At 33.3% G+C, this 144,179-nt stretch overlaps 9 protein-coding genes across 9 annotated transcripts in view; 2 read left to right on the top strand and 7 right to left on the bottom strand.

Annotated features, from left to right (window-relative positions):
• LOC133185990 (43 kDa receptor-associated protein of the synapse-like) overlaps positions 1-2,423 on the top strand; it is a 6,913-nt gene extending 4,490 nt beyond the window's left edge. The window contains exons 3-6 of the mRNA XM_061321273.1: positions 225-347; positions 1,479-1,532; positions 1,623-1,822; positions 2,099-2,423. Of these exons, the coding sequence (XP_061177257.1) occupies positions 225-347; positions 1,479-1,532; positions 1,623-1,822; positions 2,099-2,204 (483 nt within the window). The 3' untranslated portion in view covers positions 2,205-2,423. The remainder of the gene's footprint in view (positions 1-224; positions 348-1,478; positions 1,533-1,622; positions 1,823-2,098) is intronic.
• Positions 2,424-4,595: 2,172 nt separating this feature from the next.
• On the bottom strand, positions 4,596-17,767 carry LOC133185045 (putative ankyrin repeat protein RBE_0220). The gene is made up of 4 exons (XM_061320108.1): positions 17,581-17,767; positions 16,440-16,562; positions 16,268-16,340; positions 4,596-7,382 (listed from the first exon to the last, which is right to left on the bottom strand). The coding sequence occupies exons 1-4, from the start codon at positions 17,765-17,767 to the stop codon at positions 5,627-5,629; spliced, it is 2,139 nt and encodes a 712-aa protein (XP_061176092.1). The 3' UTR covers positions 4,596-5,626.
• Positions 17,768-26,854: 9,087 nt separating this feature from the next.
• LOC133185989 (pyridoxal kinase-like) lies at positions 26,855-38,911 on the bottom strand. Its single transcript, XM_061321272.1, has 10 exons — positions 38,749-38,911; positions 38,270-38,324; positions 37,777-37,881; positions 37,206-37,289; positions 37,041-37,075; positions 35,325-35,410; positions 34,534-34,682; positions 33,854-33,972; positions 29,687-29,753; positions 26,855-27,767 (listed from the first exon to the last, which is right to left on the bottom strand). The coding sequence occupies exons 1-10, from the start codon at positions 38,839-38,841 to the stop codon at positions 27,655-27,657; spliced, it is 906 nt and encodes a 301-aa protein (XP_061177256.1). The 5' UTR covers positions 38,842-38,911; the 3' UTR covers positions 26,855-27,654.
• A 469-nt stretch (positions 38,912-39,380) lies between these two features.
• On the top strand, positions 39,381-46,516 carry LOC133185988 (dehydrogenase/reductase SDR family member 6-like). The gene is made up of 9 exons (XM_061321271.1): positions 39,381-39,470; positions 40,682-40,763; positions 41,100-41,196; positions 41,773-41,881; positions 42,591-42,651; positions 42,887-43,000; positions 43,335-43,393; positions 44,925-45,017; positions 46,004-46,516. Exons 1-9 carry the CDS (start codon positions 39,399-39,401, stop codon positions 46,055-46,057), a joined length of 741 nt encoding a protein of 246 aa, XP_061177255.1. The 5' UTR covers positions 39,381-39,398; the 3' UTR covers positions 46,058-46,516.
• Positions 46,517-48,348: 1,832 nt separating this feature from the next.
• On the bottom strand, positions 48,349-52,038 carry LOC133185044 (mucin-2-like). Its single transcript, XM_061320107.1, has 4 exons — positions 51,642-52,038; positions 49,124-51,520; positions 48,955-49,033; positions 48,349-48,764 (listed from the first exon to the last, which is right to left on the bottom strand). Exons 1-4 carry the CDS (start codon positions 52,036-52,038, stop codon positions 48,515-48,517), a joined length of 3,123 nt encoding a protein of 1,040 aa, XP_061176091.1. The 3' UTR covers positions 48,349-48,514.
• Positions 52,039-59,649: 7,611 nt separating this feature from the next.
• Positions 59,650-70,507, bottom strand: LOC133185043 (mucin-2-like). The gene is made up of 6 exons (XM_061320106.1): positions 70,468-70,507; positions 65,052-65,096; positions 64,578-64,934; positions 61,796-63,352; positions 61,449-61,524; positions 59,650-59,981 (listed from the first exon to the last, which is right to left on the bottom strand). Exons 1-6 carry the CDS (start codon positions 70,505-70,507, stop codon positions 59,741-59,743), a joined length of 2,316 nt encoding a protein of 771 aa, XP_061176090.1. The 3' UTR covers positions 59,650-59,740.
• Positions 70,508-72,350: 1,843 nt separating this feature from the next.
• LOC133185042 (uncharacterized) lies at positions 72,351-76,743 on the bottom strand. Its single transcript, XM_061320105.1, has 6 exons — positions 76,558-76,743; positions 75,721-75,753; positions 75,265-75,597; positions 73,488-73,742; positions 72,904-72,985; positions 72,351-72,810 (listed from the first exon to the last, which is right to left on the bottom strand). Exons 1-6 carry the CDS (start codon positions 76,622-76,624, stop codon positions 72,351-72,353), a joined length of 1,230 nt encoding a protein of 409 aa, XP_061176089.1. The 5' UTR covers positions 76,625-76,743.
• A 9,134-nt stretch (positions 76,744-85,877) lies between these two features.
• LOC133185987 (dimethylaniline monooxygenase [N-oxide-forming] 2-like) lies at positions 85,878-88,000 on the bottom strand. The gene is made up of 2 exons (XM_061321269.1): positions 87,374-88,000; positions 85,878-86,933 (listed from the first exon to the last, which is right to left on the bottom strand). Exons 1-2 carry the CDS (start codon positions 87,998-88,000, stop codon positions 85,956-85,958), a joined length of 1,605 nt encoding a protein of 534 aa, XP_061177253.1. The 3' UTR covers positions 85,878-85,955.
• A 49,539-nt stretch (positions 88,001-137,539) lies between these two features.
• On the bottom strand, positions 137,540-139,588 carry LOC133185041 (uncharacterized). Its single transcript, XM_061320104.1, has 2 exons — positions 139,442-139,588; positions 137,540-139,330 (listed from the first exon to the last, which is right to left on the bottom strand). Exons 1-2 carry the CDS (start codon positions 139,586-139,588, stop codon positions 137,783-137,785), a joined length of 1,695 nt encoding a protein of 564 aa, XP_061176088.1. The 3' UTR covers positions 137,540-137,782.
• Positions 139,589-144,179: the final 4,591 nt, after the last annotated feature.

Raw genomic sequence — 144,179 nt, 5'->3', positions numbered from 1 at the left:
TTCAATGTTTTGTTTCCTTTTTTTTTCTTTTTTTTTCGGTATCAATGGAAAGCAGATGCTCTCTTGTGTATAAACATCGTTAGGAAATTATTTGGTGTCATGACCAGAGGATTGTTTCTACATAAATACATGCCAATGAATAACATTTGCGTAAACTTTGATTAATGGTTCATATTTTTTTTTTAAATTCAACGGAAAGAATAATGATGGGTTTATATTTTCAGCGATCATTCCCGCGCTATGAGTCAGCCTACGCCCTCTTCGTTGAGATGGGTGACCGTCTGAATCAGGTCGAGGTGCTTGGAGGAATGGCAAAATGCATGACTGCTCTAAAGGACTTTGAACAGGTTCACTTAAAATAAGAACTATATGCCCTTCATCGAATATGCTTGTAATGTGACTTTTAATATATTTATAATTCCGCGGAATTACAATTTCTATTCAATCCACGGGTAGAAATTTCAATGTCATTGTATTTCATAAATGTATGATTTAAAGACACTGTGATAAATTTCCGCGGAAAATCTGTGACCTCGTATCATTAAATTTGTGACTATGTTCACAGCGTAAATGAATCCCATGCGGGAAAATGCACGCCTGATGTATATTCTTTTATAACGCAGATTTCTTGATTTCCATTTACTTGTATTTTAAAGAAATTTCAAAAGAAAGTAAGGAAACTAAAATAATATCAAGAAGTCTTCTTTTAACTACAATATCTGAAAGGACAAGGTATGGTACATGTAAGGGCCGAATCTAGCCCCTTATTTGATGTAAAAATCAGAACACAGTTAAAATTGTGATAGTTTGTAGTTAAGAACTTAAAATGATGCTTGTTTCAAAACCAGCACTAATTTTGATTCAAAGCTTACACGAAGGCCACAGGAGGGTTCAGAAGTAGGACATTGTAACGAATTTACCTCATTTCTGGCGGAATTTCGTCCAATTTGAGATACTTTTCACTTCGGGAAACATAGAGCACAAGCTTGCCTATTGAGATTTTTATACATACGATGCATCTGATACTAGTGTATGAAATATTTAAATTTGGTAGATAGGCAAGCTTGTGCTCTATGTTTTCTGAAGCAAAATGAGCTGTAAAATCGATGAAAATTTGCATAAAAATGAGAGAATTTGGAGTTGACATATTTTTTGATTTTCCTGTCACCTCTGTGTATCCTATAACTTAAAACCAATACTCAAGACAAAAGGCTTTTATTGATAAACTGTTGCATCATTCTAAAAGAGACCCCAAACCAGGGGCAAAAGAGGGGTCTTAGCCTATCTTGACCTTTAGTTGTAATTTGCAAAAAGAAATCTCAGCAATAAGCTAAGGTTCGAGAGCGATAACTCTCTTTGGATAAATTGGAAGACCACCTCGCGTATATTTCAGTGTCGCTAATGCACGAATCTCCAAATGAAATCAAAATTTCTCGACTCCCATAGCTTTGACCTAACAATGACTTACATTATTTCAGGCCATAGAAATAAATCACAAAGCGCATCAACTAGCAGAAGAAATTGGGAACAGGGTAGGCCATGTTCTGAATTCACACTTCAGTTTTCGTTCCAGAACCAATTTGTTCGAAATAACTTCGCATTTTTTTTTTTTTCATTTATAGATGGGCTTATTGGACTGTAACACAAGACTAGCAGAACTCTATGTGATGACCGGAAACTCTTACGCCGCGCATCAATGCGAGGAAAGAATCTCGCGCTTGACAGCGGAATTGGAACTCTTTTGTGGTGTATGTGGAGAAAGCATGGGTCAGATTCCGGAACACTTGGACAAACTTCCGTGTGGTCATCTTATACATTCGAAGTATGATTTGCAATTAAACTTCAAATTTAGGTGTCATACTTCTACTAATAGTGATTAGAGTTATTCCTGATATTCTTTTGTATCTTAGTTCGTAATTTATTGTTTTCTATCCAAAATTACATAATGCAATTTTAGTGAATTAAATCGAAGAGTTCACTAAAAGATTATGGTTAATAAAATATTTTTTAAAAAATGTTCAGAACCAGGATTCGTATAACTCTATTACACATTTGATATGAATATGAAATTAAAACAGTTATATAATTTTTTTTTCAGATGTACACCACACTTAGCGCGGTATACCTGGGGGAGGAAAGGGAGAAAAAGACCGTGTCCGTCATGTCGAAATCGATCATCCGGGAACCCTGTTCTTTCACATTAATGAATTTAAGTACTTTAATATTTAGAATGGTGCCTAATGTACATTGTATTTGTATGAGTTAATCATACACTAGATTGTTTTGGGAAAAAATCATATATGTGTTCTTAAAATACATCGGAATCTAAGAAATTTTACTTTCCATTTAGGCCATTTAATAAAGCAAATTAACGTCAATTCATTTAACACAGCTCAAAAAACTCATCATTTGATATCTTTTCAAATTAAAACTTCCGGTAATGCTTGTTTTTTTTTTTTTTTGGTTTTGTTTTGTTTTTTTGTTTTTTTTTTTTTTTTTGTTTTTTTTTTTTTTTGTTTGTTTAAGAACTCTTATGGTATCATGATTTTAAATTAAGAATATCTTTTATTAAAAAAAAAAATTAGCAATGGGTAAGGTACGCTGTAGAGTTGTGGTAAGGTTGTGTATGTCCTTAATAAGAAGATCTGTTTATAAATCAGATGCGAAGTTTATATCTATACCAAGTTGCAATGATTTGATTTTCAATATCATGATTAAGTTATAAAAAATATTATTAGATTTTCACCTATTTATCCAGTGGAAATCATTAATTGGATAAATAGAGGATACAGGTGTATCTACATTGAGTGATTTTATATCTGCTTTATACAACGAGTTGAAATGAGTTTATTTGCGAGGATTGCCGAGCGAATATACATCATTTCAACGAGTTGGATAAAGCAAATATAAAATCACACAACAATTATAGATGTTCCATTTATTATTTTTATTTTTCATATTAACAAAAATTTGAAATAAAACCAGCAAACTGTGTTGATTGATTTGTGCCCAAATGTATTACTCGTAAATTGATGACGTCGTCCCGTTGACATGCCGAAAGAAATTTAACTGTAGATCTATACAAAATATTAAATCTTTGAATGATATCTTCTGCGTATTTTTAGAGATGTGTGACAATCTTTTGAAGATTTATTTCATACAAACTTTTGAATGGAAGTAGTAATACTCCGACGGAATCCATGAGTCCTAGTGTGTAAGGCGCGATAGTGCATAGGCATAGGCACCTACTTGTAAGTTGTATGCTTATGGTAAAATGTAAGAAAGCATTGTTGAATGTGAATATCTAGACTTTCCTGCATGGTAAAACGAATGTTTCACCAGCAACTTAACTGCTTTGCGTAACGCCTATGAGAAAGATTTGAGGAGGGGCGGGAACATCCGTCATTGCAGTAACTACATGTATATAGTATGATAAAATCTGATATTTCATCGAGGTATAATGAATCTTTTCTTACTTTTAACGAATATGTTTGCTCATTATTGTTTATTTTATAACGCAAGAAATTTTAACAAATATAATTTTTTGGTAAATTTACATGTTGAAGCGAGGGATTGTGTCAAAACCGGAAGTGACAATGATAAAGCAAGCATAGGTTAATCTAATGGGTAGTATCCACCACATTTATGAGATAAATTTTCATACACCACACCGTGTATTCCTCTAATAAAAATAACTTGTACAGTAAAACTTGTCTAATCCGGACACTACTGGTTCCAAAGAAATTGGCCGGAATAGACAACATTCTGGATAAGACATGTACAACATTTGAAAGATAGGGACTAAAGGTTTCCATCGTATTAAACAAGACTTCGGAATACACAACATCCGGATTTTACAAGTGCAAGTTCAAAAAAGAATTTAATTTATGAATGAAATATTAGCGAAAAACAAAAAAAAATATTTGTCTTTATTTCATTACTCGCTATTTTTGTGGTACAATAATACTGACGTAGTTTGCTGTAAGAGAGTGTTTAAGAAGACCCAGGGGGGCAGGGGCTATGAATTTCATAATGTTTACTCTCCTTCACCCATAGATGCTATATGCCAAATTTGGCTGAAATTGGTGCAGTGGTTCCAAAGAAAAGCTGAAAATGTTCAAATGTTAACGCACGAAACACGACGACGGAAGAAAATAGATAGCAATATATCACCTGAGTTTAAAAGCAGAAGCTTTTTGATTAAAAAAGCATCTGTACACACAGTAAACCATTCGCCTGAATTTAAACTAATTCAATTATAGAAAAAAATCTGAATTTTTTTTCACAATTAATTTTTTTTTCTTATCACAAACACCCAGTCATCTGTTTTATCATAGATTTTAAACATATCAGGTTTTGCAAAGACTGACACAAATTAATGTGAACAAAATACAATGTTATTTTGGGAATTTTTTCCTGCTTCGATTAATTGTATCATGTCTTCATTAACCCCGATTATTAACGACGTGCACGATATCAATGGGTTACTCTATGCTAGGAAGCATATATCATGTGTTTCTAATCTATATCTTTCTTATATTCCTTTATTTTATTTTGGAAAGCTTAAGCATGTACATATATGTTTACACCTAAATCATTTAAATACAATCTCAGGAAGCGTCACTTAAAGACAATGATAAACAAACAAAATATGGGACCTTATAACATTTAACAATGTTTTCTTCCTCTACAATATACAATTTTCGACTGTTTCCAATTTGTAATTATATTCATTATCGATCAATTGACACAATGCAACGACTGTAGAAATCATAAACCTTTCTGAGTACCGTATCAAAGATTTTGATTTGCAATAAAATCAACAGCTAATAAAGAATGACACTGTGATTATTTTGATTAAATATACAAAATTGTAAATGAAAAAAATTGTAAATTATATGTTCTGTTTGATGTTTTTAATCTTTATGCATTCAATGTGTGCTCAAATAGAAAACCGTCTGACGTGTGTTTTGAGCACCGTTAATACCTGGCAATATTCATCATATTGTAAGCGTGTATATTCTGACTTTGATTCCTGGCTAATGTCACTATTTACCAGAGAGTTACCTTTCCGTAGAACTGTCTTTAAATCATTAACCTTCCGACGTACACTCTCCATAAATGAGACAGGCCAAACCTTTAGCATTGTTGCCTTTTCATCATTTTCTTCAGATATGATTTCGTCAATTCTAGTTATTATGGAGGCTCCTGCAGTCAAAAGTACTTTAATCTTTTCGACCCTTTCTGTGATATATTCTTCATTGATTACTCGTAAAAGAATAGGGAGCTCCTTTTCTCCGGAATATGTATTCAGATTTGGGTCTAAGCCTAACAAAATTAGGCGCTCTACATCTTGAGAGTGACCTCTCCAAATAATCTCCATCAACGGTCGTGGCATATCCCACACTTTCCTAAATCGTATATCAACTTCGTCTTTCCTATCAAGATATGCATATGACTTTCGGAGGCGTTTGAGAATTTGAAATAAATGACAATTTCCGGGTTTATTATATCTTCCACATGTATTTCTATTACAGATCCTGGCGTTGTTTTCAGCATACAATTCGCAACCACAAGTATGCTTCCCATGGGCATTTTCTCCATCCAGAAGTGTTTTAAAGGCAAATTAAAATTTTTTCCACAATGTAATTTCTAGCGCTGTTACTAAGTTGTTAGTTTTCTCTCTGAAATTCAATATTTTACTTTTCAAGGATTCAATTACAAATACATTCCCTTCTTCTGATGCTAGATACAGACTTGTCTGCCCTTTGTAATCTCTTAAATTTATATCTGCGCCATTTCGAATCAAGTATTTGACGACTTCCTGGTGTCCACGCCATGATGCAACGTGCAAAGCTGTTTGCCTAAAAGTATTTAGACACTCATTAATATTACTGTTCCGTGAAAGAAGTTTAACAACCTCTAAGTGTCCACCACGAGCTGCGACATATAAAGGAGAGAATTGTCTGTCTTTGGTACATTTATCCTTATCTGCACCTTTCGTAAGAAGATATTTAATTGTTTCTAGATGGCCATACCAGGATGCAATATAAAGCGGTGTCTCTCCAAGATTTGTGGCAATTTCGATATCCATCTCAAAATCTTTTACCAAATATTGTATAACGTTTGTATGGCCACAACTTGCTGCCTCAAAAATTAAAGACCTATTCTTATCTGTTTCTTTCAGGTCCGCATTTTCTTTCTTAATGAGGTATTGTAAGAGGGATTCATGTCCATTTCTGGCTGCTTTTATCAAAGGGGTCTGTCCCCACAAATCTTTATCATTGACATTGACACCTTTCTCAAGCAGACATCTAGCGACGGAAATGTGGCCATTTTCACACGCTGCTGTAAGCGGTGTATGAGAGCGATGAAAATCTAAAATGTCATCTATATAATGTGATGTTCTTTTTATGCAAGATGTATCAATGTGATTCAGAACTGTTTCAACCAATTTACAAGATCCATTAAAGCACGCAAGAACAAGAAGTCTCGTTTGCTCCTCCAAATGAGGACTAAAAATTCTATGACAGTTAAATTCCCCTATCATTTTAATAAGTAGTTTTAACAGATTCAAATGCCCATAGTAAACAATCCAACTAATAGCTTTTATACTGTAAGACTCTGTTTCATTTGTTCTCATGTCAAAAAGTAGTCGTTGTCTTTGTCTTTCATTTTCGTATCTTAGATCATCGCCAATATCACCAATGTCATTCCAAATTATGGTTGGAACTATACTATCACTCGTTTCACTTTTCCGTGTAAAAACTGCAATCATTTCGTCGTCCTTCATTTTCTTCAGCATTTCAAAGAAATGCAAGGAGAATTCCTTGTGTAAGAAAGCTTCACTAGTGAAAACATCCTGAAATTTTCCATCTTTAATGTACTGCAAATATTTTTCTGAGAGAAACTCAACGTCTTTCATGATGATATGTCTTTCTGGAGAACCATTGTCCTCAACAGAGCCGACACGTATCTTCTTTGTGACAAAACTGCTACTCATGTAGTTCAACAATGAGCGAGGATGATCGGACCCGTATGTAAATGCCACGACTTCTGTTAAAGTGTCGTTCATGATAACAAATGTGTGTTCATCGACTTTTCTTAAATACGTTCCTAACATTTCTTCCAGAGATTCAATTAGTCTCCACCTAGGTATCGTTTCCACTCTGCAATTTTCAAACACTTCCATTTTTAATTTAGTTATTTTCTCGTCATCAGAGTCAAATATTTGACCCGAGATTGCATTTTTATTCAGTAAACAAATTACCAAAATTGCATATTGCAATTTGTTTTTTTCTCTTAACTCTTTTATATCTTTTTCTATGCAAACAACAGGATTCTTAAAAAACAAATTACCCATATTTTGATACTCTTTTTTGCTACAAAATAACTTACAAGTCAAGGGGAACATAGGCGCTTCTGGGGGTATTGTTACATTAGGAAAATCGAGATTTTTAGCCTTGCAATGCTTACTGAAGATTTCCTTTCTTTCTTTCGCACTAAAAATGTTTTCGATTGCTTTTAAATCGACTAAATGATTTTTATTTCGAAGAAATGTCTCGATATTTTCATATTCTAATTCTCTAAAGACGGTGGATCGACATGTGCACAGAAGTTTTGATGGACCAACAAGAAATGCCTTGGCATATCTCTCAAGCTTTTGAAGGCGTTTCTTTTCAAGTACGAATGAACCAATCACATCATCAATCACATATATATTTTTTGACGATGTATCCTCCCTAGAAAATATTTCTCTGATGCTTTCCACCGATATGATTTTGTAGCCCTCTTTGCAAAACTTCAAAGCAAGATGACGAGCAGTTGCAGTTTTGCCCGTCCCTGGACCACCGAGTATAATCACATAATTATAATTTGATTCTAGAAGCCTCTTGAAGATCAAAGAAAAGTTTTTGTTTTCGACATATATATGGTCATCGCTTTTCCATTTTTTAATGATTCCGGAATTGGAACAGTCATCTGAATATGAAAAAAAAAACATATTTATATTAAAAATAATTCAGTGAGTAAACGTTGAAATTCAAATTAATAATTTATCACAAAAAGATCAAATTATTCTTTGATGTAGCTACCAATTTTTCATGACGATATTGTTAACAAGAATATGATAAAGAAGGTGCTCTCAAAATCATTACTTGCTATACTACAGGGGCAATTTTCTGTTGTATTAATTAATCAACACAATCAGTATATAAATTCACTAAAAAGTATGCAACATCATGCATCTGCTATTGCTAACAAACAATGCACACTATAAGCAAAAACTTTCAGCATTTCTAATGTATGATCAGCAGTTCTAGCATTAAGATCAAGACATGTATCAGTGAATTTTATCAAAGTTGCTTTTTAGAAATTTGTTTACAATTTAAAAAAAATACTTAAATGCCTACCAATAAATATTCATTTGTAAAATATTAAAATTTAGATGCTAAAATTGCAAAGGTGAAATTCAAAATATCACCATCATCAAATATTATAAAGAAAATAATCTTCATAATTAGCATCACTCAGTTTTACAGTTTTGCCTGTCCCTGGACCACTGAGTATTATCACATAATTTTAATTTCTACCAATAATTAACTGAGTTAATTCTATATTTAGGAAAGAAGGCTACAACTTCAACAATATAAAGAATATCTGAACCATAACTGAGATTTTATTGAAAAAAAATTTATTCATAGATACCACAAAACAATGCAAGCTTTTGAAAATCACATATTTTCGGATCAAATTCAGGATAAATGATTGAATAACCTTACCATTTAGTAACAGAATAGTTATTGTGTCGCTTAGAAATTGCCGCTCCATATATTTCACTGAGAGCTGGTATGTCCCGGTATCTTCGTCTCTTAAATTGCCAATAACTAATTCAGCTTTTGGAAATTCACTAAAACTATCTTTATAATTATCAGGCAATGTTTCCAAGTCAATCGCACTTCTCTGGCCGTTGATACCAATTTTAAGCCAGGTTTGATGGATTTCTGTTGAGTTAAGATTGTTTCCTGAAACCTCTGCAGATATTTTAATTCTGGAACCTCTCGAAATAGACAAGTTTCCTTTGGGAGTAATGTTGATGTTAACTGATATCGTAAAAAAAAAATAATAAAGTCCTTAAAGGGTTTTTTTTTTTAAATGAAAATAGTAGGATTGTAAAAAGTATTCATCGACGGTTCTTTGATGACATGTTTTAAGTTATGGTTGAGAATTAAGACTGCTGGGAAAATATTGTTCTAATTTCCATTTCATCACAGGAAAAGGAATTTTTTTAATAAGCGGATATTCTGCTACAAATTCGTTCAGTGATCTTTATTGCTAAGTGATTACAAACAAATTCAAAGAACTAAAAGAAATTTTCTAAACTGAACTTTTTATGGTTAAATGATCCTAATCATTTAATTTTTTTATTCATTATAAAATGTGAAGATAACGAACAGTGATCAATCTTTAAGTCCATTTAAACAAAAACATGAGCAGAGCCAACACGGACCTCTGAAAACAACAGAGGTGGGATCAGTTGCCATAGAGGATTGAGCATCCCCTGTCGACCAGTCACACCCAACGTGTATTCCTTGTCATGATCGTGTAAACGGAAAAATCTGTAGAAAATTCAGTGTGAAAATAAATACCTAACAATTTGTATGAAAGATGTCAGCCAATATTCGATCAAACAACAGATTGTATCTGCAATGCAAACAAGGTCATGGTATCGACCATAGAATTTTCGAAATGTTGACTTTTAAGATCGTTGATATTCTTGTATCATCAGCTTATTTGTCAATAGCTGTATAATAGACGTATTTTACCAATAAATTCTAATAATTTGAATAAATAATGAATAGATCATGTTATTTATCAAAATTATCCAGAATTTTAAACTGCTAAAATGGGGTCACGGAGCATGGTCAAAATTGAGTAATGCACTAAACAATACACATTTTAATGTCAGCGTAGGAAATTCATAGCAACGGACTATTGTGATTGATAAAACACTGTCGATATATCTGAATGTCGGATAGAAGGCCACAGCAATAAACTTGTTCTTTTCATCTAGATGTTTTGAAGATATTCTGCTTCATTTGAAGAAAAAAGAGGCCTGCTGATAAGGGACACACCTGTTATTCCAAAACATTGTTGAAAGACCTGAAAACCACATATTGTCAATGAGAAACTCTTGCATCTTTTTAATATCAACCTCAGTGTACATGTACTTGTTGTAGAATCAGAATGTATGCTGACTGACGTTTTTTATACTAATTATTATTTACACACTGGACTTTCTACGGATTTGTCCGTTTATCCAACACTGCGGGTGTGATAGGTCAACAGCAGATGCTTACTCATCCATGGCACCTGATCCCAACTCTGATGTTTTGGAGGTCGTTATTCGATCCGCTCCCGATTTGTATTGTATTGGACTATGAGCTTGAATACTGTCGTAATCTCCATATTTCATTTTAACAAAATAAGTTTGCAAATGACCAATAAAGGTATACAACCACATATTGTTGAAGATTACTGCATGGTGATATTTAGCAGAAATACTTTCTTATTGATGTAATATATTGTTGTCATCGTTCGTATCCAGTGTTTGTTTAACAAGCATCCGTGTTTTGATTATTTTTGGTGCAGTTTTACAATTAACTTAGGACCTTACCTAGATGTCTCTCAACATCTTTATTATCTATAAAATAAAAATTAGAAGTTAGAAAAAAAAATACAGAGGAAATAAAAAAAAGAAGACATTGCATATAAAATAAATATCTCTTATATAAATCTAATATAAATAGCTAATCTATCGTAGGATGAACTGTGAAAAATGTATCTCTTACTGAACAGTGTAAAATGTGCGATTTTAAGCTTCAAATTTACATGTTCCATTCTCATCCAAGAAGAGTTGTGTATGATGTCAAAAATAATACGAATATGGTAAACTGGTACTCACCTTCTTCTAGAAGGGGTGTACTTTCTCCTTTCGAATATCCTATATATATATATATATATATATATATATATATAGAGAGAGAGAGAGAGAGAGAGAGAGAGAGAGAGAGAGAGATAATATATATATATATATATATATATATATATATATATATATATATATATATATATTAGGGATGGCAACGAATATTCGAACATTCGAATATTCATTCGATGAGTTGATATTCGAATATGAATTTAAGATTCGAATATTCGGTGTTTTTCAGATTTCGTAAAAAGAAGTACTGTGATTAATAAATTTTGATTAGAACAGTGCTGGAATTATCCCTGTTTAATTTACTAACGATCAATTTCGATCGCCTGATTTCTTTCACTACTTTCTTATCTTATAGATCTACTAAATGACATGTATTTTGTTTTAAGCAAGGTGTTAATGAATTGTACAATAATGCTTTATGTATAATACAAAACGTACTTTCATAGTTCTTATTAGTTAGATACTATCGGATCTAGAATCAAGGACAACAAAATGAAAACCTTCTTAGAATGTCTAAAAGACGCGAGGAGTATACTTTTCAAAATAAATTTAATTGATCATTGAATGAATGTCCGATAGAATTAGTCTGTATTCAATATTGCTCAATTTCAGCATAAATGTGTAAATTACTTGTCAATGATTATCTCGGGTTGTACATAATTCTAAATTTTATATTCATTATCGGGAAATTAGTTAATTACCTAGGAAAATTGTCTATGGAAATATTTGTTTACATTGTATCAAAGATTATAATAATATCTCTTATTAGGCAGATAACTGTAATTCATTACATGTATTGAAATCTGAAAAGTACACCGTTACGACTACATCTTGCCTTTGGTAAGACGACTGGTTCCTCAGTTGGAGCCACTATAAATACACATGTTTCCTTTGTTAAAATTATACTTTTCTACATTGACATCAATTATTTATTTCAAACATTGACAAATATCAAATGGAATTCCTTATTGTACACCTACAAAAGTCTTCATACAATTTTACTTCCAATATAAGTATACCTACGCTAAACCTTTCATGAGAGTAGGATGATGCATTATATAAATTAAACAGATTTTATTTATTTTATCGAATATTCGAATATATTCGAATACTTGCATTGAATATTCGAATATGAATTATTGACAAAATTGACATCCCTAATATATATATATATATATATAGATAGATAGATAGATAGATAGATAGATAGATAGATTATATATATATATATATATATATATATATATATATATATATATATATATATATATATATATATATATATATATATATATATATATATAAACCATTGTTGATTGTCAAAAGAGATTCAATTAAAAAGGGTGAAGATAACGAACAGTGTTCGATCTAAAAATAATAATAATAAGAGCACTTACTTTACTTGTATGTGTTTTTCTCTTTCTTAATGAAAAAGATGAAGATATAACGAACAGTGATATTCTTTCTCTGAATGAAATTAAATTCGGAGTATCTGCATTCCCTTGAATTTCATTTATATAATTTGAATACATTAATGGCGTGTTTTTATTATATCCACGGGGATGGTTTGCTTTTAAGCAAGTGCACATGTCTGTTTATAATGTTGAAATTAAGGGTATATTTGTTGATGATTACTGCATGGTGATATTTAGCAGAAATACTTTCTTATTGATACAATATATTGTTGTCATCGTTCGCTTCCAGTGTTTGTTTAACAAGCATCCGTGTTTTGATTATTTTCGGTGCAGTTTTACAAGTAACTTAGGATCTTACCTACATGTCTTTCAATATCTTTATTATCTATAAAATAAAAATTAGAAGTTAGAAAAAATGACAGAGGAAATAAAAAAAGAAGACACTGCATATAAAATAAATATCTCTTATATAAATCTAATATAAATAGCTAATCTATCGTAGGATGAACTGTGAAAATGTATCTCTATCTGAACGGTGTAAAATGTGCGATTTTAAGCTTCGAAATGTTTGGGTAAAAATGAATTCATAATTATGTAAATATTGATTGATTTATATTGCCAGGGTTAAATCTTAATAATGGGCAAAGTTTCATCAAAATTGGTGACCATCCCTGCAAAGAAAAGTGTTTACAGAAAATTGCTCTCTAAAAGCCTTTATTCAGCCATAGTTGGAGTCGAACTCAATTTATTAGCTCAATTAATTGGCTCAATTAACTCAACTTTTTATTAATCATTTAATGCTGCAATGCACATTGTAAATTACAGTTTGTCCCACGGTTCCAAAGTCTTACACATTTTGAATCTCAAAATTCACATATACCTTGGCCATTTAACAAGGTTTGATCATGCAATAGATTTTCTTCCAAACTTTCTACTTTGAAACGATCCCTTGACAACTAGTATGTTGATATCGGCAAAAAATTAAAGTATTAGGGGGAATATAAAAAAAAATAACTACAACTTCAGAAAAGGATACTGAATTATTCGAGATTTTCTGTTACATGTTATCAATAAATTTTTGAAGTAGTGAATGTGCAGAATAAATTCAGTGGTCACACTAGGATAATATCTAGAAATAAGGAGATCTTGGGAAAAATTGTTTTGGAAATGTTTAAATGTTATTTTCTTTCAGAACAAAGATTTATAGACTGTTATAAATATGAGGTGGCATTTGCGAATGTCCACCCTTCGTTTTTATTGTACATAGAAATACAATATTATATTTAAAAAATATATTTCAGCGGTTTTTGCATTTTACTTTAATCAGTGTTTTCAGACAGACATAGATAAACACATAATACACAAAATACACCATATTGAAATCGACCCCTATAACTGTAAATATTTCTATTGCAGATGCAACTGAATAAAAAACACTAAAAGGAGAAGGTCTTCTGGCAAGTCAAATATCGAAATCGCAAAAAAAAGCCTGTAAAACGCCAGATATTTCGGACTAATTTAAGCGTTACTATATGAATCACCAATACTTTCAGAAAAAAAAATTTTGAGAGGGGGTGGGGCCTAATATATATCGCCAAACGCCCTAACTCCGTCACTACCCTAACTCCGTCACTTTCTGGAAACTCCATGTACATATATTTGTAAACAAATACGATCGTGACGTCATTTTTTGCATGCTGAAAATTTACAATTAATTGCCGAGAAGTTCTAACAGTCAAATTTAAGAATGCGTCAAAAATACATAACAATATTACACGCGAACTACTGTATCTATCATATGTGAAAACACCTTTTCCTTTATGCGCTATTCCATCCCTATCTCAGAAATGTGCATCAACATGCTCAATTTCACATGTCAGCCATTTTTATGAAGGTCTATGTCAAAGGTTTAACATGAAATACCATATTGAATATGCCTAAAATATTTTATTTTTCGACTACATTTACCTTAATGCACTAGACGTTAAAGATAACGTTAGCGCGACGTTATAGCATATTTAAAATATGTTATATTAACGTTTTTCTGTTGTTGATACTTTTCTTGCAATACAATTGAAAAAAAAAAATTCATATCGTATAAACTATTTTCTTATGTTTGCAAGTTTAAGAAAAAGGGACAAAAACTAAATTGGATATAAATCCATTTATTACGCAAACATTGTAGAGGGCCCTGGTGACGGAGTTAGGGGTGAAATATGGAGATACCGAACAGTATTCAAGATCAAAATCCATCAAACAATAAAAATGGGGAGCAAAGCAAACACGGACCTCCAAAAACATCAGAGGTGTGATCAGGTGTGCTTCGTAATCCTGTCCCACTCGTGAAATAAATTCCATATCCAACTAAAAACATTGAATATCTTCTATATACACATACAAATATGCCTTGTTCAAATAATGTTATAGAAGGGAAAACATTTGCAAATGTAATTACTGTATACATCAGAACTTCCCCATCTTCATGTCCGTTTGCATCCTCTTTTTTTTTCATTACTATATACTTTATTTCACATATGCAATTCTCATATGAAAAGGTTAAGCATGGATATAATTTAATTTGACATAATTCTCTTACCTGATTGTGATAACCTTTTTCCGGTAAAGGTAAAGAAAAAAGGCGGTAGTAATGAAGACAAGAACGAGCACCGAAATTATCACTGCAGGAAGGACCCAGTTTGTATTAGCAGAGTTATGTGTGTCCGGGACTCCTGGCAGAGAAGAATTGGACGGCGTTGTTCTGTGCAAAAGGATAGAGCATATCTTTTTGTTTAAAGTTTCTTTAACTTTGGGAAATTCTACAGACACCGCACAATGATGACAAAGTACAGCAATGCATCATTTGAGCTTTAATAAATAATACTACATGTAAATTAAACGAAATAAATGCTTAATTGGTTGCATGACTCAACTTAAGTGTTCTGTAAATATTAAAAGACTGATTTTGTATGAAAATCCAAAGAATAATGTACAGATTGAAACAATACAAATGTAATACGCTTGTGAGCGTAAGCGTATAAAAAAGATGCACGTATATGAAAGCTTATTAATCCAAAACGCAAATTTACATGATAATTATGTAAACCAGGGTACTCAATCCTCCATTCAAAAAATTCTTATTTTACGGTCAGATGATCGAAAGGGGTATTTTCATATAACAAAAAATGCTGTTTCTAAATGAAAAAAAAGCACATTTAAGAAATAAATAAGGTTAATAAGTTCTTTGGGAAATGAACTTCGTTGGTCACGTGATCAAATACTGTGAAGCCTGAAGGGCCAAGAAAGTTCGCCTAGCCCCAATATTTGAATATTTAAGTTGATGTTTAGCATTTAAGTTTAGGAAATTTCTGTTTATAAAGATAGAACAATGATCGGCATTGAGAATAATCTGACTGTTTTATGAGTTTTTATATATATTGAGTCAAAAGCTGTGTTATTGTCCGTTTTAGTTTACATACCTTCAAAGAAATTTCGGGTTAAACAGGTAAGCGCGATTAAATTATTGAAACCATTCTACACACTGAAGAAAGATCTAATGGACATATGTTGATTGAAAAAAAATTCCGTATGTTTTAATAATTGTATCTTTGTCACCGCTATCAAGCTAGAAGTTCCCGAAACCAGTTTCAGTGTGACAGAAATATGAAGGCAAGATATCATCTCGTTGTGTGATTCGGTCACACTATGACATCTGACCCCCGAATAAGTTCATACAAAATTGAATTTTCTCTTCAATAAGTTCGCCCAGGGAAAATATTTGCTAGTGTAAATATTAAGAAATGTGACAAATTGACATTTTATGAATTTGAATACAGTAAACATTCTAAATTCTGACCTTTTTAAATTTGGACAAGCCGGGTCTGCAAGAAAGCATCGTTCTTCTGAATTGATTTCCAAGCATGCCGGGTCTAGAATTCGAAATACATGTATCAAATTTTTGTAAATTCCAATCCAAAAATACATACATGTATTCTAATTCATGATAATAAATTTGAAATAATTCATACATTTGTAAATTTCATTGTTCAGGTAGGTCTCGTTGGGACATCCGTAGCTAAAGGAGAGGCAATTTTCTGAGTTTATATATCCTCCAAAATTTGTAGATTCGGAAAATGCATACAAACAAGAATCTGAAAAAAAGGAAACACATATAATTACATATACCTACTGAAAATACGATACATAGGTTCGTTAATTTTTTCAAAGAAATATGAAGATAACAGTGACCAATCTCAAAAGTCCATTGCAACAATATGTAAATTATGAGCAAAGTCAACATTTGACGTAACGACAAATTTTATTTGCAAACATTGCATCGACCATAGAATTTGCATAGTGTTTACTTTAACGAGATTGTTAATATCCTTGTATCACGTAACGACAAATTTTATTTGCAAACATTGCATCGACCATAGAATTTGCAAAATGTTGACTTTAACGAGATTGTTAATATCCTTGTATCACGTAACGACAGATTTTATTTGCAAACATTGCATCGACCATAGAATTTGCAAAATGTTGACTTTAACGAGATTGTTAATATCTTTGTATCATCAACTTATTTGTAAATAGCCTGCCTCCTTTTAGAACAGGATCTTGTGTATCGAATCAGCTGGCAGATACAGGGGACAATGGTATATTGCTGCATAGATAAGGGAAGTTGACGACAGCAAAGTTAAAGTCAGTTGAAAACGTTTCATCATAAAGTCTTGTTGTCAGTTTGCCATCAATGTCTTTCTCTAGAAAAAGTCCAAATATGAAACAGATGCGTCAGACTCTGTTGTGTCTTGTATTTAGAGTTAATTTGGATATCGAATCAACCTAGTAATGAAACTGAATATTTGTTAATTGATAAAACGTACTGTAAACCGATAACTGTAAACGTATCCATAATATTACACTGATTTCTTGTATAGTCGTTCAACGTCCTTTATGCATTTTTAAGAACTCTGTGAAAAATTTTTGCGGAAAATTTGTGATCGCCTCTTAGCATAATTCTATGCGCAAAAAGTACGTGTACAGTATCTAAACGCCGAATTGAAGGCCACAGCAAAATACTTCTTTTTGTATAGGTTTTTTTAATAATAAATTCTGTTTCATTTGATATGAACAATAATAGAGAGCAATAGACATGATTTGTCTACTCACCTTTCGGATACCTCCCTATCCTACCACGGAAACAGAACTCTACCAACGTGGACTTATCAGCATTCGGAGTGCATTGGTAGAGAGTTCTGTTCTTCTCATCGTACGGGCAATTTAACCGGATGCTAGAGTCAAGCCATGATTTTCTGTTCCGAGGACAGGAGGACACGGGGAAATATTTTATATCCATTACAGGTCTATAAAGAGAAAATATCTTAGTATGCTTTTGCGGCTTTTGAAAGGAATGGTCAGTCCCGTCTTCTTTCGTCGACGAAAATATGCAAAAGGTATTGAAAATAGAGTGAAAAATATACTGTAAATGATCATGAAAAGGCTTGCTGTTCTATATGAGTTAGGACAATTCCCACTATTTTATTTGTGTTATGAAAATATGTTTTAATTTTATTTAAGATTGAAAAAATTCAGAGTCAGAGAATGAGCATTATGATAATGGTCAATTGGTTGTGTCTGCATTTAAGGAAAATAAAACACTGGGGTGTAGAGTAGCTTGGCAAAGAAAACTTTTTACTCTACAACAGAAATCGCCTTTATCTTCTTTGAACACATCACATAAAACTTAAAGATATGAATGAGAGAAGCATTATAGTAAGATAATCTGTGAACAGTTAAAGAACATTTCTAAATCAGAGTCTGGAAAATTATCTTTTTATAGTAATGTTACAAATTAAATCTAAATGAATATAAATTACAGAACTACCTACAATTACCATTGAAGAATTTTGAAAAAATAAAATCCTGACAAAACTAAGAATTAGTGCTCATACACTACATATGGAAATGGGGAGATACTCAAGTCCACCTATTCCTAGGGAAAAACGTGTATGCCATTCTTGTAAACTTTTCATTGAAAATGAAAAACATTTACTTTATTGTCCTAGTTATGATCAATGTAGATTCCAATATTGCGATATATATATTTAATGCTCAGTGTTACATGAAGGAAAACCCTTTTATTGACATTATCAACCCTCCAAGTATTAAAATTGCTAGAAGAGTATGTGTCTTCTGAAAAAGCGCTTTGATATTAGAAATGAACAACCTCAACATAACTGATATGGTTACTAGGATGGTTTTATGTATGTTGTTTGTTGTATTCATGACTATATGCCGATGTATGATGGTGTTGTCAATAAATAAAGTGAAATTATATTAAAATTGAATTTAAACATACTTCCAATAATGTTTTCCTGAATTTGTATTTTTCCGTGAAATTTGTCTGTTTTACATTAAATGCATTAGGATAGTTGTGTCTCTTTTACATTACATATGAAGATATTAACACAAAGTACTTCAACTAATTCAAAGGTTCTTTAATCATGCAGGGCCTATTTCAATTTTTTGATGAACCCAATATTATTCATACTAAATTGCATAGATGAGTGTTAAGGGAAAAAAATAAAATGCAATATAAAGTTTATGAAATGTGCAACTGTGCTTGAACAAAACTCATATGTGATGTTTCCAGCTGAAGCCCTGTCAGATGTGCAGTATTACTTAAAACTATCAAAACTCTACAGGAATTTAAAAGGTGTGTCACTTTTGCAAAAGGTAGCTATAGATTAGAGTCTGTATCTCAAATATCAGGATATACATGTATCTATGTACGTAATAATACACAGCTAAAAAAACTTTTTTAATCTAACATGCTTTTGGGAACTACTCAGTAATTAAATGCAATTTTGGAAATATAACAAAGGCGCAAATAAAGATATGATGAATTTTGAAATCTTACTAAACTTTTTATGTTTATGATTCATTTTATAATTTTTTACTTTCTCGTAAATTACTCCCCTGTTTGCATAAGTACATGTACATGTAACAGTTTATCTGCAATTAAGCATGTTATCTAAGTTTTCACCAAACGCAATGCATTTTCTGCACGAAAGTTGCCGGGAAACTATAATCACTATCAAAACTCAATCTAAAACATTGAAGCTTGAAATTAGAATGGAACCAAAGGAATTTAATAAAAACCTGCCAACGGCTAAAGACTTCAGTTGCCCATGGGCCACTTATCATGACTTTGCTGTTCTTGAGGAGAAAAATTTTAAAGATTTTTTCCCCTATGTATTCCTATATAAAACTGATCGCTCATTGTGGCCCCATCCCAACCCTAAATTTGAACAAATTTAAATCTATACTATCTGAGGATGCTTCTATAATAATATGACTAACCATGGCTTTGCTGTTCTCAAGAAGAAGATTTTTAAAGACATTTCTTATATATTCCTATGTAAAACTTTTGACCCCATCTTTTGCCCCCGCCCTACCCCTGGCGGTTATGATATGAACAAACTTGAATCTAAAGTATGTAATGAAGCTTTCCGATAAGTTTCATCTTTTCTTGCATAGTGGTTCTTGAGAAGAAGATTTTTAAAAGTTGCCACCAAATTTTCACGAAATCTTTATTATCTTGAAATAGGGCCTGACATTTCCTGTGAACAAACTTAAATTCCCACTTCCCAAGGATACTTTGTGGCAAGTTTTGTTGAAATTGGCCCAGTGGTTCTTGAGAAGAAGTCGAAAGTGTGAAAAATTTACAGACGACAAACGATGGACAACAGACGGACGCCAGACACTCTTTGATCAGAAAAGCTCACTTGAGCCTTCGGCTCAGGTGAGCTAAAAAGCTTTATAAAAACAAAATTTATGCAATGGCTAAAAAATGTAGCATTGTATCATATATATATATATACAAATATTGTTGGAAGGCGCTACCACATCCACCCCTTCTCAAGTCTCACAGACCTGTCGTGATTGAAGATTATGTTAAAATGGTCCATGAAATCTTGTAATCTGCGATCTCTCTCTCTCTCTCTCTCTCTCTCTCTCTCTCTCGCATTTATTAGTACTTACGATAGTGGAATCCCCAAGTGCACTTCAGTCGGTTATTATCAACAGTTAATTTGAAACATTTGGTTTTTCCCATATTTTATACAGTATTCTTCCGGGATTATAAGACGGGTATGAATTTTTACTTCGGGTATTTAAATCTTTTTTGTTATGGAGCACACAGCATGACCACACACATAAGCCTATCGTTCCACAAAGTTTCTCGAAGATATTCATGTAGTCTCATTTTTGAATTTCTTAATGTCATAGGATACCCAAAATCAAAAAGTGATGTTTTTATTTTATCTTGTTATACATTTTTTGTAGATTCAAAGGTATTTGCTATATGGTAAAATTAGAGTGTCAGTGTACATGTATTTTTTTAATGCATTTTCATTGAATTAAATACATGTATAGATAAAAAAAAAAGTAGATTTAGGGAGAATGTACAAATAAGCTTGTTTGATAGAAAAATTTCGTGATAAATATGTTCAAGCAATGATGGTCTCTACAAACTGTTTTACAAACTTCTTATAAGATAATTTTTTGAGTATCTTTTATGTTCACAAATCGTTCTTTTTTTTTTTTTTTTTTTTTTTTTTTTTAACATTGAGACTTTGAAATGAAACAAGGAAACTTGCGAAATGTGCTACATGTATTTATACGCAATGAACTTTATTATTGCAAAAATCATATTTATAGATTCAATATTTCACAAGAAAATTTTTCAAATAAAAAATGCAATTATTTGAAATTAGCCTCGAAACACCAATGAAATTTTCAATATGAAATTGTACACTGGTGGTAAATGTTTCAAACTCAGTAGATTGTTGTGTCATAAAGATTTAAACTTTCATATTCAAGTACATGCAGATGGGTTGTTCATAGCTTCATCATATACCGATGGATTTGAAGTTTTTTTCCTATACACAATTATTCAAAATCTTTAATTAAGCTGTTAATTACAACATTTTGGGGAAATAATAATCTTAGTAAATTACTTTTACATAGTTGCTTGCTTCAGTATGACAAAGGGAAGCCCTTTATTAATATAATAATCTAGCTGACTTCAAAGCAACAGTAGAGGGAGAACTGTTACTTCAAATTTAAGAAGATCCTCAGTCGCGGATCCAGGATTTTTTTCGGGGGGGGGGGGGGTGTTCCACCCCAGTACAGAAAGAAATTTGTTGACAAGCCAAAAAAAAAAAAAAAAAAAAAAAATAAATAAATAAAAAATAAATAAAACGTAATCCACTCCCAAACGTAAAAAAAAACAAAACATTTCGTGGTAGTGGTGGGGGGTTTCTAGGGGGAGGGGGCCAAAGTCATTTTTTATCTGCTTCTATAAATACTTTTAATAACTCTGCAAATTCCAGGGGGGGGGGGTTCGAACCCATCCCTACGACCCCCCTCTAGATCGGCGAATGATCCTGGCTTGAGATTTAAAATTTTTACAGGTACAATGTACAAGTATATGCATATATAAAATGTAAAATATTTTCAATTTTTCAATTTCTTTGTTCTAACCATGCAAGTTTTTGAATACAGGTAAGAAAAATTCCTTCGCACATCTTAGACTTCGCTTATAATGCGATGTACCATACATGTAGATGTATTACCTTCCTAGAAATCGTGTCCTAAAATTTAATATCATTTATAAAGTCTCCAAAAAAAAAAAAAAATAAATAAATAAATAAAAAAATTAAAAAAAATAAAAAAAATAAAAAATAAAGAGGATAGATGGAATTATGGGAGTATTTAATTTTCCGTCACCGATTTGGAGGTTTTTTTTTCAAAAGAAATGAAATTTAGCACCCTCATCATGCATAATATTCTTTTTCAAATCTACATGTACGTATATGGAGACGCAAATAAAGGTTTGTTAAACTAGAGACATGAATAACATGTTAAACTGCAAGGAACATGTATTCATGTATTACATGTATTTTAGGTCTTGCAATGCCTTTTATTTCACCTTTTGGAGATATTTTATTGTATTCTTATTTTTACTTTTCTGGAAATGCTAAACAGGTTAGAGGCCAGGGGATGCTTGCTCCTTCAAGTTACCTGACCATACGGAAAATCCACACCAGATTCAATTTTCTGGGGGGGGGGGGGGGTCCTACTCTGTGTAATCGTTATAGAGAGCGATTTCTCCCAGAGCTAATCTGGGCCCAATCAAATATCATGGCTGTACTTATGTATGGATGAGGGGGTTAGGAGGTGACATGTTATTAAACATGTCCCTTCTTCAAAATGGCCACCATTTTCATTGAAAGATACGTAGTGCATGTATGAAAATTTTAAATCTCCTTTTTCTCAGTAACTGTCCAACTAATTCTTTTGAAGCACTAAAATTTTGATCTTTTCATCAGGCAAACTGGTCTCTGAAAGGAAAATGTACGTAATCGGTTGGACAAAATTTTAAATGTTATCATAGAAACAAAAAGGAATTTTTCTAAATGAATTCTTTTCCTCCTATTGTATTTCAAACTACATGTACATAACAAAGATGTGTAAATGTTTCTCCAAGATTCCAGTTGTTTAAATATCCAGTATAGCTGTTGTTGCCTTGGAACTTAAAATGGGTCATTTATTTCTTTAAATTTGAAATTTCGCAAAACTTTAAGAGGATATTTGCTCTTTGCTTTCAAATCCATTATTACACCACTGAGGTAGAAGGGACACAAAAGCAGTGTTTTCTTGTATTGTTTTGGCTTTTTTTTTCTTTTGAAGAACTACTCGATTCAAATACTCACAAAATGGATTTGGAACTTAATTATCAATAACATAAATTTTAAAAATTTTCTCACACATTCTTTGTAAAAAGGATCGACCCATAGAAAAAAATACTAGGCCTTAATTTAGAGGGCAAAAAAATTATCAAATCACTAAAGGTGTCCTGATACTAGAGTATACATTTTAAACTACTTGAACAAACCACAGGTACCGCAGCACCTAGAGAGGGTGAAGAGACTTCGAGTCAGGATTTTTGGAGTGACTAATTATACAATTTAATTTCATATGAGTTAAACTTTTGGGTTTAGACTCAATGAATTTGAACTATATATTTTAAGATTTATTCTAAATTTGACAATTCTTGAATAGACAACACATATTTCCATTAAAAAATAATTTGATTTTCATATAAACTTTTAGCCAAAATATTGTCGATATAATTTAAGCATTGATAAAACAGGGGAAATCCTACTCTGACAAAGAAAAAGGGAGGAAATTTGGCTATAGGGGGAAATCCTACTCTATAGTACAGATTCCGGGGGTGGGGTGGGGGGCTGGCTATGGGGGGAAATCCTACTCTACAACATCGGTATTAAAGTAAATGTATATAGTTGAATATCATATGGAAGGTCCATATTGTCTCGATTATCTCTGAGTACTCCATACTCCGAGTTCAAATACGACCTCCAATTCCCTGTCTTCATTGACCACCAAAGGGCTTAAAGTGCATGTTCGACACTGACAGGCTACTATTTATACAAATGTTGAAATAAAATGGACCTTTCGGCCTACATCGCATTCCCAACAACGACACAAAACCCTAGATCCCAACAGTGGCATTGTTGGACCAACATTAAGCTTACAATTCCAACGCCAACATTATGCTAGCAGTACAACTATGATCAAGGGGCTCGATATATTTCTGCAAAATAGGATTGAGCATTGCAGTCTTGCAATGCCCTTTGAATTTTCTTGATGTACTCAACATCTGAGGAGCTAAGTTAAGGATATATAATATGTAAGCCCATTTTATTAAATCAATGTTCCAAACATTTTTTTAAAAACTTGAAATTATTTAATCCTTATCCACTAAATCTACTAACTTTTTCAAATATACATTGTAACAATGTTTTTTTTCTTATATTCGTTTAAAATAAAAGGCATCTTTTGACTATATACAAAACGAAAGTAATGAATGTATGCATCAAGCTTGCGAAATAAAATAAATGACGAGAGAGGAAAAAGAAAATATTGCGTACAGTTTCCTGAAAGTTATTAAACTCATAAATGCGTCGAGTTAACAAAATCCACAAAAAGTATTTTCACTTGATACATATATTATGTCGTTATAATGTGATATATTCATGTAGGAGTTATTTCCCATATCAACAAGACCCAAAGATAATCGTAATTAAAAGTAAATTCAATGCAATTTATATCTAAATTTAGTGGCAATAAAGCAAATTGTATAAATGAGTATTCAAAAAATGTTCAGTTATTAAATGTTTCTAAAATAAAATCGATATATACAAAGATTTTTAATAAAATATCTTAATCATGAATACTTTAATTTAAAAAATTATTTTCGTCGCTGCAATATTTACAGTTGAAGCACTCCTCTATAGTAGGAAGGAAGGTCCGGAGTGTCTCGGTTATCTCTATGATTACTCTATACCCCGAGCTCAAAATAAGACCTCCCTTTAAATTTTCGTCTTTACATTATAATAAAATTTTAAAAGTCAGTGATTTCGAATGGAATAATTTATATACCATACAACGGAAGACAGCAGTAACTGTAATTCCTGGCTTTCTTGTCCACATACTACAAGTTTGAATATATACATGTATATTTAGCATGCAGTGTTACAAAATAAAAGAAACAGGAGAGAGAGAAAAAAATGGTGCATAAACATATTTCGCTTAAAGTTAGTACATGTAAACCCATCTATATCTGTCTCCTACAACATGTACAGTGTTTCACAATATATATCACAATAGGTGATAGATGTGTAGGAGTTATTCCCCGTATTACCAAAACACAGATATAGTCCTAAATAAAAATCATTTCAATTTAATTTCGCAAAATCTATGATGAAATTTTATTCAACAAGGCAACATGCATAAATGAACAGTTAATAAAAATGACAATTTAATATTTTTTTGAAAAATATCTTCTGTAACCCAAATACTTCATATACAATATCATAATTGTAAATACAACATTTTCAAAATTTTATTAGTCCTGAGCAATATATAATAATAAAGTAGAATGTTAATATGGGTGGTCCGGAGTGTCTCGGTTATCCTATGAATATCTCAATACCCCGAGCTCAACATAAGACCCCCCTTTTTTTTCCCCATCTATTCGAGATAGAATAAACGATTTCCAATACCGTATCGTATTACAATATCACATAGTCTGTATTATTTTTTCAAAAAATTCACACATTTGATATAAAAAATCAATAGCTCACAAATTCACTCTTGCTGTGTGCGAAGAAGGGACATCCTCGCAAGCCAGAGGTCCTGAGTCAACACGTTGTCGTTGTCCAACGGCAATTGACTCAGGACCCCTGGCTTGCGAGGATGAGAAGGGAAAGCTAGGGAGCACCATGCGTCTACATATTTATTTATGTGCACTCGTCCATTGGAAATCCCCGTTACTATATTTAACTACAGTAACTGTATTTCCGTATTTGAACTGATTTTTTTTTTAAACCTCAAAATTATTAAAATTTTTTTTTTGTAAAATAATTCTATTACACGTACCGTTCAGTTGGCAAGGATCATACAGCACATCATTTTTTTCTATTGTTACTACATGTACCATTTCAGCCACGGCCTCATGCCTCCTGGGGGGAGGGGGGGGGGGGCACAGAGAGAATAATTTTAAAAGTGCTACCTTTTCAGATAGTTACAGCTATCGAAATTATAAACCTTTTTGCAAAAATCGATATCAAACCACAAATGATAATTTTAAAACAATATAAACCAAAAAAAGTCAATAAAAGAATAACATACGCAGCCAATGAAATAGTGTACGTATAAAGTACGTGTACCAGATTACAGTTAAGTCCCTTTAAAATTTTCCAATAACATGTTGTTTCAAACCAATTCGGCAATCGATAGAAAATGCATCAAACATAATTTACAACTTTCTACATGACATAATTAACAATTGTTTTATTTGTGTATCAATGGAAATTTGCAGTTATTTGTATAACAGTGGCTTATGAAAGATTAACGCACTGCTTTACTTTAGCATTTTTATCGGGTGGATATAAAAATATATCGAAGCCCTGAAAATGATATGGAAGGTCCGAAGTGTCTAGGTTACCTATCGATTACTGTAATAACCCTAGCTCATCATTAGACCTCCACAAATCTTTTTTTTTTTAATACAGTATTTGAGATAACACTTTCATAAAAGTAACGTTACACAGAGGTACCTTATGACCAAAGTCTTAAATTTCAAAAGCACAGAATGACATGTTTACACGGAAATTGTTATTATATTTTGGTACTTACATGTACATGTTAGTGGATGTTGGGGATTATGAAAAGATGTATGTTATCTAGTATCCATGCTTCAGGTGCCTGTATTGCCCTGTAAGAATTACATATAAACAATTGCTTTTGTCTTTTGTGCATTCAAAAACACAGCATGTGTGAATTTTTTTTTAATGGATAATATTCTTTTTCTGTAGGATGACAAAAATTGTTCATAGACAAAATTTATTTCAACAAATTATAAAAAAAAATATATACAATGTATATGCATACCCTGCTTTGTTAGTTAAAAGCAAAACCCTGTACAGGTGGGGTTTTTTCTTTTCCCTTTGTAGAGGAGATAAAATTTAAAATGGTGTAACCCTTTAAACTGTGAAAATTTGTTAATCTTTATTTTTACCTATATTATCATTTCTTCATCGTGTTTTTAAAGTTTATATAGAACCTACAGAATATGGAGAACACAATAAACACTTTTTTTTTTAAACATACAAGTGCTATTTAAAATTTTAATTATTTAAAATACTGTAATATTCACATGTAATTCATGAAATCTTCCTTCATAATTTCATTTGAAGCAACACAATAATTAATATGTGAATATCTGATAAATAAATAATTCATTTGATCACAAAGCTCACAAGGTCTCAATTCCCAAATAAAATTCAATAAACCCTAATACATGTATCAAATCATATAAATGAACATAATCTGCTAATAACTCATTCCAACACTTGTTTTGCCTTGAGTATTCAAGCTGTTAATAAACAAACAATAGTCAAACTGTCTTTGGTCAAAAATACAATTCTATACCACACATGCCTCATGAAATAAAAATAAAATGATCAACAGATACATTTACACATGTACAAATATCACACAAAATAGATATAGTGTAAGTAATTGGTGTCACTGAATGCCCAATGGTTGTCCTTGGTACTTGAGGGATGACTAGTTACCTAAAATGTACATTAGTTATAACACTGCTGCAGTGTGACTAAGGGGTGGGTTTTCTATGACCGCTTTACTCTGTACCAGTTGTAATTCCATCTGAGCTGGAGTAGGTGCATTTCCTTCTCCTGCAAGAACTGAAATAAACAGATGTGGAAACCTAATGAGCAAAATTTAAGTAGTTGGTTCCAAGTCATAGGCACTGAACAAAACTGAAGGTAGTCTGGTTCAATTCATAGTCACTGTGTTACAGCTTCAAGAGCTACAATTCTCGATTTTAACAGAGTATCAACATGATCAATATTAATATGTTCAGAAATACTTTATCGCAAAATTATTTTGTTAAAAAGCATTCTGATTGTATGCACAAGTACTCTGAAGTTGATATTAAAAAGATGATGAGTTTCTGATTGACGATATCTACGTAGTTTATGGAGATCAGGTCTTTCAACAATCTGTTGGAATTCCCATGGGTACCAATTGGGCCCCCTTGTTAGCAGACCTATTTTTGTATTCATATGAAGAAGAATTTATTCAAAAACCTGAATGAGAAGAAGAAAACACTTGCTGTGGCCTTCAACTCGACATTTAGATATATCGATGATGTATTATCAATTAACAATAGTTACTTCCATTCATATGTGGACTCGATATATCACAAGAACTTAAATTAAGATACCATAGAGGCTGAAACATCTGTTTCATATTTGGATATTTTACTAGAAAAAGACTTTAATGGTAACCTAACAACAAAAAAGCTTTATGATAAACGTGATGACTTCAATTTTTTTTAATCGTTAACTCCCCTTACTTATGTAGCAATATATCCTTATCACCTGCATATGCTCTACGTATGAATAATTTCCAAAACAAGGCAAGCTACTGACAAAAAAATTGATGAAACAAGGATTTCAACAGTCTTGTTTGAAGTCATTATTCCGCAAGTTTTATGGTCAATACAATGACCTTGTCAGCAAATACAACCTATCATTGAGTAAACTGCTGACTGACGTTTTTCATACTAATTAATAGGCCATTATTTACTGAATTGCCTATGGATTTTTCCATTTTCCCGATCATGACAAGGAGCACACGGCGGGTGTGACTGGTCAGCAGGGGATGCTCACTCCTCCATAGCACCTGATCCCACCTCTAATGTTTTTAAGGTCTGTTTGCTCTTCTCCCGATCCCAATTTGTATTGTCTAAATGGACTCTGGGCTTGAATATTGTTTGTTATCTCTATACTTCATTTTAATCGGTGCTTTTTATTACTAAGGTTCAAGGATCTCCATCTGCAGTAGAAGACTTACTCGTTAATCCGATTCATTAAAAATTGTCAGAAATTAGGAGTAAGTATTGCAGATAAACTGGGAGTTCTTTTCTCTGAACCTACTATTGCTTGAAAATGAAAAATTTTGTGATTTTTGAAATTTAAATCTTTTTTTTTTCCCAATCTTCAGGCTTAAATATTTTTGTCAAGTCATAAATAAAATTAAATAAAGGTTGTGTAAAATATATGTGCTTTCAATTGATATGAAGAAAAAAGGGATGTCCCCTTATATTAGGCATTTAATATGGAACCGAAAGTCCATTTTTGAACTCAATAAATAATTGACATTGATTAAATAAAATACTAGTAGTATATTCCTAATGTGAGTATTTTGTAGACTTGCAGCTCCCTGAATCTTTACAATTATTGTAAACTAGTGAACAATACCATACTTTAAGAGGTCAGATTACAAAAAACTTGAAACTCTATCATTTAAAAGAAATTATCTGTTATTCAAAAGAGAGGGAAAAATACATTCGAAATGATATGAGAAGGAAGTGATTCTTCCTTCTTATATCATTTTGAACCTATTTCCCTTCTCTTTTGAAAATCAGAGTTATAATAATTGGACATATTTCTACTAAAAATGTCAAAAACCTGGAGATTCTTGAAAAATTTAACTTAATGTTGTATTTTAATGGATAAAGGACACTATATGAATGAAGATGAAATATGTTAAATGACTCTTATTTATAATTAATTATTTATTATAATGTTTAACTCACCTCTAGCCCTGTCCAGTGTTCGTTTGATGACATTTTGAAGGGTTGAAATGGTTTTCTCAAGAGCCAGCTAAAATGATAATAAACTACTATAAAAAAAAATACTACATGTACTAAGGGTACTCAGGACTGTATTGTGTCACATATAATGTCAGATCTAAAACCACAGGCCTTTAGATGGCTTTTAATGTGACTGATTCACTGACAAGCTGGGGGAGGGGTGTGTGTGTAAATAAATAACCCTAGTCTGATTAAAGCGATCTAAAGGACTAGCTGTGTATAAAACAATACATATTGTACATTTTTTTATTACATTTTCAACAGTGAAATACCGTGATTTATTTATTGAATAAAAGTAATATTCTCTCACAGTGTGAAAGGATACCAAAATGATATTCTCTCACAGTGTGAAAGGAAATCAAAGTAAGTAAAAATTAATTTCTGGCCTGTCATAAGATAGAGATATTAACTAAGCATCTTGATAGAGCTAAAACTGCAAATTTCTTCCCAAATAAGTTGCTAAAATCCATGCTATGTAATGTTTTCAATCACATAACTGCAGCGCTAGGCTATGACGTCTCAACCGCTCAACTATGACGTCAAGCCTATGACAGTGTTAAGAAAAGACAGAGGCAAAGGGAAAATCAAAGAAAATGTAATAAACAGAAAATTCAATGTTTTGTAGATGAATATGGAATTTATTTCACTGGTGAGACAGGATTTTTTTTATATTTTCACTCGTGCTTCGCACTCGTGAAAATATCAAAAAATTCTGTCCCACTCGTGAAATAAATTCCATATTCATCTACAAAACATTGAATATCCTCTATCTATTTCATTCACCATTGCATTGTGAAAGGCAAAACACAGACTGTTTCAAATGCTCAAATGATCCTTATTCAGAAATCATATTGAATTAATCTGGGCATTAATTTTACACTATGGCAGTGTTTATTTTAAGAATAAAATGCTCTCTTTCTTTGTTAGTATGGGAATTAACATTACAGCTGTTGCAGGAAAAAAATACATAACTGCCATAGGCAGGCTATGGCACGCCGATTGCTTCAAAATTATTTTCTGCACAAGGATCACGATTAATATACACGAGTAAAATAAAACTGCACGTATCGGTAAAAATTGCACATAGTTTGAAAGATTTTAACACAAACATAACGAAAAATACACGAATCCGAAATCTTTTACACGATTAAGGGGTATAAAATGCACAAACGTAAAATCAAAACTGCACGAGCAGAGGAAACTAAAAATTACACAAACAATTTTACTGCGCATATCATTATTATGCAAATAGAACATTCATTGTGTTCTTGGTTTTCTGTACTCTTTACCTCTTCATGAATGCTGGAAATGGCGTTGACGATGATATGCATGTTTGTTTGCTTCTTTATTTCTTTGCTAAAACTCGATCCGATTTCTAACTAATGCCAATCGAATGAATGAAATGTTTTCTTGTGAACTGTGTGAAAAAATTTTAAAAGTTGTTTGGAGATATTATATTTTTCTTATATTGACCGAGATCCTAGCCAAAATATGGAGGTATTATATGATGTCCGACATAAATTGTGACAAGAAAGGAATCGCATGTTTGTGTTATAGTGCGGAGAAAAAGTACCATTGCATATGATGCACTCGACTCCGAACTAAAAGTAATACGCTCTATGGCCTTTTAAAATTCTCTAACATAAATACAACTTTAACGGAAAGTACTTGTATAAAATAAAATTAACACATGCATAATAAAACAATTAATAAAGTGGATTCTTCATGAAAATGATGGCAGAATTATTGCTGATTATAATCATTAAATTGAAGAATTTATTTTGGTACTTCTCATTTGTACTAATTATGAATTCATTTGGGCATTTTTTTTTTCATTTAGGAATAGGAAATTATTCAGTTGGTTGGATATATTTTTGACTTTCAAAAAGATTAAAAAGTGGAGATTACCTGACCTTAGATATACACAGTATGTTTTTAAAGTCAAACATAAAAAAATATATTATTTCTAATTATACATGTATCTTGGGTTAAGTTATAAAATATGAGGATATCAGTTTTGGTTGGATATCTGTAGCCTACACCGTTATGAATTCTGTCCATGATTTTGCAAATTTTCAGTCATAAACTACGGTACTCACAAGACATTCCTAACGGTAAGCGTTAACCTCATTTGTAATGGCGATTACTTAATAAATGTTTTCACTTTTAATAAAAAGGACCAGATAAAGGGAAAATATATATACTCTATGTGCTTTATGTACATGCGGTTTTGTGTCTTTTTCTTAAAATTTGTCCAAATGAAATAAGAAAACTCTATTCAAATAATCCTGGCAACGGTAAAACATATCATTAGTGGCAGATCTGGTTCGTGGATTGATTGAGTCGCAACATCTGAATCTATGTATTTATTAAAGTTTCAAATCGTTGGACCATAATGACACATTGGAAATTTTAAAACATAGTGAATTACTAAATACATCTTCATACAATGTTACAAATAAGAAAATGGATATTATAATAAATAGAAAGAACATAGCACGTGTTTATCACTCTTGAAAAATGCAAATAAATCATGTTCTTCATGGATCTCAAGGTTTGACAAATATTTTCCAAGATAACAAATTCGGGGGTGTTCCTATACTACAAGTTTAAGATTGCGTGCCTGTCAATTTATCTATATGTATAATATACGTTGTACATATTCTTGAGAGTCTAGCGATATTTTAAAAGAAACTTTTTTTAAAAAGAATACTTGTTACTCCTCCTTTTGTATTTATAATATGTTTCAAGCATCCGAGTCACATTGAGCTGTTCTCTAATGAATATTAATGAAATGTGCGCAATGAGGATGCGTAGCATATTATGTCGATGTTGTATTCTCACTCGTGCAGTTTTCGTTTTTACGTTTGTGTAATTTCCTCACTATATCGTGTAAATATTTTGTTGATTGTGCAGTTTTTCTATAGTTTGTGTAAATTTTAATAACTTCGTGTATATTTTCCTCACTTTGTGTAAGTTTTTACTTACTCGTGTAATTTTTGTTTAAGGTCGTGCAGAAAATAATTTTGAAGCAATCGGCGTGCCATAGCAGGCTATGTAATTTTTTCTGTACTAGCTGCAACTGTGAATTCCCATACTAACAAACAAAGAAGGACATTTTATTGTTTATATTTATGTACTTTTTCCATGGGGTCATAATTCTGCTGGATCTCTCTGTTAATTTTCAAGGCCTGAAGGGTAGAAAATTACGCAGGTTTCTTAGATTGCATTTGACTCTATATGCCTAAACTGTACATTAAGTATGCTGAGACAAATTTCCACCAAATATTTGTGACTGCATGCTTACATAGTGTAAATTAATAAATAGAAATGGCCAAGTAGTACAACATTTCCATTCTCTATCTATTCATCCCCGCTACGCTCCCACATACACCTCTGTCAATGCCTGTTATACAAAGTTCTTGGAAAATTTGTAGATACTGAAAAATTGCATTAATAATTGTTTTTAATTACATTTATTATCAGAAATCAAAATTTATTTTTTTTTTTTATAACTCCTTAAAAGGATTTTTTTAATTAAGTTTTTAATTTTTATTCCCCAAAATAGTTCCCTAAAAACTCTGAAAATAAATCGTTTTGATGGATGATAGATTTAAAATAAATGATAAATTATCGTCTTTATGGATAATTACTATAATTAATTACTATTATAAATTCACATTTTCACTGTTTAAGACTTGTACAAGAATCTTGTACAACGAGCGTTAATTGACACAGGTGTTGGGAGTATAGCGGAAGACAACTCTGGATAGAGAATGACAACATTTCAACATATATTGAACAACATAAAGACAATCAGAAGTATTGAGATAAACATGATAAATAATGATCTAAATCAGAAGAACATTCTACTTTTGTATTTTGTTACTGAACTTGACTACACTTGCAGTCTCCAATTCTTCTCCTGACACAAATACAGAATGTCAGATGTTCAGAGAGGACAAAAAAATGTCCCCCCCCCCATCTTTGATCTGGGGGCATACAGACTGACAAGATCTATTTGGTTAATATAGAGACATTCCTGTGGGCATTTCAAAACCAAACATTTTCTAGAATTTGAGTGATACACAACCTTCCAAAGAAATATACCTTTAGATTTTTGTCTTTTTCCAACCATGCCAGCAGGCAAGCAGCAAATAAGTCCCCAGTCCCAACAAAAATGGCAGGTACCTTTTCAAATTGTACTTTATATACTTCTTTGCAACCATCTAATAAAAATACAATAGTAAAATGTATACCAGTCAAATTCTAATAATATTTACACTAATAAACATATATACATAAACGATCAGAACAATATGATGGCTAGTGTTCCAAAGATTCATGGAATAGCTCCATAAAATCAATACTTTACAAATATAGCCCTTTTATGAGGTCAATCCATATAGATATATCTACTTCACAGAAAAGCATATCGACTGTCAGAGCACGAAGTGCTGTGCAGTCGATATACCTATGTATTGACCGAATCAAAGGGCCACATTTGTTATATCATTTTCTTTAGAAAAGAAAGAGACAAACATATTCATTATGTAGGAATTTGTGAGTTTTAAAGACTTTTTGGCATTATAAACACATCTTTCGATTTTCCCAAAGTTATATTTAGTACTTCAAGTCAGTATCATAAAATATAATTTTGGACATGATGGCAAGCAAACCAATTAGATTTATTTAATTACACAGTAAAAATAATATTGTACAAGATAGAATTTTTATTATATTGATGAAAATTTAAAACAAATTTACAATCCATTGTGAAATATCCTTACTGGTCACTGTGCTAGCCAGGCATATAATGGTACCATCAGTAGCAAACTCACTACTGCTAATGACCACAGTCTTTGGCCCTTTGCTGTGTAGAATCTGCATTGCTTTAATGGCATCCTCTACATTGCTAATTTCTACTCCAGTTAGTTTTCTAAGAAAAATTAGAAAAAAAAAATCAAATTGAATAATTTCATGTTTACCACGCTGTTGTTAAAATACAAACACATGATGTATTCTCCCTCATTTTATTTCTATGCTTTTACCATGATACCATTTAGCAGGTGAATTTAAACTGAGATTATTTTGGCTGAAGTTGAAACAGGGTTTATTTTTCTTTAACATGTTTGGGTGAAAATACTACAGATCAAAAATTATTATGTTAACTATAATTTTACATGTATGATGATATAAATGTATATAACTGCATTTGATAGATTGATGAGGCATGCATGGCCTCTGATCAAACCAAACTTTGAGTCAAGCTTCTGCAATCTCTGTATGACATTGCATTGACAAGGACAAAACTGAGCTGTACCAAGTATGAGCTTCTATTATTCCAGCATTCCAAATGTTGTGTCTGAATAGAAATTTTCCAGTTGGAGGCACCTGTGACCTTGAACAAGACCAATGACCTTGGTTCAGGGTCATGTTTTGCCTTCTGTTCATGCACATCCTTTGTGTCATTAAAGTACATGTATGATGTTCTAATATTTCACCATTTCAGAGTAATGGCATGGATAAGAATTTTACACAAAGTTCAAGGAACTCAGACAATTCAACACAACACACTTACTCAGCCTCAAACTGGTTTGGTGTAACTATGTCAGCTATGGGTAAAATTTTCTCAATGTAAACTGGAAGTAACTCCTCAGGGACATACTGTAATAGAACAGGGTAAGCAGTTTTACAATTCTGATAGCAAGTTTGTCATAATGACAGCTCACAAATTTGTCAAATACCACAAATGTAGTACAGTCAAACCTCATTATCTTGAAATCCATGGGAATTGCTTTAACATATCTGAGAATTCGAGATATTGCAGGTAAAATACTTAAAGAATAAGTGGTTGGGACTTCCAAATTATTTTGACATATCCATGGTAAATTGACAGAGGCTGACAAATAAATTTTTAGGCACTTGTCCAAGGGCAAGTGCATGGTCAAAATTCACTTGCCCTGCCTGAATTTTTCATGACCATAAACTAATACTGTATATTAGGGGTGCAACGATACACTAATCTCACGATACGATACGTATCACGGTATTCAGTTCACGATACGATACGTATCACGATACATGACAAGGTTTAAAAGTCTTTCAAGTTTGTCATCACATTTTTTTAAACTTGACAGGGTTATACAAAATGTTCATATTTTTTAATGATAATTAAAATAACATTTTGTTAACTTGAATTGGATTGTTAGGTAGATCTTTGAGTTGTGACAACATTCTAAACCAAAAATGAACATTTACAGGGAACTACGGGGAACTTTCCTAATAATCTTCTTTTTAAATTGGAATGAAAAAGGAAGACATTCATTCTGTTATTCCTTTTATTTACGTAGAAAACCAGTTGTCATGTTTCTCGTGTTAATACGTTTTAGTCAACAAGACAGTGAATTTTCATCGAAATACACACGTGATGAAATATCGTGCATTACCAAAGAATACGTTTAGATCTAAAGGATTTATCATTTGTCTTAACATCTTTAACTTATAATCACATTAAGTCCTTCTCTGTGTTAAATCTGAGGTCTGTAAGATGCTGGAGATGAGTTTAACTGCCGTAAATGCGTTATCGGCGACCTCACGTTTTGCGCGGAAGACATTTTGAAATAGTTAAGAAGGAAAATAAATCGGACAAAACGGATAATTCTGGACCGATTGAACCGAACCGCGATATCAGTTTAGCGTATCGTGAATTGAACCGTGGAAAAATATACCGCGATATACCGTCAAACGGTTTATCGTTGCACCCTTACTGTATATCATGTACAGTGTATATATTAAAAAAAAATAGGAAGACAAATACTGAGTATAATGCAAGCCTTTGTGAATAGCTTTATCTATTTCACTTACATGTGGATTTAATTTTTTTTTTTGAAGTCACTTCCACAGGGCAAGTGGTTGTTAAAATTTCACTTGCCCATCCCTAAAATTCACTAGTCCCGGGCGTCGGGTAATGGGATTTGTCAGCCACTGATTTAGATATCAGTGATTGAGATACCAAAGTTCAACTGTAGTTTGTGAGGACATTATAAGATAAACAATTGCAAAAAGCAACTATTGCAAAATGAAAATCAAGAATGAAATATTTCAGTCAAAAAATCAGTTAAAAAATGTAAAGTTCTTCATGCAAGCATGGTTGGGCTAACTGGTCTGTCTGAATGTGTGGCATTATATGCAGACATTTATACAATAAGCACTGATAAGGCATATTAATACAGAAACTGATGCACACCTCCAGTTTTCTTCTGGTAAAAAAAAAGAAAAGAAAAACTTTTCTTACCATTTTACCATGATCCCCCATTACAGGATCACACACTGAAATAGAGGGAAAAAACTTTCAAATTATCAAATTTATTTACTATAAACTGTAATCAGTAAATTTATATACCTGTAATCATATCATTATCATCTATAATTATAAAATAACTATAAATAGATGACATACCATACAGGAGAGACGGGTTACTTGTCTTTAAATCTACCACAATGTCTGCTACTTTTTCTAGGAATGATTTGGACCCTATGTACCCTGAAAATATAAGAATATGGATTATAAATAAATACTGTGAATGATTCTTTCACAAGTGGGTCTTGAGATGAACTATAGGTGGCTTTATAATCTCTCAATAGACTTATACTGAGTATAGGACTTACTGGCAGAACTGAGAATTGAGCTATCAGTTTTTCCATTGCTTTTCTGAGTATAAATCGATATAAAATCAAATTAATCAAATTTTAGTGGCATTCAATTAGCACACAAAAAATTGTGCAAAAGGTGCAAAAAAATGAATTTGGTTTAAATAAATAAACAGCAAGTAGATTGTATACACTGATACACAACTATTTATACCAGAAATGGTCATTTCAGAGAATTGAAACTTATACAAAACTTGATAACCAAATATATGACAGCAGTATGTGAAATGATCTACATACCACCACTGAACTATTAGACAATAAAAATGGATTAGGCAACCACAGTGGCAATTAAGAAAAAAATCTAGACATTAATTAACCTGTTAGTATATGTGAAAATGAGCTGATGTTGTTTTCTTTCAAACCATCAAACAAGCATGCTAAGTCATCACTATTCAGCACCTGTCCCTTAAAACATTTGTAACCTGAAATAAAAGGATTATAAATAAAAAATATATATATGAAATTTTAATGCTACTTCCATAGAGTATAAATGTGAGCAACATAAGTTAAACATATGAACTTTAAACAGTATGCCTACCATACATTTCAAATATTCCTATAGATAAAAAATATACATGTGTCAAATTTTATATACTCAATACATGTTCAACATGTCTTGAAATATTCAAACATGTATATGAGAAATATATTTATGCTTGTGATTTTTATAGTAAACATAGTGAACATAGTTATAATTTTATTAGTGTTTAATCACTATGACAAACCTTTATCATGTTTTAAATGTTTACAGCATATTTGTTACCATATATACCTTTTACCATCTGGTTAACTGTGCAACAAGTCAAATACCTGTGTGATTGGAAAACTGCACTGAATTGATAGTGCTGACATCAAATCCTAAGACCTAAAATGCAAAACAGACTTTGTTTAAGCATACATTTGGTAGTCATAATTTTTTTCTTTGATCTTGTCAAGAGAAATAAAATGAAAACACTTTACATCTGAGCCCCCTCAGTCTCCCCTTTTCAACACAAAATATGTTTCAGGTAATGAGGTGAATGATAAATCAGGCTAGGGCGTCCTTTCACATTTGAACTGGTTGAATAAACAATAATCTAATAACAGTAGAACAGTAGAACTACTTATATACTGAAAGTTTTCAACATACAGTATAGTGAGAATAATAGAATAAGCCATACTGGCAAAATATTGTATTCAGATACATCACTGAAAAGAATGCTCATCAAAATAGCAATATTTTTTTTCTCCAACGACTCTGCTAAGAGGTGTTAAAAGACAGAGAAAATTCGACATGGGATTCAGCTGACCTGCAAAGGAAAAGCGGCACTTTTATTTCCGACATATCCAAAAACTACAGTACTCTGGATCGATAACACACTCTTTTCCGGCATGTCAGCCATAACGGAACAATTTCAAAACCGGACAAACTTCAAAGTACAGTTTACCCTTTCACATGTGTTTGTTGTTGGTGTCAGAGGTCAAAGTTCAGATTTATTTCATTAATTCGTACATTATTTTTTTTGTATGAAATTTCTTTGTTTCATTCATCTTAGAAATCCTATAAACAGATAAATATGATACATTGCATTTAGAAATGATTTACGTTCGTTTAAGTGCGTGCTGATTTTAATAACAGTTTAGAATGAGTATATAGAAAATATAACGATGGTATGAATTAATCTAATTCTGACACACCGGAAATCTTCATTAGTGGGCGTGTTTAAACGTAACCTGGGTCAAGAAGGGTCAAAAGGTAGGTAAGTTGTATTTTGCAGAATTTAAATTTAAATATAACTATTTCTGTAATGATAAGGATTTTCACAGTTATGCATTGTCATACCTAAATGTGTTTAAGCAGGTTGTATTCACTGTCATTTTCTGTCGACGCCGGAATCCCTCTGTTTTAGTTACTGGTGTTCAAAGTTAAACATTGGCCTACATGTGCATTTTATAGGAAATGGGGAGATTGGAAGGAAAAATCGCAGTGCTTTCAGCTGCCGGACAAGGGATCGGGAGGGCCTCAGCACTGGTATGCATAGATTGACAGGATAGATGCCTAATAAAAAAACAAATACAATCAAATGATATTTATGGGCAATATATTTGAACAGTTGAAAGGATTGATACTTTATATATACACGTAAAACCTGGGACGTATTTACTAGTATATAAGTCCCTGATAAAACTAATAGAATTAAATGATACTTAGGGACAATATATATATGTATTCATATGATCTATTTGTTGATTTAATTGGATAAATTAAAATATATAAACTCGGAGAAAGTTGCAGATTTGGGAAGGACCAGACAGGCAGGTTCATTACCAATACCCATTAACATGTGTTAACCAGTGGCCAGATAGCTCAGTGGATAGAACACTTATCTAGAGTTTGGAGAGAGAAGGGGGAGGGGGATTCAAATCCTGGTCTGATCTGTCACACTTTCTCACTCTAACACTTTTAATATTTTATATAGTCATGATAGTGTTTGTGTCAAGCAGCATAGCTAGTGAAGTAAACTTTGAAATTTGATTTTTTTTTCTAAAATGATTAATTATAATTCATAACCCTTCCTTTTTTTCTATTTTTTCTTTCTGAACAGACATTTAGTGTTTGTAGGTTTTATTGTTTATACTTAAACATTTTTCTCATATCTCATCGAGTGAATGAATAAACTGAGCTTTAGTACCCATTAAATAACCCTTGCTCCTAATTCACTCATTGAAACAGAAAAACCAGGTTAAGTACATACATGTATATTAGTATTTAGTGTTTATTTTTTTGTTGTTTGTGAGGATGATGACTTGCATTGCAGCACAAAACAATTTTTTGATAAGCAGCTTTGTTAATCTATGCAATTATCAGATTTAATCCTTTACTTCTGGATCAAATGATACAAATAGATTTTCTACATGTTCTAGATATGCAAACTTTACATAAATTAATTAATTAATCAAACAATTAGTTTTTATTGCTCTCCCCTTGTCTGTTCTCTAGCTTTGAATTTTTAATTTTTAATTGATACATTAGCCACACCTTTCTATTAATTGTGAATTAAAACCAATAAGGATACAGAGAAATGGTTCACAGGTCACTTGGACAGTTGATTCATGGGTCACTAAGATGCTTTGTGCTTATGAAATGTAACCATGCATGGATTTTACTTGTATAGTTTTCATAAACAGAACATTTGCAAATCTAAAAAAAATGTTAACTTTTAATTTCATTTTTCTAAACAGGCCTTTGCAAGAGAGGGTGCAAAAGTTATTGCAACTGACATAAATGCAGATTTATTGAAAAAATTAGCCGAGGATTGTCCAGGTGCAGGTTTTATTTTTTGATACCTTAATAAGATCAGAAATATAAACATGATAAAAAAAATTTGAAAATAAAAACTCAGTGAATAATATTATGTAATAAAAAGTATCTTATAATTGGAAATTACTGGAGAACATTAATACCATGTTGAAAAATGTTGACTTGAAAATATATACTAGTAATAATTTTTTCTAATTGCTTGAGATAAGTATATTTTTTTCTCGTTGCTGATTATCATATTTTATTTATTTAACATAAATGATTAAAGGACACTAATAAGTTTTCCTGTATGTATCATTAAAAATACATAATATGAAATCCATTTAATTTGTTTTGCAGGAATTGAAACAAGGGTTCTTGATGTGACAAAAACAGAGGATGTGAAAGCTTTCGCTGCAACTATACCAAAGATTGACATATTATTTAATGTAGCAGGGTATTTCAGTTTCATTGAATTTTTAAATTGTCTTATACATAGTGCCCTTTTTATAAATTTGAAAAAGAAAACATTAATCTTATCATAACCACACTCAATACTCATTCTTTGCAAAAAGTCAGGGAAAAAGTTAACAAGGGAAACTACTCTTCCCTTTTAAATTTTAGCAGTATGTTCATAGTGATATTTTTTGTTACTTGAAAGACACTTGCAAAATACACACAAAGGTCAAACACATCTTCAGTAATTAAGGAGATGGAAGATTGAAAGTCCTGGCAAAATATTTTCCATAGTCATTCTCTCAGTTTGCACACAGTATCAATTAATTTTTCTCGTAACATTTGAATGATACCTTATACATATGCATATGTGACCTTGACCTTAAGCTTAAAAAAATGTCTGCCATTAAAACATTAGTGTTTCATCAAGCTCATCTTGGTTTTAAAATTTCTGGAATTCTCTACATTTAAAACCACGATGGCACGGTAGTGAATTCTTTAGCATTTCTGTAAGAGGACCTAAGAGCAAGCACTACTAAAAGAATGCTCCAAGATTGCTGGTTGTATTTTCATTAAGATTTGTACACCATGGATCCATCCTGGAAACTGATGAAAAAGCCTGGGATTTTTCCTTCGATTTGAATGTCAAGAGCATGTGGCGAATGTGTAGCCAGTTTCTTCCCAAGGTAGAGTGTAACTCACAAATCTTGTGTACATTTACACTGTAACTGTAACTCACATATCCCTTGTACATTTACAATGTAACTCACCATCTCTTGTACTACATGTACAGTGTAATTTGTACATCTCTTGTACAGTGTGACTCACCCAACTCTAGTATATGTACAGTGTAACTCATACATCTAGTAATTATTCATGTATTACAGTGTAACTTGCACATCTCTTGTATAAGTCACATATATCTTCTACATGAACATTTACAGTGTCAGTCACAATCTACATGTACAGAGTAAATTGCACATCTCTTATACATGTACAATGTAATTCACACATCTCTTGCACATGTGCAGTGTGACTGACATAGCTCTATTACATGAACTGTGTAATTCACACATCTCCTGTACATGTACAGTGTAACTTATACCTAGTGCATGTATAGTTTTAAATGTACAAATCTCTTGTACATGTACAGAGTAACTTACATACCTTTAGTACATGCACAGTGTAACTTGCACATCCCTTCTACTTGTAATATATACCAGTATGTCAGTATAGACTCTTCTTCAAACATTTATATATATATGTACTAAGTAACCTTGTTAGGCATTTCTCTATTTTTAACTGGAACTCTCCTTGACCAGCTCTGCTGCATTTTTATCTGTTCTCTCATACTTTGTGGAATTGAAGTGGTTCTGCTTGTATTTTTTCCTCTAGATGAAGGAGCAGAAGTCAGGAGTCATTCTTAACATGTCCTCTGTGGCCTCCAGTATCCATGGTGAGTCTCTCCACCAGTTTGAGGAGTCATTCAATTAATGTTTCTGATTAAGAGGTACATATATATAATTTATAAGCTTTTTGAGAGATCCATTTGTCTCTTTTTCTCTCTCAAAAATATCACTTTCATTAAAGCATTACAGATCAAATTAAAGTAGAAAGAGACATTTGAATACACTTTTAAAAAACTATGCTAGGGAGTTAATAGGGAATTAAACCATTGATATTTTTTAAAGGTGCTCCAAATCGCTGTGTTTATGGGTCCACAAAGGCTGCTGTAATAGGGCTTAGTAGAGGAATAGCTGCAGACTTTGTCTCTGACAACATCAGGTGTAATTCTATCTGTCCAGGTAAGACGTACTGATATATAATTCTTTTAAATTTTATTTTAAACATAACCATAAAAAAAAAACTGTTTAGAAATCAATTCAAACTCGATGAATATATAATTTGAAGGCTGAGAAACTGGAGTTTTTGTGTTTCAGTAGAGGTACATGTATGGGTATATGTTTATCTAATGGTGAAAAATTAATGATCTTTGTATGTGATTTCTGATAATTCGAAATATGAGAAATAAAGTGATAGGCTTTAATTGAAAAAAGAACAAATATTTGAATTCTCAGTTTGAAACCCCTTTAAATTTTATATACAAAAGACTTTTATAGAGATGCTGTTCTGTTTTAGGGACAATTGACACTCCATCTTTGCAAGGAAGAATCCAGGCGCAGCCAGATCCTACGAAGGTAAAATATGATAAACAGTAAGAAAACATGAAATACAGTCAAATCTGCTTATAGAGTGTCTTAGTTGGGTATAATTATTGTTTGAAATGCAGTTAAATCTAGATTAGGTTATGAAAATCTGTGAAATCTGTGAAATACAGTCAAATGTTTCTATAGAAAGTTTGCTCATATAAATTTGTTAAATACAGCCAAATCTTTTCATAAACTGTAAGAGTCTGTCCATTTCAATCTATGAAAAATAGCCAAATCTATTCAAATAGTCTTGTCTCATGCAAACAGTCATGTGAAATACAGTCAAAACTGTTTAAAGAGAGCTTTGTCATGTAAATCTATGAAATACAGACAAATCTGTGGTGCTTGTAAAGTGTCTGCAAAAATAGTCTTGTAATGTAAGTCTGTGAAAAACACTTATATCTAATAATAGACAGCCTAGTCCTGTTATCTGTAAAATAAAGAGTCTAGCTGGTCTTGTATTGGTGAATCTCAGTGACAGTCAAATATGATTATAAAGAGTTCAGTTTCTTTATTATGTGAAATACAGTTAAATCTGTTCATGTAGTGTGGGCCACTGTGGTCAAGTAAGTATGTAAAGTACAGTCAAATCTGTGCAAAAAGAGTCTGGTAAACAAATAGGGTACATTTATATCTGTTTATATTTTAAAAGAATTTGTCCTTCAAAACCTGTTATTTCAGTCAGATCTGTTCATATCAAAAGCTTTGTAAATCCACCGTCTTGTGAATAATAGACAAAAAAAGTGAAAAATAGTCATAATTGTTCATATAGATTTTGGTATACCTGTGCATTACAGTCATATCTGTTTATAGAAAGTCTGGTCTTGTAAACCTGTGAATTACAGTCAAATCTGTTTGTAGAAAGTGAGGTCTTGTTTAGCTATGAATTACAGTCAAATCTGTTTATAGAAAATCTGGTCTTGTAAAGCTATGAATTACAGTCAAATCTGTTTATAGAAAGTCTGGTCTTGTAAACCTGTGAATTACAGTCAAATCTGTTTATAAAAAATCAGGTCTTGTTAAGCTATGAATTACAGTCAAATCTGTTTATAGAAAGTCTGATCTTGTAAACCTGTGAATTACAGTCAAATCTGATTATAGAAAGTCTGATCTTGTAAACCTGTAAATTACAGTCAAATCTGATTATAGAAAGTCTGATCTTGTAAACCTGTGAATTACAGTAAAATCAGTTTATAGAAAGTCTGGTCTTTTAAACCTGTGAATTACAGTCAGATCTGTTTATAGAAAGTCTGGTCTTGTAGAGCTGTGAAGTACAGTCAAATCTGTTTATGGAAAGACTGATCTTGTAAACCTGTGAATTACAGTCAAATCTGTTTATAGAAAGTCTGATCTTGTAAACCTGTGAATTACAGTAAAATCAGTTTATAGAAAGTCTGGTCTTGCAGAGCTGTGAATTACAGTCAAGTCTCATTTGATTCAGTTTGCTGTCCATGTACCAGTAAACAATAATATGCATGCTTTATCAACCTGCATTGAACTTCTAAACATTTTTATACAGGCCAGGAAGGATTTTGAGGCACGACAGAAGACCGGTAGATTTGGCACCCCAGAAGAAGTAGCCAACATGGCTGTGTATCTTGCTTCTGATGAGGTACTGTAGTGTCTGTTAATTTTTACTCATTCCAGTTTAAGGATCATGATTAAGTAAAAATCTGGTGGTTCAATACACTAGCAGTTTTATATGTACAGTATTTTATCACATGTTTACACCTTTATACAGTGGATATCAGTCATATGATGTTGTGTTCATACATTGTATCAACACAATGATTTTTGTGTGGAAGTGATGAATTAAGTCAACTGAAGTGGATTCATATATAAATAAAGTGTAAAACATGTGATGGCTGTGTGTCAAACATGTGATAAAAGGAATCTTCTTTGGTTTGTGGTTGGATATGATTTTTATCCAACCACAGACCATGGGAGATACTACATATAATGAATTATTTATAGCCATGTTATTCATTTTTTTGTTTGGACATTTTTGCTAGTTACACAGCTGATATTTGGTTTAATTGTACTCAATAGCAAATCATTCTCTTTTCTCCATATTTGTTTGAAAAATTACAAATTGAAACAAGTACAGAATATAATGGGAAAAATCAATAAAACCAAGTACATGTACCTATAGCAAAGCAAGTTAATAATTTGCGTCAATTAATGATGAATCATGGAATGACAATTCATTAAAAAGATTTAAACAGTTTATTAGTAGAGAGTTGAAGTTTTAAATGGAAAGAAAATTCCAATCCCAATGCCATAGTTTATCCTCCCCCCTCCCCCCAAGACCAAAATGTATATGAATGAAATTATTTCCAATGAACATGGATTTGTACATCCAGTGGTTCAAACAAACTAATTCTTAACTACAAATATTAACAAACTATAATTGCAAGAGAGTAAAACAGAATAGAAAAGACTAAATTCCTGCTTTTTTGTATGTGTAATGCATGTAATGTTTATGATTTTAAAATGCTCATATGTGTAATGACGTAGAAATTATCATACATTGCAAACAACTATCTGACATGAAAATAAAAATTGTTTAGTATTTTAAAATTTACTCTTAATTTGTAGGCAGTGTATGTTACAGGGAAAGAGTTTGTTATTGATGGAGGCTGGAGTATCTAATTGTAGCACTATTGCCACATTATCCAAGATTTTTTTATACATCAGATTTTAAAATCTACACGTGCATGAAATCCATGTGAATTTTTTCAACAAAGCAGAATTCTTAGTTTCATTTGTGTACTTCAGTGCTCATAATCAAATATATATACGGATCAAACTCTACAAAATGTAAGAAAAAAGTTGTGCTTGATATTACTGTCATACAGTAATTTAAAGAGCATTGCAATTTATCACTATTGTTATCAATGTTGCTATGAAGATTTTATGGTTGTCTCTGTGTATTCAAGATGAACAAATTTTAGATTTTTATCTCTTTGTTACAATGTCATAAAATATGTTTATTTATAATGAAAAGGAATTATTTTTATTCCAATAATTGAATTAATATATATAAATATTACATATATATTCCCTACAATTTTTCTTTTAAGTTAATATAAATAATAAAATTATTTGAAATATTTATTTCTGAATATTTTATCTGATAGCAAAAATGTACGTTTATGCTACGTATCTTAAAGTCATATATGGCGTATTTTTTATAAGTTCAGACTAACTAAAATTAAAAAGATCTTTCTATTTGTATTATTACTTTATATAAAGATAGGACTTTCCTTTAAATTACACAATTTAAGTCAATGACTTTTCAAAGATATTAGAAATTTAAAATAATAACCGATTTGTGTACCGACTCCGCATTTAATTACGGACACGATTTAAAATCAATTTAACTATGGAAAAATGAGATTATTCAAGTTCAAAATCGGTGAAATTTTTAATTTAAACGTAAATAACATATATCATGTTTATCTACACTCAATCTCGTATTTTTAGTTTTTAGCTCAGATACGGCATATGTAGCTTCAAGGATACATTGCTAAAGAACATCAATTTTTCCACAAGTAAGACTGGCCCATAGGCCCTCTGTTAAAGGATGGTGTGTTTTGTGTATTATGTGTGTTTCTACGTCTGTCTAAATACACTAATGAAAATAAAAGTAGAAAATTTCAATTAACAGTTAAAAAAGTACCATTTTTCTGTATGTCAAAGGACACGTCTTTTGACACACAGAAAGATGGTATTTTTACGATGGGCTATATCTCAACACTTTGACAGAAGGGATAGTACAGAGAGAATCGTATGACAATTAAAAGGCAAAATGCTCACCATATATCTTTGAAAAGGATTAGAAAAAAACTACATGAATAAATATATGTCATTGACATATGACATTGCATATGACAATGTAGCCATGTTTGTAAGTCTCATTATCAAAACTGCAATTTAAACGCTCCATAAGAGACTTGGTCATCCATTTGAATTTAGAATTCCCTTTACGTATTATAAGGACGCTTTGTGTCAACTTTTGTTAAAATTTGCCCAGTGTTCTTTAGAAGGGGTCGATATATAATGTAAAAAGTTTACAGACGACGGACGAAGGGTGATTAGAAAAGCTACATTGAGCTTTAAGCCCAGGTGAACTAAATCAGAATATCTAATATATGGATTAAAAGAAAATAATTTAAAATTTTCGTTATCCAATGGTTTCCGATACGAAATCAACAACATGTCAGATTATATTTGTAATCGAAATCCTTGGGTAGCGAAGATGAATTTTGAAAAGTATTTATTTAGCAGTTTTAAAATTTTAGAATTTTAAACTAAAGCTTAAAAATACGAAATATCGAAATCGTTTCAGAAACTTAAATTCATTGTAACACTGATCTAATACTACTATATTGAGACAAAACGTAAAGTAAATAAAACGCATGGAATATTTTAATGACGTTTTATTGCTCAACAAAACCTCTCTCTCTCTCTCTCTCTCTCTCTCTATCTCAGTTTTCATCCCCATTTTAACAAGATTACTTATTGGTTTCTTCACATTTATGAATGACTCCCCGGCGTATCGATCATGCCACACTATTATCGAATTTTGCAACTATAATGAAATGAATTTTACGATGTTTTCATATTTTAGTACGATGCACATTCAATTTTATAACACACATTCATTTTCATGTAAAATTCAAACATTTTTTGCATTGACTAGACACACTCAGTTTGAAAAAAAAAAATATTTGGAAGACATGTTTTTCCATATCAACACAGCAACATGTAAAACTACCGTACATATTTCATATACATAGCGAGTTTACACATTAAATTATGTATCACTATAATTCTAAAATTTCTAAAAATTTTACCAAAAAAGTTAAATTATTTTAAAGTCTGACAAATTTATAAGTAAAAATGTCAGATCTGTGGTAGAGTCAATGAATAATGTCACGAATATGCAATGTACATGTTGGTACCCTGTACCGTAAATAGCTTTTCATCTCAAGATCGGATGCGATCGAGTCCTTAATGCCATAAATGCATATACTGCCTCTTTGGCACTGAAAGTGTATAAAACCATAAACCTATGCGTTTTAATTAATTTGTATTCATTAGAGATCACGCAGAAATCACTTCAACCTTTTCTTCTTTAGAATTTTCCGCTGAGGTGGTAGCATTTCCATTTTCGCTGGTGGATTCCGCCGATTTTCCTTCCACCACTCCGTTTGCCTTTCCGTTACTTTGTCCTGCTGATCCATTGGCCGCAGACTCTTCCTCCTCCAACTGAAGCAGGGGATTATCAATTCCTTTGGTTCCCCCATTCATTTCAATATCGTCTTTCTCCTCCGTTTGCTTACTGGCATTTCTCCTTAAGAAATTTATAAATAAATCTCATTTTAAAACCGGATCTCGTACCTACATGTACTAGTATATGAAAGTTTGTGTCTCTTGTATTATGATTTTATGCTTCATGGAATTAGGAAGATATTCATGGAAGAATGAATAATAGTTGATTCAATATACCAGATTGCTTTATCTCTGACATATATTGTACATACCTTGATTTTAAGAAGGTAGCCAATATTACGATAATTGCAATGAAAACCAGGATTCCGATAACTGAACCAACCACAATAACTGAAAAGATACAGAAAAGATGTTACATCCACTGTCAAATTTACTGCATGAAAAACAGGGAAAAATCACAGTGAAGTAAACAAAACTGACCTGTAATTGTGTCATCATCGAGCTGTTCCGAGTCATCGACAGTGGAAAGGTCTGCGGGAGGTTTGCTACTTCCATCTTTTTCGGGGGTTTTCTGACCAGGTTTGAATGACGGTTTAAGAGTAATTTCCTTTGTTGAATGAATAGGAATAACAATGGGAGGTAACCGTGTCATTACTGGTTTTTCTACGATCATTGGTCTTGCAGTTTCCGGTTCCACATCACCTCGTGGTTTGATGGTAGGTGCAACGGTTGCCTTTGGAGTGGTAGCGTCTTTAATTTCTGGAACTTTTGTTGCTTTTTCTGATATTTCTGGCATCACCTTCTCTGTTGTTGGCTTAAATGTTGTTGATGGTACTGTTGTTTTTGTTGTCGTAATCGTAGTTTTTGCTTTTAATGTCGTCGTATCAGGTATGCTGTCTGTTGTTGCTGTGATTGGAGACTTTGTTGATTCATCTTTGACAGCCTCTTTTGTTGCTGTGCTTGGAGACTTTGTTGATTCATCTTTGACAGCCTCCGTTGTTGCTGTGATTTGAGACTTTGTTGATTCATCTTTGACAGCCTCTGTTGTTGCTGTGTTTGGTGACTTTGTTGATTCATCTTTCACAGCCCCTGTTGTTGCTGTGTTTGGAGACTTTGTTGATTCATCTTTGACGGCCTCTGTTGTTGGTGCCACTGTTTGCACTTCCTTGACTGAATCTTTAGTTGTAATTTCTGTAGATTTGGCTGTTTCTTCAGTGGCTGCGTTAACTTCTAAACTTGTTGCTACAGTAGTTGTTTTTCTGTCAGTTGGAATAATCGATGTTTGTGTTACGTTCGTCCCTTGTGTGTCTGAGGATGTTGTTGTTATTTTTGTGTGTGGACCATTTGTTGTAGATGTTGCCATACGCAGAAGTTCCTCTGAATACAACTCATTTAAATCAGGGAGAGCATTGGTTGCGTTTATTTTGACTTGTGGATCTGTTGTTGGTGCAACAGTTGTCTCACTCTCAGTAGGGATAGTAGATGTTTGTGGTATATCTGTTTTCTGGGACTGCGAAGGTGTCGTAGTTCTTTTTGTCTGTGGAGAGACTGTTGAAGACGACATGCGGAGAAGTTCTTCTGAATATAACTCATTTAAATCAGGGAGTCCTGTATACTTGGTGGTAGTAAATGAATTTTCCTGAGACGATAAAATTTCATGCTGAGTCGTTGACGATGTAATGCTGCTTGGTGTAGTAACATTTCGATTTGAAATCGATTCGAGATTTGGTGTTGTTTCCAGTGTTCTTGAGGAAGCTGATTTTAACTCTGTAGTCATTTCTGATGATTTAAGCACTTCTGTCGTAGAAGTTTTAACAGGCAAACTTGTAGGTGTTGAAGATAAAACAGATGTTGTTAAATCTGAACTGGGTGTTGAAGACGCTGATTTTGAATCAGACGTCGACATTCCCAGAATGGTTGAAGACAAGATAGGAGTTGTAATATCAGAACTACTGATAGTTGATATAACTCCAGATGCTGTAGGTCTAATTGTTGTTCCAGGCGATGAAGCTGTTGATGTTTCTATAGAAACTGAGGGGGTTGGAGATACCGTTGATGTAGTCTGCTTATTAAAGAGAGCTGACTCTTCCAATTTTGCCGATGCTGATTTTTCTGTTGTTGAAGAGGTTGAAAGTGGACTTGATCTAGAGATGTCCATTGCCATAGTAACAGTTGCTGTGGTGAAAGATATATCTACCGATGTTTCAGAGGTGGAGGCTGATAAAGTACTGCTTGTAACAGCAACTGAATCAGTGGTTGATGGTTCTTTGGTTTCCTGGTGGGTAGTTACAGGAATTTTGGTGGATGCTGATGAAGGGGATGTGACAACAGATTTCTGCTTAGTAGTAGGTTGTGAGCTGATTGTTTTGTTATCAATAATCTGTGTTGATTTTTCTTGAATAGATGATGATGTTGTTTGTGCTGGTATTTGTGTATTTCTAGATGAAGTCGATGGAGAAGTGATACTTGCTTGGAATTGGTCTTGTCTAGTTGTTGGTGCTGGAGATGTTGAGAAAGTAACATTATTCTCGATTACATTCGCAGTTGTTGTAGAGTATTCGTTGGTTGATACGTTTGGCGTATTTGAATCGACTTCTGCTTTATCTCCAATTACTGCAGGAGTTACCATTTTGTCCATTAATTCAAGGGAATTAATAGGAGTCTGAATCAAGGTTGGCTCTAAAAATATACTATCCTGACTGATTCCGGATTTACTGAGAAGTTCCTTAATTGCATTAGATGCTCCTGTTGACTGATCTTGAAACATGTCTTTTATGGAGATGGGACTAACTTTGCTCTCAGTGCTTGTTAGGGTCTCAGAGTTTTTACTTCCCGTGCTTACTTCCGGTAAAGAATCACATTGCAGAGATATAAATGCTGTAAAGAAAACTTTCATGGTATCAACGAAGGCAAGCGTAAAGATAGATAGTGTTTCATCATGATACATATATTTAATCACATCTTCACAATTTATTCAAATTATTTTTGTCATTCTTACCGTTTAGTTCAGTTTGCATTGAAATACAGAATCCTGTGGCAACGGCACCAGTTTCTAGCTGAGATAAAACTAATGATCCATAATTTATTTCAGTTGTATTAAACTCGGCTGTGGCAGTGGTGCAGTCTATTGACTGTGATTCATTATTTGGACTTGTTCCCACATGGAAGTCTATTTTTGATCCACACTTTACGGAAGAGTCTAAATGGCCTATTTCAAGGTATTCTCCAGTAACATTGAATCGACAAACACATTTTCCATAATCAGGAGTAAACAAGGAAGTGTCTAATATTAATTCGTGTTTAGATTGAACAGCAATGTCTTTGCATACCTCCACAACTGAAACGATAAAAATTGTAGATTTACCGAAGGGCAAACCATGCTGTACAATAGTCATCTAAGACGCTATATGATCCTTTCATAATATTTACAACATCAAAAACAAAAATTTGTACACAGAAAAAAAAATCGCTTTTAAAGACTTTTTAAAGGAATGTTTATTTTTTTCTAGAATTTTTTCATGATTTATTAGGGTTTAAGTTGTAATGCATCTTGATAAAGAGAACTCATCGCGATTTGGAGCTAGTACTGTACAGTACATGCATGTGTAGTGCATGTGAATAAATGATCATACAATTTTCACGGGTGGATCATGTCTTTCAGATCTTAATATTTAACAAATTAAAGCGGTTCAAAATCAATCTTTTTTTTTTTTTTAGCTCTTAATTACACTTGAACTTGTTACATTTTTATCCATTCTCTTTCTAATTAACCAGACGAAGTCATTGATCAAGGGCAATCAATCTCTTTGTGTGAGTAAACAGGTACAAAATAATTATGTTTAAATTTAAATTTCTCAACAGTAGATGTGAACATATAAGTAAATAGTATGCCCAATGCAGTTTGTCACCCTTCGGCAATCAAACGACATAAACTTGATGATTTAGGGTTCACGCGAACAGTTCAAGTGCTATCCGAAGACAAAACTGTCACGAGTGGCCATAAAACGGTGTAACTCTGTCACCTACAGTAGGTATAGTCTTAGTCGGGGATGTTTGATGTTTGCAATCCCATCAGCAGGAAGAATGGCCATATTGTTCTCCAGATACAGATCGGGCTCGGAATGCACATATTTGCCAGATCACGGGGACATTATCATTAGAATATTAAGATGAAGTAATGCACATTAATGAAATATGTCCACCTGACTGGATTGCTATGATACATGTACAAGCAATATAGCACTGCATTATTCACTTAAAGGAAAATCTGTACATTTAATAAATGATGTCACTTCAGAAATTGTGTATATACGCAGCCTGGGGGATTTTGGCAAACTTTTGAAGAATCTAATGCATTTATTTTACCATGCGTTTGCTATTTATATTAACTCGTCATTCTATTTATTATGTGTAATACATGAGTTAGTATAGACTTACAAGTATTTCAAAAATTAGCCATTTATAATATGGACAAAATTGTGTTAAACTGAAACGGCAGTGTACTTTGTTTATTGTTCTACTTAACGAGATGTTAAAAGAAATAGCCTTGATTGCCCGCATTTCCTCCTTTCAATTTGTCAATTTTTATTATCAAGTATTTTACAGAAGACAGAGAAAACACCAAACTGATAACAGTTATTTAATGAATGAACTACATGTATTAAAATCCTTGGAATCCGCTTTATCTAATTCGAAAAGCCATTTGCACACCGAAATTATTGATCTGATACGGTATATCTTTTCGTAAAATAAGATCAGTAAATGTTACACGGGAAGGTAAACATGTTGATGTTCTATAAGGAAATAATTTTGGGAGAAGTCTAAATTTAGCAACTTGTGATCAAGATGTGGTTGACCTCTAGATTCCTTCGTGGAATCTTGTAACTGGTCATAAAAACTTGTCTAGCCGAACAGCTACGATAAAAGTGTTCATTTTCTTTTGTTTGACTTTATTAATACGAATGGTGAGGTTCTTCTAAACGACCGTAGTCGTCATGGCCTTGATTTAAACTTGTCAGTTTGACTTTCTTTAAGATTTTAATCATCATAGAATTGTTCAAGTACTAGTAAGGAAAGACTTATACAACAAAACTCTACTTTTTATATCCATTTCCTTTAATCTGTACAACATTTGGAATAGTTCGTAGACAAACATTACTATCAATTAATAGCAACTCAGTTGATCGAAAGAAGAATCAAAAAGAATTACATGATATTCAGAAGGGAAAAAAATGCAGGTATTTTTGTCAATGCTTACTTTGGGGGGGGGGGGGGGGGAGTGCAGTCCCCTATTCTTGATGTGTGTTTCGAATTCAAAATCTATAAATCCTTTCATATATAAAGAAATCTAAGAGAAGAATTTGCCCTAGTGCTTATAGATATAGAAAGCAATAGAAATTCTTTCAGAATTTTTAAAATGAATATTACCGACACTTCCAAATCCAAAAAGTAGCAGTCGAGAAAACGTACGGAACACTTGCAGAAACTGGACGTTTTTCATTAAATTCAAAATTTTGAAGCACTTATTTTATCGTTTTGAAATATGTGTTAAACTATGTTTGATATTAATTTAATTATAGAAATTTCGAGGGATGCAAATTTTACAAATTGGATCGGGCAAACATTAGAAAAATTGATAGCCCTTTTCCTACATGTGAATTACATCAACCATATTTACACATGGGATGCATTCTTCATGTTTAATTATATATGTGGGTACAAAGATCAACAACTTATATATTTACCTTGTCCTTCATGGTGTAAACACTTCTGAGCAACAATCCCTGAAAAAATCAAACATCATAATTGAAATATAGATACTATGGTAGTAAATATAAGGTCATGCATTAGTTGTCGTGGGGCCCGTTTACAAAAGAACATTAGACTGAGACTAAAATTTAATTCTGCTTATTACTTTCTATTTTACTTTAATTTGAAAATGGTTTTAATCTTTTTAAAAAGAATTTACCAAGATAATTCTATGCTAGCAATTTGAAACGGAATCATTAAATTTGCAAAATTCTACAATCAGCTAAAGTTTTTGGTCTAAATCCTAAGTTCTTTTGTAAATTTGTTTTACATGATGGCTTTCATGAAAAGAAACAATTGTATAACTTGATGCTAGGACTTTCGATTCAGTTTCTAGACTAATGATTCTATCTGGTCGGTACACGATCGTGTTTTTTTTTAATTCTTCATTTAAAAGGTTTGTAATCTGATTCATTAACGAGCTCACAAAAAATGATAAACGAGTTGTGGGAAATAGCTATGCAGACTATGAACATAGTTATATAGTTTGTTGACGCCCTTTAAAGATGACAAAGACTGTTGACAACATATCAACTGATTGACTGGGATGGCAAATCTGACAGGTTTACTCGCGGACAACGGTCATTAATGCTTAGTGATCTGTGTTACCAATCACTGTGTTCGATCTGTGTCACAGCCTGTCACTGGTACATATTGGTAACAACACTAGCCCCGGCAAAAACCCTCGCTAACCAATAAACTGGCGTTAGGGGACATTAGCATCGCCCTTAACATTGTTTTAGTATATTGTTGTGGTCATGATATTCTTAATACTACGAATCTTTGGTGGGCATGTAATGAAGTGAATTAGTTTTTGCTGCATGGATGTGCAGTTAAAATAATTAAAGGCATTCTTGCTTTGGTTTTAAATTTCCCTTACCAAAAGGCCACTGAATGCGCTACAAAGGCAGCATTGGTGTGCATACAGTGTACCTGCACGTTTCATTGAAAAGACCTTTCAGGTGAGGGGATAGAAAACACAGAGTTGAATAAAACTCACATTCCATGACAAGCTATGGAGTATCTTATTGTATATATATTATAACATATAATAATTATGAGTTATTGTGAAATTGCGTAATTTAAAAGAAAAATTAATTAACATTGATTTCTAAGCTATTAATTTGAGAGTGACAATATTAGATGGAATTCTACTTTGTCACCAAAGACTGAGGTCCCAGGGGCGTAATGTTTACACCTTGTTATTCATCCGCGATATAATCCCGCCAGTTTGCTGTCCTCCACTAATGCACATTCCTCGTGCAGCCCCATGGCTGTATGATGTCTTAATTTGGCGGATGACAGTTTGATTGTGCAATAAACACAACTAAGACAAGATTGTACTTGGCCATTTTATTACTGTCGACGTTTTTAACAGTTTAATTTACTGCGCTTTTATTTCTCAGAAAACACGTTGAAATTATGCAAGAATTGTGTTTTTTTAAAGTAAAAAAGAATATTAAGATTATTTTCGTTAATATATAGGAATGATAAATATAACAGATCCCAGAAAATAAAATTGATCTACGTGGTTTATAACAGAAACAACTTATTTCTTCAACTTTGAATACAGTGCTATATTTATAATGATTATTTGTCTTTTGACACAAAATAATTTTATGTAACTTGTACATGGAGAACGACCAAAAAGTATATGGGCCAGTATTTAGTATCCACGTGCTTTTACCATTAACCAAATTATACATACATATCTACGCACGTTGTGAATGGCTATGAGGAAAAGCACCAATGTAATATTCCATTAAGCATGGACAAAACATGGAAATAACATTGTCGTCTCTAGTGCATTACAATAATTATTACACATTATTGAAATATCTCAACCCCCAAGACAACAGACACCGGAAACTGGTTAATGTCCATAAACAGAGGAAGACATTGGATTTTCTCTTAAAAAAAAATGTTCTAAAAGAAAAAAAAATCCGAAAAAGGAAAACGGAAGCAAAAAAAATGTGTGCCTAGCATTCTTTTTGATTTTGGTAATTTTTTTAAAATAAATATGAGAAGATATACCAGCTTAATTCTCCTAACTACTAATCATTTCTTGGAAGTAAAAGTCCAAGACGTTTGTCAACGTGTCGTTCTTTGGGAAAACATAAAAGAATACGGAACGTACGAAAACAGCATGTAATATGTGTCAACGTAACCTGTTTAGTAGAGTATATGTAGTATACCTATGTTGTGTATGTTAATTAGCTCGTATGCAAATTAGGTTTTGGTTGGGAAGCCTTACAATTTTAGGTTAATGTTAAACAAATCATTATTTTTTATATGTTATAAATTCAGTCAGTGGTTATAAATATATCTATTTTTCAGTCACTCAATGGAAACAAAACCATACAGGTATTCGTATCAGAATTACTTTGATATACATTAGGAGATGAATAAAATATATAAGAATGAAATACCTACCATTAAACAAGCACAGGACATGTAGGATAACATATAAAACATAAAGAACATCACGATATTCCTTCAAAAATCTCATGTTGGAAAATGTCAGATAATACACTCAGGTCCGCATAATCTGAGCTCCTTCTCAGAAAAAAAGTTTTTTTTTTTTAATTTCACATACAAAATATTCCCCAATTTTCCATTACAGGGAAGAATGTGAAAAAAAAAAATTGTGTCACGTTTTGATATACCGTCACATAATTGTAATGAATGAGTTGCTTAAGAGTCCAGTGCGGTTTGACACGTTTGTAATTACTATTTACTCTCCAAGTTGCATACACAGGAGAGGCAAGTTCCAGGTAGTTGATGTGCACGTCCGGTGCCTGCGTTGGTCAGGTGAGGAAGCATGCACTGATAGATGTCCACAGCTCCCTTCACGCGCTACCTGTGTAGTAGATGACAAGTCCTTGTCGAATGTCTTAATCGTCGATTCGTCATTAAGTGTCGCGCGGATTAATGACTTGTCCCCCGTTAATCTGTTTCTCGCTGTCAAATTCCGTCTGAAGTACGAACAGGGGGAGGAAAAATTACAGTTCTTTTGGTATATGTAGGTGTTTCCCTGTGAGTTTCACATTTTTTTGATTTAAGATAGTAATTGAAATGTATGTGCTTCTGTGCCTAATTATATAATACTCGTATATGTATGTTGTTTTTGTCAAGTCAAAAATAAAATTACATAGTTGCTACGAATGTATGCATGGAAGATATAAATTTAAAGTTTCAATTTCATATTAAAAATAAGTGATGTAAAAAATAAAACTAATATTTTTTTTTTACACATTTCTTATGATATACATAATATCGAAATTGGTTCCTCTCCTAAAGTTAATGTCGGATTTTGAAAAAAAAAAAAAGTGTGACAAGTTGTAATAAAACATAAAATAAAATAATGAGAATGTGTATTTACAAATAAAGTAGAAGGAAATTTAAATGCTTGTGCATTTTTTTTTTTTTTTTGTTTGGCAGACATGCAAACAAGATTCTTTTTATCAGATGCTTTCTGTTCACACACCTATCACTAAAAACCCATACATGACATAAAAAATAGAACATTATGAAATGACACTAAATCAGAAAGCCCTTTTCTTGCTTTGATCTTGTCCGACTGCTCCATACCTTCAGACTACAGTGTCTAAGCAATCTACATTTTGCGTCTTGCATCTTGAAGTATTGATCCCACCTCTAATGTTCTGGAGGTCCGTGTTTGCTCTGCTCCTATTTTGTACTGTTTAATGGACTTTTGAGCTTGAATACTGTTCGTTATCTCCATATATTTCATTTTAAAAATTCATTTATCTCTTTCTTTAATTGTCACATATTTACTATTTTGATATAAAAGTGATGCAAATGAAGATTTTTATGTATAAAATTCCCGATCGTTTTGCATTTGTAAGTCAACTATCCAAAGCCTTTTCGTCACGCGTGGACATTGGTATTTCGTGTGATTTAGCATTTCAAAGAAATTACACATTCTTGTCCACCATAGTCTATTCATTTTTGTTGTACAGCACATTAAAAGGATTTTTTTATTGTACGCAAGAGTTCACAATCCACCATGTAATGCATCGTTACGTGGCATCATTACCATTAACGTCATTGTTATTCTCACGTATTCATGAGAGTACCAAAGAAAACAATCAAGATGGTGCTAATATTGAAGGCAATTCGGAACACAGAACAACAAAAATTAATGGCAGGCCAATTCACTATTTGACACCAGACCTGAGGGAAAAACAGCTGCAACTAAACTCTATACCAGTTGTTGGCTATGTACATGTAATATAAACGCAATGAAGATTTATGCTTTTCAGTGTAGATACATCACATGTTTGTCTTTGACATGTGAAAAGGAAATAAAGATATTATGGGAAATTTTCCTTGTAAATACGTTTTATTTTCCTCATACAATCCTTTCAAAACTTCCAATATCCCATACACATAAATATAACATGCTGTGAATCACATAAATCATGGAAAAAAAAATGTTCATGTGGATAAAAATGGTGACTCGGAATGAAAATCTGTGCATACTTCGCTATGTACAAAATGCTTTAAATCATTGAATGTTAAATCTCCTTATAAAGTCTATATGATTCAATGTATTTTTGATCAGGTGCTCCGTCTCAATGACATATTTACATGTATGTATATATTTTTTTTTTCTTCAGAACAATACATGTATATGAGTCATACTAGTGTTTGGAATATTAGAAACACGTTCTTAAACAATTAAACTTTTACGAGTTACATATATACAAATGTATATGTATCCGATCTGACTAAAATGGTTCGGAAATGATAAACTTTAATGTTCAAGGATAATTTATGTTTTCTATATTTGCTACATGTATCTTCGAAACTTAATGCTGATGGGCTCTTGTGGTTCAAGTCTAGATCATTATTTTCCGAAGATACCCCCCCCCCTCTCTCTCTTTTGCATTTTCAATTCCGGAAACTGTCCACTAGGAATAAGGTCACCGATAAAAAAATGTTATGAGTTTTTTTTTTTTACGTATAATATACACATTGCATATATAAATATCACCCTTTTGTTTAGCTAAATGCATGTATATAGGCAGAAAAGTACACTCGTACACATAAAACACTTCATCCTATGAGGAAGAGCGAGGTATTTACCTGGTATTTTCCAGCAGTTCCTATTTTATAAATAATTACTTGTAATAAATTAAATGCCTTAATGATTCATTGTAAATTAATGTACGTCATATATAAAATGTTTAAAGGAGAGGCAAATTGTAAATATTGCAAATAAATTATGGCTATTTGGCACAGGGACTTAAGCTATCTATTACGTCATAAATGCGTCCATGTATCTCCATCAATTTTAACTTGTTCGGATTCCTCTTCCGGATTTAAATCTTCCATGCTGTCGGTTCTGTCTTTTTCCTGCATCATGGAGTCGGTATCAACGTCTTTCTCGCTGACGTTGTTAGAATACCAGAAGTCCTCGTAAGTGGGATTGTCATAAGTCGACTTATCATTTATTTGCCTCTCAGCTCTTCCAATAAGTGTTTCACCGCCCCTGCTGCCTCGCCTAAATAAAAAAATTCAAACATTTCATTTAATTTGAAATCATTCGTTTGATTTTTTTTAATAAAAACATGATTATACATGTATATTTGTTCAGCTGTATATTCTATGTTAATGAAGTATCATTATCCTGTTTCTAAAAGAGATGATAAGGAATATAATCATGGACTATCCTTGGCTCCATTATAAATTTCTTTGAAAGACAAGACTGCAGCCCTTCAGTATGATTATAAATAATTATTTTCTTATCAACGAGTGAGAAGAATTCGAAAAAGAAAAGACCTCAAAGATTTTATAAAGTCTGATACATGTTCTTATTTTTGAATGTCTGCTACTGTAAATAGAAAATTCATTTTTTACTCAGAAATTTTTTCTTGCTCAGTTCATGTGCGTGCAAAAGATCGTTTTTCTTTTCAAAGACTTTTATATTTAATTGCGGCTTGGAATTCCAAAACATAGAATGACTCTTGGTTTTGTTGTTAGAGAGTAAAGACATATCCTATTCGTGCAAATAATGTTCTGGGAATTGTGGTTTTAATGCATGTAAAGGGTCACACATTACCGGAGCGAATAAATTTAATGATTAGAAAGAGTCTTGTGTTATGTGAAATGCACAAGTAAGAAAGTTTGAGGTCATTGACATTTTCTAATGTGATAAATTTAAAGTTGTTAATTTGTCTATTCATATGAATAACTGAGGTGTGCATGAGTCTTTTAGTCCATATTTGTAAGATAAAAACAACTTAAGATTAGAACATATATTTTTCCCTTTAAAATTTACCAGTCTATATGAATGTGCAACTAATTACGTAATCTGAAATAAACAAATACGAAATTTATACAGTGAATTAAAACTAGTAACTATGAAATTAATAAAATTGATATAATTGCCGAAATATAAAAATACAAATATTAGGAATACATGAACAAAAATAAATTATAATACTCATAGCAATATTGAATGATCACATATATAAATGAAGTATTCAAATCAAAATTGCAGCAAAAAAATATAAATATACTTGCCAAATATCAGATATAACGCAACTTTAGAAAAAGCATTGCAAATAAACGCTATATATTTTCATTATAAGCATGTGGTGATTCTTTCGTCAAACAGTTGAAAACCCCACACCCAGTGAACGAACGTTACCTATTCTAAAACGTGGAAGTCTAGATCTTGTATCTTCCGATTTTTCGACGTTTGCTGCATTACATAGTAAAATATTTCATATATTGTATATTGTTATTATCTGTGTTACTTACGAAAAATGAATAAAAAGTAATTATACAGTTTTACTTTTATTAATAGAGATCATGTCGCAAATCAGACAAATACATCTAAATTATAGCTGTTAAATATAATTAATGTGTGACCCGTTACCACATTTGGAGCCTTCCTATGAAGAATTTTGGTATTTTATTCAGGAGAGAAGAAAATGTTAGAATTTCCTCTGTTGTTTTAACTTACCTGAAACACACAGCGATTGCTACAATGACGGTAAGTAGTACAAAACCACCCACAGCCACGGGGATTATAACTGATACTGAAAAATAGAACGACTTAAAAAGATGACAATGTTCATATGCTAGAAATCAAATTTCGAAGATCAGAGGTAAAGGTTTATTTCTTAGAAATCCAAAATTCCGATATGTACCAGACATATTTCATAATATAATAAGGTTCCTGATTATTTTTAAATCATATATGACAATTAAGTTCAACTTCAATGTAAATCAAGTTAAGTAATTTATTATTAGTATCGTATTACATGTACCACCGAACATTGAAACCATAAAATACAAGGAAACACTTACACGGCACGTCATTTGTCTTTTCACTAGGTTTACCCTGTTCGGGACTTTGTGTTGTATTTTGGGATGCTGTCGTATCTGGACTGACTGATGTAGCGGTGGATTTATTTTCAACTGTTGTTGAAGCTGTTGATGTAGGAGTTTGGCTCATTTCGACCGTTGTTGATGGCTCGCTTCTTGTCTGTGTTGGTTTTTCTGTTGGTGTTTTTGATGATGTTTCGGATGTAACTGATGGTGATGAACTTGCTTGAAGTTGTGTTGTACTTTTAATGGTAGAAGTTGCTGTTGATGATTGACTTGTTGTCTCTGTTGGCTTATCTGTTGGTGTTGTTGTTGATGAAGTCTGGGATGTAACTGACGGCGATGAACTTTGCTGAATTTCTGTTGCAGATTCAGTGGTTGAAGTTGTTGAACTTTGTATAAATGATGTGGATTCAGTTGTAAAGGTTGGAGTTGACGAGCTGGTGCTAGTTTGGGTTGTTGTCGTTGTCGATGATTGAGTTGTGTCTACGGGTTTGGATTCTGGTGTCGTTATTGATTGTGCTGTAGATTGTACAGTGTAGATCTTTGTAGACGATATTGGTGCTTGTGTTGATGCGTGTGTTGTTGATTCTGTGAAGTGAGGAGTTGTTTCAGAATGCTGAGGACTTGTAGTTTCTCTGAGAGTAATAGTAGTTGAAACAAAAGTTGTTGTCGATGAAGTTTTGGCTTCTGTTGTTACGGTATGATCTTCAGTTTTGGAATTAGATATGCTCTGAGGAGATGACTGTGTTATAGATGTGGATGTTTCAACCATATCAGTTGTTACAACGGGAGAGTGAGAAGAGGTGGTTTGTGAAGTAGTTGTTAAAGGTGACATTGTAGAAGATAACGAAGAACTGTTTGAAGGTAAAGTTGAATTAGTTTGATCAATAGGAGATGTTGATGATGATTTTGTTGTTGATGGCTTTGTTGTTTCAGAATTTATTGTTGTTTCTAATGGAGATTTTGATGTTGATGAAAATGTCTCAGACTTTGTTGTTGCTGTTGTGGTTTCACCTGTTGGGATTATATGTGTGTCTGTAGTAGTTGAATAAAAAGTAGTAGATGATGTAGAATTGTAAGATGGATATGTGGTGTTAGTTGACGGAGTGGTCGTCGACAATGAGATTGCTTTTGTGGATGTTGCTTGTGTTAATGGTGTCGTTGATGACTGTGAATTAGCTGTAGATGTACTGGAGTTTGAAATAAAAGTAGTTGAGCTTTCTGTTGAAGGAGTTGAGGGCACGGTTGTTGATGAAGATGAAGTATTTGTTGGTGACATACTCTTTGAAGTTGATGAAATGGACGTTAGTGTTGTTAATGTTGGCGAAGACGTTCTTGTAGATATTGTGGATGTTGTTTGAAACTCTGTTGTATGTTTCGTTGTGGGGGCTTGTGTTGTTGATGTTAAGGACGATTCTGTTGTTGACTGTGTTGGAAAAGGGGTCATGGGCTTTATAGTAGTTGGTGGTAATGTTGGAAAAGGACTCTCTTCTCCCGGAATAAAACACTGAACGTGCAGTTGTGCTCCGGAATCATCTGCAAAAAAGATTTAAAAATGATTTATGAAATCACAAACCTTTGTTCATACAATGTCAAATTACAAAATTAGGTAACACGTTCAGGGAACAATAGTCAGAAAGCTTTTAGGCCGAGTGCTTGCTTTCTTGTCGGTCTATGTACATGTACCTTTATGGACTTTATTAATGAATAGATAAAGTTTTTTAAATTTCCACTTTAAGTTGCATCTAGCAAATTAATTAAATATTCTGGATTTTTAAATGTCGAATTGGATATATAAGAATGAAAAATGCTTCTCATGGGATTCCTTCCAGGCTTTTAAAGTAGCAACTAGTTCATAGACGGAACAAACCCGTGCTTCTGGAACCAGTTTGTATGATGTACAATGTAACAGATAAAGACTCAGTTTATTATGATTATTTTTTCGGTCCTTTTCACTCCCGGTAGTGCTGCTATATGCCAAACTATGCAAAAAAATGGACCTTTTTTTTTTTAAAGAAACACAGATGATTTTTCAGCAGGGCACCTGACCAAAATGCCTCTGACATGAAATGTATGGAGATAACGAACAGTATGATTCAAGCTTAAAAGTCAAGGATATCCTATTGTTTTTATCGATAAATAACATCGAAATAAATATTCAACAATATAAAACTTTTGATATCTGGGACTGTAAAAAAAAATTGATTAAAAAAAAAATTGTATACTCTTTGATGCATTTCCCTCCTCTATATATAGCCCTGAAACGATTGTTCCCCAAATTACATCTTTTTTCAAAAGACCACTAATTCTTGGAATTCTAAAACGTATGGATACAATAATTTTCCAGATTTCTATGGATGTTATGATTAATCAGGGCTAATTTCAAAGATTTTGATTAATCAGGACTAATTTTTAAGGTTTTGATTAATCGGGGCTAATTTCAGAGAATATCCAATAATACGCTACTGACATATGAATGTAACCATTTTGAGAATACATGGTTTTCGCGAGAAACACTTATATCTAGGCAATCAAAACGAGAAATAAAATAAAATCATTGAAAAGATGAAAAAAGGAAAAAAATAGTTACTGATAAATAACTGAAAAAGTAACAAAACACAACATATTAGTATACTTACTGTGTTATTTTTCTTTCTGATTTGACTAAATTTGTATAAATTGGGTCAATTTGTCAAAGTAAACTTAACAGGAAATTCTGCTACCTGCTAAAGAAATTGATAATGCATTATATGTCAGTTACCTGATCGTAATGCCATGCAGTAATTATCGGAATTTGGAGGAAATTCTTTGACGAAGGTTATATTACTCAGACTATTGTTTCTTAGCTGGATATTCCCTCCTAGAGAACACGTGTTTCGGAGCACTCCAGAATCTTTAGTACTGTCTATTATTACGTCCACTCTACTTCCGCACGTACCAAACCCTGGCTGTATAGAGCTCCGTGTAAATACATACAATCTAGCATTGTCGTTGGTTGTCAGAGGGGTTAGGTAGCACGTACAGGACCGGATTTCCTCTGTCGTCCTGCTGTTAGCGCCTGTTACATCAATCACAATATATGCACCCTGGGCACTGGATGCGCTACACATGGTGGCCACTGTTTTAAATCAAAATTCAGACATTTTCATTTTTTTACAATGAAGATGAAAGCAATTAGTTGTAAATACATTTAGGTAAAAATGTTTGACTGGTAATATGTATCATTATATTATACCTGGAAAATTTGACGACGTGTCAGAACAATACGAACCAGCAACACCTAGATGATTTGGGAAAGAAGAAAAAAAGATTTAGAAAACATATCTGGTTTAATATGCAGATTTGACATTAGAGGTTTATAGTATAAGAGGGATTGATTTTGGTGTCATGAAGAAATTTGATTGATTGATTGATTGCATGTTGTTTTACGTCCCTTTCGAGAATTTTTCACTCATATAGAGACATCACCATATACTGGTGAAGGGCTTCAAATTTAGACCTTTACTCGGCACTCAGGGCCATTGAGCAGTGAGGGTTCTTTATCGTGCCAACGCCTACCGTGACACGGGGCCTTGGTTTTTAAGGTCTTATCCGAAGGACCCGCAACTTTCACTTCAAATAGCCGAGCGCTTAGCGAAGGAACATTTGCTACCTATTTTTTATCGACTTGGGTCAGTCGCGGCTGTGATTCGAACACACGACCTTCTGATAACGGTGATGAAATATGAAGACAACGATCAGTTTTCAAGCTTAAACGTCCATTGAAACAAAAGAAATTGGGAGCAGAGCGAACAATGACCTCTAAAACATCAGAGGTGGAATCAGTTGCCATGGAAGAGTAAACATTCCCTGTCGACCGGTCCACCCACTGTGTGCTTGTTGTTAAGATCGGGTCAACGAAAATAAATCCGAACACAGATCTACTGAAATTTGTACAATATAGTACCTACTTTGTCATAGATTTTAAAATTTCAAAAATAAGTAATTAAAAAGGTGACGATAACGAACAGTGATCGATCTCACAAAATTTATAAACAATTGTATGAGGAGGGCATAAAATACGGATCCCGTTGAAATTCCTGTAACATCAACTTATCTGTCAGTAGCCTGCCTCGGATTAAAAATTGATCGTACTCGGAGCATGCTCTTGATTATCGATCAAGTTGGGAGATGTTAATACCATGGAACTCGTAAATATACTTACCTTGTCATTGGTCATTTGCAAAATTATTTTGTTAAAAAAGCATTCTGATTGTACACACAAGTACTCTGAAGTTGATATTAAAAAAAAAGATGCTTGAGTTTCTGATTGGCAATATCTATGTAGTTTTTGGAGATCAGGTCTTCCAAAAATCTGTTGGAATTCACATGGGTACCAATTGCACCCCCTAATTAGCAGACCTATTTTTGTATTCATATGAAGCAGAATTTATTCAAAAACTTCTACATGAGAAGAAGAAAACGCTTACTGTGGCCTTCAACTCGACATTTCGATATATCGACGACGTATTATCAATTAACAATAGTTACTTTCATTCATATGTCGACTCGATATATCTCAGTGAGCTTGAAATAAAAGATACCACAGATTCTGACACATCTGTTTCATATTTAGATATTTTACTAGAAAAGGACGTTAATGGTAACTTAACAGCAAAGCTTTATGATGAACGTGATGACTTCAACTTTTCAATTGTCAACTTCACTTATTTATGTAGCAATATCAATATACCCTTATCACTTGCATATGGGGTTTATGTCTCTCAGTTGGTTCGAATCGCAAGAGCGCTAGCATGCTCTACGTATGAACAATTTCTAAAACGAGGCAAGCTATTGACAAACAAGGATATTAACAGTCTCGTTTGAAGTCATCATTAGGCCACTATTTATACACTGATATGTCTATGGATTTTTCCGGGGTTTTTTTTCCGATTATGACAAGGAGCACACGGCGGGTGCGACCGGTCGGCAGGGGATGCTCACTCCTCCATGGCACCAGATCCCACCTCTAAATTTTGAGGTCCGTGTTTGCTCTGCTCCAAATTTGTATCGTTTTATTGGACTTTCGAGATTGAATACTGTTCCTTATCTTCATATTTCATGCAGGTGATAGCGGGATATTACTAAATGTATAAGGAAGGTTGCCAATGGAAAAGTTGAAGTCATCTGGTTTGTCATAAAATTTACTTGTTAGTTAGCCCATATCAACTATAGTCAGTAAAACATCCAAATAAGAAATAGATGTGGCAGATTCTGTGGTGTCTTTAATGTCAAGTTTACTGGGATATATCGAATCGTCATATGAATGAAAGTAACTATTGTTAATTGATAATACCTCGTCGCTATATCTAAATTTCGAGTTGAAGGCCACAGCAAGCATTTTCTTCTTTTTTTTTCATGTAGAAGTTTCTGAATAAATTCTGCTTCATAGGAATATAAAACAGGTTGGTTAATAAAGAAGCACAATTAGTCCCATCGGAATTTCAACAGTTTGTTGGAAGACCTGGTCTCCGAAGATTACATAAAATTTGTCAATGAGAAACTCCAGTAAATCATGCGTTTTTATTTGTAGGTTATTTTGTACACTTGAGTGTGGATATAATAAATGAATATTTTTAAAAAGTGGGGAGAGAGGTTAAGAAGAGGGGCGAATTGGAAGTGAGAGGAGGGGTGGGAGAGGGAAAAGGTATGAAGGAAGAGGGGAGGAAAACATTCGGAGAGAAAAAAAGAAGAGAAGAGAGAGGAAAGGGTAAAGATAATACGAAGAGGGGGGTGTTGAAGAAGGGCCCCTTGTCTTCCACCCTTGGAAGTGATTTTATGTAAGAGATGTTTAAAACTGCCAAGTATTTTTTCTCGTATGTATGAAATCATTATTTCTCACATGCACAAATATAGATTGGCCATTTTCGAAAAATAAATTAAGCAGAATAACCACCACCCCACCCCTCCTCTCTACAAAATACAGTTGTATGTCAAGCTTTCATTTTTTTCAAAATCTAACCCACCAGGAAATTAAGTGCAGCAACTGTATAACCTCTTCCTTCTCTACAGCACAGAGGAATTCGACACATTTCCAATTTGGGAGGAAATACAGATATGATAAAATATTTACACAATGATTTTTATCCAATTAATTTCTCGAGGCCAGGTCTTGTGCGAAAGTAACGAAATCTACATTTATGATTCTGGTATTGTTTTATCTAGTTCAGGTTCTGACATAGACTTTACTCATTTATTGATTGCACGGAAGATACATGTATTATTCAATTCGCTTTTGTTACCACACAGGTAACCTTCAAATTTTTAGATGTATGTAATAAATCATGTTCCAAGAGAAAAAAAGACATTTTTAGAGAACATTGCAAGCTTGTGCACATCTTTATACATGTACCAAGTATTTCACAGTAAAATGATGACAGCTGAAGGATCGAAATCAAATTATTTTTTGAAAAGGAAAAATTCTTAAAACTACTTCTTGCTTGAGAGAGGGTTTGAGGGGCGCAGTACATAATTTGTAACATTCAAAAAAAGTAATGGCAAGGTTCCATACCTCCTTATTTATATAATAATAACTGCAGTCATACAATTATTGTATTATTCAAACCGTTCATGATTAATACGTGGAAATAAAAATCTTAATAATCTGTTTCAAGTGCGACGGAAATGACAGAGCAGGAATGGTCAGAAAACAGAGAAATCCGATATGTACAACAAATCAGTCTAAGTCCATGCGTTAACAAATTGAGATGACGATCCTATGAAATCGAACATATCTGCCTAGTGGTGTAGACATTTTCAGTCTCAGGTATATATACTAGTCTTCCAAAATTAACTTTTTGTTAAACCTCAGAAGACTGCTGTATAAGACATCCATTGAAATGTTTCTTTTATAATATATCTCTCATTTCAACATATACACACAAAGAGAAAGACAGAAACCTGATGTAACTAAATATTGTTGATTTCATTTACTGACTGTTATTCCAAATTAAGAAACGTCCTATTTTGTAAAAATTATCTTATTTTACAACCATTGACTGAACAATGCGTCATTCAGATGTGGTAGAAATTTAAACCGTGTGATGACAAGGTCTGGTCGAGCCTCTTTAAAACATTTCTTTTTTGCAAAGTTAAAAGAATGTTAATGTACATTTAAACATGGCTATTGTTATAAAAACCGTGAACAAAAATCAAATATTTGAATCATCCTAAAATTTACACAAAGTCAAATGCAAACAACACCCAGTAACTGTCTCAGTAAATACATACAACCTTTGCTTTAAAGAGATTATCAGAAATATTTAGTTATTATATTTATATAAAAATCGTGATTAAACAGGTGAATTTAAACATCATACATATGTGCAGATTATATTGTAAGAAATTTAATTAAGAGTTTTACTTATTGTGCATGTTTCATCATTCTTAAGACAATTTTTGAATATTTATTTATTTTTTTTGCGCCTGACATTAGAATACAATAGAATAGAAACAATGCATGGAAAAGATAAGAGGCATTCCGAATAAATCGTTCATCTTGCGTTCACCGTTCGTTCACCGTTCACTTTGCGCTCGCGTTCGCGCTCCGTTCGCGTTCTGCGTTCGCTCACCGTTCAGCGTTCACCTACCGTTCACCAAGTTGCGTTCAGCGTTCACACATCGTGTGACATCTGCGTTCGCTCACCGTTAGCTCTGTGTTCGTTCAGCGTTCGCTCACCATTCAAGTGGGAAAGTAAAACGTTTCAGGGACTGTACATGTTATTTTAAGCCTTAAAAATAGGTGATTTTTTGCCTATCAACACAGAAAAATTTGCTGGTTGCTAAGGAAATATCTTTGGCTGGGTTTCCATGGTAACCATAACTCAAAACATTGTTCATTTTACATACATTGTTCATATTGCAAGAGAAATTTATGAGATAAAATCATCAAATTTGAAAACCTTCATGTATCACTTTCATTCAATTTTGTCTGATTTTTATGTTGACTGGTACTTAAAATTCTTCAGCTGAAAGTTACGAGCAGAGATAGATCGTACTCGTAAAAAAGCCTTTTTAAATTTCTGCTCTCTTTTAAAAGTCTAACCATTTTGCTTGTCTATTGAATAGAATGTGTATGAATAAGACAGGTAAACATCAATGCCAATTCGTCTGTAGCGCATGTGCAAGCTTATACACGCCTACATTATCAGAAATATTTAGTTATTATATTTATATAATAATATCCAAAATTTTCAGAGACAGAGTATAAATATATTTATGTCATAATTCTGTCAAAGTTACATTAGTTACAAAAAGGCAAAAATCTTTTAATATTGTTAAATGTTGTCCCATTATGTAAAAAGAAATATTATAATAATCACCAATCAAAGTCTAATAAAATTTTATTGATGTTATATATACTATCCCTCACAAGACAAATTGTTCTCATTCATTGTCTTTTGTACAAATTGAGGAACTGAATGACGTGTTAATCAATAAAAGGAAGTTCATTTAAAAAGCTTAAAACCGGTTCTCAATATTGATTTGACAGAAAATGTAGCTGATGATGGAAGATGGGTTACCGTACATGCAATGGCCTGATTCAATTTCTGGAAATAATGTCTGTCTTTTTGAAAATTCTTAACTTGTATACATAAAATGATATTTCTTACCTTTTACAAGGCACAAAAACATGAAAGCATAAAGCACCATCCTGTATAAATTATAGGATTTTGTTGAAGTTCACTGATTGATTTTAGTCCACAAAACAGTAGAACGTTATCCCGCAATTGCAGTGCAAATCATCCTTTGTGCTGCACAGCGTAATTCTGTCCCATTTCTTTCTTTCTTTCATTCAAGAGGTGTGCTATATTTATTTCGTGTTTGAATTCAGAATTAAAACCGTGGATTATTTAAATAGCTAGTGCTAATTCTTTAGAAAAGTGTACCACAAAACAATACACGTCAAACAACAGCTTTCCTCAATAAGAACATTCATTTAAGTCATCGATCGGAACAAATGACACGATCGGCTTGATCGGAATTTCCCGGCCCAAACGTGCTTTTTCAGGGTTGACGACTTATAACACATTTAAATATTTAAAACACCACCAAAAAATAAAACAGCGATTAACCTTATAGTGTGATACAAGAGATTAATCATGAATGCGATTAACGGACTTAATAAATGTGTTGAATGTAACTTGTTTATATAATTAGTTTGCGTGCTAACGTCCTTAATTAAGGTTAGTGCATTCTGCAGTCTTGTGCTTTCTCCAAACTTAGAATTCTGACAACGGATATCTATTATTAATCTTTGACCTGGATAGATGGTCGTTTACAAAGGTTAGAGTTGATTGGGTTTATTTTTGCAGGTCTTTGAAAGCAAGTTTTTAAAACTTCAAAAATATAAGTTTGCCTTGTGTGAAGGGCATTAAAGATTTGAAAAATATCGGGAAATTTGTTCATACCTAGGTTCAGATCCTCTTTCTTTTTTAAACAAATAGGAAATAAGAACATTAAATAGTCGTATTATGAAGAGAACCTTTAAGATAGTTGTGTTGTCACTAACTTTTCTGAGAGTTAACGTACAATTTTGATCTCATTCCATGATAAATTTTCAAGACATGTAACATGTTTTCTTGAAGTTCCCTTGGATACACATACGACTGAAGCATATATATACAGAAAAAAAAACAAAGAAAGAGAAAAGAAATGAGAAATGTTACATCATAACATTCATATTTTTAATAGTGATATAAAAACAAAGCGCATATTAACAAAGTAAAACAAAATAACACAGTGACCACATTTTATATAATTATATATATATATATATATATATATATATATATATATATATATATATATATATATATATATATATATATATATATATATATGTATGTATGTATGTATGTATGTATGTATGTATAAAGTATAATTATATGTAAAATATCTATATAAATTTTTAAACTATGGTACTCTTCTCAGTGATTAAATGCCCTCTCAATGGAATCTTAATGCACAGAATAATTAATTAAAATGTATTTTACGATGGTGATAAAAATACCTTTGATTCAAGTAAACCAATTCCTTGGTACAGCTGTTGGAAAAATGTACGTTTTTTCTTTGCATTTAAAGTCTTTATATTATTTTTTTCAAGTTACATTTCTATATCATGATTTCGTTGAAGGTAAAATGACAAGGTGCTTCATATTGGTCAAACAAATTTTTGACTCAAATCGTTTTTTTTCTCCATGTGTATGACATTGTTTACCTATCCATTCTTATTGGCTGATATATGGTTTTTTTTTCTAATCCTAATTAAGATTAAATTATGTCAGAGAGATTGTTTTCAAAATTTGGAAAAAAAAATCTATTTTGGTTAAGAAACATTTAGCATGCAATAATGTCGTACATGTAAGTGCTAGTATGGGCAATTTTCGTAAGTCAGTCAAAAATGGATGTAATTTAGCTAAATGATATGAAACGATACTATAATCTGAACAAATTAATTTCTTAAGACATACATTATATTACTTGCTCCAGTTCTTCAAAGTTCTGTTCGTATATCGTCATATCTAATGTGTTCATCATTTTGCACATGAGGAAGGTTATCTACTGTAATAACAGTTTTGGATCCGCTCCCTAAATGAATTTCTGTAAAATAACTATCGTCAGTTTCAGACTTTCTCCAGTCAAGCACACTTCTTCTGTTAGGCCGCACTGTTGCTTCGTTATTTGCAGATTCTTTGCCCTTTGAGTCCGGAGTTATTACAATAATGTTTTTGTTACTAGCAGACTTGCGCAGTTTGACACGTGATGCTGTGGGCGTGGCATTCGTCAGTTTGATATCGACTATGGGGGAACTTGAATTGCCGTCTTTGGTCATATCATCAGTGTTGTGTTGTGATATATTTTCTTTTAATCCATCTCCTTCATCGATTACAACATCATGTTGATTTGAACTTGAATCATTCTTAGAATTTTTAAAAAGTCTTTGCAAAATGTTTCTGTAAATATCGTAAAAAGGAGAGCGTTTAACCTCCTGATTAAAAGTACATATTAGCGTTTTTAATTTGGCATTTAGAAAGCATATGTAATACCTTCTCCATATAAAGACAAAAACCACTGCTAGGCTAATCAGCGCCATTGGTACGACAATTCCCAACGGAATAACTACTTCAACTGTCAAAATACATTTTTAAAAATGATACCGAATATTTTTACTTCTTATAGTCAAGAATTCTTAAATGGTTAAAATTTTCATAGTGTATTCTTTACATAATACATCAAAGCCTTTGTGTTTTGTAATTTTATAATACTATAAATTTTAAGACATTATTTACATCTATGATAATATTTAGGCTAAAATTAAAACCCGTTTATTCTTCTAGACTATGATTAGAAAGAATATGTACATTTAAAATAGCCTTGATGTGTATTTTTTCAAAGGGATATATATTTCATTAAGTATTGAAGTCAATGGCGGGCTCAAAAAGGGGGGTGGGGGATAACTATGATTTTATTTTAAAAAGTTCCCTAAATCATTCTTATCATATATCTACAAAAAGAGTTGAAAAGGACGCATTATGATCTAATTTATAACTCATTTTAGCATTACAACCCATGGCCATCAAATGAAAAAGCAAGCGATATACAATATGTACATGCATTTTCTGAGACTTACGATATACACGGTCTTTTTCGCTGACACGGTCGTTTTCGCTGACATCTTTGGAAGTATCTGTTATCAGCTTCGGAGATGTAGTTGAATTTGGTAATGACGTTGTCTCTTCCTGTGTTGAAACTGGTGCCGTAGAAACTGATGGAGTACTTGAAGAAGTGGTTGATAATGTAGTTGTGGTTGTAGAAGTAGTTGTTCTTCTCTCCAGAAAGGGACACGAGATCTGGAAGGCTTCTGAGCCAATTCCACTGTCTGAGGCTGATAATGAGAATCATTTACAATTTAAACATATGAGTAAGATGTTAGAGTTATTTAAACGTAATTTCTGTTGATACGAACAATTTGTTTTGTTTCTATTGTCTTTAAACAAGCTTATTCCCAAGGACATCGCTGTATGTAGGCTATTGTTCATTTCTTTTGAAAAAGAACACTGAAACATGTGAAAACAAGAGATGTTTGTGAAACACTTATCCCGCCCCCCCCCCCCAATAATTGGAAGTTTTCAAGTCCAAGGGGCATAACTCTGCCAAAAATTGTTCGATTGTACCCAAAACAGATCTTGACCTAGATATTCTTATGATAAATCTGTATACCAAATTTCATTTCAGTATGTGCAACCTTTGCAAAGAAAATGAACGGAAACTGCAAATAATTGGAACTTTTCTAAGTCCAAGGGGCATAACTCAAAAATTTGCTCGATTGTACCCAAAACAGAATTTGACCTAGATAAGCAGCCTCCAAGTCATGACCAGTATTTTTTATTCCACAAATCCATCATTCATGCATGTTCGACCCAGATGGGATCTATAGTCATTTGATAGGAAAGATATCTGCTCTAAAACATGAAGCAGAAACACTCAGGAGGGTTGAGTATACTATTCTTGATCAGTTTAATTTATGTTTAACGTTGTGTATTATTTTACGATTCCTGTGTCTAAAGAACATTAAAGCTTAATGCCAAAAGTACAAATTTCCCAATGGGTAATTCAATGACAATTTCATAAATAAAATAGACCCAATACATGTATATCCTAGAGAACTTGAAATGAAATACACTATAGAGTCTTCAACATCTGTTTCATATTTGGATGGTTTACTGACAATAAACATTAATGGCCAACTAATAACTAATTTATATGATAAATAAAATAACTTCAGCTTTTCCATCGTGAATAACCCTTTTTTCAGATGTAAAATTCCAATATTACCTGCATATGGTATTTATGTATCCCAGGTGATTGGTATACAAGAGCAATGCTCCGAGTACGATCAATTTCTAAGCCGCTAATGTCAAATAAGGTGATGTTACAGGGTTTTAAAAGTTTCAACAAAGCCAATATTTTGCAAATTCTATGGTCGTATAATGACTATTTGCAAATACAGCCCATTGTTAGGCCATTGTTTTAATACTACGGATTCCTCCGTTTACCTTATCAATACAGAGGTCTTAGGGCGAATGTGACCGGTCGACAGGGGACGCTTACTTCTCGTAGGCACTTATCCACACCTCTGGTGTTTCCAGGGCCCCTATTAACAATTTGTATTGTTTAAAAGGTTTAAAAGATCGCTATTTTTACCTTTTTTTAATTTATCCCGATTCATAGGTACAATGTGTATGTTTACTTCATTTAAAAAGGTGTGTTCTTTTACAACACTCACGATTTTCCTGCACTCATTCTGAAAAAGGGGTGTATTACTTAGTGAGATGAAGGAAACCTTTTTACTCGTAGTGTCTGAATTTGTCGTTTTGAAGATCGAAATGTGACTTAAATCAATTTACCAAGTGATATAATGTAGCAATATGATGTGTTGTAAACTGGCCCTTCTAAATTGGTTCTTCTCACAGTAATGTTTATCTTATCATCCTTTTTAACATGAAATGACGTCGATCCGGTACAGAGGAAGGTATAATTTTGGTTTCCATCATAACTGACAATGTGGATTGCAGATCCGCAGTCGGATGATGGTGTTCTTTCTGGCACAAAATATATTTTTCCAGGAAATCGCACGTGCACCGTGCAACTACAGGATTGGAGGTAGTACAGACTAGCGTTGTGAACATCCAGATAAATAAAGCTTGATAGATAACTGTCTGGCGAACACATACTTGTTACTGCAAAAAGGAAAAATAGAGAATTCAAAGTGAATGATTTGATGTACTTTGATGTTCTTCTTCGGATGAACAATAAAATGTTCTTTGGTATTAATATCGTAAATAAAAATGAAGTATACGTACCATGCAAAGATGTTTCCGAACATGAACGCATTCCTACAAAGTACCGTGTACATGTATGTAAGTGCAACATGAAAATTTTGTCCCATATTAATTTCACATAAAAGCAACGAAAGCAATAATTATTTCATAGTCGCAGAGAGAGTGGGGTGTCCTATTAAGCATTAAGATGAATATTTCTTTCTCGTTTCTAAAGAAATGGGCGTGTCATTATGTAGCAATTGACGTTCGATAAGAAACACCCAAACTTTCCACCCAAACGAAAAAATTTACCACTTCAATACGCTTCATTGTAGCTCATTCCTATGGACAATATATTGAAATTGTTCGAAAATACAAACTATTGTTGAGTTGTATTTTGTATCAATTGTTAGGCCATTATTTTACACTAGATTTAACTACGGATTACTGACTTCACCTGATCACTACAGAGGGTGTAACAGGGAGGGAATGCTTACCCTGATCTCAGTACTGGTGTTTCCAGGGGTCCTTGTTTTTACAATCACTTTCCGTTATTTTTAACTTTTCCGTGTTTATTTGCGTTTGAAATTTGTATACATTTCAGACCGAAAGTGAAACTTGAAAGAATTTTGTAAATCACGATAAGAATTCTACAAAATCTTGATATGCAATATATAATCAATATAATTAAACGATCACATCTGCTTTCAAACAAATAAAAACAAATTGGCCAGTGCGTTCAAAATTTTATGAATGAATGCAATGGTGCCTCAGTATGAGTTTTAACTACACAATGGACTAATTATTAATAGATCTGATTCCAGGTCATGCAGACTAGTTCAAGCTTTGATAATGAAAAAAAAAAAGCTTCACACTTACCTGTTATTCTCAATACACCGTTATAGATCGATAAACAAATAAAAGACAGTCCTAAAGCGGAGACCATCCCGAATCTCCAAAATTACCTACATTGCTTTTTTAACACATATCCTTATATAGAAGAAATATGTATTATATTTAAAACAAAAGCGGTAGGTCTAGTTTCGTGACATCATTATCGCACCAATCTTAAATACCAACACGCGATTTTGGCGTGCATTTTTTGTTACTTATTCATAGGATAGATGTATTATAACTTAAACGGTGAATGTAATAAATGGAATAAGGTGTTTCTTCTGCATAAATAGATACTTTGATTCAGTGTGATTTCCATGCAAACCTATCATTAAAGAAATGGCGGCGACATGCACGTATTGTTGTTCGTTTCAATCGACAGAAAACAGTTTTCTTAAGAAGCCGAAAATGTATCAATATTTCGATCTTTCAGGTCTGTTTAAAACACACAAACAAAATAAATGTACTTTTACATCATAAAAAGAAAACTTGTGTGCAATGTAGGACATGATTATGACCTACACTGATAAAAAAAACGAAATGTAAACTGACATTGAAAAGTAAGGCCAAACCAAACAGAAAGTTGAAAAAAAAACCTACATGAAACATGTATATACCACTTCGATTAAAATTCCCAAATTTATGTAAAAAAAAAAAAAAAAAAAAAAAAGAATCCTGATTTAATATACTATGTTGTTATACCTTTAAGAATTTGTTCCTATATGAATCAATACTAATAAAAGTCTAACATTTCCAATGTTTTACTGAGCGGGCATAAAAAAAATCGATGTTTGACTGCGGAGTGAGATACTGGACCTGTCGATGAGATGTTGGACCGCTTACATAATGGGCGGGGTCAGCTAAATCCCATTTGCAGTCGTTGGTGTTCGACATACATGTATGTCAATAATAATAATAAAATAAATAAATAAAAGGTATAACAAAACATTTATTGACTGTGTTCTCGGGCAAAATGCTTTTTGTCGAACCCTCGAACCAAACTGTTAGGTTCTTGGGTCCGACAAAAAGCATGTTGTCCTCGAACCCAGTCAATAAATGTATATCATATTATTAATCAATTTATTAGAATATCTGTACTTTTTGTGTTTATGATTATGGTTAAACTCAACGATATTTTCCATTTCCTGTTATTAATCCGACCCTTATCCAATCACGGCAGTAAAATGTTCAACAACAAGGTTTGTTTCAGAAACCCGTATATACAGGTATATTTCTGCTTAAATATGGATCCCTCCATTTTTTCACACATTTATCAAAAAACTTTTTTCCAAGGCATGGATTTTGGAAAATAAATCATATTTATTTTTTGACTGAATGTCGGCGACATGTTTAACAGTTAAACATTAACTTTACTTACAAATCTTGATTTCAAATTGGGAAAGAATTGGTTTTAATGTAATTAACATTTTCTTAGGTGAACTTCCGTTGTCTAAAGGTAATAGAGTTGTAAATTTTCTGATCATGTATACAAAACAATATATTTTTTCTTGTCTAAAAAAGGCAAACTGCCAAACCTCCTGGAATTTCTCCTTCACTTATGCAATAAATATAGGGTTGAAAAATATATTGCAAGCAAGAATTCGGAAATGCAAAAGTTTAATGAAATCTGGCCAAACTGGAAATGTTTATTTGACAATGCTTATAAGTTATTATATGTTACAATATGTGAGGTTTTTCTTTTTTTTAGTGTTTTTATATTGATGTATTTTTTTTCTCTCTTTCTGTTAAAATATAATGACAAGTATGCTTCTACATACCGAAATGAATGAGTGTGGGTGAGAAACATCGATTTTAGTGCACAGTAACCAAAATTTACATCTGACCAATTCTTATAATATTTGGCCATCCCATCCAGTCAAAGAGCTAGAGCCACGAACCATCAAAATGTGCCTTAACTCAACAATGAATGAGGATTTCAATATAGATAGTAGAGACTTTTAGCTTTTCATTACTGTTTTTCTTTTTTAGATATCTATTATACTTTTTCAAGAAGAGATTTTACATTATGGTATTGTTTTCATTGAAATTTGCGTGAGGAACGTCATTATTTGTAACGTAACGTCATTATGTTAATATCGTAACGTCGTAAAAAATCCATGATTGCAATTATATGAACACATTTAAAAATTTAAAATTGGAATAGAGAAGTATCTAATCAGCATCATGATCATTTTACCAATATATTAAAAAAAAAAACAAAGAAAGGTGTTGATTTCATATTGCAGTTCTTGCGATAACTGCGCGCGAGTGTAAACCGATTGCATTATATCCTATAGTACATGGAAGAATAATCTGTGTCCCAGAGACTGGGAATCATTTGACGAAGGAGCGTTCTACAGTATCTGCTATCTTTGTACACATGAGCACTGCAATAGTCCTTTTGTTTAGTATTAAAGTATCTTATACTATATAGACGTATAACTTATAAATGCTATATTCTACATTATTTTCTGATATCAGAAATAAATTCTGGAAAGCTTCATCTGAACTGGATAGAAATACAAAGGCAAATACATATTTTAAATAGAAAGTGATGTCCAGTATGGTAATTGTCAAACCCTTTTCGTAGCGAGCATGTGAGGCTATTAAAGATCTTATTCTAATTAAACTGAAATTGAATTATCAGAGAAGAGTACCTTGTGAGTGCGAAGGACTTATTGCCAAATCATATGTGCGTTTTTACAATGAAATGAATTAAAACAATTGCATGTCTCGCCGATTTTCTTTTAGTTTAGTAATTTTGAACACCGATTTTAGTGCACAGTAACCAAAATTTACATCTGACCAATTCTTATAATTTTTGGCCACCCAGTCAAAATTATTTCTCATATTATGTAACCCTGCGTTTCTTTTTCCTTTCAGTATATTTAAAATGGTTAATTGGTCCTTAAAACCCTCAGCTATACCTAGAAAATGAATGAGTGTGGGTGAGAAAGTGAGAGCGAATGGTGTGTAAAAAAGAAAAAGTTTAGTACTTCATACTGTAATATGTATGTATTAAGATGAAAAAAAAAAATAAAAAGAAAGAAAAGAAACGGAGGGTAAACGTTTGCAGTGAATGAATGCTATTTTTTGGATGTATTTTCAGGTATTTGTTATTTAATTTTTAAACTGATCTTTAATCAATAAGTTACCAGAATCTCATTTGATTTTGACGGATAATTCATGAGTTATTGAAATTCATATGATGGTACCCCCCAAAAACGAAAATAAAAATTTTCAATATCTCCCTCGCGCGTCTGTCACAACCTTGATTCTCCTCTGCATGGGGTTCAAAAGTGCTATTTCTCAAAGGGATATCATTCACCTTTCCGACAGGTAAACTCCCAGTTGGTCGAGATAAGCTGGGCTATACCGTCGACTTCAAACCCTAGCGTTCAGTTAGTCCTACAGCTTTTCGGTTGGAGAAAAAGAATTTACGGACGCCAGTTGATTTGGTAAATGTGAATATTTACGAAAAAGTCTTGACAAACTATGACAACATTTTCCTGTGGGTGAACATGCTTAATAATTAGGCTTACTACGCACTCGTGCACGAAGTTGACAAGCAATGTTTTTTTTTTCAGTTTTAGAGTGAATAATGCTTATAATTGCTTACTGTATCAGAATCGGTTTCAGCATCCTCACAATGTCAAGGTTTTGTGATTTCGGAACTCCACACAAACCCTTGACATAAGTCGCTATTTAAAAATTGGGCTAAAAAGATACTTTTTCATTTGTTCCTGGTCCAGGACTGGAACCAATCAGAAAACAGCTTTTATTGTAGGTAAGTTTTGTAAATAAATATGACTCGTCTTAAAAATGGAAAGTGTCGATATTGTAGGATTTGTGACTAGTTACATTAAATGAAACATCGGGGATTAATTATTGGAAGATCGTCCTCAAAACAATCACAAAAGATATGATCTGGAGTTGGGCCATTTGAAAACGACGGATTTGAAAATTATATTATCATTGGTAAGTTTATAATTACTGTCACGTTGATCTTTGGGGTTATACGTGAACTCGTCTGATATATTTTAATTTGGGAAATAACTCTTTTGATTTAGGTAATGAGTTCTTTATTCCATATATGGATAGCTCTACACGTGGGCAACTTGCAGGTTTGGATTGTCCTCTACGGTGGCTGTAAATATCCAAAGAATAAAGGAATAAAATATTTTATTTATGAAGTTTATTAATTGAAGTCGTTGATAGAAGTGCTCAATAATTTTTATAAACAAACAGTCACCAGTTACAAAAATATATATATATTTTTTAATAAATAATATATTTATTTTCAATAACATACAACAAAATATCGAGGCAAAACTTCCGCAGAAGCCCTCTGTATATACCTCACCTGGGGTGCAAAGAGCTCCCTGGATCGGTATTTTCTTTTTTAATATTTAATTTACAAAATTATATACATTAAATGAAAAAAAAATACATGTATTTATACATATCATTGTTGACATTTCATTTCTTTACATATACTTATATATCATTGTATAATATTTTTTGTAAATAAAATAAGTATTATAGATGAAATATCTACACTTAATTTATAATTTTATATACTTCTCAAAATACATATAATCACAAAGAAAATCATATTTGGTCAGCTAACTTTTTTAAAAGATGGTAATTTAATTTAACACTTTTTGCATTCTTTGCTATTAAATTAATACTGATATAATGATGATTTTAAAAAAGATAACATTGCATGTGCATTTACATTTTCATTTTGTAATCTACATTTCATTTTATTCTTGTATATTTTGTAACCTACAATTGATATGACATTATTAAAAATTTCTGTTGTTTCGTTAAACTCATTAAAAAATCCTACAACAATATTTTTCCAGGATATATTTAATTTCAATATTTTTGATATTTTTTCCCATAATCTTTTTGAATCCGAACATTCTAAAATTAAATGTTCAATATATTCTACTTGTCCACAACTTGTACAATTTTTTCCCACCTCTTTATTCCATTTACTTACATTATAATTACAATTCAGCTGGTTATGTAAAAGTTTAAAATTGAATTCTGCTATCTGTTTATCGAATACATTTAATATCTTAGCTGTATAAATATTTTTCCATTGACCATTTGTTATATTGAATTCTTTTGACCACTTCGTTTCCATTATTGGCCTTTGCTTCTTTTTAGAAAGTAGAATTTTATAATAAAATCCTGATTTTTCAAATTCTGGGTTTCTACTTTTTCTTTGAAAAAAAGGACTTTTGTATATTAGTGTATTTACATTACAGTAATCTATATTTAGCTTTTTAATCGCTTTTTTCATTATTAGATCTTCACATAAGTAATTACCCTTTGATTCAATGATCTCTTTTACATCCGTAATATCTTTCATACCTTCTATTGTAAACAGTTCATTTACGTATAGAAAACCACTTCTTGCCTAGTTTTTTTTAGATATAGTGGTTTATTGTGTTTTATTAAATTATTTAACCATAAGTTTTCTGTAATTTTATTACGCGGTGATAACGATTAACATTCGTTAAAACTACAGAAAATATTCTTGTAAAATTTCGAGAATTTGATTAAAACGTTGAAATCATTCGGATTTATAATATTACTACGTAACAGATATTCAAAGTTTATTCCAAATCTTTTTAATGCGTTATCTAAAAAAAATTCTAAGCGTAGAATTCTCATTGTATAGCCTTTTGATCCATCCGGCTTTTACGCTTTTAAGTTTGCATTCGATATCTATTAAACCAAGACCACCCTCATATATTGGCCTTATAAGTGCATTGCGTTTAATTCTCTTTCTCTTATTCCATAAAAAATTGTAAATAATTTTATTTATACTTTTAATGTATTCGACATCTGGATTTTTGAGAACTGTAAAAAATATAATAGTTTAGACATTAAAGTGAATTAATAACGGTACATTTTCCGAAAAAAGTTAAGCTTCTTGTTCTCCATGAATCTAATATTTTTTCAAATTCTTTAAGCTTATGCAACCAATTTTTTTCATTATTAGATATTTTGTCGTGTCCTAAGAAAATTCCCAGTGATTTAATAGGTTTATTTGTCATTTTAATTCCTTCTATATCCTCTCGTGTGTTTTTAAGGGGTACCAAGAGAATACCCTCTGTTTTTTTTTTTTCTAAATTTAACTTAGTACCAGACATTTTCCCAAAAGATTGTATAACTTTAATAGACGCTTTTAAGGATTCAGTATTTTTCATTGGCAAAGTGCAATCATCTGCATGCTGTAAACATTTTATTTCGTCTGACTGTCCAATTTTGAAACCTTGTATACTTTCAGAGGCATTTATTTTTAATACCATGATTTCAATAACAAAAAGAAAAAGCAATGCTGAGACGGGACATCCTTGCCTAATGTATCTTGACATAGTACATTTTCTAGTTAACCAGTTATTATTTTTAACATGAAAATAAGGTTTTGTGTATAAAAGTTTTATCCATCTTAGGAAATTTTCCCCAAAATTGATTTTTTTAAGAGTTTGAAGTTCCATTCAACTGAATCAAAAGCTTTTTGGAAATCGGCAAACAAAAGTATTCCTTCTTCGTTATTTTCTTCACAATAATCGTATATATCTAGTATTAACCTTGCATTTTCACCAATAAATCTTCCTTTGATATATCCAGTTTGATTTTTATCAATCAGTTTGTCCATAATCATTTGTAGTCTCTTTGCAAATACGAAGGCTATTATTTTATAGTCGCAATTTGTTAAACTAATAGGACGATAGTTATCAAGATTTATTAAGCTCCCTTTTTTGTGTATGAGTGATAGAACAGAAGATCTCTGCGTAAATGATAATTCGCCTACCTCGAAAGATCTCAACAGGCTTTTATATAAATAAACTTTTACATATTTCCAAAACATTATAAAATTCCAAGTTACAAAAATAATTCGATATATTATAAGAAATACGTTTTAAAGTTAAACCTGGTGATTGTACAGAGGGGTAAAAAATTTAATAAAAATCCCTCTGTGAAATGAAAATCTAAAATAACATTGATACTACATAAATCTAAACTATACACATCTTACAGCGGACAGTCTCATAGTACTAATTCATAAGCAGAGAAAATTTGGAAGGAAAACAAAATCTATTTTACACTTTTCTTTGAACTTTGATCCAAACAAATTTAAACTGCAATTTGTCTTAACTAAAACTATTTAAATATGAAGATAATACTAACAATCAAAAGCTTGTGTACTTACAATTAACTCTAAAGTCATTTTACTTTTCCAGCGCTTTTCGACATACATAAACAAATAACATTTTCACCTCCTACACTAAAGAACGCGGAATGAATATAATGGCGCTAAATTCAAATTATAAATTGCCAAAAAACATACTTTACTAGAGACTGTCGCTAAACATCATTTCAAAGATAAAAATACAACTATAAACAACTAAACACTAAATAAGGCCGTTTAAAATAAAACTTTTTCGTCAATAAAATATTTTAAAGAAAGCACAAATTTAGAGACAAAATATAAATATAAGTAATTCATTTATGCAATTGATATATTTGTTTTAAATGAGCATAAGTTTATTAAACAAGAAATATGATTTACATACCTGGAAATATCCAAAGAATAAAGGAATAATATATTTTATTTATGAAGTTTATTAATTGAAGTTGTTGATAGAAGTGACCGAGTTAGGGCGCATTTCTACCGACGACCCCGCGTCTTTGGATTACAGGATTTTAGCCAATCAAAATTTAGTATTTCTTTTTGTGAATAGCCAAAAGTTGTAAAAATTTTCCAAATAAAGAAGATTAATTAAACTGAGTAATCATGTGACATAAAAAATGACCGCCACAGTAATTGAGGTAATTTGAAGACGTGTGCTTGACCTCAGACCCTTAGGCCTTCTTGATAAAAAAGACAAAATCACAAAAGGGATTAACACTATTACGTAATTATTTGATTATCATGCTTATTGAACATCTGACTTTAAAAGCTCATAGAAAATTATTGACTAAAATACAATAGAAATCCATTAGTTGGACATGCCAATGTTTGTAAAAGAAAGTCCTTTTTTCACCTGTACAAAAACTGTTTTACATTGAATAACAAGAAAATCTTGAGTGACAAAATGATTTCTTTCACTGTAACAATACATGTATTTTGTGCTAAATTCTGACACTAAATATTCAAACACAATTTATATTTTTCTTCATAAAAGTTTCTTTTTAAAATACATATCTTTCCAAAAGTACTACATTCTCAAAAACAAAACATGAATTTATTGTAATATTGCATTATATACAATGTATCAAATAGTCATAACACCAAATTTTCTATTTTAATAAAAAATTGTGGGAAGACATTACCCATTACGTCATGTGTAACAACAAACCCAACTTTTAAATACCGACTTATGTCAAGGGTTTGTGTGAAGTTCCGAAATCACAAAACCTTGACATTGTGAGGATGCGGTTTCAGTGGTAATGCCGCGGCGATTACACTGGTGGCAGGATGAAAAGTCCATCTTCATATGACGTTGTTAAGCCAACGTCACCGTCATGGTTGGAAACCATTTCTGTTCCTCTCTGACAATGGATAAAATGTTCTATTGTGCAAAAATTAATAATAAATTGCAAAACATCATGTTGTTGCCTTTTTCTTCACTTCGCAATTCAATTACCAGACCTCATAGAACTTCTGTCAGCGCGCCATGATTACAAAAAAATTATATTGACTGTTAAAATGGAATAACAATGTGTATACATCCAGTGCATCAAGTAGTACTACAAAATCTGTTTCCAAACCCTACATCATCAATATGCACGTGGTTTTAGCTTTTTACAACTCTTTCTACATTTACGTGATATACATTTCACAGTTTAGTAATTTTGAACACCGATTTTAGTGCACAGTAACCAAAATTTACATCTGACCAATTCTTATAATTTTTGGCCACCCAGTTAAAATTATTTCGCATATTATGTAACCTTGCGTTTCTTTTTCCTTTCAGTATACTTAAAATGGTTAATTGGTCCTTAAAACCCTCAGCTATACTTATAAAACTATTGTGACAAATAATTCAAGTAAAGTATCTTTTTCATGTCTGGAAAAAACTAGCAATATCGACATCAGAAATGACATCAAATTTCCTAAAGAATAAATCTTGACTTAAACACAAGATTTGACTGTTTCATAAAATTTGAGAAATTATCGACGCAAAAATCAGTTTGCAAAACAAAACTTTGAAACAATTTTATTGAGGAAACAAGAGAGAGGAACAAACAAATCTAAATTATAGATCAGAAATGTTCCCTTTATATCCTACACAAATGAATGAAACAAAATATTTGATTAATGCAGTTTTTTTTTTTGTTGGAAAGTCACGTGTCCATTAGACAATATATATCAGAAAGATCAAGAGCAAGAGTCCCAATATCAGCTTCTTCAGCAGACTTATCCACCCCTCATAGATCCCTTCCTTGCTATTTGTGCCAGCTTGGCGTGACCGTAACGGATACCAGGTGTTTTCCTCCACTCGTAGTATCGCATCCTGAGCTCCTTCCCACTTTCCGGGACCATGCAAGCGCCATTGCGGAGGGGTTGTTCCCCAAAAATAAATCTTCCTCCAGAGGGCGTTGTCGGAGAAAAAGAGTCGCCATAGGGGAGGTTTGCATCCGATGCATCCAGCAATTTTATCCATATATGGTATGTAGTGAACGATGATTGTGTATCGTGATGACTCGATACCAAAGCGTCTCTTTGATAAGACATACTTCTGATCTACTTCTGCTACCCGTGTAGCCACAGAGGGAAGTTGACATTTTTCAGAAAAAACGCGCGTGGCCCATCGAGCCTGCATTTCTACTGTCGGAGGAACCGGACCAACCGGTTGAACGAGCCCAATGACAGCCAAAGTTGCTGGCTGAAGATCCACAGGCCACACTAAATCGTACAGGTATGGGAACGCATCATGGAGTTTGACAACACCTTCTTCTAAGAAATCGTAGCTGTACTTATATCCTGTTGCAAGAACTATTACATCAATATCCTTCAGCTCCGTGCCATCAATGAAAATCGCACCGTTCTCTGTGAATCGTTCAACTCCAGTTTTCATTGTAATCTTACCGTAGATGATCCGATTTGGAAGGTCGTCGGTAATGGAAACCGTTCCGCCATTGTACCTCTGGTTTGGAGACAGCCCGTACTTGTCATGGTTATACCTGTCGAAAATTCTGTGGTACATGAAAGGACGCATTAGAGACCAGGGAATGTGTTGTCTGAAGCGACAAAGAATGGTATGATCAAACGGACGACCCTCGTGATAGGTTCTTTGGAATACGTAAAATCCCTTTCTCGTGGACATGTAAAACTGGAAGGAAATATGATATATATAATGAATATATTACAAAATCTGAGGATACGGTGCACCACATACACATGAAGTCAATCGAACGTTAGAAAAAAGATACGCCAAACGGAGTGCAGAGATATTAGAAAAATGTTTTTTTACTTCTTATATTAATTTCGATGCTTCTTTAGAGATTCGAAAAGTTAAAGCATATACGGTATAGGGGGACATATAAAATATGTGCACTTCATAAAATAAATGAACTCATTCTTTTAAGAATTACAAACTGTAAATGCATAGAAATTTATGCATTGGGAGATTTTTCACAAAATGGAAATCTTTCACTGAAATACATTTTTCATTCACTGGTAAAAATGCGCTATCCTGGTATCGCGGGAATACAGTAACAATTCAGAAATGCTTCATATGATAATCTTTCTATGCTAAATCTTGTAACTTACATGTCCTGCGTGAAGACTCAGTTCTGACGCAACATCCATACCAGAGTTCCCATTCCCGATGAGTAAAATCCGTTTTCCTTCGTATCCGTAGAAATCCTTATAATCATGTGTATGGATCACTTTTCCCTTGAATCTCTCCAGGCCGAGGAATTTTGGAATATTTGGTTCATGTAAATGTCCATTACAAGCTAAGACAAAGTTCATCCTAGTGGTTTCTTTTTTACCCGTTCGAAGACTAATGCTCGTAATCAACCAGTCACCAGATTCGGAGAAATCTTCCGCTTTCTGAATTCTTTCAATAGAATGTTGAAATTTAATGTACTTTCTTAAATCAAACTTCTCAGCATACAGGTCAAGGTATTTCTTCAGGTAAACATGATTCATGAAGTTAGGAAACTCCTTAGGGACTGGAAAGTCACTAAAACACATAATCTCTTTGCTGGTGTTTGCGCTGCACGACTTGTACAGACTGGGCTCACCATCTTTTGGGATGTCCTTGTAATTCCAGAGTCCCCCAATGTTGGCGTCCTTCTCAAAACAAACCGGAAGTAGTCCCTCTTCAAGACAACTCTTTATTGATGTCAAACCAGACACACCAGCCCCCAAAATGCACACGGTTTTAGTCATCTGAGGAATAAGAAAAAATATTTGAATCAAAATTGCTAATTTCAAGTCTGCAAGTGTATGCATGTAGTTCGTGTGAATTCCATTTTCCGTATATCCAGATGTCGTAAATCTGGATTTTTTGTCCCCCGCTTTCACTGAAAGTGGGGGATATTAATTTGGGTCAGTCCGTCCGTCCGTCCGTCTGTATTTTCTGTCTGTAAAACTTTCGTTTGCGCGCGATATCTCGAGAACCCTTTGAGCTTTTGCATAGCAACCCCCTATGGACTAAAGAAGAACCCTATTAATTTTGAGGTCAAAAGGTCAAAGGTCAAGGTCATAAATTCAGTCTGTTTTAACACTTTCGTTTCAGCGCGATATCTCGCGAATTCTTTAAGCTTTTGCAATGAAATTTTACATAACTCCCTGTGGCCTAAGGAAGACCTCTATTGATTTTGAGGTCAAAAGGTCAAAGTTCAAGGTCGTAAATTCACTAATTCCGCCTGTGTCTAACACTTTCGTTTCTGGGCGATATCACAAAAATCTTTTGAGGTTTTGCAAAGACATTTTATACCATAACTCCCTATGGCATCTCTCGCCCCTCTCAAAGTGTCCCGCCCCGTTTTTTTTTTTTATTTATTGTATATTTAAAGTCGCTTGGCACTATTTTTAGCACAGGGGCATATGGAGAGTTATTACGTATAATACAGGTTGTCGGCCGACTTTATATTCTAATTACATCTATTAGAACTGTTTAGTAAAGTCTAAATTAGACAATATGTAATGTGTAAAATTTTGACAATATCGAACGTGAATATAAACATTATATGTGACCTAATGTTTGCATTTAATCAGACTTAACTCAGTATGAGTCATACGTATTATGGAAATGAGTAGATCATATGGAAATGAGTAGATCAACTTCTCGTTACATAGTCAAAGAAGCATAACTCTTACGACATTATCATTACTGACTTTTTTGTGTGACCTAGTGTTTGCCTTTAATTTGCTGTATAATCAAGTGCCTCCGTGATCTAGGGGTATGTTGCTGGCTTAGCAAGCGAAAGGCCCGGATTCAATCCCAGATCGATTCTATTTTTTTTTTTTTTTTTGATTTACTAAATGATACTATTCAACATGTGAAATGAAAAAGTTATGATGTCTGGCGTGTACAAACTCATAAAATTATTATTACAGTGTGATAAATATTCTGTATATTAAAAAGAATCTTCTATACACATATTAAAGAATAAGCAGTCAAATCTTTATATCCATATTGGCATTTTTTTAAATTTGCTTCAATATAAATGTATACATTTAATAATTCTACAAATACAGGGGGCAGTGTGACCTCCCCCCCCCCCCCCGAGTGCGCATGCTCTTCTTTTTTCCCTAACCGGGGGACACAAATTCTCTGAATTAGCTTGTTTTTTTTACTGTCCATTTTTTGCCAATTTCGCGCAAGTAATACATTTAAAAAATAATTTTTCTTGACAATGAATCGGCAAAAAATAAAAATTGATAATATTTGATGTGTCAAGACAATTCTTTATTGATGTCAAATCGGACACGCCAGCTCCCCACAATACACACTTGTTTTAGTCGATAAACATAGTTGAATAAAATGTCTAATTTTAAGTTTTTAAGTGTATGCATGTAGTTCGTGTAAACTCATTTACCGTATATAGAAATTTGGATTTTTTACTGTCCATTTTTTAGCAATTTTGTACAAGTAATGCATCTGCAAAATATTTTTTCTTGACAATTAATCAGCAAGAAATAAAAGTTGATAACATTTGATGAGTGGTTTCTTTTTCTTTGAAGGCGAATGTTCATTATGCCCAATTATAACCAATTTTGTTTTAAAATTTAAAATTATATGCATTGCCTATTGACTGTAAATTTTACATTTATCAATGCAAAAGAGTGGTTAGTTTTTTTTTTTTTTGTTTTTTTTGTTTTTGTTTTTTTTTAAATATTTATTTCAGCTTTCACATTTATATCAAATAAGCATATATCTTCACTCATGTGCATATTAAGAATACCATATACAGAGTACATTTACATACATAGATATACATTTACACACATACACTTATGTGAAAGTTGGTTTAATAGGGAAGAAGAAAAAGAAGAAAGAAGAAATAGAGGAAAAGGAGGGAGAAAGTAAAAAAAAGAAAATAAATAAATATAATAAAGAAGGGGGCATAGTATTTTTTTACATTAAGGTGGTAATGAGCAACATTCATTCCTTTAAAAATTTACTATATATATATATATATATATATATATATATATATAAATTACAACATTTCACATATTCTCTGCCAGTTATTTTCAAACTCTGTATATTTACATTGTTTCAATAGTAAAAATTTCTCAATCAAGATTCTTTCCACAATAATTGTTTTTAGAGTCATTGTACTTAAAAGTGGATGGTTTTTATATTTACTTGAAAAAATATAATTTTTAATTATCAGAGTAATTAAATTTTGCACTTTATGTGTATCCCTGTTCTTATATTTACCAAATAATATTGTTGTTCTGTCAAAAACTACAGATATGTTAAACTTAGACAGAAACCACTCTTCAATATCATTCCAAAGCTCTTTTACTAAATAACATTCAATAAAAAGATGGTCAATTGACTCAATGTCATTCTTACAGAAACTGCAAGCTGGGGACTCCTTTATCTTAAGTTTAAAAAGATATGAATTTGTTGGAACTATTCCATGTAAAATTTGAAATTGTAACCACTGAAGTTTTGATTTTTGTGTAACTTTAAATGGGAGTTCAAAAATTTTACTCCATTCAGGCAAAGTGAATAAATATCCATCTTCATTCCATTTTAAAATTGAAGTACTTGTTTCTTTCTATTTCTACAAAAACTGTCTGCCAAGATGAATTACCGGAGTCCTTACCTGTAAAGTCCGCATCCAATGAATCTACAAAAACTGTCTGCCAAGATGAATTACCGGAGTCCTTACAAAATAGAACAATAAACATCCACGGAATTTATGGACTGTTTAATTAATCATTAAAGGGGTTTTATCACGTATCTAATTTTCTTAAAAATGAAACACTATCATATTCTTGAAACATATAATTATCGTTTAATTATGAAATAATGTTGAAAATGGTCGTAATTAGACGATAAAGCGCCCGTAATATAGGGTCCTCGAAGTAAAAATCTCCACTAATTAGATAGGGGTCACGTGGTAAATAATGTAACGTAAAGTTTTGTGACAATTTCACACGATTATGGTTGTTAAATTATTAATGTAAAGATTCTAGTCCGCAAGTTGTTATGACGTCCGCATTTTTTATTTACATAGTAACGTAGCCCGCAATTTTTACTTCATGTATAATCATTTCAACTAGACTGAAGCTAGCAGCCAATAACAGCAGCCATTAAGCCCGTAGAAGCTAGCAGCCACTAAGGAAATTCATCAAAGGACTGAGAGTACTCTGACGCAATACTGTTTAATGCCTCATTTTCGACAATTTATAATTAATAATTAGATAATTAATGCAACACTTAATTATTAATTAATAATTCAAACACTTGGAGGCAGTTAAGCTCACCTGCATAAGGAAAATTATGCGGTTTCACAACAAACAAACAAACAAACAAAAAGAAGAAAATGTCACCATCTTTGACCGCTTAAGAATAAAACAGCATTGGATAGGTTAAGTACTTCCGAGAGAATCACTTTTAGGCTCTTTTACGGGTCTCAGGAACATGATGGTGCCAAAAGGCTAACCTGAAATTTGCTTACTTCTAATATTTACATTGATAAGGGTTTGAAGGTAATTTAATCTATTTTAAGTTATGATCCTTGAAGTGTACTTCGAACAATTACTGGCTCAAGGTAAAAGGGTCCACAGGGCTATTATATACGGCCATAAAATTTAGGCTGAAGTGGTACCACCAAGTGGTGCCAAGGGCGGGTTACGTATTTCAAGCAGCTATTATACCTCTTATCTTATAAGTGTGCTTTAAATCATTACTGTGCAAGATAGAAGATTTCTAGGACTATCTTTCCCGCAATCGGTTTGAGGCTGTAACGGCACCACCAAGTGGTGCCAACGGTGGAGAACATCTTTCATGCTTTCATTTTTCAACCATCATTGACCACTAGAACAAACTATCACTTAACTGGAAAAAAGTTAAGGGCCTTAGGGAGTATCCTTTGTCAACTTTTTGACAGGTTCCAATGACTAGAAAAGGCCAGTTAGGTAACCTGAAATTTGTTGTTTTTCACATTGTCTATTGATATACGGATTAAAAGTCAGATGTTATACCCCTTATCTTTGAAGTGTGCTTCAAATCATTACTGGGGCAAGGTAGAGGGCCCCTAGGACTATCATTTCCCGCTATCAGTGGGTGGGGCACGTATTTCAAGCATTCATATTGAAAGCATCTTTGGTTACTAGAACAAAGTAACACTAGTGAAAGGTTTAGGACATAAGAGAGAACAACTTGCCAGGTTTCTGAAGGGTCCCGACAAAGAGAAAGGGCCAGTAAGCTAACCTGAAATTTGTTGTTTTTCGTTTGTGTTTTAATATACGGGTTAAAGGTCAGCTATTATACCTCTTATCTTTGAAGTGTGCTTCAAATCATTATTGGGGCAAGGTAGAGGGCCCTTAGGACTATCATTTCCTGCTATCAAAATGTTGCTGTAGTGGTACCACCAAGTGGTGCCATGGGTGGGGCACGTATTTCAAGCATTCATTTTGAAAGCATCTTTGGCTACTAGAACAAAGTAACACTAGTGAAAGGTTAAGGACCTTAGGGAGAAACACTTGCCAGGTTTTCGAAGGGTCCTGTTGAAGAAAAAGGGCCAGTTAGCTAACCTGAACTTTGTTGTTTTTCACTTTGTGTTTTAATGTACGGGTTAAAGGTCAGTTAATATACCCTTTATCTTTGAAGTGTGCTTCAAATCATTACTGGGGCAAGGTAGAGGGCCCCTAGGACTATCATTTCCCGCATTCAGAATGTTGCTGTAGTGGTACCACCAAGTGGTGCCATGGGTGGGGCACGTATTTCAAGCATTCATTTTGAAAGCATCTTTGGCTACTAGAACAAAGTAACACTAGTGAAAGGTTGAAGACCTTAGGGAGAACCACTTGCCAGGTTTTTGAAGTGTCCCTGGGAAAAGAAGGGGCCAGTTAGCTAACCTGAACCTTGTTGTTTTTCACTTTGTGTTTTAATATACGGGTTAAAGGTCAGTTAATATACCCTTTATCTTTGAAGTGTGCTTCAAATCATTACTGGGGCAAGGTAGAGGGCCCCTAGGACTATCATTTCCTGCTATCAGAATGTTGCTGTAGTGGTACCACCAAGTGGTGCCATGGGTGGGGTACGTATTTCAAGCATTCATTTTGAAAGCATCTTTGGCTACTAGAACAAAGTAACACTAGTGAAAGGTTAAGGACCTTAGGGAAAACCACTTGCCAGGTTTTGGAAGTGTCCTGTTGAAGGAAAAGGGCCAGTAAGCTAACCTGAACTTTGTTGTTTTTAAAACTTCAAAGGTAAGGGAGGTAGTAGTCTTTCTTTAACTTCATCTCACAATGCAATGTAAAAAAAAGTTTGGTTTAGTCTACTGGTCCCTTCCAGGGCCAAATAGCCGGAGATCCCTCAAAAAGTTGACAAGATATACTAAATAAGAATACTTACCCATAGCAGTGCTATTTTAAATGTTGTCCAAAGATGACAAAGAGAAAATTGCTAACAATTTGGTCCCAAACCTTAACACTTCTTAATGGCACCCCTACAACCCAAATGTGACAGTGGGAAACGATAGCCCTATTTTGCCTCAGTCTTGGTTGAATGCACTATTCAAAGGCAAGGTTGATAATTGCTGATATTAAACTCTTTCAAACAATAGATCGTCCTTGGGTAGAGGGTATGCAGTGACCTTGAATCAATTTTTTAGATGAAAGATCAACGTCAGAAAATAGCTTTGCATAAGAAAACTTTGTTCAGAGTATGTCTTAAAATTCTCTCTCCTTGGCCTTACCTGGCTCAAACTTTACTCACAGAGTATCCATTGGCGAAGGGTGTTCAAGGACTTGAGCCATTTTTTTCAAACAAATGTCAAGGTAAAGAAAACCTCCTTGTGTAAAATCCTTGTTCAGAGCATATTTTCTCCCCGCTTGGCTCTTTTGAGCTCATACTTTATACTTAGAGTCCTCTCGGGTAGAGGGTTTGCGGTGACATTGAGCCAATTTTCTAGATGAAAGGTGAAGGTAAGAAAATCTCTTTGCATAAACATATTCTTGTCTAGAGCAAACGTTCTTTCTAATTTTTATAGATGAAAGGTCAAAGTCAGTAAACTCTTTGTGTACAATCCTTGTCCAGGGTTTATTTTTTTTCTCTCGTTTGCCCTACCTGGATGAAACATTTATTTTCTAGGATGGTTGTCAAGTTTATAGAAAACCTCTGCAAATAAATTTCTTGTTCATTTTTCCTTCCATCCAGGTCACAAAGAAAACTACAACTGAGTCAAGGCTTAAATCCATTACAAAATACATGACTGTTTTCATATTTTGAGTATGCAAAAATGAACCAAATTATGTTCGAAAATTACTCACATAGACCCTCACCAGACTTGTTGCAGACCGGTAAACGGGTAAACAGGGTACAAATACCATAATTACTATATGGGCCTGTACAAAATTGGACTAGGCAGCAATTAATCATCATTATTCTAATCAAAATAACAAGAAACACACTAGAGGTGTGATAAAATATATAGGGAAACAAAGGGTTAATTTCTATTGTAAAACGTTATATTTTGTATGTTGTTAAACCATTCCCTCACGTTGATTTGGTCCCTCCCTTCGACAAGAACCAAATACCATGGCACTTTGGAAAAGTTTGCTAACATAAACTCACCCTATGAATGCAAAATTTTGGGAACAGCTTTATATTGAGTATTTTGTTAGACAAGTGTTCCACCCCACCCCCACCCCAACCACCACCAGCCTTTATTTTTAGCTCATTTGATCTGACGGATCAAATAAACTTTTATTTCTGATTATAATCTCTGTTGTTGTTGTTGTCTTTGGCGTAAAATTTTTACAATATTATCTTCTCAAGAACTGCTGGACCAGTTTAAACAAAATTGCCTAAAAGTTTCCTTGGGTAAAGGGGATTAAGTTTGTTCAAATAAGGGTAAAGCTCATTTTAAGGAGATATAAGATGACTGAAAATTTCAAAAGTCTTATTCTCAAGAACCACTTAGTCAGAAAAGTTTGATTTATTTGAAAGCTTCATAACATAGTGTAGATTTAATTTGTCCACACATGACCCCCAGGGATAGAGTGGGGCCATAAGAGGCAATTAAAGTTTTATAATTGAACGAATAAGAAATACAAACTTTTCAAGACCCACTTGGCAAGAGCAATGGAAACTTATTGCGATAGCTTCATTACATATTGTGGAATCAAAATTGTTTTTACAAAGCACTACTCCTCCTACCGTTTTATCTAATTTGAATGAGACTGTACAAGTAGATTATACTAAGATACATTATTCTGTTAATCTTCTTTAAAGAGATTTAGTTGAACAGTGTTGTCATGGTTAGTAAGGTAGATACAGTCAAACCTCAAAATCTCAAACTAGATGGGGCCACTATTAAATTTTGAGATATCCGATGATTCGAGACAACCTTGAATTTATACATGTTATAGGTGGATTCATGAATCCCTATTTGACCCCCAGGGTGAAAATGAAAACTCCAAAACATTATTGCACATCTACAGGACACCACCCTCCATTTTCCATAAGATGACTAGGCTACTGTGTACAAGAGGCCCAGCGGCCACATCGCTCACTTGAGCACTGTGGCTAGGAAAAAAGCAAAAATCAGTTTAGTATTGAAAAGCTTAAATGCATAAGTGGTCCCAACCTACCCCTAAAAGGGAGTGGGGATATGATTTGAACAAATTAAGATCTACACTAACTCAGGATGCTTAGATAATTTTTTGACTGTGACTTTTTTCTGTACAAGTTTGAACTTTTATTGTGGCCCCACCCTACCGCTGGAGGTCATGATTTGAATAAACTTGAATCTACACTATCTGAGGATGCTTCCATATATATATGACAAAAGATTTTTCCTATATATTCCTATGTAAAACTTTGATCGTTCATTGTGGCCCCACCCTTACCCGGGGGTCATGATTTGAACAAACTTGAATCTACACCACCTGAGGATGCTTCCACATAATTTTGACCAATCATAGCTTTGCTGTTCTTGAGAAGAAGATTTTTGAAGATTCAACTTCATACACAACCATTCCCCACGATAAATTAAGCTGTATGCTTTTGGATATAAGTCAATGAGTAAGACAATGTATTTTGTCAAAGACAATTAATATTCTCTATGTTGCGAGCTTACAGCTATTAGCTCGTCTTATTTTGTTTTACAAGATGGAATTCCCATGGGTACCAATTGCGCCCCGTTATTAGCAGACCTTTTTTATATTCATATGAAGCAGAATTTGTCCAAAATCTTATACATGAAAAGAAGAGAACACTTGACGTGGCCTTCAACTCGACATTTAGATATATCGACGACGTATTGTCAATTAACAATGGTTATTTCCATTCTTATGTCGATACGATATATCCCGGTGAGCTTGAGATAAAAGATACCACAGAGTCTGACACATCTGTTTCATATTTGGATATTTTACTTGAAAAAGACGTTAATGGTAATCTAACAACCAAGCTTTCTGATAAACGTGATGACTTTAACTTTTCAATCGTCAACTTCCCTTACTTATGCAGCTATATACCTTCATCACCTGCATACGGGGTTTATATCTCTCACTTGATTCGATACGCAAGAGCATGATCTACGTATATACAATTTCTAAAACGAGGTAAATTACTGACAAACAAGTTGATGAAACAAGAATATCAGCAGTCTCGTTTAAAGTCATTATTTCCCAAGCTCTATGGTCGATACAATGACCTTGTCAGCAAATACAATTTATCACTGAGTCAAATACTGACTGACGTTTTTCATACTAATTGTTAGGCCATTATTTACACACTGAATTGTCGACGGATTTTTCCGTTATTTCCCGATCATGACAAGGAGCACACGGCGGGTGTGACCAGTCGGCAGGGGATGCTCACTCCTCCATGCACCTGATCCCACCTCTGATGTTTTGGAGGTCCGTGTTTGCTCTGCTCCTATTTTGTAATGTTTAATGGACTTTTGAGCTTGAATACTGTTCGTTGTCTCCATATATTTCATTTAGAGAGTGTGGGTATAAAAAATGAATTTTATTAAGTATTCGATTGTTTTCTAGTGTACAGTCTCATAAATCCAATATGAAAGTGCAAATTATAGAGATTTTAAATGTCATAAGATTTGATCAAATTCGTTGTGCAAATGCTTCAATATTTTGTGTGACTACCAAGCGCTAATACAACAGCATGACAATGCCTCAGAGAACTCCGAATAAGAGTTCTAATCATTTACAATGGGATCTTGCTTAGTTCTTCACAGAGAGCATTTTCCAATTCCTGTACATTTGTTGGAGGCACATCAGTCGTACACATCGCTGAAGGACATCCCCAGTTTGTTCTACTGGGTTTAAGTCTGGCAAACATGAAGGTCATTGCATTCGTTCAATTGTTTCATTAGAAATATATTGTTCAACAACTCGAGCCCTGTTTGGTATTGCGTTATTATCCATGAGATCAAAATCTTGACCAAAACTAGTAGCAGCTGTAAAAGGACAAACAATGTTGTGGAAAATCTCATCCTGTATTTAAGACCAGTTAACGGACCATTCCGAATGAAATACTGTTCCGTAATCTATCGGAACATAACCCACTCCAAACCATGACAGAAAGCGGTTATGCTTAGCAACACAATAGTTATGGTACTGTTAATTCTTTTGGCGCCGCACACAGAGACGACCATATGGAAGTCCACACAAAACTTGGATTCATATGTGAACAGAATCGGTCTCGTAATTGCCAATGTTCATGGTTATTACTAACTCAAGACAAGCATTGCGAGATATTACAGTCAAACATGGACGGATATGCTGGCTTGTAAACATGCAAAGAGCCAGAGCCACTTAGGGCCCTTTTTAGCCCTGAGAATTTCTAAAAAATAGAAATTGCTCAGTTTTGGTTTTGAAATGCAGTATTTATAACTTGGATCCTTGACTGTGTATCTATTGAACATGACGTAATTTTCTCTCTAGTCAATGCATTATGACGTCATAAAATGCGTCATGCTTCCCATATTCAGTAAAAAAAAAAAACCATAAAAATGGCCAAAAATTGAGGTATTATTTCAATATTTCATATAGAGCACAACCTCTGATCCAAAATATGCAATTACATAATGAACGATCGGTTTCTGAAGATCACAAAACATGTTTTAATTTTTGGATCGTGAGCTGTGCTCATATTTTAATTCTTTGCTGAAGGTAGTCAAATACGCATGTTTTCTGCAAAATTCAAGAACATTGCATTTTCTCAAAGCCTGTTTACCAGTACCTGAATTCTCAAAAAGAAATTTTATTATAGGAAATGAAAGCACTAAGTCTCTACTCTATTTTGATATATGAAATGGGACAGAAGGTGATAGTCAATTAATTGATATAAGGACAGGGCCATTTTATGCAAAAAATGAAACTAGCTCTTTGCTGCAGGTATCCTATTTCTTAACGTCTGAGTGGGTTTTTGCAACCCATGATCATTCCTATACTTTCTATTCAAGATTTCGGCAGACATGAACCGATGCGTTTTGCCAAGAGCAAATTTCACACTGCTGACGGGCTGTCGTACTTTTTGGCCTGTCACTTCAGTCTTTGTTGCACCCCCCCCCCCCCTCCTGTGTTCTGGGACCTTTCCCTTTACCTCCTTGATACGCTTTGGCTGACGTTTAACTGTCGAACCAGTTGACGTTAAGCATACCCAATTGCAACATGCCTTTGGCACAACCGTTGTGCTGTACATCCATATGTCGCCTCTGCGGTATGCTGTCATTAGTTAAGGTCAGCAATTGTCAAATTTCAAAGTCTAAAGTAATTTTTAGCTCACCTGAGCTGAAAGCTCAAGTGAGCTTTTCGGATCACCCGTTGTCCGTCGTCCGTCCGTCTGTAAACTTTTCACATTTTCAATTTCTTCTCAAGAACCACTGGGCCAATTTTAGCCAAACCTGGTACAAAGAATCCTTGGGTTAGGGGAGTTTAAAATGTTAAAATGAAGGGCAAAGTCCCCTTCAAAGGGGAGATAATCAAGAAAAGACAAAAATTGGGTGGGGTGATTAAAAAATCTTCTTCTCAAGAACCACTGGGCCAGAAAAGCTGAAATTTATGTGGAAGCATCCTGGGATAGTGTAGATTCTAATTGTTCAAATCATGACCCCTGGGGGTAGGGCGGGGCCACAATAGGGAATCCAAGTTTTACATTGAAATATGCAGAAAAAAAAACTTTAAAAATCTTCTTCTCAAGAACGACTGGGCCAGAAAAGCTGAAAAAATATGTGGAAGCATCCTGGGGTAGTGTAGATTCTAATTGTTCAAATCATGACCCCTGGGGGTAGGGCGGGGCCACAATAAGTACTACAGGGGATGGGGGATCAGGTGAAAAACAGCAAGGCCAAAGTTACTCAGGTGAGCGTTGTGGCCCATGGGCCTCTTGTTGAAAATTTAAAAAGTCTTACACAAAATTTCTTTCACTTGACCTTTGACAGCGTTTCTCATTTTGGGAGGGGGATATTGTAAATGTGCACATGGTTTCGGTCACTCGGTAATCGAACTTGTGCAAATAAAAAGCAGTATGTACGACAGCCACATAAATATTATTCCTAAAAACAAAACTCTTGTATTAAAAATAATTGTGGACTTAATTCCATGACCCGTTACTTTTTTGTTGAGTATACATTAATTTTTTTTTTTATTTTTATTGATCTATCAATTTCAGTATTTACAGTGATTAATTATCATAACTGAATAAACAAAAGAAACTGACTTCTATCAGTTTACTCATAAGATCAATGGTACCCTGCTCAGAACCAGAACACTTGATCCATTGGACCAGTTTCAGAATTTTGGAAAGGTCACCCTTCCTTGTTTCTTTTCATAACCATGCACTTAGTTTGTCTGCTCAATACACAGGAACAGAGAAGATTTTCAAAGAATTGAAGCAATTTCACTATACATGTATGACCAATAAAGCCCCACCTTAACAAAATAACCATGACCAAGAGGCCTTAATTCAAAAGTTTGGAAGAGGCACACTTGCTTATCATTTCTGTGCATTTAGTTTGTCTCCTAAATATACAGCTGAGAGAAGAAGACTTTAAAGAATATTACTTTACAAATCTAAGGACCAAGAATTTCACAGTTTGCTTTTGAGGTATCATTGCTTATTGGAAAAAAAATAAGCAAGCATTTAACGAATAAGTTGATTATACAAGGATATAAAGAATCTCGTTTACACACAATATTTTGCAAATTCTATGGTTGAAACAAGGGCTATGATTGCAACTACAATCTCTCGTTAAGTCCGTTACTTTTACATTGAATTGTCTACTGAATTCTCCAGTTTCCCGATAATGACAAAGAGCAAACAACGGATGTGACCGGACAACAGGGGATGCTCACTCATTTAAGGTACCTGGTCCCTCCTCTGTTTTCAGAGGTCTTGTGGCTCTGCTAACAATTTTGTATTGTTTGCTTTGACTGTTCGCAATTCTCATATCTTATAAATGCTTAAAGTCTGACTGCTTGATGTCTAGGAGTAAATAAGACTTTTAAAAGTTACATTAAATTTGATAGTTTGAACCCCACCCCTCAGGTTCCAACAAATTCTATGTCGATATCGACAATATAACATCGATATTGTAATGCTATCGATCCTGATCATTACTATGGAATTGGAAATACTGGATAAATATTAAACTTAGTTTTATTTCGACACCGTTGCTATCGACAATATCATCGATATCGATACAGATCTGTACAATTTATTTCCAAATTGAGGAAGAAACATATTTAAAGAAGGTCGCAAGTATGATGTCAATGTGCATTCATTATTTGGTATAAATTAGCTGCAATAATGTAGCCCTCTCCGATTTTTTTTAACATGATATTCTCAGGAGAGGGCTACAATTCCACTGCATCTCCATAATGGTGCAAATTTATATTTTTGATACGGGCGTCTGCAGGCAAAATAAACTGTTTTTGCATTTAACTTACTTCCAATAAGAATTTTTATTCACTATCAACAACATAGCCCATTATACGCGAAAACCAAGTAAAGTAAATCTGCGTGTTTACCAGTCGTTCTCTTCAGCAGCCATGACAGTTCTCGCGTGATGTACTGAGACTTGCGCTTTATATTTAGAATCACTTGATAAAGTAAATGTCGGTGTTGATAAATGTTTGTGTTGTTTGGTATCACTAAACATCGATAAATAAAAGCATTCCATGTGATATTTTTTCATAAACCGTAATATTTATGCTTAAAATAAGGGAAATCCAATATAGATCCGCTCCCGTAGATCCAGAATTCTCATTGGTTGTTCTAAAATAAAATCGATCAAAGTCAGTAAACATGGCGGACAAATTTAAGTTATGATGTTGACATACACGAAAAAAAACCGATCTACGAATTGTTCGTTATATTTTTGGACTAATTCATGTCTTGCATAACTACATTTTATGAGTTCAGTTAAGATATGATAATAAAATACCCACTTTCTGATAATTTGAACCAAAAACTGTGCGGTAGTGAATTACTCCCGCACTTGCACCATTACGGAGATCCTAAGGAGTTGTAGCCGTCTCCCCAAAAAAAAATCGGAGAGGGTTACATTATTGCAGCTAGGTATAAATATCTAAATAAAATTAAGGATGACAAATAAAGGGCAAGGGTTGTTTTTATTTTTAAGGAGGTTGGGGTTAGGGTAAGGTTTTGTGTAAGGGTGAGCGTTGGTAAAAATATTATGGTTTGCGGAATCATAGTTCAATATCGGTACGAGATCGACATTAGGACAAACTTAATAATCAGAAAGAACGTACTCATAACTGTTGCATAAAGAAATACAGCCACAAGAATGATGTCGAAAATGATTTGATATCCATACGATATCGTCGATATCGACAATATCGATAGCAAGTACAATCTTCCTAAATTTAAAGTATTTAAACAAAGACATACATGCACAATGGCAAGGACAGCAGTTTGAAATGCTTGAGCAGACATGAATCGACATCGAAATGATATCGACACTATGAAAATGATAGCATTCAGGTAATATAACATTGAGGGAGGTAACCAACATCCATTGAATAATCATGATTCAATATCAATGCGATATCGTGGATACGTAAAGTAAGAAAAACTTTGTAAATATTGAGTATTGTAACATACGAACAAGAAAAAAGAAATATTGTAGCAAACTATGAAAAAATAATCTGTCGATATCGTAACTACATCTTGTCTTTGGCATAACTCGGCTCAAAAGAGCCAGGAACATGAAATTCACAATTTTCCCCTCCTTTTACTCACAGATGCTATATACGAAAATTGATTAAAATTGAAATAAAGGTCACATAGAAAAAGCTGAATATGTTTAAATATAACATACGATGGACGACAAATGACAACAGACGAAAATATATAGCAATAAGTCACCTGAGTAAATGAACAACCTCATCTCAAAATGTAATGTTAAAATGTGACAATGTTTGGATGAGATGATTGTCTCAAAGACTCTCTTAAAACATAACAAGGGGCACTTTCTATGATCCCTTTCCCTTGCCTAATGTTGGTTTGTTACATTATTCAAAGATGGCGAAGAAAAAAACGCTTGAAACAACCCACTTGGCGGAACCCCTACAGTGAAAATGATAAGCCAGCCCCCCCCCCCCCCCCATTCTGCCACAAAAGTGCTTTCATGCACACTTCAAAAATAATGGGATAATAGACGAATCCTAAATTTTCTTAAAAACTGAACAAGAAAAAAAAATAAAGTTTCTATCAGAATATTGGCAATGTCCAATCTTAAAGACCCTCAAAAAACTGAAAAGGAATACTCCCTATGATCCCTTACCTTTCCCCTGTGTTGGTTTCTTATGGTGTTCAAATATTGCGAAAAATAAATACTTCAAAAAGGGCTTTCAACCAAAGCACAACTAGGTGGTTCCCCTAAAGTCTTAATCTGAGATCGGCAAATGATAGCCCGATACGCCACCTCCTATACCCTACTAAGGTATGATGCATATCCACTTTCAAAAAATAATAACTGATCTTTATCCGTGTTTCAATATTCAATGTAAATAAACGACAAAGTTGAACTGGCACCCATCAAGTCCGAGAGAACCCGAAAGTTTCCAATGATCCTCAACCAGTATTAGTTTCTTCTAGGGGCCTAAGGTGATTTGAAAATGAAAGTTTGAATTACGCCCCCACCCATGGCACCACTTGGTGGTACCACTACAGCAACATTCTGATAGCGGGAAATGATAGTCCTAGGAGCCCTCTACCTTGCCCCAGTTATGATTTGAAGCACACTTCAAAGATAAGGGGTATAATAGCTGACCTTTAACCCGTATATTAAAACACAAAGTGAAAAACAACAAAGTTCAGGTTAGTTTACTGCCCTTTTTCTTCAACAGGACCCTTCGAAAACCTGGCAAATGGTTCTCCCTAAAGTCCTCAACCTTTCACTAGTGTTACTTTGTTCTAGTAGCCAAAGATGCTTTCAAAATGAATGCTTGAAATACGTGCCCACCCATGGCACCACTTGGTGGTACCACTACAGCAACATTCTGATAGCGGGAAATGATAGTCCTAGGGGCCCTCTACCTTGCCCCAGTAATGATGTGAAGCACACTTCAAAGATAAGGGGTATAATTGCTGACCTTTAACCCGTATATTAAAACAAAAAGTGAAAAACAACAAAGTTCAGGTTAGCTAACTGGTCCCTTCTTTTCCAAGGGACTTTTGGAAAACCTGGCAAGTGATTCTCCCTAAGGTCCTTAACCTTTCACTAGTGTTACTTTGTTCTAGTAGCCAAAGATGCTTTCAAAATGAATGCTTGAAATACGTCCCCCACTCATGGCACCACTAGGTGGTACCACTACAGCCTCATTCTGATAGCGGGAAATGATAGTCCTAGGGGCCCTCTACCTTGCCCCAGTAATGATTTGAAGCACACTTCAAAGAAAAGGGGTATAATAGCTGACCTTTAATCCGTATATTAAAACACAAAGTGAAAAACAACAAAGTTCAGGTTAGCTAACTGGCCCCTTCCTTTCCTAGGGACACTTCCAAAATCTGGCAAGTGGTTCTCCCTAAGGTCCTCAACCTTTCACTAGTGTTACTTTGTTCTAGTAGTCAAAGATGCTTTCAAAATGAATGCTTGAAATACGTCCCCCACCCATGGCACCACTTGGTGGTACCACTACAGCAACATTTTGATAGCAGGAAATGATAGTCCTAGGGGCCTTCTACCTTGCCCCAATAATGATTTGGAGCACACTTCAAAGATAAGAGGTATAATAGCTGACCTTTAACCCGTATATTAAAACACAAACGAAAAACAACAAATTTAAGGTTAGCTTACTGGCCCTTTCTCTTTGTCGGGACCTTTCAGAAACCTGGCAAGTTGTTCTCTCTAAGGTCCTCAACCTTTCACTAGTGTTACTTTGTTCTAGTAGTCAAAGATGCTTTCAAAATGAATGCTTGAAATACGTGCCCCACCCATGGCACAACTTGGTGGTACCACTACAGCAACATTCTGATAGCGGGAAATGATAGTCCTAGGGGCCCTCTACCTTGTTCCAGTAATGATTTGAAGCACACTTCAAAGTTAAGGGGGTATAATAGATGACCTTTAACCCGTATATTAAAACACAAATGAAAAACAACAAAGTTCAGGTTAGCTTACTGGCCCTTTTTCTTTTTCAGGACCCTTCAGAAACCTGGCAAGTGGTTCTCCCTAAGGTCCTTAACCTTTCACTAGTGTTACTTTGTTCTAGTAGTCAAAGATGCTTTCAAAATGAATGCTTGAAATACGTCCCCCACCCATGGCACCACTTGGTGGTACCACTACAGCAACATTCTGATAGCGGGAAATGATAGTCCTAGGGGCCCTCTACCTTGCCCCAGTAATGATTTGAAGCACACTTCAAAGATAAGGGGTATAACATCTGACTTTTAATCCGTATATCAATAGACAATGTGAAAAACAACAAATTTCAGGTTACCTAACTGGCCTTTTCTAGTCATTGGAACCTGTCAAAAAGTTGACAAAGGATACTCCCTAAGGCCCTTAACTTTTTTCCAGTTTAGTGTTAGTTTGTTCTAGTGGTCAATGATGGTTGAAAAATGAAAGCATGAAAGATGTTCTCCACCGTTGGCACCACTTGGTGGTGCCGTTACAGCCTCAAACCGATTGCGGGAAAGATAGTCCTAGAAATCTTCTATCTTGCACAGTAATGATTTAAAGCACACTTATAAGATAAGAGGTATAATAGCTGCTTGAAATACGTAACCCGCCCTTGGCACCACTTGGTGGTACCACTTCAGCCTAAATTTTATGGCCGTATATAATAGCCCTGTGGACCCTTTTACCTTGAGCCAGTAATTGTTCGAAGTACACTTCAAGGATCATAACTTAAAATAGATTAAATTACCTTCAAACCCTTATCAATGTAAATATTAGGAGTAAGCAAATTTCAGGTTAGCCTTTTGGCACCATCATGTTCCTGAGACCCGTAAAAGAGCCTAAAAGGGATTCTCCCGGAAGTACTTAACCTATCCAATGCTGTTTTATTCTTAAGCGGTCAAAGATGGTGACATTTTCTTCTTTTTGTTTGTTTGTTTGTTTGTTGTGAAACCGCATAATTTTCCTTATGCAGGTGAGCTTAACTGCCTCCAAGTGTTTGAATTATTAATTAATAATTAAGTGTTGCATTAATTATCTAATTATTAATTATAAATTGTCGAAAATGAGGCATTAAACAGTATTGCGTCAGAGTACTCTCAGTCCTTTGATGAATTTCCTTAGTGGCTGCTAGCTTCTATGGGCTTAATGGCTGCTGTTATTGGCTGCTAGCTTCAGTCTAGTATCATTTCATGTATATTTGTTCTGATGACGACCGTCTCTGGTCGAAACCGGTCAACCAAATAAATTTACTGCTGCATTCTCACGAAGTGTTGGTGATCTGTTTTATATCTTTTAGCTTTCTTTCTATTAATAAGAATGTTATACATATCTTTACATCCTTTCTCATTAATATAAAACATCTTCACAGAATTGGGTATATTTGGACCATAAGAAATCAACACATTCATTTGGTTTTTGTTCACAAATCTATCTAACACTGCCTGTTTCAAACCAGAATATTCAACAAAATTTGTTTTTACACCGAGATCTTTAAGGGTGTCGAGGCTTAAAAAATTATTATCAAAGTCAAACAAGTCACTGATGAAAACAAAACCAGCATTAAAATAACTTTTAAGAAAGATAGAAGACTCGCCCATGATGATTTTTGGATTATACCATATGTGTTCTTGGAATAAATTTGTATCTTTCTGTTGTTCTACAAGACATATCTTAAGCCAACTTTTAAAGCCTTCTATCCAGAAAGTGTTTGTTATTTTCTTACATAATTTAGCAGTTAAATCTGGACCCATTAACCAAAGATTTTTAATCTCTGTATGTAGTTGTGCTTGAAGTAATTTTACCCATTTGGAATCTGAATGGATTAATCTTCTTATCCAACTTGATTTTAATGCTATCATAAACTCTGAATAATCTACCATTCTAAGGCCACCATCTCTATAGTCTTGAATGATAGTATTTCTTTTTATTTTATGGACTTTACTTCCCCAAAGAAAAGAATAAATTTCATCCTCAAATACTTTTACAATTTCTAATGATGGATTAGGCAGAGTAAGTATCAAGTGATTTAATTTAGGGATAATCAATGTTTTAATTACACTTAACCTACCAATGGGGGTTAACTTTCTTACTTTCCACTGATTTAATGTTTTTTTAATCTCACTTAACTTTGATGTATAATTGAGATTAATCATATTATGTAAGTCTACTGAAAATTTAATCCCTAAAAGATCAAAAGTTGTGCTACTCCAGTCTAACTTCCATCTAGAATGGTGATATACATCCTTTGAAATTTTTTTACTACCAATCCATATCATTTTTGTTTTTTGAAAATTTATTTTGAGTCCTGACACCTTTGCAAAGTAGTCTAATTCTCTAAGAATTCCATCCATAGATTCAGGTGATCCATCAGAGATAAGTGATGTATCATCTGCATATTGAGAAATCTTGTACTCTTCTCCGTCTATTGTTATACCTCTTATATCTTTATTTTTGCGAATTAAAATACCTAAAATTTCAGCACATAGTAGGAACAAATAAGGTGATATAGGATCTCCCTGTCTACAACCCCTTTCTGGATATATATAATTAGATATAAAACCATTTTGTATGACACAGGATTTAATATAGCTATAAAATGTCTTTATCCAGTTTTTAATTGAGGTTCCAAAATTGAAAAAATCAAGTGTTTCGTAAATAAAATTCCACGAGATAGTATCAAAAGCCTTTTCAAAATCTATAAGCATAAGTAATCCTGGAATTTGATTGCATTATGTATAATCCATTATATCATAAATCAATCTAATATTCTCTCCAATATATCTTCCTTTTAAAAATCCAGTTTGATCTGTATGTATTAATTTATTTAAGACTTTTTTTATCCCCTCAGCTATACACCAAGATGCTAGTTTGTAAATAACATTTAAAAGGCTAATGGGGTGCCAATTTTTTAAAAATTCTCTTGGTTTTCCTGCTTTTGGTATACAAGTAATAATTCCTAATCTATTTGCATCTGAAAAATGCATCGATTCATTAGCATTATTTATTGCCCTTGTCACAAATGTACCAATATCTTTCCAGAAGAATTTAAAAAACTCACATGTAAATCCATCCGGTCCCGGACTTTTATCATTTTTCATATTTTTCAAAAAATATAAAACTTCTTCTTTAGTTATTGGTCCCTCTAAACTTGCTGATTCCCTTTCACTTAGTCTGGGTATATTATAATCTTTTAATCTAGTGTAAATACTATCATCTGTTTCCACATTCTCTCTTTTTTTATATAAATTTTCATAGAATCTTTTTGTTTCATTTAAAATATCTTCTTGATTGGATATCGTACATCCATCTTCTTTGATAATTTTTGGGATTTGTTTACTGATATAATTTCTAGACTCTAAACTTGCAAAATACTTTGTCGGTTTTTCCCCTTCCTCAACCCATTTAACTCGAGATCTAATGCACTGACCTTTCATTTTATTTTTTCTTATTTCTTCAATTTCCTTTTTTTTTTTATTTGTGAGATCATTTGCATTACTTTCAGTTATGTTCTTTTCCAATTCTAATAACTCCTTTTCTAACTGAGCTTCACGCTCTTTTGTTTTCTTTTTCTTAAAAGAAGAATACGAAATAGTTTTTCCTCTACTTTCCATTAACAGAGTATCCAGAAATAATTTATCACATAATATAAATTGTAAATTTTCATCATTAACAGAATCCAAGTTTTCCATGTTATAAACTGGACATGCATATTGGGTTTTGACATCAGTTATCTTTTGCTTTATTAGGTCAACATAAACTTTATCTGTTAACAAAGAATTATTTAATTTCCAGAAGCCTCTTCCTTTTGTAAATTCATTTAGCTTACAATATGCAACTACTGGGGAATGATCAGAGCGATAACTATTTTCATATTTAATATCTGGTGACATGGGCAGTAAAGATTCAGACATAAAGAAAAAATCTTGTCTTGCCTGTTTAATAGGATTTTTTCTCCTCCATGTAAAACGTCTAAGTTTTGGATTATTTTCTCGAAAAACATCAATAAGATTTAAACTATCTATTAAATTTAACAGTTCTTCTCTTGCTTTTGGATTATTTAAGTTTCTATAATTCATAGAGTCCATCTCTTTATTCAAAATCAGATTAAAATCACCACCCATTATTATATATTGCGACACATAAAAATCTTCAATCTTTTTTAAAAGGTTTGAGTAAAAAATTGGAGCATCTAGATTTGGACCATTAATATTTATCAATAGAAATTTTAAACCTTGAATTGTAACATCTGCAATCAAAAAATTCCCACTGTCATCTTTACAAACTTTGTGTACATCTAGCTCACAGTTGCTATTAAAAAGGATTGCTACCCCACGAGAATTTGACTTAAAGGAACTGAAAAAGGTCCTGTATCCCCATTGTGACTGTGTAAAATTTTCTTCACTACTTGTAAAATGTGTATCTTGAAGAAAATAAACATTATACTTTTTAGCTTTTAAATAATTCAAAACATCTTTTCTCTTATTTTTATCACCAAGACCCTGGCAGTTAACAGTAAGTATTCTTAATTGATTATTCTCAACATGGTCCTCCATAAAACGCGTGGTAAATTTGTTTTGTCAAGCCCCGATAAGTGGAAAAAGAAAAGAAAAAAGAAGGAAAATAATACAATGTAACAAAAATGAAACTAGTGCTAATTGTAACGGGAACCGTTACAGATGTTCCCCAAACGGCTCCCCAATCCCTTATGATGCCCCATTCCCTACAAGCTTCAATAAATTAGACAATACTTTTGTAATATAGATGGACACTTTATTTTTAAGGGCATTTCATTGGAAAACTACTCCGATATAGCCATATGGGTATTAGCCAATCAAATTTCAACGCATGTGCTTGCACATGTTTTCTACATTTTTCACATTAATTTTCTTATAGTGTCTCACAATACATACATTTGTGTTAAATATTAAAGAATTTCATTGAAAAATAAGAGACATGTAACCCTTTAAGTATTAGCCAATCAGAATTCAGCATACGCGCATGCATAGTCTTGCATTCAATTTTGATAGTATCATAATGTAGGAGCTCTATGTGCCTATCCATGTCGTAAATTTCATCCTGTTTTGTTGAAAACCAAGGGAGTTATAGACATTTAAAGTTTCAACCAATCAGATTGCAGCACACCTGCATGCGCGTGTTTTCAAGAAATTTCCTATATAACATGTTGTAGCACCTTATAATATATACTTATATTCTAAATTTCAAAGTAATTTGTCAAAAAACAAGGAAATTATTGAGATTTTTGTATCAGCCAATCAGAGGAGAGCGCACATGCATGCGCGTGAGTTCACGCTAATTTGAGCATGTTATCTTGTCCATACTCCTAATATATCTTTATATTCTGAGTTTCAAAGCAATTCATCAAGAAATATAAAAGTTACGGCTTCATCAAGTATATCAGTCATTTCAGTCATTGCACGCGCGCGCACGTGCATGCATGTGCGCGCAAAATGACCTTCGTTCCGAACACCTACACAACATGCCTATTAACCCTAAAAAGGTTTCATGTCAATCGGATGAGTGGTTCTATGAGAACACTCTCGGACAAAAAAGTACCGGAGAAGAAAGTAGAAAAAAAGAAAAATAATAATAATAATAATAATAATAAGAAACAGAGTAAAAACAATATGTTCCCAAACTTCGTTTGGGGAACATAACTATTTACAAAAAGAAAGTTTTGTAGCCTCAAATGTGGTCATAATAAAGCGAAAGAATAGCCGACTTGGGCTTACCTTAAAGATAACACAAGTTTGGATTTCCAGAAAGCCTGAAATGTCATCTCTTTGGCTTCATTAATGTCACAGAATAAACAGTGGAATGTAACATTTTTTCCTCAGCGATAACAAGCATAAGAACTTTTTTTTCAAAAGGGGGGGGGGCACAGAATAAACAGTGGAATGTAACATTTTTTCCTCAGCTATTACAGACAGAAGAACTTTTTTTCAAAAAGGGGGGGGGGCACACAATAAACAGTTGAATGTAACATTTTTTTCCTCAGCGATTGCAAGCAGAAGAACTTTTTTTTTTTTAAAAAAAAAAAAAGGGGGGTGTCAGAAAAAAAATTACAACTTACCTGAATAATCCTTCACTAGGAAAAAAAGGGGGTGTTCAAACTCGAAATTCTTATTTCGTGGATGGGAGGGAAGATTTAAACTTTTTGACTCTCTCGAAAACACATTGGGGGGGGGGGGGGGGTGTATGAATATGCTGCAACAGAAAAAATGTGGGGAAGGTAGAGGCAAGCTGCCTTTCAGTAAACATTTGCAACAGTAATTTCAAATATTTTTTGTATATGTGTTTAAAAAATGTAACCACTGAGCAGTATTCGTAAAATTTGTAAACAATTGTTATACAAGAGGATGGGTAAAACCTTAGCGTTCCTATTTACTTTATATCACAGCAGCTTACATGGACAACAGCCAAGAAGTTTAAAGCGCTAACTTGAATTAGTCCGGTGTCATATAGTGAGACTCCCACCCCCATAGTGAGACTTCCCCCTGGAAATATGGCTATATATAGCGGTAAGACTCCCCGGTGGGGGGGGGGGGGGGAGAATTACTTACTATATAGTGAGTCTTCCCCCCTAAACGACCATAGTGAGGCTTCCCCCTTCCATGTTCAGTAGTATTTTATTTACATCGACGATGTATATATATTTGCATTTTAATAATGATCTTATAAAATAGATACCTGTATGAATAAATATAGAAGTGCGCATTAAAAATTTATCGTGCACAGTAAATATTTGAATTGTTCCAAAACGATTCTTATCAAAAGAAATACATTTAACATTTAATAAATCATTACTCGTGGACTCTTGGAATTTGCTTATGTTAACCTTCATGGGGAATGCAATAAATACAATACAGTAAAGAAAGATGTATACTTGTAACAATAATGTACATTTTTCATTCAGTTATCTCACATCAATATACATGTACATGTCATCCCATAATTATTTTTGGCTAACTAACTGTTAAAAGGCTATTAAGATGTTTAATTATTAATTAACGGAGAACTTTTATTCATATACTGAAAAATATTGTTTTACAATGAAATAAAATATTCCGGAAACTACATTTGAGGGGGGAAGTCTCACTATGAAAGGGGGAGAGACTGGCTATATAGTGAGACTTCCCCGGGAGAAGTCTCACTCTATTGCCAGTCGATCTTCCGGGGGGAAGTCTCACTATATAGCCAGTCTTCCCGTGGTATATCTCACTATAAACCCAGTCTTCCGGGGAAATCTCACTATGGGGAAGTCTCACTATACGACACTGACCCTCAATTGATTTCGAAAGATTTTCCACTTTTAAATATATGGTTTATCCAAAGAAATAACCCTCACATGCATTTAAATATAGGTCAGTAATAAAATTTACACGGTATAAGCTAAAATTAGGCATTTACAAATTATCTGAAAGAGTACCAATTTACCAACCCTGATATTTAGGCTGTTCAAGGAAACAATCATTTTATATAACAATATTTCAAGAATAAGAGAAGTGATGTGATAGCTTTTTTGCCACTAACCAATAATTAATGCAATTTAAAATTACACAAAGAAAATGATTGCAGATGCTATAATTATAAATTCTCAAAATACGAGTCGGGTAAAGAAATTGCGTCTTTTATACAAAGGTAACAATATTGTATTTCTGATATTTATTTTTTGTAGAACATGCGTAAAAATTCACAATGATTACGTAATCTTTCTTCCAATGCCTGTAGTTTTAACATTAACTATTTGTTTAAAAAAAATTAAAATTGACATCAGGTTATTGAATGACTAAGATACACATAAAGGTAAAATTTTCTACATCAATTCACATCAGTCCTATTTAAACTTTTAATGCGAGTATTTACTTTGATTTTGTTTTTCTGTAAATTCTTAGATCCACGCCTTGGCTGATCTAATCGATGCCATGTAAAGTGTACTTTGATACACACGCACTGGCCATCATTTACTAGATAACTGCATGTTATTTGAAGACCCGCCACCTTGTTTTTCTGTAAATACTTTGTATCTTTGATCCACGCCTTGGCCGTTCTAATCGATGTCATGTTTAGTGCATTCTGATACACACGCGCTGACCATGATTAGATAACTGCATGTATTTTGAAGACCCACCACTACCCAAGCGATTGATTTTAACAGTTGGAGTTCTTTGCGGAGAGTGACATTTTCCATTTTTAGAGTTTCAATTTCAGATTGGTTGTCTTCATGTTGTTGGGCGATGTAAGTTATTCTATCGTCTAAACCATCCTCATTCCATAAATCTTTCTGCATATTGTTCACTGATTCTTGTAGTGTATTAAATGCGTCCATCTTTGCCGTTATTGCCCGTAGGCTAGTGTCAATTACAGACATATGGCTTAACGCGCCAGTGACCGCTGAGGGTAAAGACGTTGAACCAGGGCCTCGTACCTGTGAGGAGTTCTCACCTTTCATTTTAGAGTCACTCATTGCGATATTGAATAGCAAAAACCTTTTTTACAAATATAAACGGCAAAATCGCACTAATTCGGTTGCAATTATGATCACAAACACCAGTGCAAAAGTTTAAGGCACAAAAAACAGCTTTACATACCCAAAAATCGACTAAATCCTCTCTACCTTAAAACATGATCATCATCGTCACTAGTCACGTGACTTTTTCCCAAAAGAGTGGTTAGTTAATTGCGTACATATGGTATTCTTAAATACAAAACAGTATTTTTTTTGTTTTTTTTTTTTTTGTTTATATTAATGATATTTTTAAAAGAAAATGGATAACTTTTTACTCTCAAATGAACCGGAATGTTTTAATTTTTAGTCAATAGTTTTTTATATAAAGGTTCGTTTACGTATTAATTTCATCCAAACACGTACATTTGTACTTGCACTATCATTAAAAACGCACTTTAAAGTTTAAATGCTTTATTCATATTTAGGACTGAAGTAAATGAGCAAAATCAAGAAACATTAAAAAAAAAATCAATTTTCATCATTTTGGCCCCAATTTAAAAAAATAAATCGACATGACAATTTCCAGAATTACAGCTATATAAAATATAATAAACGCAAAATATTGAAAATATCAGTGTTTCGTGAAAAAGATCTAGCACTTTAGAGGATTTTCAAACCCTTCCTTATCTCTCTTGCTTTTTAAAAGCATATTTCGTACAAAGTACACTTAGCAACAAATTTATATTTATTTATGTTTATTTGACAACACATTTTCGCGAATATAATACAAACAAGGGAGTGCAGATGCGTTGCATCTCATTGACTCAGTACAAAAGTATATGTATGTAATTCTAAATATTGTAAATCTTATACGGTAGAAATTTGGATGCATCAGATGCGCTTTTCGACAAATTATGTCTCTTCAGTGATACTCATGCCAAAAAGTTGGAAATCCGAAATATTCAAATAATAATAATAATAATTATTATTATTAAAAAAAAAAAAAAAAAAAAAAAAAATTGGAAGAGTTGAAAAAAGGGGGTGACAAATATTGGAGCCAAATACGTCGAAGAATTAGAGCTATGCATGAGGGAGATAATCCTTAATTTTAAAACAATTTTCTAAATTTTACCACAGCAACTAAATATATATCCATATTTTATGCTATTAACGAAATACTTAGCTACTGGGTTGTAGAGACCCTTGGGGACTAACTGTCCACCAGCAGAGAACTATTAAGCTCAAATAATACAAGCATTACATAATATCTTCAAGGGCAATAACGCAGACAAGTAGAGTAGTACAGTGTGATTAAATTCTAAGGAATGTAATACAATATAAAGTGATTGCAGTTCATTGCATGGGAGAATACCTGTATCGAGTAGCACAGAGTGAATTATTCTCCCTAGAAGAAAGTGTTCTATACTAAGGTATAATTCCGCTTGACTGTGATTAAGTTACACAGGAATCTACGATTTCCTTTCTCTTTAGTGTTTTTATGTAAAGAATGAACATGAATAAAACATAAATAAGTGATGGAAAATACACAAGCGCTAAAAAAAAAAAAATAAAAATAGAAACGTCTTTTAAAAGGCGAAAATTTAAAACTATAAAAGTGCGGTACCGAGTAAATTCGAACCAAGACTGTTTAAAAGTACCATCGATATTAATAGTCAATAGTTTTACGAACGAAGCTATTCTGATCGTGAAAATTGATGGTATAAATGTTAACAAAGTTGTCAAAAACAATTTTCCGAATTTTTTCGTAGAATTTTTGTGAATTTCAACCCTAGAGCAGGGGTATTCCTAAAAAATCCTATTTTATATTATTTCTTACATTTGGCACCTGATCCCACCTCTGATGTTTGGAGGTCCGTGTTTGCTCTGCTCCTATTTTGTATTGTTTAATGGACCTTTGAGTTTGAATACTGTTCGTTATCTCCATATATTTCATTACACTACATCCTATCAAAACATTATAATTTTATTTAGGGACATGCCTACCCTGAAAGATTTCAAGGCCAAAATTCAAACAAACAAAATGTGTTTGTGAAACACTGATGCCCCTGTATGGCAGCTTATGGCGAAGGTTAAAGTTTCTCAAATGTTAGTCAAACTCGAGGTCAAGAGATCAAAAAAATGTTGATACCCAAAAAAGGCCTTGTCTCGAGAAATATACCTGTGAAATTTGAAAGCCCTACCACCAACTGTTCAAAAGTTATGGCGAAGGCAAAGTTTTTTTTTATAAAAATAAGTAAAACGTCAAGGTCAAGGTCAAATGGGGCCCCAAGGGAGGGTCTTGTCACAAGCGATACACATGTTCATGAAATGTGAAAGCCCTAGAAGCAAACGTTCACATGTTATGGCCAAGGTTAAAGTTTTTTAAAAGTAGGTCAAATTCCAAGGTCAAGGTCAATGCAAAATATGTTGGTATCCAAAGGAAAGTCTTGTCACAAGGAATGCACATGCGGAGTATGAAAGCCCTAGCACTAAATGTTTAAAAATTATGGCCAAGGTTAAAGTTTTAAAAAGTAATGAAAATACATGGAGATAACGAACAGTATTCAAGCACAAAAGTCCATTAAACAATACAAAATAGGAGCAGAGCAAACACGGACCTCCAAAACATCAGAGGTGGGATCAGGTGCCATGGAGGAGTGAGCATCCCCTGCTGACCGGTCACACCCGCCGCGTGCTCCTTGTCATGATCGGGAAATAATGGAAGAATCCGTCGACAATTCAGTGCGTAAATAATGGGCTAACAATTAGTATGAAAAACGTCAGTCAGCATTTGACTCAATTGTATTTGCTGACAAGGTCATTGTATCGATCACAGAACTTACGAAATAATGACTTTAAACGAGACAGCTGATATTCTTGTTTCATCAACTTGTTTGTCAATAATTTACCTCGTTTTAGAAATTGTACATACGTATAGCATGCTCTTGCGTATCGAATCAACTGAGAGATATATACCCCGTATGCAGGTGATGAAGGTACATGTATATTGCTGCATAAGTAAGGAAAAGTTAAAAAAAAGTTAAGTTATGAAAAAGTTATGAAACAGATGTGTCAGACTCTGTGGTATCTTTTATCTCAAGCTCACCGGGATATATCGTATCGACAGAAGAATGGAAATAACCATTGTTAATTGACAATACGTCGTCGATATATCTAAATGTCGAGTTGAAGGCCACAGCAAGTGTTTTTTTCTTTTCACGTATAAGATTTTGGACAAATTCTGCTTAATATGAATACCAAAAAAGTCAAACTACAATGTTAATGTCAATGTCAAAGGGTCAAAGTTGTTGGTATCCAAAGGAAGGAATTGACACAAGGATTACATGGGTGAAGTATGAAAGCCTTAGCACCAACCATTCAAAAGTCATGGCCAAGGTAAAAGTTTTTCAAAAGTAGGTCAAACTCCTAAGTCAAGGTCAAAAGGTCAAAGTGGTTGGTAACCAAAGGAAGGTCTTGTTACAGGAAATAGACATGTTGAATATGAAAGCCTTGGAACCAACCATTCAAAAGTTATGGCCAAGGATAAAGTTTTTCAAAGTAGGTCAAACTCCTAGGTGAAGGTCAAAAGGTCAAAGTTGTTGGTATCCAAAGGAAGGCCTTGTCACAAGAAATACACATGTGAAGTTTGGAAACCCAAGCACCAACTGTTCAAAAGTTATGGCCAAGGTTAATGTCTCATAAAAATTTGCAAAAGTGGGTCAAACTCCAAGGTCAAGGACAAAAGGTCAAATATGATGGTACCCAAAGAAAGGTCTTGTCACAAAGAATACACATGTGAAATATGAAAGTCATAGCTCCAACCAATCAAAAGTTATGGGCAAGGTTAAAGTTTTTTCGGACAATCAGACAGACAGACAGACAGACGGACGAACAGGGCAAAAACTATATACCCCCGAATCTTCGATACATAAAAAGGTGCTTTAATGGACAAAACACTGTTTTTGGCCAACCTTGAGGTTTTATGTGCAGATAATAAATTTTAGGTTCAAAATACAGATTTGAAAAATTTAGACATATATACGGTTGAAAACAACTAATGAACATTGATTTTTAAATTTCATTTTTTCAGGGAAATTCTATCCAATGGGTCAATTCTGCAATTCATTATGTCAGTCCTTTGAAATTGTGAATACATCTTTTGTATTCTGAAAAGATTTACAGGACATCTTGACAGACGGAATACGAGTACAGTTTAAACGAACTTATAAGAATGGCTCCCCGGAAAACAGATCTTTAAGGATGCACAATTAAAAAAAAGGACGAAAATGAAAGGTATAACATAATTAATAGCTGAATTATTATATTAAAAGCTCTAATTAATAGGTTTCCGTAAAGTAGAACTTCCAGGACACAATCACCTTAACCTAGCCCACCCTCAACATAATGATGATTAATTTAAGAAAAAAATATCTAGAACTTCTGCTGAAAGACCAAAAATAGGAAATTAAATTTAAAGGTATCCGACCCATATAAGAACCTAATTTTCTTACCTTAAATAACCATCATGTATAGAAATACTCAGAGACATTTTTAAACATTTTATCACCTAAGAAGTAATTAATCAATGAAGATTGCATTGAAGTTTATGGGGACAAGCAAAGTTTTGAAATAAACATTTAAATATATACTAAGAATATCAATAAATGTAGTGGTGGAAAGATGCATTTAATCATTAGAAATAGAAACACGGTTGAAAACTATTTTTTATCAGTTAATTTTTTAGAATTGATTTTTATTGATTAAAAGCAAACAAAGGGGATAACTCTTCAAGGAAAGGACCCACAAGGTCATAAATAAGGCAGATACCGCTCTTACATAGTGATACTAAAACATGAAAAATATGTCTAAATATTCTGTGTATTTAACGCATACGTTTCTTTGATGCATTCAATTTCATTGAATCTGAGGCTCTTATAGGTCGGATACCTTAAAAGATCCATAGTGCATTAAGTAACACGTAAGTACGCATGCGCTAGCAGCGAGAGGTCGTGTTTTTTTATCGTGATGAAAAACTTGGAAATAATGTGAAACTATCAAGCCTTGTGATAGGAGCTTGTGGCCTATGTGGACAGAGGTATTGTTACAAACTTTTAATGTTTTCTGGACATTTTGAGCCCAGGTCCCATTGATCTGATAGTTTTTGTTTGTTTGTTTATTGCCAGTGCAGTCAGTGAGTGATCAGTGAGTTGAGTTCACTAGCTGTGGACTGTGGTTTGTATTGTCAACACAGCGCACATGTCAAAATCTTTTGATCATTTAACTAAGCGCAAATGTTCTCCAGGATCCACTGATTCCGAACCTTCTCCATCTTCAGTGCAACAAACAAAAAAGGTCAATCTATCTACAATGTCTGTTGCTACAGACATGGCCAGTCCTAGCCAAAATACTGTCCATTTTCCATCTACTCAAAGTCCTCAGTACCAAGTACCTTACCCTCAGATGGCATTTCCAGGACAATACCAACCAGCATCCCAGGCATTCATATCTGATGTCGATGTCCAGCGTAATGCTCAAGCAGTGCGAGGTATCATTGTGACAGAAGTGCAAAATATGATTGATCCCCTAAGAGAGCAGATAACAACGCTCCAAAAGGAGAACATGTCACTCAAAAAGGAAATCGACGATCTGGAGATGTATAGTAGGCGTAGCTGTATAAGGATTGAGGGAATTCCTGAGGAGCAAGAGGATACTGATAATTTCATCTTAGACATCGAAACCAAATAAGAAGGGGGACATCGCCGTATCACATCGAGTTGGCCGCAAGTCAGCAGATAAACCACGTCAAATCATTGCCAGAATCAATAACTATGATCTTAGACACAGAATCCTCAAATCCAGTAAAAAGCTTAGGAAAATCAGCGGTATGGAAAAAGTAGCAGTTAACCAGGATCTGACAAAAACAAGAAAAAAACTTGCATACCAAGCCCGACAGATTGTTAAAAAAGGTAAAGCCAAATCTACTTTTGTGTGGGATGGCAAAAATTTTATTGTTGATCACAAAGAACACAAACATGATCACCTGTTCTGCAGATATGGAAAAATTGCTTTCTCATCTAGGTATCACTCTTGAGTGCCTAAATTGACCAGCAAAGTTACAAAAAAAAACAAACAAACAAACAAACAAACCAAAAAAAAAAAATCTATTGTTGACTATTCTAACTGACTTATCTTAGTCATAGGCTCATTATAACATACAAACAATAATCAGTGTCTTTCTTATATCCGTTATAGATAACTTATGAGACCCTTATCTGTTTTAAGGATCTAAATTGTTTATTTAAATTTAGACCACATTCCTACCACGTGGTTTTTCTAAAACCATTTTTCGAACATTCGGCGAATGTTCCTTCTGTTTGTAAATACGTTATTGTTTTTGTTGAATTCATATGCACAGTTTTCATATATGTGTATATCTCCTTTGAAACCTGGAATTGAAAGTAATAAGTGTCTGAAGACCTACAAATATGGGTGTAATGTCGCAGTCTTTCCTATCACATGTCTGATCCTCAATATTGATTGTTCTATATGTTTGTGTAGTTATCATACACCTATCACATAAATGACTGTTAGTAATATTATACATAGGATCAGGATAGGATCATACTATGATTTTTCCAAGAAACTGCAATTTAAGCATTCTTTGGATGTACTAACAATATTTATGGTGAATTTATTAATATATCACGGAATCAAGGCATTACCTGTAGTAATGTTTGTGATGCTCACTCATTCAATATTAGGTGACAAAGAGTTGATAATCAAGTATAATACTGGGACAAACCAATTTTACGAAAACCCCTTTCTAAATAAATGTAACGTTTCGCCCCACAGGTTAACAGTTTTTCTTGAGTATCCACTATTTCTACTAGATAAACTTTTATACTGTATCATAGATTTATTATTATTATGTGGTGATATTGAAGAAAACCCTGGTCAGTTTGAATCATCAAATTCTACATCAGATGTATCTTTTGAAAATTCTACAGATTCTCTCGAACTTCTTTTGGAAAACTCAGTTTCTATAGTACATCTTAATGTACAAAGTCTTAAGCATAAATTAGATATTATTCAAGCTGAGCGTGGGGGATTCGATGTATTGACTTTTAACGAAATTGGTTAGATAACCGCATTGATATTCATAGCATACTGTTGAACGGTTTTCAAGAACGTTTTCGACGAGATAGAAAAGGAAATTATTATGGTGGTGTTATGATATACCTGAAAGATAACATTCCGAGTAAAGGACAATTTGACTTAGAGCTTGAGGAAATTGAATGTATTTGGGTTGAATGTAATATATACCAAAGGAAATTCTTAATAGCAACTATCTATCCCCCCCCCCCCCCCAATTCAGAGACTAGTTAGTGGGATTACATCGCTTATTCCATAGAAAAAGCGAAGGATACTGGAATTAAAAATATAGTTATAACGGGAGATTTTAATGACAACATATATAATAAGACTTATTCCAAGGTACTTGATATAATAAAAGACCTATGCATGTCGCAACTTATTACCGAATGTACACATTTTACTGAAAATTCTGAAACTCTATTAGATCTCTTGATAGTCAATAAATCAGATGTAATCGAGTTCTCGGGAGTTGGTGATAATATATTACCGAGTAATATTAGGCATCATTGTCCAATATTTTGTGTACTTAAATTTCCTAAATCATATGCAAGAACTTTTAAGCATAACATTTGGTCTTTTTCAAATACCGATTTTCATGATTACCAATTAAATCTAAGTAATAAAAACTGGGACAATTTGATATGTAATGATGTTGAACGAGCTTGTCATAATGTTACAGACGCAATAATTGAAACTGCCACTGAAAATATACCGAATTAAACTATTATTTCCCGTCCAAACGATCCACCATGGATACACAACGAACTCAGGTTATTTATTAGGAAACGTAAACATTTACACAAAATTGCTAAACGAACAAAATCTGACGACGACTAGGCTAAGTTTAGAAAAATGAGAAATATTTGCGTGAATAAAACAAGAAATGACAGGCAAAATTATTTCATAAAACTAAGTGATTAACTTAGATCAGGTACATTAACACCTAAGCAGTGGTGGTTAACATTAAAAAGATTACCGATATTTCAAATACAACTAGAAGCTCTTATCCGCCAATGATAAACAACGATAACGATTTACCAGTGAGTGAAATCAAAGGTAAAGCTGATTTGTTTAATTCTTATTTTTGTTCACAATCTACAATCGATGACACAGGAAGGGGACTACCACCACTCCCCGATGCAAATGAAAATAAGAATGTGTTAAATAATATTATTATTTCCGTTGAAGATGTTTTGGACGTTTTACAACTTTTAAATTCTAATAAAGCCACTGGGCCGGATGAAATAAACCCTACCTTGCTTAAACAAGCTGCTACGGAACTTGCAGAACCTTTAAGAAAACTATTTAATTTATCTTTGCAACAGTCAATAGTTCCAGATCAGTGGAAAATTGCAAATGTAGCCCCCGTGTATAAAAATGGCGCAAAGAATGTCGTTAGCAATTAAAGACCTATATCTTTACGTAGTGTCCTAGGGAAATGTATGGAGCGATGTGTTTTTAAATATTTATATAACTTCATTCATACATGTACAAATGATATTTTAACACCAAAGCAATCTGGTTTCAGACCTAATGACTCTACGGTCAACCAATCGTTGAGTATTACAAGTGATTTTTATAAAGCTGTTGATCAAGGGAAGGAGGTTAGAGTCGTATTCTGTGATATTAGTAAAGCTTTTGATAAAGTGTGGCATAAGGGCCTTCTATATAAGTTAGAAAAAATAGGCATCTCCGGAAAATTGCTTAAATGGTTTGAAAACTATTTATACAGAAGGAAGCAACGTGTTGTAATAAATGGAGCGAAATCGGAACTAGAATATATTAAAGCTGGTGTTCCCCAGGGGAGCATTCTTGGTCCACTGCTATTTCTTATTTATATAAATGACCTGGTAGTAGATATAGAATGTATAATAAAACTTTTCGCGGATGATACATCGCTTTATGTTATTGTTGAAAACGCATATAATTCATGTAATCTGATTAATAGCGACCTTGCAAAAATCAAGGAGTGGTCAAACACCTGGCTTGTAGCCTTCAACCCTTCCAAAACTGAGTGTTTAACAATATCTAGAAAAAATCAAAAACCATTTCATCCATCGCTTGTATTTAACGATGTTCATTAAAAAGAATATACTTGTTATACAAAGAGACGGGATGGGAAACCCTATCAAAAAGAAGAGAAAATCATCGTTTAATTCAATTCCATAAAATATATCATAAAAAATCCCCTGATTACTTAGTAAATATTGTTTCCGAGTATGGCAATCATAGACATAGTTACAACACTAGACAAGAAAACTCACTACAAGAAATCCAAACTAGAACCAAACTTTACTATAATTCCTTCTATCCCAGTACAATACGTATTTGGAATAAATTACCTTTAGTGATTCAATATAATCCATCCCTTTCAAGTTTTAAATCATACTTAAATTCTAATTTATCTAGAATATTCAATTAATTCTTTGTTGGGAGTAGGCTTGGTCAGAGTTTACATACGAAACTCAGATTTGAATGCAGTTCTTTAAATATACATGTTTCGTAGAAATCTGTGTATTTCTCCACTATGTTCATGTGGTGAGATTGAAAGTATCGAACATTTTTTCTTCCATTGTAACAATTTTACAAGAGTACGAAATAGAACTATTCTTTCAATACCTCATCACATAACTGTTGATATATTACTTTATGGTTCACAAAATCTGTCAGAAAGGGAAAACCAAAATATTTTTCTTGTTGTTCAAAACTTTCTGATAGAAAGCAAAAGATTTTAAAACAAATCACTTGATATTTTTACCACGAGACATTATTCGGTCTCATTTTTTTTTCAGTTCAGGTTTTTATTAGTGATGTGGCATGAATAAGTGAGGTAAATTTTATTTTGTTATGTAAAAATTGGAATTTCTGGAGATTTTTCAGCGACTTCAATTCCAGTAAACTGTTCACAATATATATGTATCAAAGTTTTCCTTCTGAGTGTACTATTTTAGGTTTCATTCACGTGCATGTTCTCTCACTTGTTGAGTTTGCAGAAAGAGGGATTAATATAAGCCTTATGGCTTGTTTCCCAATTCTTTTGTATTTAATACTAGTGTATTTGTACCATTGTCAATTTCGTCAATAAAATATTGTTTAAACTAAGTAACTCTAAAATGTATTCCAAATTTATAAAGTTTGGTTTAAGATGAGAACTCCGCCCGATTACTGTAATCTGTGAATTGAACAGATTACTTCAAGTACCAATTACTTCACTTGTACATGTACTTAAATTACAACTTATTTCTTGTGTCCATTGGCACGTGAAACATACATTGTGTGTGTGACAACCAAAAGGTGTTTTTAAATACCAATATAATATGTTTTGTGGGCAACCCAGCCAACAATATTTGGTCCTAGTAAATTGCGCACGAGAATTGGAAATACAGTCAACAAATTGCCTTGCAATGAAGTTTAAATTGAAATTACTGAGTTAAAATGTTTAATAGGTTATTAATTAATATACTATTAATTAATGATTAAATCACAAAGCCCTATGAGACAGTTTAAATAAATCTTTGCCATTATTATCAATAAAAGAAGAAAATTTCTTGGTACGAAAGGGAAGAATCTTCAGTAGCTACTAAGAGTAGTCTGATTATCAACCTGGAATTCGTAATGTGTGTGTGTGGTGTGGGCGAGGGTGTGTGAGAGGGTGTGTGTGTGTGTGTGTGATTTTTTTTTTTTTTTTTTTTTTTTTTTTTTAAATTTAATAATCAGATTTATTTAGTGATTACGTTATAAATCCATTTATCACAGCGCACCACGCGGAATGATGCGCGCGCAATATCTGCGCAAGCATTTGCATATTCCATTCTCACACCATTTCCCAAAGTTAAACATTTAGATTTTGTTGTGAATTTTTAACAAAAATTAAATCCGCCCTTCCACACCCCATATTCCTTTGATTTGTTTTCTGTGCCGAGTTCTAATTTCAGAGAAAGAGTCCTAAGGAGCCCAGCTATCAATCATTCCAAGACATCGCCTTCGTCACGACCTGCCAGAGCTGCCATTTCTTGCCACACAGTGATAAATGCTATCATGATATACACTGCCGAGTACCAGTAGGATGGATTTTGCTCACCCAATCGTATTGACCTATTGACTGTAAACAGGGTGAAGCTGCAACACAATTATTATCAATCAAATTTTAGAGAACGCCATCGTCACGGCTGGTCATTCTATAATGCGGACAGCATTGCCTTTGTAATTGACAGAGCGAAGAGCCACTTGGAGATATATAGTTTAACACAAATCATCTTGACTCGCGTCGATGTTAACAGGGCGCGGCTGCAACATGATTATGTGGATAACTGGTCAATGGAAAATAATTGACTTGATAATTAACACAGAACATTGATGAATTTATTGAAATATTGTTTGGCTTAAACATAAACTTACTACAATTCATTGAATTGAGTGAGTATTGATTGATTGAACATTGTTTGATTGATTGAATATTGATTGATTGAATTGAAAATTGATTGATTGATTGGACTGAATATTGATTGATTGATTGAACTGAATATCCATTATTGATTGGATATTCATTAATTGAATTGATAGATTTATTGATTCATTGATTGAACTTGATATTGCTTGATTGAATTGAATATTGCTTGATTGATTGAATATTGTTTGATTGATGATTAATTATCCCTAATAGCAACAGATTCAATGAAATTGAATACATAACAGATGTGTAGGTGTTGAATACTTAGTATATTTAGACATCATTCCCATTTATGACTATTGGCATGTAATATTGTGGGATGTGTCCTAATTTATGACCTTGAATTTTGGTAAAGGTTATCTCCCTCTGTTTTTAATTAATAAAAAATAAATTTAAACAAAAACTTATCTGGAAAAAAAAATCATTCATTTCTAATGTTTTAATGTATCTTTCCACTACAGTATTTATTGATATTCTTATTAGGGTCTTCCGTCTCCAACGGAAGACCCTTCTATTATTCTATTGTTTCTTTTTCACTTTTATTATTATTAGGGTCTTCCGTCTCCAACGGAAGACCCTTCTATTATTGTATTGTTTCTTTTTCACTTTTATTATTATTATTATTATTATTATTCCACTTTTTCTTTACAATTTTTGTGCAGAAGATATCTCGGAAACGGTTCGATCGATTTTCATGAAATTTTCAGAGGTAATGCCTTTTGATCTGAAGATGATCCTTTTTTGTTCAAATTCTTAAAATTCACTTCCGGTCGGAAGTTATCGCCCTTTAATCGATTTTCAGATAACCATTTTGTCGACACAAAAACTAAAAAACGGCAAAAGCTAGAGCGCTGAAAATTTCAGCGATTATAGACGACATGTTGAAGTTTTGCACCTGGGTTTTCAAATTTACCGGAAGTACCTAGTATGGAAGCTCGGTAGGGGTCGAAATTTAGGACATGAATCAGGAGTGAATTTTCGAGAAATTTTTTATCATATCTCTAAAACTATGCAGATTTTCTAAAAACATATTGAATAGAAATTGTGTAGAATTACAAGATCTTTCATATGTTATCAAAGAAAAAGGGCTGACTCATCACATTAGGGGCCGAGAGGGGCCGAAAGTCTTTAGTCAATAGCTCTTTAATGATCAAAATTTTGTAATGCATTACTGAAGCAGAAATGTTTATCTCAACAATTTACAACTATATATTATAATATTCACATCATATGTTACAAAATTAGGGACCATTAGGGGCCAGAATGCAAAATCTTTGACGCTTTATATTTCAAAAGTGGGAAATATTTTGATAAGCAATATTGAACAAAAGATGTTCAAAATAATGTTCTAAACAATAAGCAACGTTTCATTTTTCAGTAAACGTCCCCATTAAGGAGTTAAAGGGCCGGCCCCTAAATGCTTCTTTTACAAATATCTCGGAAACGAAAAAGAATTTCTGAATAGTTGTTGAACAAAAAGTGTTTAAAATCATGAGAGCTTTAAAGTGGTATGAAGAAAAGGGGGCTGGCCCCTCAAAATAAGGGCTGATAGGGACCGAAAGTCTTTAATCAATAACTCGTTAACGATCAATATTTTGTAATGCATTACTGAAACAAAAATGTTAATATTAACGATTTACAACTACATATTATGATATTCACATTATATGTTACATAATTAGGGGTCATTAGGGGCCAAAATGCAAAATCTTTAACGCTATATATCTCAAAAGTGTGAAATATTTTGATATGCAATACTGAACAAAAGATGTTCAAAATAATGTTCTGAACAATATGCAACCTTTTATTTTTTGCTTAACGTCCCCAATAAGGAGTTAAAGGGCCGGCCCCTAAATGCTTCTTTTACAAATATCTCGGAAACGAAAAAGAATTTCTGAATAGTTGTTGAACAAAAAGTGTTTAAAATCATGAGAGCTTTAAAGTGGTATGAAGAAAAGGGGGCTGGCCCCTCAAAATAAGGGCTGATAGGGACCGAAAGTCTTTAATCAATAACTCGTTAACGATCAATATTTTGTAATGCATTACTGAAACAAAAATGTTAATATTAACGATTTACAACTACATATTATGATATTCACATTATATGTTACATAATTAGGGGTCATTAGGGGCCAAAATGCAAAATCTTTAACGCTATATATCTCAAAAGTGTGAAATATTTTGATATGCAATACTGAACAAAAGATGTTCAAAATAATGTTCTGAACAATATGCAACCTTTTATTTTTTGCTTAACGTCCCCAATAAGGAGTTAAAGGGCCAGCCCCTAAATACTTCTTTTGCAAATATCTGGGAAACGAAAAAATATTTCTGAATAGTTGTTGAACAAAAAATGTTCAAAATCGTAAGAGCTTTAAAGTGATATGAAGAAAAAGGGACTGGCCCCTCAAAATAGGGGCTGAGAGGGGCAGATAGACTTTGATGAATAACTCTTTAATGCTCAATATTTTGTAATTCATTACTGAAGCAAACATGTTTATCTCAACAATTTACAACTATATATTATAATATTCACATCATATGTTACATAATTAGGGGCCACAAGGGGCCAGAATGACAAATCTTTGGCACTCTATATCCCGAAATTGGGAAATATTTTGATAAGCAGTGTTGAATAAAAGATGTTCAAAATAAGGTTTTAAACAATATGTAACCTTTTCATTTTTGCTAAATGCCCCCATTAAGGAGTTGAAGGGGCAGCCCCTAAATATTTCTTTTGCATATATCTCGGAAGCGAAAAAGAATTTCAGAATAGTTGTTGAACAAAAATGTTCAAAATTATGAGAGCTATAGGAAGATACCAAGAAAAAAGGACTGGCCCCTCAAAATAGGGGCCAGGATGGGCCGAAAGTCTTTAATCTATAACTTTTTCATGATCAATATTTTAATACACAGTACTGAAGCAAAATTTTCGTCTTAATTTATTTTTATCATTATATTTGATCAAAAATCTCAGTCAAATTCTGATCTCAACTTATCAAAAATCGGACGGAAGACCCACTCGTTGCTCGCAACGAGATCGCATCTAGTTATTATTATTTTTTTCTGTCCAAATTTTGTGCAGACGATTCCTCAGAGATGGTTGGATGGATTCACTTGAAATTTCCAGGGATGATGTATCATGATCTAAACCTTATACATATTTTTTATTTTTTGAAAATTCACTTCCGGTCGGAAGTTATCGCCCTTTAATCGAATTTTTAGTGACCATTTTGTCTACACAAAAACTCAAAAACGACAAAAGTTAGAGTGCTGAAACTTTCAGTGATAATAGAGGACATGTCCTAGTTGTGCACCTCAGTTTTCAAATTTTCTGGAAGTGCCTAGTATGGAAGCTCGGTAGGGGTCGAAATTTAGGACATGAATCAGGAGTCAATTTTCGAGACATTTTTTATCATATCTTCAAAACTATAAATATTTTCTAAAAACATATTGCACAGAAATTGTGTAGAATTACTAGATCTTTTATATGATACAAAAGAAAAAGGGCTGACTCATCATATTAGGGGTCAAGAGGGGCCAAAAGTCTTAAATCCATAACTCTTTAACGATCAATATTTTGTTATACATTACTAAAGCAAAAATATTTATCTGAACAATTTACAACTATATATTATGATAAAAATCTCATATGTTACATAATTAGGGGCCATAAGGGGCCAGAATGCTAAATCTTTGACGCTTTATATCTCGCAAGTGGGAAATATTTTGATAAGCAATATTGAACAAAAGATGTTTAAAATAATGTGCTAAGCAATGTGCAACCTTTCAATATTTGCTTAACGTCTCCATTAAGGAGTTGAAGGGCCGGCCCCTAAATATTTCTTTTGCATATATCTCGGAAACGAAAAAGAATTTCTGTATAGTTGTTGAACAAAAAGTGTTCAAAATCATAAGAGCTTTAAGGTGATATCAAGAAAAAGGGGCTGGCCCCTCAAAATCGGGGCCGATAGGGGCCGAAAGTCTTTCATCAATAACTCTTAAACGATCAATATTTTGTAAAATATTACTGCAGCAAAAATGTTTATCTGAGCAAACTACAACTATGTATTATGTTATTCACATCATATGTTACATAATTAGGGGTCATGAGGGGCCGAAATACTAAATCTTTGACACTTTATATCTCGAAAGTGGGAAATATTTTGATAAGCAATATTGAATAAAAGATGTTCACAATAATGTTCTGAACAATATGTAACCTTTCAACTTTCGCTAAATGTCTCCATTAAGGAGTTGAAGGGCCGGCCCCTAAATATTTCTTTTGCATATATCTCGGAAACGAAAAAGAATTTCTGAATAGTTGTTGAACAAAAGTGTTCAAAATCATAAGAGCTTTAAGGTGATATCAAGAAAAAGGGACTGACCCCTCAAAATAAGGGCCGATAGGGGCCGAAAGTCTTTCATCAATAACTCTTAAACGATCAATATTTTGTAATACATTACTAAGGCAAAATAGATCATCTTCACACTCCTTAACTATATAACATGTTGTTGGCGTCATATGTTACGTTATAAGGGGACATTAGGGGCCAGAATGCTAAATCTTTGACGCTTTATTTCTCGAAAGTGGGAAATATTTTGATAAGCAATATTGAATAAAAGATGTTCACAATAATGTTCTGAACAATATGTTACCTTTCAATTTTTGCCAAATATTCCCATTAAGGAGTTGAAGGGCCGGCCCCTATTATTTCTTTTCTTTATATCTCGGAAACGAAAAAGAATTTCTGAATAGTTGTTGGACAAAAAGTGTTCAAAATCATGAAAGCTGTAAGAAGATATCAAGAAAATAGGGCTGGTCCCTCAAAATAAGGGTCAAGACGGGCCGAAAGTCTTTAATCTATAATCTTTAATTATCAATATTTTGTTATAGATTACTGAAGCAAAATTGTTCGTCTTAACAATTTATTTATATCATTATATTTGAAGGAAAGTCTCAGTCAAATTCTTATCACATCTTATCAAAAATCGGACGGAAGACCCACTCGTTGCTCGCAACGAGATCGCATCTAGTTATTTTTATTTTTATTTTTAAAAAATTGCTTGTCCCCATTGGCTTTAATGCGATCTTTGTTAATTAATTACTGCTTAGTTAATTACATTTTTAAAACTTTCTCTTGGTAAATCCTTTTCTAATTAATGTGAAATGCATTTATATTGGAAATATCTTTAAAATCTTCTTCTCAAGAACAACTAAGCCATTATTAGTCATATTTATACAGAAGCAACCTTAGGTATTGTAGAATCAAGTTTGTTCAAATCATGGGGGCACAACAGTGGGTCAGTTAAATTTTGCGTAAGAAAAAATTCAGGAATCATCTTGAAAAAATCTTCTACTCAAGAACAAGCCATTATTAGTCATTTTATTATAGAAGCATCCTCTAGATCTGGTATTATAGATTCAAATTTGTTCAAATTTAGGAGGGTAGGGGGGCACAATGAGAGATCAGAGTTTTACATAGGAAAACATAGGATTGATTGATTATGTTGTTTTATGTCCTGTTTGAGAATTTTTCACTCATATAGAGACTCCACCATATTCCAGTGAAAGGCTTCAAATATATATAGATCTTTACTCGGCACTCAGGGCCATTGAGAAGTGAGGGATCTTTATTGTGACACGGGGCCTCAATTATTAAGTCTCATTCGGAGGAGCCATAACTTTCACTTCAAAGTGCCGAGCACTTGGCGAAGTAACAGTTGCTACCTATTTTTATCGACTTAGGTCAGTCGCGGTTGGGACTCAAACCCACGACCTTCCGATCACAGCGAGCACTCTACAGAATGAGCTACTGTAACGATGGAAAACATAAGAAAAAAATCTTTAAAATTCTTCTGTTTAAGAACAGCAAAGTCATGATTAGTAATATTGATATGGAAGCATCCTGAGATAGTGTAAATTAAAGCCCCCCATCCCCCCCCCACCCCCACCCCCGTTCAATACAGAACAGATTTCTGCTTCTTCCTAGCCAATGAGCTCAGGTGAGCGATGTGGCCCATGGGCCTCTTGTTAAATCTCCTTACTAATTCGGTACGCTAGAGCATGCTCTGAGTACATTTAACAGAATACTGACATATACATGTAAGAGGATGTTACACGATTTTTAAAGATTAAAGTCCAGGCTTTTTGATATTATTGACAGCTGCTTTTTCAATAAAAATGGAACTCGTAAATATACGTACCTTGTCATTGGTCATTTGCAAAATTATTTTGTTAAAAAACATTCTGATTGTTCACACAAGTACTCTGAAGTTGACATTAAAAAGATGCTTGAGTTTCTGATTGACAATATCTATGTAGTTTTCGGAGACCAGGTCTTCCAACAATCTATTGGAATTCCCATGGGTACCAATTGCGCCCCGTTATTAGCAGACCTTTTTTTGTATTCATATGAAGCAGAATTTGTCCAAAATCTTGTACGTGAAAAGAAGAAAACACTTGCTGTGGCCTCCAACTCGACATTTAGATATATCGACGACGTATTGTCAATTAACAATGGCTATTTCCATTCTTATGTCGATACGATATATCCTTGTGAACTTGAGATAAAAGATACCACAGAGTCTGACACATCTGTTTCATATTTGGATATTTTACTTGAAAAAGACGTTAATGGTAATCTAACAACCAAGCTTTATGATAAACGTGATGACTTTAACTTTTCAATCGTCAACTTCCCTTACTTATGCAGCAATATACCTTCATCACCTGCATACGGGGTATATATCTCTCAGTTGATTCGATACGCAAGAGCATGCTCTACGTATGTACAATTTCTAAAACGAGGTAAATTACTGACAAATAAGTTGATGAAACAAGAATATCAGCTGTCTCGTTTCAAGTCATCATTTCGTAAGTTCTATGGTCGATACAATGACCTTGTCAGCAAAAACAATTTGTCATTGAGTTCAAATGCTGACTGACGTTTTTCACACTAATTGTTAGGCCATTATTTACACACTGAATTGTCGACGGATTTTTCCGTTATTTCCCGATCATGACAAGGAGCACACGGCGGTTGTGACCGGTCGGCAGGGGATGCTCACTCCTCCATGGCACCTGATCCCACCTCTGATGTTTGGAGGTCCGTGTTTGCTCTGCTCCTATTTTGTATTGATTAATGGACTTTTGAGCTTGAATAATGTTCGTTATCTCCATATATTTCATTAAAAGTCCCAATCAAAGGCAGCAATTAAAAAATTCCTGGTTCATTACAATGACTGTGTTAGCAAATGCATTTTTGTCCATTCCTTTTACTTTATTTGTCCATTCCTTTTACTTTATAAGGTATACATTTGTAATTTTAGAATCTAAATAACTTTAGCAAACGTACAAAAAATCCTTGAAAGTCTTAAAATTTAATAATGTAACAGTACGGTGCCGTTGAAGCCCAGAAAAATATAATTGTTCGGACGAATTTAAGATGTTCTAAAAAATAAAGCACTGGAGATCACTAAATTTTCGCGACACCTTATTTCCGAAATTTATGTATTTGGTATTTTTAAGCGAGTCAAAATGTTCACGAATCCTGATTGCTGCTGTATATATCCAATTTGGAATAAAATATATGCGAGAATGAAATTTTCGCGAGCAGACCGTCTTGCGTATTTAGGATAAAAAAAGTTCTCGCTAATAAAAAGTGATTTTCAATAATAGTCCTGACAAGTTTGATCTTCGGACGGACAAACAAGATATCTGTGTGGACAATTAGGGTTTTCTTTTGGACAAATGAATACTCTCAGAAGAAAGTAGACTTAATTGCTTTCTGATCGGAATTGTTCGGACAATCTGGACATTTGCTTGAACAACTTAGCGAATTATACATGTCATATTTGTTCGAACAGTTTTATATTTCTTGTAAATACAAGATTTATCATTACTATGATTAAGGAAGAGCATTCAGAAAATCAGAGGAGGTGTACGTATATAGCACATAGATTAATTAAAAGCACTCTGTGGATGAGAGATAGACATCTCCATATGATAACGTTTTAAATGACTCCAATCCTTTGGGGTTTCTGGGGTTTCATGGGAGTTTTACTTGCAGTTTAGGTTAAAATTGTTTGCATCTGAACTTTTGTTTGCTATATATATGGATACTTAGGTATGTAAAGCATTATACAATTTTTCTTTTTCAAATTGTAAGATACTTTTGCCATATATCCGAAAATTACATGTATGCACTTGTACGCTGTTAAAATCATTGACTTTAAAATACATGCACTCAAAAGCAACTTGATTAACCGGTAGATAGACATTATAAACAATTCTCTCTCTCTCTCTCTCTCTCTCTCTCTCTCTCTGTGTGTGTGTGTGTGTGTGTGTTTAAAACTACGATGCATTTGTCAAATCAAAATGGAAGCATTTCCACATACTTTAGAATGAAATATGAAGATAACGAACAGTAATAAAGCTCAAATGTCGATTGAATGAATACCAATCTGGAGCGGAGCAAACACAGACCTCTAAAATATCGATTATTGTTGTCAATTTATCATGAAAGACAGATCATTTTTATTGAAAAATCTAATGAGATTCAAAATTCAGTCTCTGTATCACCATTTTGGAGTAGTCGAATTAAGTTTCAAATTCGAGCTGTAAAGCCAACTGAAATCTTCCTACTTTTTCAAATCAATTCAATTGCCAATACACAGCATGTTTTTGTCATTTGATAGGAAATTTTATGCAATTTAGAATGTGCTTTGTTTGTCTTAAAACATAAAAACTACCAGCGTGTACGAGTATGTAGCATAATGACGTATGGTGATGTACGATGACGACGATGATGATGGTAAGAAGCTACAAATAACAGTAACTCACATAAATATAATGTTACACAGCTCAAAAATATAACAAGTTCATATAAACACTAGTAAATAAGATATTTCACCTTCAAAAATAGCAATAATACAATTGTCTAGCCAAGCAAAATAAATTTACAAACTTACAGACTGAATTACAAAGTTTACACTTGAAAATAAATAATAAATTTCCATATGCTAATACACGTAGCAGTAAACCTTCAAAAAAGTTACAATCAAAATAAATTCTAGGACCAATTTATTAAAAACAATAAGAGTAAAACTTACATTTGTGACTTGGCTACCCCAACAAACCAATGGCGCTAAAACTGCACGGACTAATGAATCTTCAGTCAAAGGAGGTAATTTTATATATCGGTGTACAAATAATGGAATTCCAAACCCGATCAAATTAAACATGATTATTGCATAACAGCACACTCCCCGTCTAATATTAAAAATATTACCAGCTCAAACAAACATAAATACAAGTAATGTACAATGTATAGCGGAACACTTTCCGGACAATAGTAATGTACGTTCTAAGAAATGACAATAAGAAACTTGATGGACTATCAAATTCTGAAAAACATCGTTATCAATATCATGGAACATGATATGTACCGAAAAAACACTATGGAACACAGTGTACTCATATGACTGAAGACAGTGAAGTTATCAACAATACTTCATAAATCTTGATGAAAGATCAAACTATCAAATAACGTGCTTTATCATGGATCATGATAAATAAAAATGCATGAACTTGACAAACACAATGGAACACAGTGTTTATAGAACTCACAATACGTCAGTAACAATGAATCATTGTTGTAACTCTAAGACACATGACCTTCATATTAACATATATCACATCATTTTACAGATCATATTTTGTGAGACACAATTATCATGGAACATGACATCACAAACGACACACAATTCTGTTGATAACACTATTTCACATCACAAAATTTTCCTATGCACTTGTAAGGAAAACCATTTCACTGATCGGACGCGTGTAAATCACATTCTGTCCATCCTTCTGAACACGAACGCGAGCTTTGTGGACTTTGCCATCACTGCTTTCAAAGGTTTCAGTTATTACACCTAGAGGCCAGTTGACGCGATTCTCTGTTGCATCTTTCAATAGAATAACATCACCGATCTTCAAATTTGGTCGGTCTTCTCTCCATTTACGTCGATACTGAAGATTATGTACGTAATCCTGTCTCCAGTGTTTCCAAAACATGTCGGAAAGTACTTGAACATGTTTCCATTGGGCACGATGCATGTCTTTTGTGTCTACGCTTTCTGGTAAAACAGGTAAGAAGTTAACTTGTCCTGTCAACAACATTGCAGGACTAAGAACGAGTGTCGATTCTGGATCCGAGGAGATCTGTACCAAAGGTCTGGAATTCATAATGGCACAAACTTCTGCCATGAAAGTGGTTAAGGTCTCATGAGTTAACTGTTTGGCATCTGGATCCAGCAGCATGGAATTGAGAATCCTCCTCGTCAGACCAATCATGCGCTCCCATGAACCTCCCATGTGGGACGAATGAGGGGAATTAAAAATCCACACTGCTCTAGTTTGATTCAAATAGTTGTTGATAGGACCATCTTCAACATTTAAAGTCTGTAACCCAAGTTCATCTGTTGCACCAACAAAGTTTGTTCCTCTGTCAGATCTGAACACTGTCAAAGGTCAACGTAACGATTCAAATCGACGTAGTGCATTAATAAAGGAAGAAATTGACATTTCTTCTATGATCTCTATATGAACTGCTCCTGTAGACAAACAGCTGAACATAATAGCCCATCACTTGCTGTTGATCAGTCCACCACGTGTTTTTCTAGCTACTACTTTCCATGGGCCGAATGTATCTATCCCGACTGATGTAAGTCTATCACAAGGTAGATCAACCATTTTTTGATGTTCAAGTTTTCCACGCAACTTCTTACATGTAATACACTTGTGAATGAATGACGATATAGTTCGTTTTGCGCTGATCAGCCAGAATCCATTCTGCCGCAGGGCTCCTTCAGTGATATGTCTGCCTTGGTGACTGACGGATTCATGGTAGAACCTTATGAGAAGTGTAGCAATATGGTGATTTTTAGGATCTATGATTGGATTGATTTCTCCCTTTGGCAGCACATGTTTCACATTGTTGAGTCGCCCACCAACTCTGAGTATATCATCACTATCCAAAAACGTACAAAGAGCTGAAATAGTACTATTCTTTGGTAAAGACCTTTTTTCTTTTAGACACTGGACTTCTTTGTCGAAAAACAGTTTCTGTACTTCTCGCAGTAGGAATTTTTCAGCATCTTGACATGACTGCACGCTTGTACTTTCTCTGCACACATGTCATCCCGAACATGTATGATGATGCTTGTGTTTGAATGTTTGGACAATATGCTGAAGGATTGCAACTGATTTGATTAGAGTTCTCCATTTTGAAAATTTTTCACACAGTTCCGTTAAAGGTTTCTTGGATGTTTCAACTGTAGTTTTTGTTACCTTGACATCTGGACGAATTTCTCTGTCATTCTCTGCATCAATTAATGGGTATGGAGAATCCTCAATGGTCTCACTGTCATTACACCGTTCTAAAAGCCATCGAGGTCCTTGTAGCCATTCACTGTTTGTTAGTTGTTCACATGAAGTATTTTTTCGTGTAGAACAGTCAGCTGGATTCTTACTAGAAGGTACGCAATTCCACTGATCAGCAGAAGTTCTTTTCAGTATTTTGTACACACGGTTTGATAAATAAGTGTAGAAACGTTTTGTCTCATTATGAAGATATCCGAGAACAACTTTACTGTCTGTACAGTATTTCACAATACTTGGTTTCATGTCTAATTGTTCCAATACACTATTTCCGATTTCTGATGCAAGGACGGCTCCACACAATTCTAATCTGGGAACGGTGTGTCCCTTAACCGGTGCTAATTTGGACTTTCCTAGAACAAATCCAAGGTATATATTGTTGTCAGCATCTATGACCTTTGTGTATGCTACAGCTGCAATGGCTCTCTCTGACGCATCAGCGAAAACGTGTAATTCTACGTTGCTGAGACTGCTCAAAGATACTGGTAAATACATGCGTTTAATCCTCAGATCTTGTATATCTTTCAAACATGTCTTCCAGTTCTTCCACTTGGAGACTAGAGAGGATGGTAGAGGCTGGTCCCATTCAATACCAGTTGTTTCTCTAAGGAGAATTTTCCCTGCAATGGTAACAGGCGACAGAAATCCGAGTGGGTCAAAAATGCTGTTAAGAAATGAAAGCATTCCTCTCCGAGTGTGTGGTTTTTCATCTTCTTGAATTCTGAACACAAAACAGTCTGTATTTAAGTCCCACGATAGACCAAGACTATGTTGGATAGGTAACACAGAAGTATTTTCTCCAAACTGAATATCTTTAAGATTCTTGTTCAGGTCTTCTTTACAAAAAATGTTCAAAATTTCCCGATCATTGGAAGCAATCTTATGTAGGCGGATCTTGCCCATATCCCGTAAAGCTGTTTTAGAACGCATGACTAAGTCCAACACTTTCTCACGAGATGGTGATGACACTAACCCATCATCTACATAAAAGTTGTTGTGCACGAAGTAATTCACATCTGAACCATAAGTGTCTTCACAGTTTTCTGCTATTTTCCTAAGGCCGTAACTTGCTATAGCCGGAGACGGAGCATTGCCAAATACATTCGGTACTCGATGAGAGGGAGTTCTGGATTATTATTTTTGTACCAGAAAAATCTAAGAAAGTCTCTTTGTTCCTCTTTAACATAAAACTGGTAGAACATCTGTTCTATGTCGGCAATGAGAGCATATTTGTCCTTGCGGAAGCGAATCAATTTTCCAAGGAGACTGTTAGTACGGTCAGGTCCTTTCATCAACACTTTGTTGAGTGAGATTCCCTCGTAGACAGCGGATGAGTCAAATACTCCTCTCACTTGATTTGGTTTCTTTGGGTGGTACACACCAAAGATGGGAAGATACCAACTTCCTTATCATTTGTGCTGAGAGTAGGGGCTACTTCAGCAGCACCACTGTCAAACACTTTCTTCATAAATTCAATGAAATGAGTTCTTTTCACTTTGTCTTTCTGCAGACTTGCGTCCAGAATCTGTGCTCTCCTCCATGCTTGTGGACGATTATTTGGCAAAACAGGCCTTGGTGAACGAAATGGAAGTGGAGCAATCCATTTGCTGTTTTCATCTCTGTGGAACTCTTGATCCATGATGGTTAGAAATTTGCGATCTTCCAAGGACAATCCTATCTTGTCATCATCATGTGATCGATGAAACAAAGTGTCACAAGTTTCTGTAGCATGAATTTCTTTCACATGAAAATGGTTTTCACAAGGTTCAAACTGTGTCACACGTCCATTGTTAAGAATTGAAGTTTTCATAACATTCACATGGTCAGGCTTGTGTACTTTTCCAAGACAAACATCGCCGATTATCACCCATCCTAATCCTAATTTTTGAGCGAATGGGGCTCCTTTTGGTCCAGTAATCTGATCAAACACATGATGTACCTCTGGAACATCTCTGCCGATTAACAATCCTATATTAACATTTTCTTTAATTGACGGTAGTTGATGTGCAATACAGTTCAAATGTTTGTGGGAAAATGCAACATCAGGTGTGGGAATTTCTGACCTCTCATTTGGAATTTCATCACATTCAATTGCTACTGGAAGTTCACAATGATAATTATTCGACACTGATTGAACAAACAAGCCATCAATCCTTCTTCCTGTCATGGTAGTTGTTCCTGCACATGATGAGAGAGAATACTGGGGAGAAGGTCCATGAACATTTAGACGGTCACATAGACTAAGGGAAATAAGTGTCCTATTGCTCTGATCATCCAATATGGCGTACACTTTCTCAACTTTGCTGGGTTGATCTTGTAGATAAACATTTACCAACACAATTTTTCCACATGAACGTCCAATGGAAGGTTTGTCACATAACACTGTACACTTGGATGATACATTTTCAGATGAACGACTCTCCCCGCCATGCTCTACTCTAGGTTCAACATGATTGTCATTCACTTTCTTCAACCTGTCGACGTGCATTAAAGTCCGGTGATTAGTACTCCCACATTTGTCACACTTTACTTTCACTTTACAGTCACGTGAGCCATGACTTGTCGATTCACAACACTTGAAACATATATGTTTCTCTTTCAAGAACTTGCGTTGATCTTCAGGTGTTCTGATTAGAAACTGTCTGCAACTCAATAATGAATGTTCAGGTTTATGAATTGGACAACGTTTTATAGTTTCATGCTGTACATAAGTCTTCCGATTCACAATGAAGTCTCTCTTATTTTCTCTCTTAGGTATTGAACTAGCTAATGTTCTTGAACTTTCATACATGAATGCTGGGTCATTCTTCGTTTGACTCATCGTTGAATATTTTGTGTTAAGTCTTAAAAGTTCATCTTCAATTTTGCGTAGTTTCTTTAAATCACTATCCTTTGACTGATCAACAAGAATCAGAAAATCTTCCATTTTTCTTCATAAGTTGCTTAATTTCTTTTGATAGTCATTAATTTTACCTAAGTAAAGTTCTTGGCCTGCGACTGTTCTTACCCTTTGTCTGTAAACACGCTGTCCTAGTTCTTCATCCTGAAGTATTGGATCATGTTTCACTGGATCAGTTTCTCCTGGAGCAGGTTCATGCCTACCTTGCTCTAATTTCCCTGGATCAGGTTCTCCTGGAACAGGATTGTCGGCCATTGTAGACTAGTCCAAAAAAATCTTCTAACTAATCTGCCTTTTGCATAGTTAACCATCAATCAATACACCACGCAAAGCACTGTTCAAAACTTTATTTACATCTTTGGAGCATATGATACGCATATGTGTACGAGTATGTAGCATAATGATGTATGGTGATGTACGATGACGACGATGATGATGGTAAGAAGCTACAAATAACAGTAACTTACATAAATATAATGTTACACAGCTCAAAAATATAACAAGTTCATATAAACACTAGTAAATAAGATATTTCACCTTCAAAAATAGCAATAATACAAGTGTCTAGCCAAGCAAAATAAATTTACAAACTTACAGACTGAATTACAAAGTTTACACTTGAAAATAAATAATAAATTTCCATATGATAATATACGTAGCAGTAAACCTTCAAAAAAGTTACAATTAAAATAAATTCTAGGACCAATTTATTAAAAACAATAAGAGTAAAACTTACATTTGTGACTTGGCTACCCAAACAAACCAATGGCGCTAAAACTGTACGGACTAATGAATCTTCCGTCAAAGGAGGTAATTTTATATATCGGTGTACAAATAATGGAATTCTTTCAAATGTATTTTGGGGGAAGAGCAAAGTAGCTTCCCCTCCTTAACGCCACTTCTCAATACTAGCATAATATATATACAATGTACGTGGTATGGTTTTTTTCTTGCTTGCATTCCATTGAGTATACGTTATTGAGGAGCATAAATTCATTTTTCTTGTTTGTTGTTTTTTTTCTCACAGGTTTTGTTCCGAAAATGACATGATATGTTTCTGACAACGATATGCCTGTATGGAATGGATGTTATCGGAAACTATTTAAAGGACAAATTTGTGGCCCCATACTTCTAGCTTAAAATTTGTGCCAGCTTTCAACCTGCCTCCATCCATTGCATTGAAACAAAAAAAAACGTATTGTAATTACTGCTTCAATTTTGATATCATGCAATATCTTTTTCCCTCTTTAAGGTTCATTTATCTTAATTTATTACATGAATTAATACCCCCGCTTCGAAGGAAATGGGGGGTATATACCTTGTACCCTGCGACTCTCTCTGTTGTGTGTGCTGGGTGAGTGTTTGTGTCTGTCTGTCCGAAACATTTTTTTTTCGTTCCAGTTTTCAATGCAACAACTCATCGCAGATGCTTAAAATTATAATACACTCTTTGGTTTGGCATGCTATACAGTGATATTTTTTTTTTGGTACAAATCTTGTCCGTCTGTCTGTGCGGGTGGGGTATCACTAGAGAGCACTGACTTCTTGTTTCCCCAGTAATTTGTGTACTTATAATTATTGTCTGTAGAATTATATTATCTCTATTGTAGGGAAAAAAAGTATGTATCTAAATAAAGTTTTATATCTATATATATTGTTTGTATCAGGATCACTATATGAAAAACACTGATAGTCTCTAACCAAAAAAAAAAAAAAAAAACAAAAAAACAAAAAAAAAAAAAAACAAAAAAAAAAAAACAACAACAACAACAAACAAACAAACTATAGTTTACCAAAGTTAAGTATAGTTTAATGCAGTATCAAAGTTTTTATTAATAGTAAATCAAAGTTTTTTTTTCTTTTTGGATATATGATTGTGATATTTTATGTTCTTAAATTTATATGTACACATTTTTTAAACTACGAGGGGTGATCAAAAAGTTCGTGAACTATCTCGTTATTTACAAAACCACAGTTCAGATCAAAATGAAATTTGGCACACATTTAGTCATAAACATGTTCTATAAATAGCAGATATTTGCTCCACGTTTGGACGTCACGATATAAAAATGACTCAATATGTAGATGACGTGATAAAAAATGGTTGACTCAGTCGTACTTGAGCAAGGAACGACTTTAAAGTTTAACGTTTATCTTAGAAATTCCTTTTCATAGGCATACAATAATTTGTACACGATTTATGAAGACAAAAAGACATGACAGAAGTTCAATCATTAATTGGATTGATTGTTTTAGTGAAGGAAGGGAGGTGTTAAAATGATGTTTGTTCTGGTGCCCAGTGAAAGCAAGCTCGAGAAGAGATGTATCCTTAGTTGAGCAATCTGTAACGAAAGATCGCCAAATTACAGTTAGAAGAATAGTTGAATATCTTAATAATAATAATAATAATAATAATAAAAATAAAACTTTATTTAAAGAAGGTAACCTGGTTAGTGCATGCACTATTCTTCCCCAGGGCCTTCTATATATCAATTACAAAGATAAACAAGTACACATGTAAATATACAATTCAACATAAAACAGATATAGTCTTAAGGAATTACAATCACAAAATTATGAATAGAGTGTCCATGCCTGGTAATATGTACATACAACTAACGATCACATTGTAGATAGGATATCAAAATCTTACTGTGCTCAAATAATTGTACGACAGCTGATAATGTAATTTTCTACATTACACATAAATGCTCGTAGAGATTGAGAGAGTCTTATGTGCTGGGGAAGTTTATTCCATAGGTGCACACCTGAGTACTGAAAAGAGGTCTTGAATAAGTTTGTACGGAACTTAGGTAATTTAAGGTCATAATTAGTTTCAGATCGCAGGTTATAAGAGGCTGAGGAGTGAAATTCAAATAAATTACAAAGATATTCGGGAGTCATTCCGCTGAAAATTTTGTATAATAATATGTATTTGTATAGATCAACTAGCTCATAAACTGTTAACCATCCAAGTTTCTCAAACAGTGGTTTAGAAGAATCAGGACTTGCGTCAAGAATAGTCCTGGCTTCCTTTTTTTGTAATTTAAATAGTCTACCCATGTCCTGCTTGGGGGCATTACCCCAAATAGTCAGACAATAGTCAATAGATGGTAGAATATAAGCATTGTAATATAGTTTTCTGGTATGTAGGGGAAGAAATTTTTTTATCTTACGTAGAGTAAATAACTTATAGTTTATGGTTTTACAAACTGAATCAATATGATTTGCATACTGTAACTTATCATCATTATGTACACCAAGAAGTTTCTCAGTTTCAACCATTTCAATTGTTTTGTCTGAGGCATGAAGTTGTAAATTTGGATTATCTAGTTTTGATTTTCTTTGCTGTGTCCCCATTAGCATACATTTTGTTTTGTCTACATTTAATACCATTTGGTTTTGAGCACACCATTTCTCAATCTCGCAAAGATCTGAATTTAGTGTATTTTCTAAACATCTTGCATTATGATTATTAGAATACAGAGTTACATCATCAGCAAACATATCAATATTTGAATTGTTTACATGTAATGGAAGGTCATTTATGTACAATAAAAATAAAAGTGGACCCAAAATTGAGCCCTGTGGTACTCCTGCTGTGACGGGTAGAATATTGGAGACACATGTTCCAAATTTAACACACTGGGTCCTGTCGTAAAGATATGACTTAAACCACTTTATAGCTGTATGGTCAAATTTGTAATGGGTTAATTTCTCTAGAAGAATATTATGATTCACCAAATCAAATGCTTTACTAAAATCTATAAATGTAATACCGATTAGTTCACCACGATCCATTGCATTAAGCCAACTTTCTGTTAGTTTTGTAAGTGAAGTTTGACACGAATGGAGTTCTCTAAACTCCGACTGGGATTGTGTTAGTAGATTAAATTCATTAGTGAAATTTTGTATTAGCTTAGCCACATGTTTTTCTATCAATTTAGATATAGTCGGTAGAATAGAAATTGGACGATAATTATTCGGGTCAGCTTTGTCACCTTTCTTAAAAATAGGTGTTACTTTGGCTTGTTTTAAATTTGTCGGGAAAATACCACTTACTATGCTAGCGTTAATAAGATGAGTTATAGGTTTACATATATATTTAGATGCGACTTTCAAAAGACGAGGTCCAATAAAGTCAACGCCAGCTGATTTATTGATATTAAGAGAATTTAACATGTTAAAAACTTCACTTTCCTCAATAAGATGAATACTAAAAAAGGTTTCATCATCAAGCTTAGACCTAACAAAATTACGTTATATATTTGGATCATACTCATGTTTCGGCATTTCCAAAAGAAGCTTGTTTGAGACATCTGAAAAGTGGTTATTAAAAGTATTTGCAATATCCTGTAAATTATCAATAATTCCCCCGTTAGAAAACACATGAGATGGAGTTATATTCTTTGAATTACATGTTAATTGATTAAGATAGTTCCACATTTCTTTGGGATTTGAACTCTGTTCAATCGCTGTTTTATAGTATGAAGATTTCGATTTATCTATAAGAAGACTAACTTTGGCTTACTGTAACCAGTGCTCGAAATTAGCGTCGGCCCGTCGGTCCTGCGCCGACGTACAAACTGAAGGACTCACGAATAGTATGACTAAATGGGTCCTTGAAATAATTTTGGGCCGACGATGATTTGCCAGGAAATAAGTTAACGTCAATCACATCTTCTCAGACTTTTCCGGCGAGCTTGGAAAAATACACCGTTGTTTTTTCTTTACCGGTTGTTGGAAAGGTGTAAGAAGTTGCGATTAAAGTTAAGGTATATTGGTGTATGTATTTACATTAACTTTTATATCTTTCCTGCATTTTAACATGTTTAATTGGATATAT

The sequence above is a fragment of the Saccostrea echinata genome, unplaced genomic scaffold, assembly GCF_033153115.1.
Source record: "Saccostrea echinata isolate AGI-Se365-2 ecotype Australia unplaced genomic scaffold, CSIRO_AGI_Sech_v1 ptg000012l, whole genome shotgun sequence".
NCBI lineage: Eukaryota > Metazoa > Mollusca > Bivalvia > Ostreida > Ostreidae > Saccostrea > Saccostrea echinata.
This window is presented reverse-complemented; position numbering and strand designations above follow the sequence as displayed.

What these genes read in the sequence shown, in the direction of transcription:
- LOC133185045 (XM_061320108.1), bottom strand. Translation starts at nt 17,767, where the DNA reads ATGGATATAAAATATTTCCCCGTGTCCTCCTGTCCTCGGAACAGAAAA. An exon ending in GAACAATGAAATTTACAAAT is followed by an intron (nt 16,341 to 16,439) that starts GTATGAATTATT and finishes TTCGAATTCTAG; the next exon opens with ACCCGGCATGCTTGGAAATC. An exon ending in GCTTGTCCAAATTTAAAAAG is followed by an intron (nt 7,383 to 16,267) that starts GTCAGAATTTAG and finishes GTTATTTTGTAG; the next exon opens with CAAAAAAGAGTATCAAAATA.
- LOC133185989 (XM_061321272.1), bottom strand. Translation starts at nt 38,841, where the DNA reads ATGGCTGACATGCCGGAAAAGAGTGTGTTATCGATCCAGAGTACTGTA. An exon ending in ATTTTCACATATACTAACAG is followed by an intron (nt 37,290 to 37,776) that starts GTTAATTAATGT and finishes TTATATTTTCAG; the next exon opens with GGTACATAGGGTCCAAATCA. An exon ending in TGGGGGATCATGGTAAAATG is followed by an intron (nt 35,411 to 37,040) that starts GTAAGAAAAGTT and finishes GTTCTATTACAG; the next exon opens with TATGTCCCTGAGGAGTTACT.
- LOC133185988 (XM_061321271.1), top strand. Translation starts at nt 39,399, where the DNA reads ATGGGGAGATTGGAAGGAAAAATCGCAGTGCTTTCAGCTGCCGGACAA. An exon ending in TGTGGCCTCCAGTATCCATG is followed by an intron (nt 42,652 to 42,886) that starts GTGAGTCTCTCC and finishes TATTTTTTAAAG; the next exon opens with GTGCTCCAAATCGCTGTGTT. An exon ending in CGCAGCCAGATCCTACGAAG is followed by an intron (nt 43,394 to 44,924) that starts GTAAAATATGAT and finishes ATTTTTATACAG; the next exon opens with GCCAGGAAGGATTTTGAGGC.
- LOC133185044 (XM_061320107.1), bottom strand. Translation starts at nt 52,038, where the DNA reads ATGACTATTGTACAGCATGGTTTGCCCTTCGGTAAATCTACAATTTTT. An exon ending in AATGCAAACTGAACTAAACG is followed by an intron (nt 51,521 to 51,641) that starts GTAAGAATGACA and finishes TTTTCTTTACAG; the next exon opens with CATTTATATCTCTGCAATGT. An exon ending in CGATGATGACACAATTACAG is followed by an intron (nt 49,034 to 49,123) that starts GTCAGTTTTGTT and finishes GTATCTTTTCAG; the next exon opens with TTATTGTGGTTGGTTCAGTT.
- LOC133185043 (XM_061320106.1), bottom strand. Translation starts at nt 70,507, where the DNA reads ATGGTGCTTTATGCTTTCATGTTTTTGTGCCTTGTAAAAG. An exon ending in GTTTTTGTGCCTTGTAAAAG is followed by an intron (nt 65,097 to 70,467) that starts GTAAGAAATATC and finishes CAAATCATCTAG; the next exon opens with GTGTTGCTGGTTCGTATTGT. An exon ending in CTGCATGGCATTACGATCAG is followed by an intron (nt 63,353 to 64,577) that starts GTAACTGACATA and finishes TCTTTTTTGCAG; the next exon opens with ATGATTCCGGAGCACAACTG.
- LOC133185042 (XM_061320105.1), bottom strand. Translation starts at nt 76,624, where the DNA reads ATGGTCTCCGCTTTAGGACTGTCTTTTATTTGTTTATCGATCTATAAC. An exon ending in CGGTGTATTGAGAATAACAG is followed by an intron (nt 75,754 to 76,557) that starts GTAAGTGTGAAG and finishes GGTACTTTGTAG; the next exon opens with GAATGCGTTCATGTTCGGAA. An exon ending in TTTGTCTTTATATGGAGAAG is followed by an intron (nt 72,811 to 72,903) that starts GTATTACATATG and finishes CGATATTTACAG; the next exon opens with AAACATTTTGCAAAGACTTT.
- LOC133185987 (XM_061321269.1), bottom strand. Translation starts at nt 88,000, where the DNA reads ATGACTAAAACCGTGTGCATTTTGGGGGCTGGTGTGTCTGGTTTGACA. An exon ending in TGAGTCTTCACGCAGGACAT is followed by an intron (nt 86,934 to 87,373) that starts GTAAGTTACAAG and finishes ATTTCCTTCCAG; the next exon opens with TTTTACATGTCCACGAGAAA.
- LOC133185041 (XM_061320104.1), bottom strand. Translation starts at nt 139,588, where the DNA reads ATGGCCGACAATCCTGTTCCAGGAGAACCTGATCCAGGGAAATTAGAG. An exon ending in AGCGTGTTTACAGACAAAGG is followed by an intron (nt 139,331 to 139,441) that starts GTAAGAACAGTC and finishes CTTGTTGATCAG; the next exon opens with TCAAAGGATAGTGATTTAAA.